Source organism: Trichomycterus rosablanca, chromosome 9 (assembly GCF_030014385.1).
Source record: "Trichomycterus rosablanca isolate fTriRos1 chromosome 9, fTriRos1.hap1, whole genome shotgun sequence".
Classification (NCBI taxonomy): Eukaryota; Metazoa; Chordata; class Actinopteri; order Siluriformes; family Trichomycteridae; genus Trichomycterus; species Trichomycterus rosablanca.
Genome location: NC_085996.1, coordinates 28,833,031 through 28,977,209, shown reverse-complemented (window position 1 = coordinate 28,977,209; position 144,179 = coordinate 28,833,031). Strand labels below are relative to the sequence as shown.

The following is a 144,179-nucleotide window of genomic DNA, read 5'->3' as shown; positions in this document are numbered from 1 at the left end:
ACAGCACCAAATTTTAACATTGCCTCTGATAAACTTCGGTAATAAGTTTGGTATGTTCTTCACACATCTGTGTTAAGCTGTAGCCCATTTTCTCTGTTGACTTGCTAAGATGTATGTTTGACAATGAGAATAGAAACTGCATCACTGTGCATGTAATGTTGGTACCACAGAGTACTAGGGTCCTGGGGACCCGGGTACAAACCTTGCCCCTGGGCACTGTCTGTAGGAGGTTTAGCATGTTTCCATGCTGGATTCCTCCCAGAAAAATGCAAAATGTTGACTGATTAATCCAAATTACCCCAAGGAATAAAGGAGTGAGTAAATATAATGGGTAAAGGTGGTTAAGGTACTGGACCCAGTGATCAGAAGGTCGCTGGTTCAAGCCCCACCACTGCCCCACCACTGCCAGGTTGCTGCTGTTGGGTCCTTGAGCAAGGCCCTTAACCCTCAATTGCTCAGACTGTATACTGTAACAGTAATGTAAGTCGCTTTGGATAAAGGCGTCTGCTAAATGCTGAAAATGTAAATGGTAAGTGTGTGGTGCCCTGTGATAGACTGCGACCAGTGTTTCTGGGTACAGTCAGACTCACCTTGATCCTAATCAAGACAAAGGGGTTACTATAGATTAGTAGAAAGAAAAACTAGAAGAGAAACAATAGGTTTGGACACAGACATTGCTCGTCCTTGACCTATATATAATTATTTGATGTTGTTTAGTGCAGCCTCTCTTTCAGAGTGAGTGAGCGAGCATCTGTGTTGGCACTAAGTGAAAGCCAGACAAGAAATAACACATTCTAAAAACAAAAAAACACACTTCAGACTTTGAAGCAGAAGTAATTAACGAAGCAGGAAGAGTGGGTGCGGACGTGTGTACATACATGCACTTATCAGAGTAATTTCAGTAGTGCTCAAGAGGAACTCCAAACAGTCCAGTTCTCTCATGATTTCCCAGACTTGAGACATACTTCTTAGGGACTTTGCAGAGGGCTGTTCTCGGTCTCTAGTTGAGCCAGTTGTCTCCTCAAGCTGTTGACTTTGTTCTGCAGCTCCTTATTGTATTCAATAATGTGGACCATTTCTTCATAGGCCTCATCCAAGCATTTGGTCGAGCGATTCCAGCGTAAAAACACACCTACAGGAGAAAAAACCCAGAATACTCAGCCAAGAAGCATAAAACGTAGATGTCACAGACCATAAACATTTATTTATTTATCAGGATTTTAACATCATGTTTTACACTTTGGTTGACAGGAATGGTAGTTACTCAATACACAAGATTCATAAGTTCACAAGTTTAATGTCGAACACAGTCATGGACAATTTTGTATCTCCAATTCACATCACTTGCATGTCTTAGGACTGTGGGAGGAAACTGGAGCTCCCGGAGGAAACTCCACACAGAAAGGACCCGGACCACCCCACCTGGGGATCGAACCATGGACCTTCTTGCTGTGAGGTGACAGTGCTACCCACTGAGCCACCATAAACATTTCAAAATAAAGTGAAAGAAATACATTATACCACACACCCTCAATGCGAAGCTATTAAGTGGGCCAAAAATAAAAGCTGCATGAAAAATTGGGTACAAGCAATACTGTCATGCCAGAGGGATTATACAGTGAAATGCTCATGATACCAACAAGCGTGTGAGCAGTCCTGTAACCTAAATCAATTTTAACACCTTCACACCATGCACAGATGGTCACCGGTATCATCAACAGGTTATGAAACCAGTCGTGGCTTTTGATGGCTTTGCACCAGTGTTTGCAGGAAATGAAATAAGATTGCATTACTTTGTATTACTCGATACAGAAATGGCTGAGTAATGAGGACCCTTACAAATCACTGTTATTACTCTTCAAATTAATTTTAATTAATGTTTTTTTATTAAAACATTTTTGGATAAGGGAAATTTGTATATATTAGATTTTCTATAGTTTTGGGAAATAATCACACAACCGACCACAATTTATTTTACATCTTGATCAAGCAAAATTAAATTGTGGCTATACAGGACTATTTGTTATCGATTATCAAGTTCAGGTGTTTCAGCCTCACCCACTGCTGTCAGGTGTTTAAAAACATAGCACATGGTTTGACAAGTTTGGTTTAGAGCAGGGTTTCCCACATTTTGTCTATGATTTTTACAGTGACCCAGGCAACACAAACAATGCATCCAAACAAAATATACCTAATTAATAAAAATGGTGGCAATCTGGGATTTCAAACAAGCTTGCGGTCTGGTATTCACATACTTCACATACTGGCCATTTAGTGTATTTGTAGTTCAACAGCTTTACACTAGCTTATTTACTACTGATCATAAAAGATATTTCCATGAATTATGTACTAAAATTGTTCCCTAAATGTAGTTGTCACTGTATCTCCACTCATCTGTCTTTAGACCCCACCTAATAAATATGTGATAAGTTAATTTGGACCAGAAGGAGGACTCAGGTAAGATGATTCCCTTTAGTGTCAATTTTATTGCGTCCCCGCAATGAACAAAATCCAACTTTGTATATATAAAAAAAAAAAAATTAGGTCCCAGCTAGGCCAGCTTTTTAGCCTTGTGCTATCATTCTGCGCATGGAAATACACAAAAGAAGAAGTCCACACAGGGCTTAAGTAAAAATGTTCATTACCAGGGCTCTAGACTAACTTTTTGCACTGGTGCGCCTAACTTTTTTTCTTAAATTTTCTAAATTTTCAACCGCATCGCATTCAACACAGGTTCACTTTTTTTTTTTAAATCGCTGTCCATATAGGCAATATTGACTTGTAAATGATTAACTAACAATCTGGTCAACATGGCCTCGTCTGATGATCTGTTTGCTGCTGCCTGCCGCTGAAAGGCAGTGGGGAGAGGCAAGGATGGATTAAGGATAGTCTGGGCCCCTGGGCAAAAATATGCCCCCCTCTTTCCTAGGACCCCTAATAGCCAGAAGTCGAAGTCAGAGCAGTGCCACAACGCCTCATCCATTTTCATAAGGGGCCCAAAAGCATGGCTAGGGCCCCCAAAAGCATGGCTAGGGCCCCCAAAAGCATGGCTAGGGGCCCCAAGAGGCCCTGGGGTCAAAGTCCCTAATAGTCAGAGGATCCTTAAAATGGAGGGCCCTCGGAAATAAAAATATATCGTATCATAAATGTTGATAGGCATTGCAAAATGTTTTGGGCCAGGCCCCCCCCCCCCGGGGCCCCCTGACCTCAAGGGCCCCTGGGCGCTGGCCCCACTGGCCCGGTCACTAATCCAGCCATGGGGAGAGGGGACACTTGGGCAGTGCATTTATCGTGGCATGTAATGTGTTTTATAGCTGCATTGTGCTTTTTCAGCCTTTTAATTCGAAATGTATTAGAACCAGTCACAAATACACTATTGCAGGCCATGGTCTTCCCATGTTCTTTACAGTTAATTATAGTATTATAGTCTAATTATAGTACACTATTATAAAAATAATAATAGAGTAAATGTGTGTATGTATGTGTGTATATTAAAAATTATATGTATATATATTTGTGTGGGGGTTTGTGTGTGTGTATGGGGCTCTAGAGTGTAATCTTAAATGCAGTGCATTATATTATCGGCTTTACTGAATCTTTTACACAGAATCGCTTGCGGTGCACTTACTGCGTATTTTGATTACATTTATTCTAATATTTTATGGTCTTTTAGTTATTTTTATATTTTACTTAACGCAAATATTGTCGTGTTTTTACTTTCACTATCGCGGCACTTTACCGTTAGCATTAGCCACTTGCTACTAGAGGGTTGGCTCACCTAGTCACTGTACGGGATGTTACGGGTCTTTTGCTGCGTGTGGTGGTGGAGGTGTGGGAATAAAGGCACACGACAAGGAAGAGTCACTTGAACTGCTTGGTCAGGACTTCAGTGAGCGTTACAACAATTTAGACTGCCTAGCTCCAGCACCCGAACTTAAGTTCTGGGGCCATCCGACGAGTCTCATATACAAAACTAACTGCAGAACCAGTGTTGCCAACTCCTCAGTAAGGAAAGTAGCTATTGGCTGTCCTAAAAGTCGCTAGAAGTCGCTAAATGACGTCATCGCCTAATTTGCATGATTCATTTGCATGTAATTGACGCTGTAGAAGAGAGGAATAACATCGTGGGAGAGACAAAAAGTGGGTAAAAACACCCTAAATATGTTTAGAACTACAAATGAACATTCTTCTGTTAATTCGTGGTTTGTTTTTGTTTTTTAAGAAAACACTGAGCTACTCTGGGCAGGGTTGCCAGATTGCGACAGTAATTTTCAGCCAAAATGCATGAAAAAACGCCCAAAACACAGGATAAGCAGATGATGTTTGGCATTTCACAAATAATAAACCAGTTAAACAATCATGACTTACAAATTAATATCTTAAAATGTACAGATCAGTAATTATACATTATAAAGGACAATTTTTTTTTTTGCTTGCATGTCTTTGAAGTAGCCTACCAAGTTTGTAAAATGCATTATTTGTTAGGACACAACCCTTTGCATGTAAATAAAAATAAACTTGCAAGCAATGAAAGTTTGCCCTCTCGTACATATGAGAGGTTGTATGTACGAGACTTGCTTACCTTCATATTCAACTCAAATCACTTGTCTAACATATGAATCAGTGTATTTATGGGCGTGGCAAGTGTCTTGGACTGGAAAGAATAACCTGTCAATCAAACTTTTGACAACGGGTTGGATGTGGTGGGAGAAGGGAGACCTGTTTATATTCCACCTGCTTTAGCAATAGCTTTTTTTATTTATATTTTAAGCTGCCGAAATAATTACAAACTAGCCCAAATTTTGTCCACCTGCCAGTGTGCTTTTCCCTGCCAATTTCCAACAAAATCCGCTCATTTTGGTGGAAACCCGCCCAATCTGGCAACACTGACTGTGATACTGACCGCCCGTGCTTTGGGACGGGGGAGGGGCTCACGGCAGGACCCGCTGCTCGTTGAGGACAGTAACTGCAGAACAATGTGTTTTCACGTTCGAGTCTCCAAAAACACCAGAAAAAGTCGCTAGATTTGTCGCTAGTCGCTTTTTTGAAAAAAAGTCGCTAGAGGGGTCAGAAAAGTCGCTAAATATAGCGACAAAGTCGCTAAGTTGGCAACACTGTGCAGAACGTCCGAACGCACATGTATAAACCTGGTGCTGCATTCTGATTGGCTGAGCTGAATGTCGCTCACATATCGCCACTACAATATTGTCCCGCCCCTCACTAGCTCTGATTGGTTTAGACCATGACATTGCCCTGATGTGTGTCTGTTGTTGAACCTGAGACTTTTGGCGAAGACTCACTGGCTGAGCACACCTTTGGCATGGTGCCAATTCATCAGAGGGCATCACGCATGTACCCACCTAGGGGTAAATATGAGCATCTAATCCTAATTGTGTGCTTATAGGAGTTGGAACAAAACCAAGGAAAGCCACACATGCATGTGGAGACAGTAGAACATAGGTGTATAGATAATATAGAGTATAGAGAGTATATGCCTCTATATACCATGGAATCCAAGGAATGTGATGAGTAATTCTAAATGAGGTACACTAAGAGCCAACACCCCCTTCTGCCCCCAGCCTTGTTGGCAAATGAACAGTCTAAATCAGTGTTTCTCAACCTTTTTTCAGTCACGGCACCCTTTAAAAGTATGCAAAATCTCAAGTCACCCCAGTCTAAAATGTATTAAAAAACTTACACTCTGCATCCCTCGGACTGCTAACACACACGCACACACACACCATAAGGTGTCATTTAGGGAGGGAGGGGTAAACGTGACTTACTTTTAATGGGAAAATTGAGCCTGGGATGATGCACACAATCGCCCTATTCTGGCAGGGATGGATGAGAGGCAGACGCGGAGCTCCTGGTCCAGAGCCCTCAGTCGCTCCCTGTACTTGTTTTTGATAAATGTTAGGCTCGAAAAGCTCAGTTCGCGCCATGAACAAATCAGATTTAACATAATTAAATGAGTTTATAGTTTATTTCTCAATTATTTGTCATTATACTAAGAGCACTGCTTCTTTTCTGCATGTTCTCTCTGTAGCTCGGCAACGGCTCTCTTAACTCAAAAGAAGCTTTATTGGCATGATAAATAAGGACCCATCACTATCAGAATACGACCCATCACTATCAGAATATTTTTGACGGCACCCCTGATGAAGCCAGACGGCACCCCGGTTGAGAAAGGCTGGTCTAAATAACCATGTTCTAGAAACAGTGCTATCATTAACAGTTAATGCTGGACAATAATTCGATATCGATATATATCGCGATAGAAAATGTTTCAATAACGGTGATATGATTTTTAAACAAATTTGATCGATATGCATTACGTCAGTGCGCTTTGCCCGTGTTACTTTTTTGCGGAAGCATTTCTGCTCGCAGGTTCCCACAGGGACGCAATTCAACAGCGCACCTCAAGCGAGTCGTTCTCCATCAAAACAGTGCAGTTACACACTCAACATAAATGTCAACCACCAACACAATTACAGAAGAAGTACTAGTACTGAGTACTAATACCAGTTATTAATATTACTTCTTATTAGTTGTAGCGCGCTACGAATAAAGGCACCAACGGGATATTCGTGTTCCACTGTTGCCAGATTGGGCGGTTTTCCTCTTAATTGGGCGTTTTTAAAAAAAAAACACTTTTAACACTTCTATTGAAAAGAGAATATTCAGTTTTAAGAAGCCCCAGCATTGTAGAAGGCTGTTAAAAGTAAAGTCAATGTTCAATGCTGATTTGGCTTAATAGTGTTGGTCAGAATGTATCATACTCTTGAAAGAAAATTAAAATTTGTTTTCCATGCATTCACACTAGCATGTTCTGGGGTTCAAATGAGTCTCATCAGTACACTCAAGTTTGCAATCAAATGATCAAGTATTGCAAAGGAATATCTTTGAAATTCTGTTAAGGTTATAGGCTATATTTTAGTTTTTCACAGGGAAAATGAGAAAAAATAAAAAGCTTATTATGTTAGGCTTGATGTAATTCTACATGGTACTCACTGCCATAGGTAAACGAGTGAGTGACCAAAACACTACTAGATCAACAGCTACTAGCCACATACCAAAATAAGGTATCAGACAGTTTCTGTGCCACCCCTGTGTGAGCAATGGTCTCAGTCTGGCCACCCATATAGAAATTGTCTGGCTTTGCCACTGTCCACAGTTGAAAAAGAAGCAGATGAAATAGCTGATAAGAGATGAAGGACTAATTCAGTCGTGTATTCAGCTTGTATTTCTTGCCAGAAACCAGAAAAGAGGTTTGCAGGTACAGGCATCCAATTTTGGTGTTTTTGGCAGTTTTTCTGACATTTGTGTTATTCATATTGATATCGGAATTATATCATATCGACCGAAATTAGGAGTTATATCGTGATATAAATTTTAGCCATATCGTCCAGCCCTATTAACAGTAATATATTTGCAAAAGGGCTTTTACTGGCTTCAGATTAAAACTAAATAGTAAACAGTCTTCATTCTAGTAATCCAGCCTTATACACCAACTCAAAACTTAAATCTTTACTAACACAGTTTACTACAAACGTGCTTGAAACGAACCCTCAGCCATCTGCAGGCAATAAATGTTAATCCGACCTGCATGGTAACAAAATAAGAACGAGGTAGTGTAAATAGAGGTAGTGTAAACAATTAAAACTAAACTGAAGTGAAATAAATAAGTCTAGATACTGTATATGAAGTGCTGGGTAAATGCACTACTGCCATCTAGAGGTTAAACAGTAGCAGCTCGTCAGGTACATTGTATGCTGGAGATGCAAATCACCGTGTACCCAAATGGCAAATGTTCTGAACACACTCGTAATGCGACAGAACAAAACGGTTATATTATGGCATTTATACTGTGTGTATGAACATGAAGCCTCATGATGTTCAGATTAAAATTGGACATTACAATAAGACATTGTACTTAAAATAAGTAAACCGCCATGGTGTCACGTAATATTTAGTAGAGCATGTGGAGTTTTTTCACACAATGTGGAAGCCTTATAACTAGAACCCTACCTAATTAGAGAAACACACTTTTCTATTGATTATGTAATCCCCAAAAGGACACAGTAAAATTCAAAATTTAGGGTTTGTGTTCATTCTCGTAGTGTATAAAATATGACGCGCAATATGCAAAATGTCATACGACAATTAAGCTAGTGTAACAGACTGTTCTGTGGTGTAGTGTGCTGACGATGTTTGTGTGTTTACGTATTGAGTGCATTTTGTCCCTTTGGGGATTCCATAATCAATAGAAAAGTGTGTTTCTTTACACACGTGATCATCTCTCTGTAGTCTGTGCTCAAAAAACAAGCTAGTAAAGTATTATGCTCCCGATAGTTTGTCTATGTACAGTTTATTACTTTCTTTATAAACTCAGCAAACTCTAAAGACGCTCGGTTATACTAGCAATCGGTTAGACAAAATGTCCAAGAAGTCTAAAGCAGCTAAAAGCACTACTCAGGTAACCAATTCAGAGGACACAGAGGTGTGTGTGTGTGTCAAAACACAGAGATCATTCCATTTATGAGTGTTATTTAATGACTGCTGTGAAATCTGGCACTTTTTAGTAGGACTCTACGTATAACATACACCAGTTATATATTGTGAATGTCTAAAAGGCCTTCACAGTCTCCAGATTTAAATCACATAGAAAATCTTTGATATGATTTAAAGAAAGCAGTTGCAGCATAAAAGCCATCAAACCTCAATGAGCCAGAGGCTTTTGCATGAGAAGAATGGATGAAGATTTGACGAGAGGTGTAAGAACCTTGTTTGCACTTACTAAATAAGTGCAAATAAGTGCACTTACTAAATAATTTCAATAATTTCCTTCGGGATAAATAAAGTATCTATCTATCTATCTATCTATCTATCTATCTATCTATCTATCTATCTATCTATCTATCTATCTATCGTCACTTATCTGGGGACTGCACAAGACTAGATGTAAAGAATAAATATTTTATGTCCGTTTACTGAAACTTCTTGTTGTTTTCATTTAATTCTCTACACATCACTATAATACCGTTAAGGGTGTGCCAAGCTTGATCACACTTTTCACTGGAATTAGCTACACAGTTGCTCTGTACTGATTACACCCAACAGAGGAAACACTACAAACCAGAGGAAACACTACAAATAAAGACATAAAGCAGATTTTTAAGATTTATAATAGTTCTTACCCTCCCACAGCATCAGACTCTGTGGGGCTACAGATGGCCAGATGACGAGACTGTTAGGCTCATAGAGTGGGTTAAGGAAGCGCTCCAGCTCCTGAGGCCTGTTCACCCACGACCACAGGGATACAGTCTTCTGAGAAAGTTTCAGCTTCACCCTGTCTCACCAAACAAATACAAATCACATTAATACACAACCATTTTCTACTACACAGTTTCCAGTCTCTACTGTTGTAGTGTTTAAGCATACCCTACATTCCCAAAAGTATGAATGCACCTGATCATAGCATTTATATGTGCTTGTTAATATGCAGTTGCATCCTACAACAAACTGCATTCAAAACACAAGACTTATCCTTTCTTATCACTTATTATTTTCCCATTATTTTATGCAGTGCAGCAGCCTAACCTGATGCAGAACAACCCCAGAGCATACTACCACTACATTTACGTTTTACATTTTCAGCATTTAGCAGACGCTTTTATCCAAAGCGACTTACACAATGAGCGGAACACAATGAGCAATTGAGGGTTAAGGGTCTTGCTCAGTACCTTAACCACTGAGCTATCACTGCCACTACCATGCTTGACAGCAGGTTCGGTGTTGTTGGGTCTGAATGTCCGATCTTTTCTGTTTTAAAAATAATTCTAGTCCATCTGGCCTGGTAACTTCTTTAACACAGAACTCTCACTCAAAGACTTTCACTATTAATGCGATTTGCAACAAATTTCAGGGGGTATTAAGGTGCTTTTGAGCAGGGCCATTTTCTTGCACAAAAAGTCTATTGGCTCTGTAAAGCTGACTTGACAGTAGACAGTGGCACCAGTATTACCAGTATTGTAAAACTTTTTACACCTTTAAATGAATAATCTAGTGTCAGAAAACCCAAATGAACTTAAACACATTTTTTTTTTTTTAAAGCATTTCGGTGAAACTCAAATTTAACTCCAAAGTTGTTAAGTGGGATTAAGGTCAAGACTTGGTCAGGACTTTTGGCCATATAGTGTACATGCCTGTTTTCTGGGATTTCTTGTCATCCTCTGATAATACAATTATTATATGTGATTCATTTAAAGTTTAATGTCAATCTAGATCATGAAGTGCAGAAATAAATAAAATAAATATCAATATTTTTGGTGAAAATACAAGTCTGGCTAGAAAAACTGAAGGCAAATGTATGGGACTGAGCACTGACCTCTCAGCTGCACTGTTTCCCAAAAAGGTTCCAAACTGGGACGCATAAGCATATTCGAACAGCATGACCAGGAATTGTTCATTAAACTGGAAGGAGCAAGGGAACTGGCGCAGGATCTGCCACACACCGTCCAGGAAGAGCAGGAACACCGGCGACTCATTTCTAGGCTTCCCATTGGAATATGCTGACTGGGCACAGCGGTGATGGAACGGATGACCTGCCTGTGCAAATTAAAAGAAATCAGATAATATCACATTATGAATAATAATGTCATGGGATGGGTGGGTGTGGATGAATAGACCTATAAAATTAATCTATATAGGGATAAGAAAATTAATTTGGACTCAATTTCCATTTTATTCCATATTTCTGATCTTCAGACATATCTCACCTGCAGCCACTCACGCTCCACAAGGGCCTCAAAGCCACGAACTGTTCTGCATCCTGGATCCAGAATAATCTGGGCTAGAGAGGTAACCTGCAGTGTAGAGTCTGTGCCCTCCGCCCCATGGACCAGCACTGATGCACCCTCTCTGATGACACCCAGCAGGCAGGACAAACAAATAACGAAACAAAGTGTTATTGCAAATCTTAAGGAGTTGCTTCTTTTATGTTGCTTAAAAGTCCAGTACATTATTCTTAAATGATATTCAAACTCTACTAGTTTCTATTTATTATGCCAACTCTTGGTTTTAAATAGCCATGTCCCAATTCATAAAAAAAAAAAACACCTAGGTTGGTTTTGCCCTTTTGTTTGGGAGCAGAGTGTTCAGCTATGTTAAGGTGTTCTCACAGATCTTTGAAAAAGATTAAGATCAGCACTTCTCAACATCAGTGTACTTTATTTAAAACCACTGAAGTCTTGCGTCTGCAGTGTACGTTGGTTTGGTGTGCGTAAAATAGACAGAAAGGAGCAGGTTTTTTAATCTAATATCTTTCAGTTATGCTGTCTACCTTCCTTATACAGATGTATTTTCACATTATTTTCTTCTATTTTTGTAACTGTAATAGGCTTTGGACTTTGTCTTGGTCTTTGGTTTGACAATGTACACAGTTTAAAAATCATTTAAAAGAAAACTCCTAATCAATGACAGCAAAATACTTTTATGGCTGCTTCCTGGGTTAAACTTATTACAGTATAATATAACTTAAAGTCTACAATATTCTAATAGAGAACGTTTAAAATATCGTCTCAGCTTCATAAATGTTATGCAAGAATGTAAATGTGCAAGAATTTACAGCAATTAGCTCATATTCACAACAATGCACTCAAAATAATCCATGCCTAAATTTGTGCAAGCACATTGTACAGTAATGGGCAGTGTGCCAAAAGCAGCATGAAACCCAGCAGAGCCAGCAGTTTACAAACCTAATGATGATTGCAGCTTAGACAATAGCTAACCATTAGCACTCAAACGGGCTTTAAAACGAGTATAGCATGAATTATGTAATAACACTTTTAGATTTGCTTAGAATAATTAACACAGTTATGAACTAGTTACACACAGCTATCTTCTTAAATGTGCCTCAGAAAAGATGTATGAAGATAGAGAGGCGCACTGTAAATGTGAGCAATCTGTTATCAGATCATGCATTTTGCTCATAAACCACGTATGGTGAAAATGTACAAGCACTGCAACATGAATAAATGAGAGCTCAGAATCAACTACAGAAACTGTTTAGTAAGTGTAGTCATAAATGAAGATAGTCTTCTAATAAAGAGTAAAATGTAAGCAGTGTGGATTCAAGGCTGATAAGCTTTTTGATGCAGCTAACTCGTTTTATCTCTGGCTCATATAAAGAGTGGAATTTAACTTTTTGCAGGCAATTGTGGCTTGTGAATAAAAAAAATAAAAAAACACACATTACCAGTGCCATAAATGTCTTCCTCAGCTTCTTCCACATTTTAAACTGGTAAGCACTGATATGATCACAGTTGCAACGACTGTACATGATCACCATAAGTGCCAAAAAACAACCTAGTAGAAAATATTAAAACCAGGCCATATGAATTGAAATTTGGGGGGACCAAATGTACCTGGAGTTCTACCCTTTTAAAAGAAAAAAATTGTGACTTGCTGATATGAAGCTCAGAGGTGTGATTATATTTTAACAGGATGCTATAATCCTGTCGGTTATCGTATAAATGTCTACTAATGATGCTTGTTTATCGGTTAAAAGATTTTGGCAATATCTGCATTCCTGTTTTGTATTATTACACATACTCAGATGACTTAATAATATCAATGGACATAAGTAGAGCAATTTACTGCCAAATACTGGACAAGGAACGTTCAGAGCTAATAACAAAAAGAAAATAATTATAGGGGAACATCACCACATGGCTGCTAGTTTATATTTGAACATAACTGATCTAGAGTAGATAAAACACCTTCACTTGGAAACCTAAAAAAGAAAACCAACCTGCATCCTTAATAAAAAAAAATCATTAGGCGGAATAAATAATGACCTGGCAACCGCTTTGAATATTTTAACGGTGAATGACATGCCTTTTGTTTTGGGATGTGGAAAAAAATCTCAGATAATCTCAGATAATTAGACATGATATGTAATGAGCCACACTTCTTCACAAGTATATTCACTCTTTTCTTTACAGACTTCCTTCCATCTTAGCACGTGTAAGAAGAAATACACACAACATATGTCTTTTCATGTGCATGGCCTGTAAACTTGTGCTAGTTTAATATGACCCCCATATTTTCACACTGAATGTCTATGAATAGCTTAACCCACTGAGTTTTAATGCATCTGTCTACGAGAGACAGAACAGACATAAAGAGAAAGAAAAGAGATAAGAGGAGTTTTTAAATTCTAACCTGTCGATGCACTGCGCAGCCAGGCATGCAGTGGTGAGGATTTCTTTAACATGGCTCAGCCAGTTGGAGGCCTCCAGTTTGCTAAGCCAGCGGTCCATGCTGTTTGAGTGGTCATTACTTGCCTCCACTAGTTTGATCAGACTTTCTTGTAGAATATTGTACCTGTGAGAGATTACATTACACATTTAAAAGCTACAGCACATTGTATTACATCTAAATAAAAGAAAGAAAATTTCCAACATTTCTATTCCTTTTCTGGGTTAATCAACAAATCAGGTTTCTAAGAGATAACACCACCTAAATTTAATTATGTCAGTGAGTGTGGAAAAAGTGAACTAAGGCATAAATAAATAAATGATTCCTTTCTGCCGCTCCTGTTAGGGGTTACCACAGCGGATCATTTAACAGAATATTTAATTTTGCCAAGATTTTTATCCCCGACGCCCATCCTAACGCAATACTCTTATTTATCCGGGCTTGGGACCGGCGCTAAGGGTGCACTAATACACTATACGGCCAAAAGTATTTGGACACCTGACTTTGAGCTTGTTGGAAATTCCATTTTGAAAACAAATGGTATTAAAATGAATCGATCTATATGTGATCTTTTCAGCTTTAACAACAGCCACTTCTGTGAGAAGGCTTCTCACAAGACTTTTAAGTATGTCTGTGGGAATTTGTGCCCAGTCAGTCAAAAGAGCATTTGTATGGCTGGGCAATGATATTGGTCCAGAAAGTCTCAAATGACGTTCCAGTTTATTTCAAAGCTAGTCAGTGGAGCTGATGTCAGGGCTCTGTGCAGACCACTGGAGTTTCTTTAAAGACAGCTTTTCTTCATGTCTTTATAGTCCTTGCTTTGTGCACAGGGGCACAGTCATGCTGGAGCAGGAAACTTAACTGTTGCTGCAGGAAGCATATTTCCTTAATATAACTAACTGGTTTATTGTTATGGCAAAAACACATAAATTTAACAAGTGGAATGAGGTGTCCCAACACTTTTATCCATTTAGTGTTTAAGGGGCCCTTTTGATTGATGACTGGCATATAGGGAGGTATCAGATAGACTACAGTCAGTGATTGCCTATACACAAAGTTCATCTATATGGTAGGTTTAGCTCATATAATAATCAATGAATATAACTACCAGATAGGTGTACCTAATAAAGTGCTAAATGACTGTACACATGTGTCCTGGCCTTCAAGTAAACATTAACAGACCTCTCAATAGCTTTGTGAATTCTTCTCCACTGTGGGTAGTTGGCCTCCTGCTCAAAGCCGCCTCCACGAGCCTTAGCCTGTTGCGCTACAGCAGAAGTGCGTGTATCGATGATGTAACCTCGTTTTCCTGCACGAAGCGTAGCGTTAATCAGCTTCTCATCTTCCTTACAACGACGCCCATTCGTTCCAGTCAGAGGCTGTCCAGCTCGCATCATCACCTGTAAACAAAGACACCTAGTAAATGCCTATTCTTGATGAAGATAAAACCACACATAGGACTTTGCTGACCATGCCATTCCTCTTGTGGTAGTAGCTGAGCACGGGAAAACGTCCACTGTGCCGAAAAGTAGCAGCTTTACACAACGTGTCGTCATCTACGTCCTTGGGTACAGCCACCAATGCAGGGTAGGAGGGACAAACGGTGAAGTCTTTATTTACTTCACTGAGTCTCCATTCATCTGTCTGTTAGAGAGAAACAGCACAAAATAACACCTGTCTGAACTCTGAGACTATAAGAAAAAAAAAAAAAAAACATTGTCATATGTTTAACCTTGTTTTAAAAAAAATAAACTATACCATTGATTCTAGGTCTTTGAAAGCTTCTTCTTGTGAGAACAAATGCCACCCATCCTCTATGACCTCAAACATGGGCCGGTAGAAGAACGGATACATCAGTGCAGCAGAGTCGAGTGTGGCCAATGCCTGAAAAAGAAAGATTGCTGCTGAAAATGTAGCAGAAATGTCAGGTAGGACAACTATTTTGCTTCAACGGCTAAAACATTTAAACATTATTATTATTATCATCCAATTATATCTCCTCTACTGCTGCAAACTCCTGTCTTAAACAAGGAGGGCCGTACTTAACACATGCCCCCTTTGGTCTGCCCTACCCCGGACATAGCCAATCATGTTCATGTAGGTGCACAGACTGCCAATGGCAGAGCTGAGAGGTAAACTCAAGTGCTCGAAATCTCAGTATCATGCCACCGAGCGTCCTGCATGCAGCAGTGTTAATATGTCTGCAGATAGAGTAGTGTAATATTTTGTTCTACACTAATTTCCTTTCGCCCAGTTAAATTAAAATTTTCTTGGGTCCACTGCTGGGATCTAAAGTTTGAATCTCTGCTGGGCGAACAACCTGGCTAGGCGTCCATCATATGTCTGAAATCGCATACTTAAACAGTATGTACTCAATTGGAGGCAGTGTTTGTTTGTTTGTTTATTAGGATTTTAATGTCATGTTTTACACTTTGGTTACATTCATGACAGGAACGGTAGTCACTCATTAAACAAGATTCATCAGTTCACACAAGGTTAAATCGAACACAGTCATGGACAATTTAGTGTCTCCAATTCAACTCACTTGCATGTCTTTGGACTGTGGGAGGAAACCGGAGCACCCGGAGGAAACCCACACGGACACTGGAGGCAGTGCGCACTGCTCGACAGGTAAAGCATTAAGCTCTTTCAGTATGCAAGTGTGCAGTATGCGTACTGTCCAATATGGAAGTATGCGGTTTCAGACACAGCCATTGTCTTTGTGTGAGGAGTCACTTTGTCCTATCTGGTTAGTGGTGGGAAGACCAGCAAGCAGATTAGTGAGACTCACCATAAAGCTTTTTTATGGCCTTAATCGGTATGCCAGTGTGTGTGGGAGTACAAAACACCATATGTGTGCAAGATCACTGTATCAAAGCTGCTGTTGCAAAGGCACATTTTAATTACTGTTCTTGACTGGCCTGTGTTACGCAAGTTTATTTGAAGAGCATGAAAGCAATGCACTTAAGTCCTGTCTGAATGAACAGTCTAGAATTCATAGTCGGTTCTTATAAGCCCTGACATGGTTACAGCACAGAAAACCAAAACATGGGAGTGGTGCCTGGACCAATAAAGGACTTATACAGTCAGGTACTAACTCATATATGTAAGTCATTAGTCTTACTCATACAAAAGCTTTAAGCAGCTCAACTACAACAATTACATTCAAGCAGTTGAACATTGTAATAAAAGCAGAGTAATGAATATAGGGTTTCAAACTATCGTTAATGATTATTCATTACAGCATGAAAAAGTAAAACATAACCACAGAATCAGACCACAGCAGCATAGTAAAAAATTTACCACACCTCAATAGAGCTAGCAATGTTGAGACATTCCTCCATGCCAGGTATGTCCAGCTGGATAATTCTTAGGTCCTTGCATTTCACAATAATTGTGCCCTGAGATCCAATAAACCTAGGTCAGAAAAAAACAAACAAAAGAGAGATCATTTTAAATCAGGGTATTACCTCTGTCCGAAAAAACCGAAAATTGGGCTATACAAAGAGTTTATGAAGTATAAACACATAAAAATGTAAAAAGTACAGTTTTTAGGCTCACAAAAAGCACACCTAATTAATAATAAGCTCACCTCTTCTCAATGGCATCGATGTTAGCATGGAGCAGCCAGAGCTCTTCTGTGTTGTCCTGCCGTGAAGACAGGATGAGATGATGGCCAGTTAAACACAGAGTGCCCTCCACAACAGGCAGAAAAGGTCTGTGCAGGACTACTCCATCCACTCGAGGGGTCTTGATCAGCTCTGCAAACTCCATTCTAAAGGTAAGAAAAGTCTGGATGTGGGACGGCAATACAGTACAAAATAATGTCAGATCTAACAAAACCACATCAGGGTATGGGCTCAATCCCGAATTACTTCCTTTTCTATGGCATGCAGATGAACACTTTTTACACACCAAGGAACACATAATAAAAGACATAATTGGTATAAACAATACGGCAAAAAGCCATAGAGTTTTTTTTCTTTTAATGTCTTTACATGTAATTGCAAAACAGTGTGCTGAATAGTGTAATAAACAAAATGCAATGCAAAGAATTGAGGTTACATGTTAAATAATTTCAATAATTTCCTTCAGGATAAATAAAGTATCTATCTATCTATCTATCTATCTATCTATCTATCTATCTATCTATCTATCTATCTATCTATCTAATACACTTGTAACAGACATGTACAGGGGTTGGACAATGAAACTGAAACACCTGGTTTTAGACCACAATAATTTATTAGTATGGTGTAGGGCCTCCTTTTGCGGCCAATACAGCGTCAATTCGTCTTGGAAATGACATATACAAGTCCTGCACAGTGGTCAGAGGGATTTTAAGCCATTCTTCTTGCAGGATAGTGGCCAGGTCACTACGTGATGCTGGTGGAGGAAAACGTTTCCTGACTCGCTTCTCCAAAACACCCCAAAGTGGCTCAATAATATTTAGATCTGGTGACTGTGCAGGCCATGGGAGATGTTCAACTTCACTTTCATGTTCATCAAACCAATCTTTCACCAGTCTTGCTGTGTGTATTGGTGCATTGTCATCCTGATACACGGCACCGCCTTCAGGATACAATGTTTGAACCTTTGGATGCACATGGTCCTCCAGAATGGTTCGGTAGTCCTTGGCAGTGACGCGCCCATCTAGCACAAGTATTGGGCCAAGGGAATGCCATGATATGGCAGCCCAAACCATCACTGATCCACCCCCATTTGTTGCGATGATGGCCAAGGTGACCCGTTCAATGGGTAAATTAAAGCAATAATACAGTAATTAACATCTTAAGTCATCTGTCAGTTTGCCCTCACAAATAACTTTGAACATGGAGAGAGACCAGCTTTACCATTAATCATAAAATTAAGTAAAGCCTTCACACTAACAATTTAATTCAGTCTTCATCAGATAGCATTTTATTTTAGGTGCAGCAGATCCAGAATAAACACTGGCATCGGGGGCTGATGTGCAGTAAATAAAGAAGTACAATTAAACAATTGGGGAGATACAATAAGTGCAATCACAATTCACAATTTAAAAATTACATTACTTACTTGTAACTTACATGATTTTCCCCCCTTTGTAGATGCTTGATGTTTAAATTTGGTCTGGGTGGCCCTAATTCTTAAGTTGCTAATTTATCCTGATTGATACAATGACTGAATGGCATTAATGACACGATGGAGTTGCTCTGAACTGAGGTAATGGTAGTCATGGTGACGAGATCGTGACACCAGGTTACGTGTGACGCAAGCACGTAAGTGCGAGCCCTCCCGGAAGCCATTCAGAATGTATTGCAGCGCCTGCAGTTCGAAAAAAAGAGCCTTAACATGAGAGTCTATAGCTGCGTCCGAAATCGCATACTTCCATACTCAATAGTACGCGAAATGAGTACGCGAGAGTGGTTAGTATGTCCGAATACATAGTATACACAAAGAGGTACACGAGAAGTACACGGATGACCTACTTATTGGGCAGCCATGTTTGAGTATGCAAGCGATGCACACTTGTGGTCCGCTAATGTATCCCATAATACAACTGGAGCTGCGTAGGTGTTCGTAGCGGAATAAAAAACAAGAAAGATAGCGGAAAACGGAGAGTCCTCTGTTCACAAGTGTAAGTAAGATAAATAAAATAAAAATGTTAAAGACGAATAAATAACAAAAAGACGATAAATATCCAAAATTTGGCGAGTGGGGTTTGTAATGAGTCTGTAACTATGGTGATATTACGTCATCACGTCATCACTTGACGTTGGTAAGATGGCGGATGTAGTACGTAGCGGTGTTGTGTGCATACTGCATACTTCTGTACTGAAAGTATGTACTTTTTTACCGGCCGAGTAGTGCATACTTCCTCCAATCTAGTACGTACTCTGTATGTATGCGATTTCGGACGCAGCTTATGAGAGCAATCCGGGGCAGCAAAGGGGGCGGTACTGTACGGAACACAACTCCACGCTGATTGGACTACAATATTCAGAGGCAAGGCAGACTGTCCAGAACAGTCACAGCTGTGATAGAAAAATTTCTTCCCTTTCGCCCTTTGGTGGTGCGTCGCCCGATAGCCCTAAGGAACGAGCCGCCCCTGCAGATACCCTCTCAGCAAATAGCAATGTTAAAGATGTTACTGCTTTGTGAGATCTGTAGAGAGTTTGTCAGTCTGTGCAATCAATGCAACTCACATTCATCACACATTCGTAAAAAAAAAGGAGGTGTATCAACCTTTAGTCTGAGCAAATAAACAGTTGCAGAAATCAGTAAAATTGGGCAGCACAATGGCTCAGTGGGTCTCACATCAAGAAGAGTTTGGTCCGGGTCCTTTCTGTGTGGAGTTTGCATGTTCTCCCTGTGTCTGCGTGGGTTTCCTCCCATAGTCCAAAGACATACAAGTAAAGTGAATTGGAGATACAAAATTGGTCATGACTGTGTTTGACATCAAACTTGTGAACTGATGAATCTTGTGTAACGAGTAACTATCTGTTCTGTCATGAATGTAACCAAAGTGTGTAAAACATGATGTTAAAATCCTAATAAATGAATCAGTAAATCCTAAGAATGGGATAAAACACAGGATTTCCTTACAAAATGTCAATTACTAAAAACGTTTGACTTCAGTTTTATGCTGCGTTTTTGAGCAAAAACATTTAAAATGATCAACGTTTTGTTTTGTGTCTGTTACGATTAACACTGAACCCAATGTGTGAATATTAGCTATTTAGGATTCAGACGCCGGACAATACAGATAAACGGAAATTGATATAATTAAGTAATAAAAGCAAAATACAGTCAAAAAGGTAAACATAAACAAAAGAACTACAGCAAAACACATTTAACAGTCCTCACATAAGCTAGCATGTTTACATATGAGTGTATTAGCTTGCTAGCGCGGTTGTTGTTGTGACGTAAATGCAGTAACTGAAGCACCGATATGCTACAGCGCACAGAGCTAATAATGATTCAGTTTAGTAGAAACGTGCACAGCGATTTAACCCTGCTGTCATCTACATCTCCATTAATGTTACAGATCAAATAAAGCAATGCAATCTCACCTGACTTCTCTTCCCGACTCCTCTTCCTGTTTTTTCTGTTCTTTGGGATTTTACAGAGGAGATAGTAGTTTTATATCACCGCCCAGTGTTCAGGAGCTGAACCATGTCCCTGACTTTCATGCGTGTTGCGCATTTAACCAGATATTAACCAACAAATTAACCAGGTAAGCATTTCTAAATGTGTAAAAGCATTAAAGAATTAAGATGCAGAATAAACTAACACTGCAATTCTCCTGTCTGAGATCTTGTACAGGTTCAGGGCAGTGGCGGAGCCAGACAATTTTCATAGGGGTGGCCAGACTGAGACCATTGCTCACACAGGGGTGGCACAGAAACTGATACCTTTTTTATGTGGTCACTCACTCATTTACCTATACAGGCAGGAAGTGCCATGTAGAATTACATCACGGAAAATAATAAGCTTTTTTTTCTCTTCATTTTCTCTGACAAGTGAAAAAACAAAATACAGCCTATAACCTTAACATTATGAGGAAGAATTTCAAAGATATTCATTTGCAATACTTTATCATTTGGCTGCCAACTTGTGTGTAATGATGAGACTCATTTGAACCCCAGAACATGCTAGTCTGAATGAATGGAAAACAAATTTTAATTTTCTTTCAACAAAATGATACAGACTGACCAACACTATTAAGCCAAATCAGCATTGAAAATAGACTTTACTTTAAATAGCCTTCTACAATGCTGGAGCTTCTTAAAACGGAATATATTATTTTAAATAGAAGTGTTATTTAACTGCTATTAAATTGTTTTCCAACAAAATCCGCCCAATTAGGCGGATAACCGCCCAATCTGGCAACACTGGAACGCGCAGAGCCAGCAGGCGCCTTTACTCGTAGCTCGCCACAAATACTACTAATAGTAATAGTAGTACTAGTAGCACTAAGTAGTACTACTTCTGTAATTGTGTTGGTGGTTGACATTTACTGCACTGTTTTGGTGGAGAACTACTTCTTTGAGGTGCGCTGTTGAATTGCGTCCCTATGAGAACACCTGCGTGCAGAAATGCTTCCGCAAAAAAAGTTGCCGGCAAAGCGGTGATGGGGGGGCCGGAGGGGTGGCCAAAGATTCATTTATGGTGGCCATGGCCACCACTGGCCACCCCCTGGCTCCGCCCCTGGTTCAGGGTAAGCAACTGCCTACCTGGACAGCAGGGGCAGCTCGTTTCTTAGGGCTATCGGGCGACGCACCACCAAAGGGCGAAAGGGAAAAAAAAAATTTATATCACAGCTGTGACTGTTCTGGACAGTCTCTTGCCTCTGAATATCGTAGTCCAATCAGCGTGGAGTTGTGTTCCGTACAGTACCGCCCCTTTTGGGGCGATTTCAGTCTGACTAAAAATCGCCCCGAATTGCTCTCATAGACTCATGTTAAGGCTCTTTTTTTCTAACTGCAGGCGCTGCAATACATTCTGAATGGGTTCCGGGAGGGCTCGCACTTACGTGCTTGCGTCACACGTAACCTGGTGTCGCGATCTCGTCACCATGACTACCATTACCTCAGTTCGGAGCAACTCCATCGTGTCATTAATGCCATTCAGTCGTCCTAGTAATCAGGATAAATTAGCAACTTAAGAATTAGGGCCACCCAGACCAAATTTAAACATCAAGCATCTACAAAGGGGGGAAAATCATATAATTAACAAGTAAATTAAAAAAAAAAGTAATATAATTTTTAAATTGTGAATTGTGATTGCACTTATTGTATTTCCCCAATTGTTTAATTGTACTTCTTTATTCACTGCACATCAGCCCTGATGCCAATCTTTATTCTGGATCTGCTGCACCTAAAATAAAATGCTATCTGATGAAGACTGAATTAAATTGTTAGTGTGAAGGCTTTACTTAATTTTATGATTAATGGTAAAGCTGGTCTCTCTCCATGTTCAAAGTTATTTGTGAGGGCAAACTGACATGACTTAAGATGTTAATTATTTAAGCTTTAATCTACCCATTGAACGGGTCACCTTGGCCATCATCAAAACAATTGCCCCCCCCTGAGAGATTTGGCAGGAGCCCCCACTGCTGGACAGTAGTAGCCTTGAGGGTAGGGCTTTGAGCTATCAATTGTAAGGTTGAGAGTCTGATTCCTGGCTCTGCCATGCTGCCACTGTTGGGCCCTTTGAGCAGGGCCCTTAACCCTCTCTGCTCCAGGGACACTGCACAATGGCTGACCCTGCACTCTGACCCCAGCATCCAAACAAGATGGGATATGTGAAGAAAGAATTTTGTTGTACTGTACGTACACCTGTATTTGTATATATGACAATACAAGACATTATATTCTATTCTAAGCACTGGGTCCATCAAGTGTCAACAAGCTAATAAATTGATAGTTAAAAATAGTGAGGCGAGTAATTTCAAACATGAACACATTAAAGAGACACTAGGAGAAAATTTCAAAATCCACTGTCTGGATGGGTATACTATTCTGTATATACTTATAAAGGACATCTGTAATTACTACACTGCATTAAGTAAAGCTTGATAATAGACATACAAAAGATGTATGTTGGAATACAATATTCAATCATTGTTTTGCATTTGAAACCATTTTACTGTTTTACATTTATCCGGGCGGCACGATGGCTCACTGTCGCCTCACAGCAAGAAGGTCCTGGGTTTAATCCCAAGGTGGAGCAGTCTGGGTTCTTTCTGTGTGGAGTTTGCGTGTTCTCCCCGTGTTTGTGTGGGTTTCCTCTGGGAGCTCCATGCAGTCAGGTTAATTGGAGATACAAAATTATACAAGACTGTATTTGACATTAAACTTGTGAACTGATGAATCTTGTGTAACCAGTAACTACCTGTCCTGTCATAATTGTAACCAAAGTGTGTAAAACATGACGTTAATATCCTGAAAAAATAAAGTTGTACAGTTGCAGGGTAAGCACCAGATCCATTAAGTGTCAACAACAGCTGATAAATTGATAGTTAAAAAATAGTGAGGTGAGTAATTTCAAACATGAACACAGTAAAGAGACACTAGGAAAAAAATTCAAAATCCACTGTTTGGATAGGTATAATTTTCATCGTTTTTTATTTGTAACTATATAATTGTTATACATTTATACACACTGTGTGACCTGGATTTATTTATACAGCTAAGGATGGGGAAATGTTAAAAGCTATTAAAACATCAAGCCATGATTTGTCAAGTATTTTACTTGTATTGTATTTAACAGCACACGTTTGTCTGATGTTTTAGCTTACAAAGTTTATTGTTTTTTTAATATATGCTAAATTGCATTGTTCAACATGTTACAAAAAAAGATTAGAAAAAGAGCATGTTTACCACTGTTACATCACCATTCTTTGAGAGAACATGAATTCATTTATTCATTTACTGTTTTACCACCACTTTATGCTTTGATCTGGTCACGGTGCGTCTGGATCTATGGGCAAATGGTAGAAAACGCCCCAGACAGGTTGTCCATCACAGGGCACACATACACATACACAATATATCACACCTACAGAATTGTAGTAGCTCCAAATGACCTGACAGCATATCTTTGGACAGGAAACATGCAAACTCCCACAGAGAGAATCCTGGCTGTCCGGCCGTGAACTCTTTTTGTTCAAAGGCAACAGCCCTAACCCAGAGCCACTCTGGGAAGGATACAACAAAGCTGGAAAAAAAATATAAGATAAACTGATGTTCATGCCTTAAAAAGTTTAACATTACTGTGGAAAACCTGCATGGGGGGAGCACAGCAAGCCTTGTCATTACAACTAAGGGTAATCTAGTGTTTATGTGGTTTAAAGAATTAAAAGAGCCTTAGCCTGGAGGTTAATTTTAAACAAAAAGAAGTAAATCCCAGTTTGTTAAAATGTATATTACATTTATACAACAGCCCAATTAACACAATAAAAGGATCATTAAAACATGAAAACCTGAAGAGCATTATTCAAATCATTACCTTAAAATGTGTGACTACACTCGACTCACTGTTTATAATGATACTGTACACCATATTCAGACTGTCAGAATGTAAAATGCTCTCACATTTTTGCTGGACATCATTTCTATGGTTGGGAGTGTAATTATATAATATGGTTGTCTTTGTGTATCTATACAAAGATTTGGTTATAAGCACCAAGGTCTAATGTTGACTGGGGTGATAAGAGCATCTGGAGCCTGCCAGGAGCCAGCTTCAGTTACAAGCATTGCATAATTCAGCTTGAGTTACATATGTGTCATTATTCCATCTCTCCCCAAAAAATATCAGCTCCATTTGCTCTCATTAAAAATGCATGGAATTTTGTGGGGAAACAGATTCCCCAGACTAAGAGCTGTTATTATAGTGAGAGTAGTCAGGAGTATGTGAGCACAGTTGAGCTGGAGAGGATGAGAGTCTGCAGTGGTTTGCATTGTAATGTATCAATTATCATCACATGAAAGCTGGAGGTTGTAGCAAACCCCTGTTTATGGTGCTATAATATTTTTGTGTTAGTGCTTGTCATTACAGCATGGCAGGGACTGCTGGTTAAAAGCCCAAAGGCCATGATACGGCACAGAAAGACTTTGATCAATGCAACTCAGTATGATGCCATGACACATTTAATGTCATGCTGCTTTTCCATGTTTGGGGCTTTGATAGGTTCTCGTTGCTGCAGTGGCCCGGCAATGCTGCTTATTTCAGGTTAATGCCCCTCATCAGACATCTCCATGAGATTTTCTCTGCTCTAAAACACAAAAGAGCCTCCAGCTGACACTGACAAAGTGGGCATGCCCTCGCTATTAAATTCTTCTAATGTAATGCACCCCTCAGTGAACTGACTGCACTCCAGATCACTGCTTACAGCCTCAGCATCCAGCGTTTGTTTTCCAAGTTGCTTGTGTACCCTTTAAAATGACAGAATTTTGTATTATTTATTAATTACTATTATTTTTACTATTTGTATGTGTCTTTTTGTTACTGAAGATTTCCAATTGTTTTATTGATCAATTTTATTGTATTTTCTAAATGTAAACACATTTAGAATTTGATGCTTGCAACACACTCAGTGAAGAGACAGAGTAAGGTTAGAACGTTGTTTCATCACCTTTTCTATTAATGAGATCTTTAATGGTTTGGGAACTAAGGACAGTTTTGTAAGTGGAATTTTCCCCATTCTTGCTTGATATGAGACTTCAGCTGCTCAACTGTCTGTGGTTGATATTGTCTGATTCTCCTTTTCATTATACACCATACATTTTAAACAGGAGACAATGGGTGTCTATGAAGCCTTGCTGTTGTAGCAAATATAGAATTAGACCTGGCAGGTTACAGACCTTAAATGCATTCTATTTGTATTTAGTTATTGGCCATTTTACTTTTCAAATTATTTCCCTTGTTAGTTTGTGGTTATTCACTCTCTCACTCACTCACTCACTCACTTTCTTAACAGCTCCAATCAGGGTCGAGCGGGAGTGCTGGAGCCTATCTCAGCTTTTCAATGGGCGCAAGGCACACAGTAACACCCTGGACGGGGCGCAAGTCCATCGCAGGGCAGACACATATACACACACCCATTTACCTATAGGGCAAGTCAGTGTCTCCAATTAACCTGACTGCATGTTTTGGACTGTGGGAGGAAACCGGAGCTCCCGGATGAAACCCACGCAGACACGGGGAGAGCATGCAAACTTCACACAGAAAGGACCTGGACTGCCCCATCTGGGTATCGAACCCAGGACCTTCTTGCTGTGAGGCAACAGTGCTACCCACCGAGCCACCCCTGTGGTTATTCAGTGACAGTATTATTCTACCTTGACCTGAGATTCTGCATTATGGGTTTAACTTCTTGAGGATTCACCTTGCTCCCTCTTTAGCGCAGCACATCCTTCCCATTACAGTACATTCTTCATCAATAACTAGTTTTCTGCATCCCTGTTAGATTATTTAAAAAAGCAGTAAAACTATGGATGTCCTTATTGTGCTGACTGGCCTTAGACCCTCTAAGTACTTCTGGTGTAAATAAAATATGGCAGGATCTGTCTTGGTGAGCTATAAGTAAACTATTTAGAAGTGTTCATGCTATCTATGATTCACTGCATGTATTAATCCTAATGAGTGTGCAGAGATCTAATAGGAGCATATAGTGCTGTTGACAGGAATTTCCAGTTCAACTGATCCTAACTAAAAGTCCCCTGTGAAGAAACATCTGTCTGCTCAATGTGTGTGCATCAAAGTAAGCAGCCAGGTCCATTAGATACAGTGCCTTGCAAAAGTATTCAGCCCCCTTGAACTTTTCAACCTTTTGCCACATTTCAGGCTTCAAACATAACTATATGAAATTGTAATTTTTTGTGAAGAATCAACAACAAGTGGGACACAATCGTGAAGTGGAACGAAATGTATTGGATATTTAAAACTTTTTTTAGAAATAAAAAACTGAAAAGTGGGGCGTGCAATATTATTCAGCCCCCTTGCGTTAATACTTTGTAGCGCCACCTTTTGCTGCGATTACAGCTGCAAGTCGCTTGGGGTATGTCTCTATCAGTTTTGCACATCGAGAGACATAAATTTTTGCCCATTCTTCCTTGCAAAACAGCTCGAGCTCAGTGAGGTTGGATGGAGAGCGTTTGTGAACAGCAGTTTTCAGCTCTTTCCACAGATTCTCGATGGGATTCAGGTCTGGACTTTGACTTGGCCATTCTAACACCTGGATACGTTTATTTGTGAACCATTCCATTGTAGATTTTGCTTTATGTTTTGGATCATTGTCTTGTTGGAAGATAAATCTCCGTCCCAGTCTCAGGTCTTTTGCAGACTGCAACAGGTTTTCTTCCAGAATGGTCCTGTATTTGGCTCCATCCATCTTCCCATCAATTTTAACCATCTTCCCTGTCCCTGCTGAAGAAAAGCAGGCCCAAACCATGATGCTGCCACCACCATGTTTGACAGTGGGGATGGTGTGTTCAGGGTGATGAGCTGTGTTGCTTTTACGCCAAACATAACGTTTTGCATTGTGGCCAAAAAGTTCGATTTTGGTTTCATCTGACCAGATCACCTTCTTCCACATGTTTGGTGTGTCTCCCAGGTGACTTTTTATAGATATCTTTGAGAAATGGCTTTCTTCTTGCCACTCTTCCATAAAGGCCAGATTTGTGCAGTGTACGACTGATTGTGTCCTATGAACAGAGTCTCCCACCTCAGCTGTAGATCTCTGCAGTTCATTCAGAGTGATCATGGGCCTCTTGGCTGCATCTCTGATCAGTCTTCTCCTTGTTTGAGCTGAAAGTTTAGAGGGACGGCCGGGTCTTGGTAGATTTGCAGTGGTCTGATACTCCTTCCATTTCAATATGATCGCTTGCACAGTGCTCCTTGAGATGTTTAAAGCTTTGGAAATCTTTTTGTATCCAAATCCGACTTTAAACTTCTCCACAACAGTATCTCGGACCTGCCTGGTGTGTTCCTTGGTCTTCATGATGCTCTCTGCGCTTTAAACAGAACTCTGAGACTGTCACAGAGCAGGTGCATTTATACGGAGACTTGATTACACACAGGTGGATTCTATTTATCACCATCAGTCATTTAGGTCAACATTGGATCATTCAGAGATCCTCACTGAACTTCTGGAGTGAGTTTGCTGCACTGAAAGTAAAGGGGCTGAATAATATTGCACGCCCCACTTTTTAGTTTTTTATTTCTAAAAAAAGTTTAAAATATCCAATAAATTTCGTTCTACTTCACGATTGTGTCCCACTTGTTGTTGATTCTTCACAAAAAATTACAATTTCATATCGTTATGTTTGAAGCCTGAAATGTGGCAAAAGGTTGAAAAGTTCAAGGGGGCTGAATACTTTTGCAAGGCACTGTAGATACTTTGCATTAACAATACATTTTCAAGGACTATTTCTGGAAAAGTTAGGACTCTTGTAAAAATAAAAAAAATCTTGAACCTTTATTTAACTGACAAAAGTATAAACACATAACCAATGTTTAACTGATCAACTTAATTGTATTTTGTAATTACAGACAAATGTACAATTCCACTCATGAAAAAAATGGGACAGAGGCAGATTTACTAGTGTTGCATCACCTACTAATTACTGCAGTTTTGCAGGTGGAATTTCTGCTCATTCTTGCATTAATAAAGACTTCAGCCGTCCGTGATCACTGTTATCTGATTCTCCTCTATGTGTAGAAAAAAGCCATCATCTTTATGGCAGCATAAGTTTCTCTAAAATCCCAATCTGCATCAATGGTATTTTTACAATATACAAGTTACCCATGCGGTGGGCACTGATGCTCCCCCATTCCATGACAGATGTTGCCTTTTGCACCATTTGATGACAAAAGAGCTGAAATTTGGACTCTTCTGAACACAGTGCACAATTCCACTGTTTGTTTTGGCTTGGGCCCAGAGAAATCTATGTGGAATTGATGTATGAGTAACTGAGTTTCAGGTTGCATATCTTGATGTATTACTGTTAAGTGGTGATGGTTTTCCTGAGTCAATATGACTAGATTTTTCATATTTATCATAACATTCAAGAGCGCTTTTGCTGTTGCCCTACATACACTGAGATTTCTGAATCTTTGCACAATATGATGTTTTGGTAAATGGATCTTTGGTGGATCCTCTTTTAAAACCAAACATGAAATCATCACCTATTATCAATTCGCCTGGTTATTGTGGAAGATTTAAATGGTGTAACTCGAAAAATCTATAAATTTTACACTTTTATTTTGCTTCTGTCCCATATTTTTTGAGTGTGTTGCAGGCATCAAATTCAAACTTTCGCACGTGACATTTTTGTTTCATTTAAAATTCTCATAAGCAAATACACTGATCAGCCATAACATTAAAACCACCTACTTGTTTCTACACTCACTGTCCATTTTATCAGCTCCACTTACCGTAGAGAAGCACTTTGTAGTTCTACAATTACTGACTGTAGTCCATCTGTTTCTCTGCTTTCTTTGTTAGCCTGATTTCATGCTGTTCAATGGTCAGGACTCTCCCAGGACCACAACAGAGTAGGTATTATTTGGGTGGTGGATCATTCTCAGCACTGCAGTGACACTGACATTGTGGTGGTGTGTTAGTGTGTGTTGTGCTGGTATGAGTGGATCAGACACAGCAATGCTGCTGGAGTTTTTAAACACCTCACTGTCACTGCTGGACTGAGAATAGTCCACCAACCAAAAATATATCCAGTCAACAGTGCCCCGTGGACAGCGTCCTGTGACCACTGATGAAGGTCTAGAAGATGATCAACTCAAACAGCAGCAATAGATGAGCGATTGTCTCTGACTTTACATGTACAAGGTGGACCAACTAGGTAGGAGTGTCTAATAGAGTGGACAGTGAGTAACTGGCTTCAGATGTGACACACATTTGATAATAACACACTTTTATTACACTTTGAAAAACAATTGTGGTAAATCTGACTTCTAAAACCACCCACTTTGAAATTTTAATGGTGTATACACATGTGTTAGACATCTTTTGAGAGCATAAGTTCAAAAACACGAATACACTTTCCTCTTGTTTTAATACTGAGACAGAGCTGAACTTGGGCACCACGGACAGCGCAACTTCAGCACTTGATCCACAACATCCTTTGTTTTATTAATTTATTAGGATTTTAACGATGTTTTACACTTTTGTTACCATCATGACAGTTTACTGGTAACTGACAAGTTGATTAATCAGTTTGAGTTTAATGTCAAACACTGTCACCGGCAATTTTGTATCTCGGATTCACCTAAATTACATGACTTTGGATTGTCCGGAGCTCCACACAGACAAGGGGAGAACATGCAAACTCCACAATGAAAGTATCCGGTTTCTCTTAAGGTTTCTTCCTTGTAAGGGTGGGGGGGGTGGGGGGGGGTGGTACCTTGTCACCGAAAGCACTGTTCTAATAAATTTGAATTACCCACTGAGCCACATGCCTTCCTATCACATTCTTTAAAATTGATATTCAACCTCATTTGCCATATCCCTCCATTCAACTATTAAGTTCCATATGCCCCCCCCCCCCCCCAACTCAACGAGTACGCTGTATGATCAAAAGAATGTGAACACCCTTAATTATTAACTTAATGTGAAAAAGCTTCACAGTTTCAGGTTGCATATCTTGATGTATTACTGTTAAGTGGTGATGGTTTTCCGAAGTACTCCTGAGTCAGTATGACTAGATTTTTCATATTTATCATAACATTCAAGAGCGCTTTTGCCGTTGCCCTACATACACTGAGATTTCTGAATCTTTGCACAATATGATGTTTTGGTAAATGGATCTTTGGTGAGGTTTCTTTCTTGTAAAGGGGGGGGGGGGGGGGGGTACCTTGTCACTGAAAGCATTATTCAAATAAATTTGAATTACCCACTAAAATTGATATTCAACCTTATTTGTCATAACCCTCCATAAAACTATTAAGTTCCATATCCCCCCCCCCCCCCACTCAACGAGTATGCTGTATGATCAAAAGAATGTGAACACCCCTAATGATTAACTTAATGTGAAAAAGCTTCGGGATCACAAAAGAAGAACATGCAAAACTCCACACAAACAGTAAACAATAGCAATGATTAAGCTTAGTGCCACCTGTAGTTTGATTCTAACAGTAATGTGTTCCAAAAAAAAACACTGAGCCGTTTGGTTCTCATGTCGGGTAGCACTGTCAACCTCACAGCAAGAAGGTCCTGGGTTCAATCCCCAAGAGTGGCGGTCCGGGTCCTTGTGTGGAGTTTGCATGTTCTCCCCGTGTCTTTTGTTTGTTTGTTTATTAGGATTTTAACGTCATGTTTTACACTTTGGTTACATTCATGACAGGAACGGTAGTTACTCATTACACAAGATTCATCAGTTCACACAAGGCTGTGGGAGGAAACCGGGGCACCCGCAGGAAACCCACTCGGACACGGGGAGAACATGCAAACTCCACAAAGAAAGGACCCGGGCCGGCCCACCTGGGGATCGAACCCAGGACGTTCTTGCTGTGAGGCGACAGTGCTACCCACGCAGACATGGGGAGGGGCGGCATTGTGGCTAAGTGGGTAGCACTGTCGCCTCACAGCAAGAAGGTCCTGGGTTCGATCCTTAGGCGCTGGTTTCCTCCCACAGTCCAAAGACATACAAGTGAGTTGAATTGGAGATACAACATTTTCCAATTAAACTTGAACTGAACGAATTGCACGATCAAGAGTTCATTCCAAAAAGAGTCGATTTTTCCATTTGAGGTATTGAGAATGATGCATCGATTCTGGTGTTTGAGAGTCGATTCACAAACTGATTCGGGTACAATGCGCAATGCATGAAAGAGACGTTAAGTTGTAAAACCTCCCCCTCTATAAAAAATAGGTGCATGATGTCCCTGCATGTGCCCTCTTCTTTAATCTCACCCCCTCCACCCCCCGCTCTTCTTCGTACTGCTGTTTTATATGGATTGCGCGCCTTTTATAGTGCGCAAGGCTGTTTGATGCCAGGATGCAGGATGGCATCTGAACATTTGCAGGTGATCGCCGGCTGGAAAGAGCATTACATCATTTCAGATACCCCCCTACACACACACACACACACTTTTCACACTCTCTCTCACACACACATCACGCAGTTTAAGGGTTTAAAGGGAAACACTAGGTGGCATCATCAATGAGAAGAGAAGGCGATCGTGTGTTGGTTAAGAGACCTTGACCAAGGAGCAGAGCTGCCATTCGTGTGGCGCAGCTCAGGGAGAAGACCGGGCACTCGCTGTGCATCGCGGCAGGGAATCTCACGCAGGGCACGGACACATTATCCTGCCAGCTCGTCTTTTTTTGGAGCAGAGCTCAAATTAAAGCCATATATATACATATATATCAAAATTCAGGTGCGTAAAGTCAAGTTGCATTTATCAGGCTATTAATCAGCTTGATTCCCGCCAGCCAGAGGATGCCCGGCCTGTGCGGCATCAGGAGGAGTGCCAGGGAACCGGCGTTGGTCGAAGCTGCGCCACGGTCACCTCGGACCTAGATGGCTACCTCGTTAGCGCAAGACAGGTGTCAGGGAAGTGACGTCACAAGCCGCGAAAGTCGGAGGCGGGGGCTCGGGAGAGCAAGATGGCAGCAAAATCTGACGGCCGGGGGCTCGCCACCGGCTTCGCCCAGCTGCACAACCTGGACGAGGCGGTGGGGGGCGGCTGCGGTGAGGACTACCCGCGGGAGGGCAGCTCGCTGCACATCTGCCACTGCTGCAACACGTCCTCGTGCTACTGGGGCTGCCGGAGCGCGTGCCTGCACTACCTGCTGGGCAGGGGGAGGGAAGATGCCCAGGAAGGTGCCCGGCCGGCACGAGAGGAGCAGCGCCTCTGGCTCGACTGCCTGTGGATCGTCCTGGCGTTGCTCGTCTTTTTCTGGGACGTTGGCACCGACCTGTGGCTTGCGGCAGATTATTATGTCAAGCGGGACTACCTCTGGTTCGGACTCACGCTTTTCTTCGTGCTGGTGCCATCCGTCCTGGTACAGATCCTGAGTTTCAGGTGGTTCGCGCAGGATTATACAGGAGGGGGATTGGGCACGGTGGAAGGGCTCAGCAGCAGGAGATCCACCGCGGGTTTGACCGGGCGCAGACGCGGCAGGTGCTGCCGCATCTCAGTCTGGGTCTGGCAGACTGTTATTCACATCCTGCAGATGGGACAAGTGTGGAGGTAAGTCATGCTGATAGTTTAAGTACGAAGTTTAAAAGTTTAACTTCTCTTAATTCATTTGCATTCATTAATTTAATAAATCAAATCAAAAATCAAATCAAATCTACGTTTATTTGTCACATACATAGTCATGCACAGTACAGCTGGCAGTGAAATGCTTCTGTGGCTGCTTGGCCACATTAGTAATCACAAAATGGACAAAATATATATTTATACTAAATATAGAAAAGTTTAAAAATGTAAGATAGAGAGAGAGAGAGAGAGAGAGAGAGAGAGAGAGATAGATAGATAGATAGATATTTTATTTATTTTATTTAACCAGGCAAGTCATTAAGAACTGCTTCTTATCTACAATGGCGGCCTGGCAAAAGGCAAAGCCTCTTGAGGAACAATCATACAAACAAATTTACATAAGACATTGAAAACAAACAACGATGATCACAATACAATAACACATAGTCGAATCACCCAGCAACAGTATAAAAGAAAAATCAATTTGTCATACAGCTGCATGTATCTCTTAAGATATCTGTAATTTGTTTTTTAAAAGTTGTCTTAGAAATAAATATATCCAGCCTTAGAGTTTCTTGCAGTTTCTTCCAGTCTATGGCTGCAGCCACTTGAAATGATGACTGACCAAAAATGGTGTTCGTTTTAGGAACCTTCAGTGAAATACGATGAGCAGCACAAGTATAATAAACTGAAGATGAGGTAGATAGATAGATAGATAGATAGATAGACGGATAGATAGATACTTTATTAATCCCAAAGGAAATTAAGGCCTCATTAGCAAGTTACATGAATCAAAAGTCAAAAGTCAAAAGTAATAGTACACACAACAGAGATTCACATTATACAAAGAAGTATCTGTATAATCACAACACCACTCAGACAACACACTACAACAACAGGACCTGAGGGTACATATGGAGGTGTTATTTCGGTTAACATTGTAAGGCTGGTATAGATTGTAAGTAACAGCTGTAAAATTAAATTAATTATTAGTAAATTATAAAGTGAATTATAGTACAGGAAAAAAATTAAAATTAAAAAAAGAAACTTAAAACATAAGTTAAAAATAAAATCAATTTAAAGTGAATCAAGTGTGCAAAAGTGACAAAGAAAAGTGCAAGAACTGAACATATATTGTGCAACATAATGCTATGAGAGTTGTCATTATTATATACAAATACAAATCTGTTTACATGTACACTGACCAGGCATAACATTATGACCACAAAACTGATGTGTTAGAAGCAGGAAAAATGGGCGAGTGTAAGGATTTGAGCGAGTTTGACAGGGGCCAAATTGTGATGGCTAGACGACTGGGTCAGAGCATCTCCAAAACTGCAGCTCTTGTGGGGTGTTCCCGGTCTGCAGTGGTCAGTATCTATCAAAAGTGGTCCAAGGAAGGAATAATGGTAAACTGGCGACAGGGTCATGGGCGGCCAAGGCTCATTGATGCACGTGGGAGCTAAGGCTGAATGGCTGAATCCAACAGAGGAGCTACTGTAGCTCAGATTGCTAAAGAAGTTAATGCTGGTTCTGATACAAAGGTGTCAGAATACATAGGAGCTGCATAGCCGCAGACCAGTCAGGGTGCCCATGCTGACCCCTGTCCAACACTGAAAGCGCCAACAATGGGCACGTGCGCATCAGAACTGGACCACGGAGCAATGGAAGAAGGTGGCCTGGTCTGATAAATCACATTTTCTTTTACGTCACATGGATGGCCGGGTTCATGTGCGTCGCTTACCTTGGGAACATATGGCACCAGGATGCACTATGGGAAGAAGGCAAGCCGGTGGAGGTAGTGTGATGCTTTGGGCAATATTGTGCTGGGAAACCTTGGGTCCTGCCATCCACATGGATGTTACTTTGACACGTACCACCTACCTAAGCATTGTTGCAGACCATGTACACCCTTTCATGGAAACGGTATTCCCTGATGGCTGTGGTCTCTGTCATGAGGATAATACTGCCACAAAGCAAAAATGGTTCAGGAATGTTTTAAGGAGCACAACAATGAGTTTTGACTTGGCCTCCAAATTCCCCAGATCTCAATCCAAACAAGCATCTGTGGGATGTGCTGGACAAACAAGTCCGATCCATGGAGGCCCCACCTCGCAACTTACAGGAGTTAAAGGATCTGCTGCTAACATCTTGGTGCCAGATACCACAGCACACCTTTAGGGGTCTAGTGGAGTCCATGCCTCGATGGGTCAAGGCTGTTTTGGCAGCAAAAGGGGGACCAACACAAAATTAGGAAGGTAGTCATAATGTTATGCATCATAGGTATGTATATATAAATAAACTTAGTGTAAATTTAGTCCTGATTGCTATTTTGGTTGAGGGCCGAATAGCTCGTGGGAAAAAGCTCCTTCTCATCCTCTCTGTTTTGGCTTTCAAGGCGTGAAAATGCTTCCCAGACCGTAACAGAGGAAATAGTCCATTATTGGGATGACAGGGGTCCTTTACTATCCTCCTGGCCCTTGACCAGAACAGTTTCCTAATTTAATTTAAGTTTAATGTTAGGTTCCTATCACTTTCCTCTTATTGGTCCCATGTTCACATTTGTCACATGATTTAACCCAAGCAAGTAGACATTTTCAAGGTTTTAACAGGGTTTATATATACTGGATTCCACAAACTGCAAAAGTGCTGCAAAACATTCGTTGGCTGCTCTGATTGTCCATAGTTGTGAATGAATGAATGAAGGAGTGAGTGTCTGATCAGTACAGGACAAGTACAAAGCTGTTTGTGAAACTGAATATATGAAACAGCATCATTTCCACATTAACACAATGTTACATTAACACAGGTCTATCTGTTAGTTTACTTGCATGTGTCAAAATATTGGGGTTGTATTGTAATATTGTAAAAATGGAAGGTGCATGGGGTAGAATGAAGGTGAACTACAGCAGGCCATTGTCTTTTTCCCCTTGCAAACACAGCATCATGAGATGTTAGCCATGTAGCAAGGGAGTCTGGCAAGTTTTATTTGGGTGTGTGCGTGTAAGAATTAAATGTCTTTGATGTGACTGACTGAAGGAATACAAGGCAAGCAGATTCTGTGTTTTTCAGATGTCTAATAAGACTCTTAATCACATTATTTTACATTTACATTTTAGGCATTTAGTAGATGCTTTTATCTAAGGCGACTTACAGTTCTGTGACAGTATACAGTTTAAGCAATTGAGGGTTAAGGGCCTTGCTCAAGGACCCAACAGTGGCAACCTGGCAGTGGTGGGGCTTGAACCGGTGACCTTTCAATTACTAGTCCAGTACCTTAACCACTAGGCTACAACTTCCCATTGATGGATGGACTTATCTTAAAGTAATTTTAAGGTAAACCAGCATAAGCTACAGTGTAGTGGTTCACCATAATTGTCTTTTGTTCTGGATTGTCACCCCTTTAAATAAAAAAAAATCCCTCACAATGAATGAAGTATCTATCTACCTATCCATCCATCCATCCATCCATCCATCCATCCATCCACTTATTTTAAGAATTGTCCTAATTTCTCATTGTAAACTTTTTATTTTATTTTTCTTATCTATTTACTGTTTAATTATATGTTAATCTGTAGCATCTTTCCTTTTCTAGCAGTTATGCAGCTGTGTATATACTGGCCAATAATATGTGGACACCTGATCAGGAGCTTGTTGGACATCCCATTTCGAAACCACTGGCATTACTATGAAATATGACTGGCCAGGATAAACCAGTTAGTAAAAATAAATGGACAGCCAGAAATTAAAAGCAAAATATGTTTCTATTTATTATTAAACTGAAGTTGAGTTAAAACTTGGAAGGGAAGGATTGCAGCTAAGGGGCTAGAGACTGCTCATCTGGAAAATGTGCTAGGTAGTGATGAGGTGAGGAGAGAGTAGGCTGGGTGCACATGTGCAGGATTCACTAGCTACACTACACCCCCTCCCTCCTGTATGAGAGAACAGCACTGTGTGTGAGTGAGATGCCAGACAGCCATCTGTTCACATGAGAGACATTAGCACTGCGTCACTTTAGCATTTGTAACACATGACCTTTTTAGCTCCTTTACGGCGTTTCTGTTAGCATCATCTCAGGTCACAGTAAGAGTGCATATCATACCGCAGTCCCACCCACTGTGGATGGATTGAATGTATGCAATAAGGAAAAGAAACAGCTCAGTCAAATAAATGGACCTTTTGCCCATAACTTTGGCAAACATTGGTCAACTGAATAAATTCTTTCACTGTTGGACGCAACAACAAGGTCATTTCACACATCCAAAAATATTTGTTACCATGACAACCATTTGTGTTTCTGCTCAGCAGCATACGCCAAGATTGTAACACAAGTTAAAATGTTTTTTTTGAGGACTGAATTTCAATTAAGAACTTGTACCTGCCTAAAGGTTATAAACTGTATAGAATTACTTGCTGAATTTCCAGAGAAAAACTGGAGAAAAGGAGGAAAGACGAAATCGAGGTGGCGTGTGTATCTATGGCGTGTGTATCTATGGTGTGTGTATCTACGACTGCGTAGTTCAAGTTCAGGAACTGGTGCTCAGCCAGGAGGACAGACCTCAGACCCCATCTGTCAACTCTTAAAATTTCAAGTGAAACTGTACTTAGTCAATCATCAGTCTGAATTATTCATCGTGATCTGGCGCTACAACAGTAAAAGAATTTTGAAAATTGATGAACATTTGCCAAAGTTATGGACAAAGGTGCAGACGTCCCTTTTTTGACTCACAGTGCATATAAGCAAAAGTATGTAAACACCTGACCATGAACATTTTAAACATTCAATTGCAAACCCATGAGCATTATTTTGGAGTTGGCCTTCTTTGTGGCTATAGCAGAAAAAATCAGTTAAAAATGCATTTGTGGCCGCTCAGGTGGCGCAGCGATAAAATACGCCTTCACACCAGAGCTGGGATTTCAAATACATCATATGGAATCTCAGCTCTACCATACGGCTGGGCTGGGTGGTTATATAAACATTGTTTGTCTGTTGTTTGTCCAGGGAGAGAGAGCCAGATAGGGACCTCATAACTGATGTAATAGTGACCTCTGCTGGCTGATTGATAGCATCTGCACGGAGTTGAGGAAGTGTGCGATCAGAGTGTGGCTCTTCGTACACAAAGCTGATCCGCATATGAACTCGCCTCGTGCAGGTGAGGACAGTAATGTAGGACGAGAAGTCCTGGTTTGCGAATAATGTTCAAATTCTTACCAAGCTGTTCAGTGGGGTCCACACCAAACCTATTAAGTCATGTCTAGATGAACCTTGTATTCCACAAAGAGTAAAGGGTCTTTCCCAACCTAGTGCCAATAAGGTTGAAGTTGAAAGCATTTACTTTATTTTCTGTAATTGGTTGATGTTAGCAGTGAACATGGCTGAAACCCCTGAGGTGTCCACATACTTTTGGCCATATATTGTATGTAGCCCAGTGAAACATAAGGCTGGTCTGTTGAGCTCATGGTGCAGCTTGTTCTATTTCTGCAGTAAAGAATTAGTGTCTTATTATTGTCATTATGTCATTTTGAGTGTGGGTACACACATGGGCAGGGTGACATGGTGGCTCAGTGGGTAGCACTGTCGTCTCACGGCAAGATAGTCCTGGGTTTGATCCAGGTGGGGTAGTCTGGGTCCTTTCTGTGTGAAGTTTCTGTGTGAAGTTTGCATGTTCTCCCTGTTTTTGAGTGGATTTTTTCTGGGAGCTCCTCCCACAGTCCAAAGAGATCCAAAATTGTCCATGACTGTGTTTGACATTAAACTTGTGAACTGATGAATCTTGTGTAATGAGTAAGTACCGTTTCTGTCATTAATGTAACCAAAGTGTAAAACATGACATTACAATCCTAATAAATAAACACACATGGGCACAGTGTTCTATAAGATAGATTAGTAAGTTTCTAAAAGAGTAAATATAAATGGGTGTTTGGGTGGCACTGGACACCCTGTGACCTAGATCAGGGTAAAGTAAAAAATAAATGCATGTTTAATAAATACAAACCCATTTCCAAAAAAGTTGGATCGTTTTGTTAATTTTCTTGAATCTGTACTTCACTGCTAAAAGTAAAAATAAAGGATTTCCACTGTTTTTACTGATCAACTAATTTGTATTTTGTAAATATAAACACATTTAGAATTTGGTGCCTAAATGCCTATAGCAACAAGTTGGGACAGAGGCAAAATAAGAGTAAAATGTTCATAGAATATTCAAGTTACAGCATTCCACAATAAGCAGTTGAATCGGTAACAGGTGAGGGAATCATGATTGGTTATAAAAGGAGGATCCACCAAAGGATCAATGATGGGTCGTGGCTTAGCAGTTTTTGGCAAACTTCAGGAGAGATCTACCATTCAATTCAAAGACAACAATTCTCAATGCAAGATTGCTTATAATTTAAGTATTTTACCATCTCCCATACATAATAATGTAAAAAGATTTAGCGAATCTGGAGAAATCTCAGTCTGTGTAAACCATCCAGAAACTACTGCTGAATGACCTTTGAGCTTTCAGTTAGCACTGCATGAGAAACCATCATGGATCCATGATAAAAATGACCACATGGGCTCGGGAGTACTTCAGAAAATCATTGTCATTTAATGGTGATGTGATGGTAAAACCATTTGCATGAAATATTACATGACAGAAATGCATTGTATATGTACATAACATTATGTCCACCTTCCTAATATTGTGCTGGTCCCCCTTTTGCTGTCAAAACAGCCCTGACCCGTCGAGGCATGGAGTCTGATACCTTTCTATCAGAACCAGCATTAACTTCTTCAGCAATCTGAGCTACAGTAGCTCGTCTGTTGGATCGGACCACACGGGCCAGCCTTCGCTCCCCACGTGCATTAATGAGATTTGGCCACCCATGACCCTGTCGCCGGTTTACCACTGTTTCAGACCGGGAACACCCCTCAAGAGCTGCAGTTTTGGAGATGCTCTGACCCAGTCGTCTAGCCATCACAATTTGGCCCTTTTCAAACTCGCTTAAATCCTTACTCTTGCCCATTTTCCTGCTTCTAACAACTTTGAGGATAAAATGTTCACTTGCTGCCTAATATATCCCACTCACTAACAGGTGCTGTGATGAAGAGATAATCAGTGTTATTCACATTACCTGTCAGTGGTCATAATGTTATGTTTGGTCGGTGTATGTATGTGTTATGTTGAAAATGATTACTGAATAAAAAATTAAACCCTATTAAACTAAAATAAACAAATAAGGTTTATTATTGTACATAGTGTAATTATATCATTTAACAAAACAGTGTAAACATAGGCACCATATGGTGCAGCTAGTGTGAACATGGCAAAGCTTCAAGGCCCTGGAAATGTATTTGTATTTAGTGTAAATGACTCAATACAACATTAGACCACAATATTTTTGCTAGGCATGACAGTTTATTTGAAATGGACATGTCTATTATACAGTATAATGTTTAATTACATTTGGTGACCTAGAGTTTGGTTGGTTAACTTAATTGAATTAAAAAGGAATTGGAAAGCAAGACCAGTTTGACATTTGCCCAAAATGTATATTTGTATTATGGGCATGTCAGAAACTGCAATATATCTATGTTGTTTTATTCCCATCTGTTAATAAAACTTGCAAACAGCATTTTAATTTTTGATGGTTGAACCAATATTGATCCATAGTACATTGGGCTGAATTTACTTAGCACTTATTACAGTAATTTACATATTAGGACCTTCAAGATGGGGCGGGATTCCTTGGCACAGGCAGTAACTACTAGGCTTTCTTTAAGCTCCATAATGCGTACAGCGACAGTTGTCTCCAGCTGGTAAGAAACCACTCCTGCCAAGTGTTTGTTTATTCACGCACATCGTCAGAGTTCTCTCTTGAGAGTCCCCGATTTTCATCAGCCCCTTCTGGTGTTTCCCCAGAATAAAAAATGTCAATTTCTGGGGTTTCTTTGTATTCAAATTCTAAAGCTAACCAATTAAAAAACTAACAAGGAAACTTTATTATCTGTACCTGACTTTCTGCGCTGATGTTGACCGGCAGTTTTTGTAGAGGGGACATGGATGTCATGGCAGTCCTGGGATTTAAATAATTATATAAGCCGTTCGATTTTATTTACTGAATAATTGGACCAACCTCAAATTTAAACTCCTTCATACATTAATAGTGTTTTTTTCTAAATTTCACATCCATTTGGTCAAAAACACTAAACATTTTTTATCTTAATCAGTCACTTCTGATACCAATACATACATTTTTTTTACAATTAAAAAAAGCTTCTGGCACAGGTTTTCTTGACAGAATTAATAGAGCTTAACCAAATATGTTGGTTTTCTTGCACTGACTTGACTTAAGGTCAGGAATTTTAAAAAGCCATTCCAAAAGCCTAAATTTATTGTGATTTAGCCATGGTTTTTTACATTTGTTTTGAGTCACTGTCCTGTTAGAACACCCAATAGCATCAAATATGTTACCTTCTGGCTGAAATTTTGATGATGTGTTAAATAGATTTAAGATAATCTTTATTCTGCATCTAACTCACTAGCAGCTTGATTACGAATACAGTGCTGTTGGGTTTCAACTTTTAAAACCTCACCTTTTTTTCTTCTTATATACAGTAAGTCCTGTCAATGTGACCTGACACACCATCTTTGTTTTATCTGTCCGTTCCTGCAGAAGTCCATTTAATCAGCCTACCTTTGAGCAAGGGCTTTCTTGTATCAAGCCTTTAAGTCCATGGTAATATAAAGCTTGCTTTACTGTAAACAGTGAAACTTTACAATTGTTTCTGCAGCTTCAATTTATGGCACATGATTTTTCAATGGCTCTTGGATTACCTCTGATCGTTTAGACTGGTTTTCTCTCCGCCTATGGTGATAGTTTGGGTTTTCTTTCTGGCCTTTTATAGATTTCAAGTTGCTATCCATATGCAAGGTTAATGTAGATTTAAAGACAGCTATGGAATGTGTATTTCTGATATTCTTTGGGACACTATTCTAGAGGTTTTAGGTGAAATAAGAGAAACATCTTCGACCAGATGAACTGCATGTCATTTTAGGGATTACCTGAAGGCTTGCATTGGCTGAATGAAGTGATCTGACACAAAACACATCTTTAGTCTGGACTTGAGTCTGAGATCAGATTTAAGGCTAGGCAAGGCAAGGCAAAGTTTATTTATATAGCACCTTAAAAACAACCATGGCTGACCAAAGTGCTGTACAGGCTCAGTATTCTATGTAACATAAAAACTGTCAAAATGAATCTTACAATACCATGAAAACATCATAAATTACATTCCTAAGACATAATACATTTTAAATCTTGCAAGGCAAGTTGTTCCATAATGTTGGAGCAGCTACTGCAAAGGCTTGATTATCTCTACTCCTGAGCTTAGACCTTGGTGTTTCCAAAAGCATTAAGTTACCAGACCTTGGGGCTTTAAGTGGAGTCCGAACTTGCAAGAGATGGTGTCATTCCATTTAATGCCTTAAAAACCAGCAATAATACCTCAAAATCAATCCTAAATTTTACTGGGAGCCAATGAAGGGAAACTAGGACTGGTGTTATTGAATCATGTTTCCTTCTCCCAGTTAAAAGATGGGCTGCTGCATTTTGCACCAATTGCAACCGACGAAGGGACGATTGGTCTACAAACACGTACTACTTGATCTGCTTATCAAACTTAAAAGAGTTATCAAAAATCACCTCTAAATTCTTAAAACATGAGCTATTGTATCAAGCTAACGACTCAAGAGACTCACTGTGCTTGTTCATAAAATCCGGTCTTTCAAATATCTCCAATTCAGTTTTATCTTCGTTTAAACTGAGAAAGTTTAAGTTCATCCAGTTTTTTAAATACTACAGTCTTGATAATGACACCCACTGAATCACATGAAGATAGCTTAAGGATATGCTGTACCTTTAATTAAATTTCTTATGTAATATTCTATTTGCTTTTATTCTCTCTTTTCTGGCTATAAGAATTACACTGTACCTTCGTCTTCCCAGTCCTCTAGTTAAAGTCATAATGTGCTTCTTTGCTTTGCCTCCCTCTTCGCCTGTGTTCCTTTCACATAAAACTCCACTTGACCCCTTTTTTTCTGTCAAGGAAACTGGAGCACTGTTAGCCTTCCTATTATAACACACTTTTTCCCCCATCTGTGACGGTTACAGCACACTGCCCGGCTTTTCGCTCTAGCCCAATCCTCCCTACATCATCTCTCAGCAGTGCTAAGGTTCTTTTTCAGTAGCAGAACTGATTTCATTTATGTGTGCAGTGGTAGAACTGCTTAGCTGTAGCAGCTTTTAATATCTAATATTATTCACAACAGGACCGATATGTTATTCATGTTGTACTGAGCTGCTGATTTTATTATCAATGTTAAGACTGTCAGCCTATTTGCACCACTATTTAAGTTGCTCACTTGGAAATTGGTGAGGAGGATTTTTAAATGATTCTGGGATTAGTGTGTTTACAGCTTTATCAGTCATACTACAGCACATCACATGAGTTTAGATCTGAAACTTGACCTGGCTGTTTAAAAATGAACAATTTCCTCCCTTTTAAACCATTCTGTTATAATAGATTGATAAGCATCTTAAGGCCAATAGCAATTGCTTTTTTTCTTTGTCCATTAGTACAATCAGCCGATTTTCAGGGTTCTAATCAGGACTGGAGCATCACAACACTTATAGTACATATCGTTTAAACAGGTTGTTTAAAAACAGCAAAATATTTGCTGCAAACTCAAATTTGTGGTTAATTACGTGTGTGAAAGGGTGGTTTGATTTACTGTGGCAAAAATTATTTCGTCGAAATGTCAAAATTTTGTCGAAATTTCATTGAATTGTCTTCTTACTAATTGATTGATTGTCCTGGCCACTAAGCAGCAAAGCATCTCCAAACTAGGATACTTCCTCCACCATGCTTCACAGTTGGTGTGAGGCAGAGATGTTCACAAGTCACAAAATACAAGTCCGAGTCAAGTCACGAGTCTTTAGGCTAGAGTCCATGTCAAGTCACGAGTCTTTAGGCTAGAGTCCGAGTCAAGTCACAAGTCTTTAGACTAGAGTCCAAGTCAAGTCACAAGTCTTTAGGCTAGAGTCCAAGTCAAGTCACGAGTCTTTAGGCTTTAGTCCAAGTCAAGTCACGAGTCTTTAGGCTAGAGTTCAAGTCAAGTCACGAGTCTTTAGGCTAGAATTCAAGTCAAGTCACGAGTCTTTAGGCTAGAGTTCAAGTCAAGTCACAAGTCTTTAGGCTAGAGTCCAAGTCAAGTTCCAAGTCTTTAGACTAGAGTCCAAGTCAAGTCACAAGTCTTTAGACTAGAGCCCAAGTCAAGTCATGAGTCTTTAGGCTAGAGTCCGAGTCAAGTCACAAGTCTTTAGACTAGAGTCTGAGTCAAGTCACGAGTCAATATAATATACACAAAACATATATTGGAAATGTAGCATAGAAATAAACAAATAATATGTAAGTTCAGATAAAAAACAACAGATTAGCAACTGTTTTTAGCTGTTTTACTTAGTGCCTTTACTTTCCTAGTCATCGTGCAAATGAATGTAATTTCCGTATCAAGAAGGTACCAGTTAAAAGCTTAAACTGATACGTTTTGTTTTCATTGCAAAACAAAAACGCGCGATAAATCACGGCACAGCGGCCAAAATCCAAAACACAGCAAAAAAATCGTAACCACTGCTTACCTTAGCTTATGTTCTTTCAGATGCTATTAAATTTATGACCGTGTGTTGTCCCATTAGGAATATAATCCGTTATTTTGTAAATGTGCTTATAATTAAAAACCTCCAAACTTTTCCCGGTTGTGAAGTAAAACACTAACTCGTTAGAAAGCCAATCAAGCATTTCATTGACACATCATCTGTGTGACCCAAACTGAAACAGCATTTCTTACTAAATATTAAAATCAGAAGGTCTGTCTTTCAACCATTAGCGCCAGAGCGTTCCATTCACCCCAGTTGTTCTTGTGAAGTGCACTACGTAGGGTATTCCACCATTTTAAGTGAGATTCCAATCCAAAGGTAACGAACATGTTGAAATGAAGTGAACTTTAAACTGTGTAGGGAATAGGGAGCCACACGTCATTACTAAACCGGAAGCTGGCTGTAACATTTACCCATTGCTTGAGTTGCAGGTTAAGACGGCCAGAGCGTTATTAGAGAGCAGAATATTTATAATAATAATAATTAGATAAATTATTTCCTCCGATTATAGTGTTATGCATTCCTGCAAAAATGCATTTCTCTTATCTATCTAGTGAATATCGTTCCAAATATGTCAATTCACAAATTAAGATGTGCACCAATAGTTTTCTCCATGGTGTCTTTGCATTGAGTTCTGGTCTTTTGCTGCATTATGTGCTTTTGGTGTGTTCTTTGCAGGATGACCACTCCTAGGAAGATCATCATGAATACAGTTTCTAAAAGGTTTTCAACTCTTTAGTGCTTAATACATCTCTACAGTAGAGGTCCTCTTAAATTAGATTTAATTGGGACGTGGTTTACGTAAACAGATCTGTCTTTTGAAGAGCAGACTGAGACTTTGTGTTATTCAGAAGGACACATGAATAATCAACACTTTTAATCTCATAACCAGAATTAAATATATGATTAAAAGATTATGTCTGTCTTTTACATAATTTAAGGTGTGATTCAAATGTGTGCTGGCACCAGCTGGTAGTGCCAGTGTCCTCCACCACATAATTGGTTTTGTGAGCAGCAGCAACCACTAAAACAAAGCCAGTGTAATCCTTTTCAGTCTCCGGTTATATTTAGATACATAAAAAGAGCATGGCTTTTAGAGCAAGGCTAAGGGAAGTGGTGGTACATTTGTTCGAGAGTGCAATATGTAGTTGAACAACTTGTCAAGTGCTCTCACAACAGCTGCTGCAAACCCAGCAGCAGATTATTCAACATGTTCCACCTGCTTTAAGCTGACCAGCCAGCAATTCCTGTAGGTTTGCTTTCATGAATATGCTAGAGAGGGCTGAGTACAGGACAATCTTTGCAAGAAAAACAATTTTAGGGGCTATTTTTACATGCACGCTACAAGTAATCGATTCAAAATGATGCGCAAATGTAGAGTACCACTTAGTGTACACGTTACCATGACATCAAGCATCATGCAAGTCCAGTCAGAGTACATAGAGCAACAATATGTGGCTTGAGGTTTGAGTTAGGGTGTTTTTTAATTGCTTTAAAATTAGTTGACTCAGGACAATTCACTTAACATTTACTTATTACAGAAGTTCACAGCGAAAACTAAGTCTCTTCTGCATTCCATGTGAACTGTGACGTACTTAAACTTTCCAATTGGGAATGTAATTAGAAACAGGTTTACATGGATATTATCCTTCTATTTAACGGATTATTTCAAAAGGTCACTGGTTCAAGCCCCACCACTGCCAGGTCCACTGTCGCACCCTTGAGCAAGGCCCTTAACCCTAAATTGCTTAGACAATATACTGTCACAGTACCGTAAGTCTCTTTGGATAAAAGCGTCTGCTAAATGCCGAAAATGTAAATGGATAGAAATTGTATTTGGAATGGCCTCAATCGGACTGGCTAATGGTACATATACATATATGGTATTACATAACATCTGGTTCATATTAGGACCCCAAAACCAATCAACATTAATGCCACAGCCTTTGGGTATTGTTACTGACCATGGTCATTCCTGTATGGCCACAATTTACTCATAACAACCATAGTAGCTTTTTTTCTGCATTATAACATATGTTACAAATTAAAAACTCTCTTGAACTGGTTTATTGTTCAACCCCAAATCAGAAAAAGTTGGGACAGCATGGAAAATGCAAATTGTATTTGATTGCAGACAGTTTGAACCCAAGATATTTCATGTTTTGTCTGTTCAGTTTCATTTCATTTGTTAATATACCTCCATTCCTGCTTTTCAGCTATTATGTGCATTTTCCATACTGTCCCAACCTTTTCTGATTTGGGGTTCTACTTGAATTACATTTTCAGTCCCCAAATATAAATCCACTGGAGCACCTTTTAGATGTGACACAATCATGTAATCAACGTCTCGTGGAAACTATTTTATAAAGAATTGTTATAAAAGCAAATAAAGTAGGGGATTAGTATGTGTTTCCTAATTCATAGTTGTAAGTATAGAATGTATAATCTATTTATGTCAGTAAATATGATAAACTGGAACAGTTGTACAGAAATAATATACTGTAAGTGCATTTTAAATGCGCTGATGCACTTTTGGGTGCTCTAAATCATTACAGTTTTATTTACAAATTAAAACTATACAAAACAAACAAAATACAGCAGTATAATTATGTATAATAAACATAAAATGTGAGAAGAGTGGGTACCATTAGCTGTAATAATGTTTGTCTGATCTGATCAAAACTGACCATCTGTTATTTTACTGGAATTTTACTATTATTATTATTATTATTGTATTATTGTTCAGTATCATTGTTGACTGTATAGTAGAATGTTGTAACATAAATTAATGTTTAAATCACCCATTACACTTTCACACCTGCATAAAAAGAGACCATTGAAGAACAGGGTGAAAGCAGGCTAAAAAGGTATGTAGAGAAATAGATGGACTACAGTCAGTAATTGTAGAACTACAAAGTGCTTCTATATGGTAAGTGGAGCTGATAAAATGGACAGTGAGTGTAGAAACCAGGAGGTGGTTTTAATGTTATGGCTGATCGGTGTATATTATATGATCTGTATGTGCAAACAAGTATGATAAACTAAAATAGGATCCGTGCTTAGACCTAGCACTAGGTCAACCTGTAAAGAAAGGGATTATATAAGTGATATAGTCACATAAACAACATCAGTGGTAATTAGTGCCAAATGCACAGTTGATGCTTCTGACTCATTTGTTCATGTTTTTGTTTGTTGGTGTGAAGATTGTAATGGCTAATTTATGTGTCGGCTTGGCTGACTAATTTGTGAGTGTTTACCAATCGTACCATGGAGTGTCATGAATAATTTGAATGTTGTTTGATTACACCATCTGGGTTTAAGATTCTGACTGGTTGCGTTGTTGTACACCATTTGGACCAGTTGGACAGCTTGTAAAATTGTGTTGAGACAGTGATTGAGAGTTGAAATGTGTTCATAGCTTGACTTTTTTTTTTGTTTTAAGGCTAGCAAGATTTTTTTAGTTTAAGAATGTTGACAAACTTCAGACTTTCAGTTTTTGTTTATAAGGATAATATACACTGATCAGCCATAACATTAAAACCTTTGTAGCACTTTGTAGTTCTACAATTACTGACTGTAGTCCATCTGTTTCTCTGCATGCTTTGTTAACCCCCTTTCATGCTGTTCTTCAATGGTCTTGGTATATGGTCAATGGTATATGCTGATTATATTGTGGTCTTTGAGGCATTTGGATTTTGGTTTTTGGAAGCTACTAAGCAAGACAAAATACAAGAAACCCCTGATCTAAAAGAGTTATTGCATCTACTTTTCTGTTGAAGATGAAATTCCCCTTATTTACACAGCATCTACACTGCTAAATGATTTCAAGGCACCACGGTACCTCTCACCTTACCTTCATGTCACCTTTCAAACTGAGAACTGGCAGCACTGTGTAATGTACACAGTGCTACTCTAGGAAAACATTTAGAAAGACCTATCAGAGATTAGCTGATGTTTAATCAGTGGGGACTTTTGCGAGAAAATAGAGAAAAAGCTTAGTTTTTATCTTTGAGCCAGGAATAATGCCACTGGGAAATCCATTCAGCTTAGGAGAGAAAGATTTTCCTGTAAGTCTAAATCAAACTGCTCTGTAGCCTCGCCAGTGAGTAAGTGTTTGCTTATATACATCTATTTCTGCTATTTTTGTATGAACGTGTGGGACAACCAGAGCCAGTTTAGATTCCTGCACTACACCTAGGGATTCCATACTGTCACTGTTTTAATTACGGTGGTAGTTGAGTGTAATGGGGTAAAGTCAAGGGAAGAGTCCAAATTCAAGCAAGACAGAGGCAGCACAGAGAACAAGTAATTAAAATGTTAGTTTTGTTGTTAGTTTTGCACACTAAACTTCTTTTAAATACTGTACTACTGCTCATAAGTTCTCTCCACTAATGAAATTCCTCGCTCGTCGTTTTAGTACAATAATTCACGCGGTGCACAAAACTTAACCTGGAGAAAAAGTGGAAAAGCAAAAAACTATTGTGCCGCTCCTCATGTCAATGCGCATGTCAACGGAATACGGTATTCCAAGATCAAGCATCTCCACGATAAAGAAGAGTAAGGAAACAATAGCAATTAAGTAAAGTTTTTTACCCCTTTTTCTCCCACTTTAGCACATCCAATTTCTACCCGTCAATCATCCTTTCACTAATGCTGGTCCCTGCTCCTGATTGGGGAGGACGAGGCTGCTCCACGCCCCCTCCGACACGTGCACAGCAATCGAACATCTTATCACCTACACTTGGCGAGCGCAGTGCGGTACAGCGCTGTGCATGGAGGGCCACACCCCCTACCACACTTCTTCCCCATCTCCGTGCAGGTGCCACCAACCAGCCAGCAAAGGTCGTAATCGCACTAGTCTGAGAGAGAGAGTCCCCATCCGGCTTTAGTCCCGCCCCTTATCTGAACAACAGGCCAATCGTTGTTCATGCAGCCACTCAGCCTCAGTGGCTGCATGAACAACTGAGGAATCAAGGCAGAGCCGAGGTTTTTTTTATATTATATTTGTGTTATTTTCAGTGTATAAGTGTCAAAGACAACCCCATTATTTTACCATAGCCTAAAATATATGCAGTTCTACGGGACCATGGAACACATTAACAGGTTTCCCATACATCCTTATGAGGGAAAAATACCTTAACTCAATGACTTTTAAACCTAATGTTACTCCCAGAACCAACTGACGTCGAGTTTCAAGGTACCACTGTACATGCTTTGTGATAAATAAATTCATATTATTTATTTGCATCTACTTGTACCTTCTCTCTCATGGCTACATTTGTTGTTCATATTAATTATATTTTTCCTACAGGAAAACAACTTCTGCATATCCTAGTTTTACAAAAATCATTCTCATCATTATCATGCTCTTGAGAATACAACTATTGTTATTTTATGACAGTAATACAGACTATAATTACACTCATGATCATAAAAACAAATCTCATATCATAAACCTCACAGTCATAGAAAATAAAATGAGTTTGTCACTAGAAAATAGGCATAAACATTAATATCCATGACTGGTACAAATACAAGTGTGTGGGATGATGTGTCTCTCTGTAACCATACTGGATTTTAGACCTTTTGCCAGCCAACTACACATTGATCATAATTTCCCCAAGGGACACAGACACCTACGATCTTAAAACTGTGTAGTACCAACACTACCAGGCAGCATGGTGGCTAAGTTGGTAGCACTGTCGCCTCACAGCAAGAAGGTCCTGGGTTCGATCCCCAGGTGGGGCAGTCCGGGTCCTTTCTATGTGGAGTTTTTACGTTTTTGTTTACGTTTTCGGCATTTAGCAGACGCCTTTATCCAAAGCGACTTACATTACAGTTACAATTGAGCAATTGAGGGTTAAGGGCCTTGCTCAAGGACCCAACAGCAGCAACCTGACAGAGGTGGGGCTTGAACCAGCGACCTTCTGATTACTAGTCCAGTACCCTAACCACTAGGCTACAGCTTGCCCGTGTCTGCGTGGGTTTCCTCCGGGTGCTCCGGTTTCCTCCCACAGTCCAAAGACATGCAAGTGAGGTGAACTGGAGATACAAAATTGTCCTTGACTGTGTTCGATATAAACTTGTGAACTAATGAAACTTGTGTAATGAGTAACTACCGTTCCTGTCATGAATGTAACCAAAGTGTAAAATATGATGTTAAAATCCTAATAAACAAACAAACAAACCAACACTACCTGCTGCAAGATCATGTCCCTACCATCGCTGTCTAAATCCAGATCTATGGAGAAATATACAATTAATCGTGAATAGCCCCAGGACCTCATTTGTCTGTTTGTTGTGCAAAACTTACTCTCTACCATTAATTAAGGTAGTCTGGAGACTTTCAGCATAACTGTTAATAAGAAGTGCATGATAAGAAAACAATGCTTTATCCTCTGTGAAGGTCATATGCTGTTAAAGTAAAGAAAAATTCCCTGAAGGATTTTTTTCTGCATGTGTGTCTCCTGCAACTGAACACAAAGGTTGAAATCTTTCTTTCGTGCAGCACTTGTACTCAGGAATCCCTGGATTAAGGCTTTATACAGAGCTCAGTCACAATGTGTTTAGAATCGTTAATAATGTAGCTGTCTAGAATTATTTTTGAGTTCATCTGTAATACTTAAACTTGGGTGCTGCCGCTTAGGTGGCTGGAACCAGAGCTGGAATCTCGAATATATCGTATCGAATCTGAGGTCTGCCTGCCGACTAGGCTGAGCGGCCACATGAACAACGATTGGCCTGTTGTTCAGATATGGGTGGGACTATGCCGGATAGGGTCTCTCTCCCTTATAACTAATGCAATTATGACCTCTGCTGGCTGATTGATAAAAGAAATGATTGATGAAAAGAGCACTCTCAGGGTGTGTCTCTCCGTACACAGTGCTGAGCTGCACTGCACTCGACAAAGTGTAGGTGATAAGATGCATACGGCATGCTTCCCACGTGTCGGAGGGGGCGTGGGTTAGCTTCGTTGGTGGAGAGGAAGCATGATGCAATCAGGCAATTGGATGCGCAAAAAAAATGGAGAAAAAATAAATAAAATACATATAAAAAAACTTGGGTGCTAGAGTCTTCATGGCATGTATTAAGGGATACTTTGGAATAGCCAGAAAAGAAGGGATACAGAAATAAAATATTTGTATTATATAAAATAAGACAAGAAATTAGGGACAACCTGAATGAATACATGCTATCATTACATGCTAACATTCCAGATAGGTGTTTTAACATGACACAGAAAATAGACTAAACACAATGTGTGGCCAAAATATTAAAGAAGCTTTTCAAATGTATCAATTTTGGTGTGAACTGTTTCATGGACCAATTATGGGATAAAGGGTAGAGCTTTGGGCTATCAATCGGAAGATTGTTGGTTTGAATCTCGGCTCTGCTATGCACCCACTTTTTTAAAAATCATTATTTTACCCCTTTTTCTCCCACTATAGCGCATCCAATTTCTACCCGTCAATTATCCTCTCACTAATGCTGGTCCCTGCTCCTGATTGGGAGGACGAGGCTGCTCCACGCCCCCTCTGAAACGTGCACAGCAATCGAACATCTTATCACCTACACTTGATGAGCGCAGTGCGGTACAGCGCTGTGCACGGAGGGCCACACCCCATACCACACTCCTTCCCCATCTCCCAACCAGCCAGCAAAGGTCGTAATCGCACTAGTCTAAAAGAGAGTCCCCATGCTTTAGTCCCGCCCCTTATCTAAACAACAGGCCAATGGACTACTTGCACTCAAGGCTATGACGCATTTCCGTTTTCAAATAGTGCGGCTTGATCGTTTCCGGTAGTATTGTTTACATTCATCGGCATATGCAAAACCTTCGTGAGATTAAAATGAGTGTCCGGTGTAAAGTTTTTATATCGGAACGTTTTCAGAAACAGCTCAAGAAATATTCAGAGCACTGTTGTGTTCCTCTTTGCTCGGCGTCGGCGAAGTTTAATGGAAGTTTTCATAGCTTCCCAGCTATGAACTCGGGAGGCAGTGGCTAATAAACATCCGTCGGGACCACTTTACTATTTCGCCTTATACGAAGGTCTGTAGCAGACATTTCTTACCAGACCACTTGGTTGAACCAAAAATTCCAGATAATCGGAGAAGATTGACGAAGGGTGCAGTACCATTGCTTTTTTTAATGGAACAGCTACAGCACTCAGGCTCCACGGCAAATTAATTTCCCTTTCCCATACAGTAAACATTAGCCAGTTATTTACAGTGGCATGCCTGTTGTCAAACTATCAAAACAAAGCACTAGTTAAGGTATGGGTTAAATAAAAAATAAAGCAGTAGTTATCAACTCGAGTCCTAGGGACCCCATGCCCTCTGTAATTTATACTGTTGTATTTCAGCTTTAAATTCAGCTCCTGATTTAATTAAGCAAACATGTAAATAATTTGCATTACACACCAGTTCTTTACATAAAAACACAATGCACTGTTTCACAAAAACACAAACAATCTTTTATTAACCCTTTAATGTCCTCACCAAGAAAAAAGCAAAGGAAAAATTTTTAATTTAAATTTTTTATTTGTTTGGGGCATTAATAAAAACAATTGGTGTTTTTTTTTTAAATAGACCCCCCAGTTTTCAAAATATACACCTCTACCAAATGGTTGAGATGGCACTCAGTGGTAAAATCAGAACATGAACCAGAAATACAAAAAATATTAAAAACAATGGGCAATGACATGCTAACTCTTTGTTTTCTTAACTTTTGTGACTTTTTAGACAAGTGGAATGTGTCCAAGGTTGTCATATAACATCTGGTTGTGAGGGCCTTGGGATGTAGTGTTTCTTCCGAGACATATTTGTAGTAAAATCAGAACATAACATCAACAACAATAATAATAATAAAACAATAATAAATAGTAACAACAACAATAAAAAGCAATAATAAAGTGCAGTAACATGCTAACTTTGTTAACTTTTGTGACTTTTTTGAAATACTCATGTGTGATGTGCAACAGCACTAATGGTTTTTCAGCATTGAATCCAATTTATTTCTTGTGGTATGCTATGAAGCATTGCTGGTTTGCATTAAGACACAAGAAAACATTTCTCACACTTCCACCTTGACACACCCTTTGGACAGAAGTTGCACCGCCCACGCTTGACACTGTGAAGCGGCATGTGTCCACAGTTGTCATAACGCACATCTGGTTGTGGTTGTGTGGGTCTTGGGACATATTGTTTCTTCTGAGACATTGGTGGTGGAGAAGAGAATGATGGTCGGCCAACCTTGGATGCTGTCTTGTTGACTTGCTTCAAAGTGTGGGCGACTGCCAGGCGGAACCTTTTGAGAGGTATTGGTTTCTCATTCAGTAGGTCACAGTCTCTCTTGTAGACCAGCCAGGAGTTTGAGACGCACAGGTCAAGAATGTATCCAAACAGTGGTAAGTACCATCGCCTTGACTTCGCAGGGGTCTTGTACATGTGCACCAGCATGTCAGAAAGATCAATGCCTCCCATATGCTCATTGTAGGCTGGGATAAGTGATGGGCAAGGGACAGAGATCTTTGTCTTGTCAACTTTGCTCCACCTTTTGACAGTGGAAAGAGGTGTGATCCCACAAGCATTGCTCAGAAGGTTGACACATTTGTTGTCAAACCATTTCACTGCAATCACACCATCAGAAGACCTATAATCGAAAGCTCCACGTCCTTTCTTCCTTAGCTGTTGGTCTGTAATCAAGGGTATTCCACTGACACGGTTTGATCGGACAGTGCCGATGCATTTGACACCCAAGTTTGCATGTACATTCTGGATCATCTTAAAGCTGGTGAAGTAGTTGTCACAGAAGACAACTGACAGCTGTGGTTGCGTCATGGTTTTGCACAAAACTGTCACCAGTTTGGCCCCTAGAGTCAGCTCTTGCTCCTGCTCACTTAGGGCAATATTGAAAAATGTGGATGCCCCTTGATAGAGCAGTAGATCATGGATGATTCCAGATGAGCTGGCTCGGCAGAACAATTTAAAGCCGCACTTGTCTGGTTTGTTGGCAATATACTGGCGAAGAGTGCCGGCCCTTGTGCCTTTATATGCCACCATCACCTCATCAATACTTTGTTTGTATGTAGATGGAATGAGGAGGCACTGCTCACGAAGCATCTCAAAAAGGGGGCGGATTTTAAGAAATCGGTCTGGAGTGCTATCCCACTGTTGATTGTCATTAAAATGAATGAACCGACGCAACAGCCTGAATCTTTTACGTGGCATGATATCAGCTATGACGCTGAATCGTGACTCATGGTGCCAGTAGTCTTCAATAGATGGGAAGCTGAAAACACCCATGAAGAGTAGTATTGCCAAAAACTCTTCAATCTCTTGTGGACTAGTTTTGATTGGATCCCCCAACTCTTGGGCAGAGTATAGATTGGTCTGTTGAGCAATATGTTCAATCATCTTGTCAGTGAAGAGTGTTTTGAAATACTGGAATGGTGTCTTTACAGCATCAGGGGGCTCAAATCTTGAATCAGGAACCTGGAATGTCCCAATGTCTTCATGTTTCCAGATTTTCTCCCTGCCTTTGTTTAGGCCTAGGGGTGAAGTAGGGTCACTGGTGTCCTCTGGCTCCTCTAAGGAAACTGTTTTCAGGGAGTTTTTCTCTTTCATCTTCTTCTTACGGGGTGGCGGTTTAGAAGATGAACTTGTTGAGACTATGTCCTCTTCATCCATGGACTCAAAAGATGTTTCTCCAGAGTCTTCTGTTTGTGTGGGCAGATAATCAGGATCCTCTATTTGGTCATCGTCATCACTCAGATCACCATCAGACTCTTGAGGATTTTCTGGTATGAGGGCTAGGACAGAGCGTGGTCTTGCACCATAAAATATTTTCGTGTCCATCTATTATTTGTAAAAAAAAAAAAAAAAAAGTTAGCATACAATTTGTTACAACCAATTTCCTTGTATGTGTCAAAATTTGTCAAATAAATAGATTTAAATATATTTCATGGAATAACAATAAATGTGTCACATGAACAAAATATGAATGATCAGAGATTTTTATTTCAAAGCAAGAAGTTGGTTCTAATTACTATAGCTAAGCATATACACTTTTACCCTAAAGAGTCAATTCAACCATTTGGTCACATATGTTTTAAAAAATTATTTGACCCTTATAAAACATATTTATGCTGTATAAAGTTACATCATTCTGATCATTAAAACCTCTGAAACTACAATGTGCACAGAAAATATGCTTACCTTTGAAAATTTGGCCAAAAAACGTCCGAATGGGTGGCTTGTTTTACTGGTAGCCCACTTCGGCTATGGAGGTGAACTGAAACGGCATACTATTGAAAGACACAGTGACCCCTAGTGGATTTTTTTTGCATAACATACCTCTACCGAATGGTAGATATAGCACTATCAGTTTGAGTTAAGTTCAACAACTTTTCAATAAGATATAGTGACTCAAAATGTGCTCTACCAAAATGTTGAGCAGAACGTTAAAGGGTTAAGTAAACATATGATTTAATTTTGTTTGTTTATTAGGATTTTAATATCATGTTTTACACTTCACAAGTTCACAAGTTATATTGAAAAGTTACAGACAATTTTATATCTCCAGTTCACCTCACTTGCACGTCTTTGGACTGTGGGAGGAAACCGGAGCACCCGGAGGAAACCCACACAGACACGGGGAGAACATGCAAACTCCACACAGAAAGGACCCGGACCGCTCCACCTGGGGATCGAACCCAGGACCTTCTTGCTGTGAGGCGACAGTGCTACCCACCGTGCCGCCCTATAATTTAATAAGTATACAGAATATTCAATATTTACATTTTCTCATTTCTGTCCACAAATTATGTATTTATTAAACTGTAAAAGAGCATATTTTAGACACACCAGGTTCTGTAAATATTTTGTATACTCTTTGTACATTAAAACATTAAGTCTAAACAAATTCTGTTTCCAATATTTATTATTTTTTATTATTTATTATTATTATTTATTAATTATTTGTTACTCTAGGCTTGCGGAGCAGATGCCACTCAGCCCAAGAACTCTGCTCCCGAGTTGACACCTCAATTTTGTGAGCCATATCAAAAAGCTCCTGTTCAGTGCACACAAAAGCACAGGTGGGTGCATCAAGGTGGTGGTCTTTCAGAGGCAGAAGTGGGGTTGATAGAACATCAGGATGCAGCGTGATGTGTCGTGATGGTAAAACAGGCTGCTGATATGACAGAACACTGCCCTCCTGCACCATACCAAATGCACACTGCACAGCTGGCTTGTTGAGTTCCATGCCCATGGTGGTCACCAGCGGCTTGTCTTCAAGTCTGAATTTTTCATAAGCCTCTGCCACTCTAAACATGCATGGATCCGGTAAAGGGCCCACCATGCCCCTGTAGAGTCCGCTCCTACAAATTTAAGTAGAGACAATACCCCAAACTATAAGCATTCAGGTTAATAATAAATTAAAGTTAATTATAACTATTTATACATTTCAGGTGTGGTAGAGCAGGTAAATTGTACAACTGCAGGTCTAATGAGCAGATTTGTAAAGTAATTAATCACCTTACCTAACTACGCCTTGAGACTTTTGATTTGGCACAGGTGATCATGTTGTTGATTGGTCCTGGCTTTACACCCTAATAAGAGAGACAAACGTTGCTGCAATGTAGTTCAGACAGTGCATTAAATTAGAATGCTTATCAAGTGTGATTATTATAAACTTACAATTGTCCGAGGTTTGTGCCAGCGCTGTTCAGTTTCAGTACAGCTGTGCACAGGAGGAACTACTGGCACACTGAGCTGAGAGAAATGTGCAGTTTGAGAGAAAAGCCACTATGTGGTTGCAGAGGGCAGTGCCTGCAACACATGAACTGCATGTGTGTGTCAGCACAACAGGAGATGAATCACGTAGCCCGATCTGTAAGGGGGTAAGCAAATTAGTAATGACTTTGTTTAATTCATGGGTTCCTATACCAGTGTTGGTGATCCCACATCACATTTTTTGTTTTAACTTATCTAAAACCTGATTGAACTAATTAACAAATTAAGTTCCTCGTGGGTGAGGCTGAGTAAAGTGTTTTAAAATGGAGAGAAAAAATATGTATGGCATAAGCACCCCAAGAATGGAACCTGGAACCTCTTGCTTATTTTATAGCAATAGGTTTTGGATATAGAACCTAGAACATCAAAGAACAGTGAAGACTGATTTGAACATCTGAACTTCAGAGCAAAAAGAGATCCCAACCCAGTCATTAAACCCTATGTGTTGCAGATTTTTCCACCAGATTTTTCCACCAGATTCAGCTCATTACCTAAGTAAAGGCTGGTCATGTGGGGGAAACACAAAAAATTGCTAAGTATGGCGTTCATAAGACTGACTTTAGGAATCCTGGATTGCCAATATGTTCATTGCTAGAGCAGTGTCTCTTAATGCTACTTCTGGTAACTCTAGATTAGGTATATTGAATTCTTGGTACGTTGAATCATGGAATATTTAAAACTGTATGGAGTGGTCAGGAACATGACTGAGAAACACTGCCATAGAGGGTCAAACTCAGCTCCTGGATGCCAACAGCTTTTTCCAATTTTAGAACAAGACAGTTATATAAGAAGTGAACATTAAATGAAGTTAATGCTAAACTCTGCAGTGCTGTGGACACAGGAGTGAAGTCTGAAAGCCCTGGTTTAGCCCTACACTTCCTCCCTACTCGTAAACTGTGCGCTGACTCGTTCTTCTTCATGGATCTGTAGCACAAGGCTCTCACACTGGCCTCCCCTGACAGCCTGTCCCTATTCGACACTAAATAAAAATAACATACAAATTAATTGTACAGTTTGTACATTAGATAGCTAGTTACCTCATCGTTAGTAAACAAATTAGCAACGTTTTCATGCTGTTAAGCTGTGTTAGCAATACTGACCATTACAGCATAACAGGGTGAAAAAAGACATAAAACGTAATAATGTTAATGGAAAACATGCCTAGAAGTAAATATCATGAACAACAGCCAAGTTGCAGTTTCAACATAAGACTTCCACTTGTCAACAGCACAAACTAACCCAGCTAACACTAATGTAGTTACCCTTGCTAACGCTAGCTAAGTAGCTTCTTTCTGTACTTCGCGGGCTAACCTAAAATATAAGATAAGCGTTTCCTTACCTTCGTAGTTGTGGATGTATGACGAGGCATAAAGTTTAAAGCCCTTCTCCAGCTTGCTAGAGGGGGCTTTACTGGTCTTCTTACATATCCGATGAATGTCGTTAATGTTCATTTTTGGAAGCTCTTGCAAACACCGACTGAAAAATACCGCCATTGCGAATGTAGTGGAAAACCGGAAATGCCAAACCGGAAACGCTGGAGCAGCACTAAAGAAAATGCGGAAGTAGTTGTGCAAAGAGCCCATTGTTGTTCATGTAGCCACTCAGCCGGCAAGGCAGAGCCGAGATTTGATACAATGTATTCGAGATCTCAGCTCTGGTAAACAGCGTGTGTTTTACAGCTGCGCCACCTGAGCGGCCCTATGCACCCACTTTTGAGCAAGGCCCTTAACGCAGCCTGCTCCAGGTACACCATACAATGGCTGACCTGTGTCCTGACCCCAGTTTCCAAACATAAATGTGGTATGTGGTAAAATAATTTAATTGTACTGTACACGTGAAGGTATATATGCAAATAAAGGCGTTCTGTATTCTACAATCCACAATTAAACTATCAGTCATTAAATTATTCATTATTAAAAATTAGTCAACAATTAGCTTTTTATTACTATTGTATTTACGTACTTTTTTACTTTTTATTTTGCCCTACATATGACATTTTGTTTTGTTCGGTATTAAAATAGTTGTTCCAGAAAGCCTATTGAAGATGAAAACAGAATGTCACTGCTATCCATGAGCAGCCAGAGACAATACCATTAACAAACAACACCATTTTAACCTTGATACCTAGCTGGATCTTGCTCTCTTTGTTTCACACTGACTCACACTGACTCACTCACACACACACACACACACACACACACACACTTCCAGTTTCATCCCTCATTGCCTTCTATAAGTCTTCCTCTCCTTTGCTTTTCCCACATTCCTCTCTCTCTCTCTCTCTCTCTCTCTCTCTCTCTCTCTCTCTCTCTCTCTCTCTCGTCTCCCTCCACTGGCCTCACCTTGGCAGGCTTGCTGCTGGAGGGTGTTGGGTGGCGCTGACAGTTGTATTAGCAGTCGATTGCAGGGTCACTCACACTCAGCTCCTCTGAGACTCAGCTGCACTGAACAGTACAGCAGAGCAGAGCACAGCAGCAATGCTTTTACTGAGAAAGAAAAGGGAAGCTGTGTGAGAAAGAAGGAGACAGACTGAGACCACGAATGAGAAACCAAATGTGAGTGAATGAGAGAGAGCAATTCATCAAGAGAGAGACAGAGAGAGAGAGAGAGAGAGAATCCACAGTCGATATTAATCACTGGCTCCCAGAAGCTTGTTTGTGAAAAAAACTCTAGCTTTTTGTAGCTGTGTGTTTTTAAAATGCTGTTTTGAGGCGCCCAGGTGGCTCAGGTGGATATTCCGCTAGCACACCAGCGCCGAGATTCGGAACTCCTCTGTTCGAAACTCGGCGTTGCCACCGGTCGGCTGGGTGCCATCTAGCGGGCATAATTGGCAGTGCCTGCAGACACGTTTCTTCTAGGGCGGGATGACCGGACTATGTGGGTGGGGTCTTCAAATGCTGTGTAAGGACTCTGATTAGCAGATAGAGAGGCACCTGTGCAGAATGCATGGGTGAAAAAGGGTTCCGCTAGGGGCTGCATGCAGGTCCGAGAAGGCGTGAGCAGGAATATACCCACCTCGACTGCAATCAGGGATCCCCCAGCAGTGGAAGACAAATTGACTACACTAAATTGGGAAAAAATGGGAGAAAATGCATAAATAGATAGAAAAAAATAATAATAAAATGTGTTTTGGTGTATGTCTTAAAAGTCTCTGCCTTAATGTGCAATAAATTCCTTTTTGGCCTGGGTTATGATTCATCACTAGTGCTTTAGACGGCCATCTAAAACGCAGAAGGTTATAGGTAAAAGGTCATGTTGTTTTGTTGCCTGTTTCTACAAAATGACAGCACAGATTAGTATTTTGATATCTGTGTGTTGTATTATTACGGAATTATGTGAGGTGTTGGACAATTTGATTGCAATGCAATAGCAATCTGTAGCCTGGGGTCAAAGTAGGCATAATTGTCTGCCTTCAAGGTGAGATGAATGTAATTTATGTCCTTGTGGTCAAGTAGAATATTCTGCATCGCCGCTCAGGTGGCGCAGCGGTAAAAACACGCGCTGTTCACTAGAGCTGAGATCTCGAATACATTGTATCGAATCTTGGCTCTGCCTGTCGGCTGAGGCTGAGCGGCCACATGAACAACGATTGGCCTGTTGTTCAGATAGGGGTGGTATTAAGCCGGATGGGGACTCTCTTTCTCTCTCCGTGCACTGCGCTGTACTGCACTGCACTCGTCATGTGTATGTGATAAAATGTTCGATTGCTGTGCACGTTTCGGAGGGGGCGTTGGAGCAGCCTCGTCCTCCCCAATCAGGAGCAGGGACCAGCATTAGTGAGAGGATGATTGACGGGTAGAAATTGGATGCGCTAAAGTGGGAGAAAAAGGGGTAAAAAAAAAAAAATTCTGTATTGAAGGGCACAGTGTTGACAGCTAGCAGTGAATCCCTCATTTCTCAATTTATTACCAGACGTTTCATCAAATGTTGGAAAGACTGGACTATTTGCTTCAATTTAATCATTGTAATGGTGCTGGGACAGAATCCAGCGAACATGCCAAGCTTCTCACAGACTGTGAACAGGGGTGGCATTTGAACTGTATGTTAATTTACCTTAGAAGTATTAATACATAATCAATTACTACTTAAAATGTGTAGACAGTGTATCTTTAGGGCACGATTGCCAGTAGTCATATTCCAGTTTTCCAAAAATACTGCTACAATGAAATATTTTTTCATGCATTTTACCTCCCAGTTTAGCGTAGCCAATCCACTGCTGGAAGCCCCGACGGCGTCCAAGAAGGGTGTATATTCGGCCGACACACACTCCCTACGACGTGTGCGCAGTCCTACCACTCTATTCTTTTTCACCCATACTTCGGTGGATTTGCGCATGAGGTCGGCTTTGTGTACGGAGAGCCACGCCCCGACCTCTGTGCTCCTCCACTTTACTTACACAGCGTTGATAAACCCACCCTTTAATCCGGTCTTTCCCACCCAGCAGACTGGAAGCCAATTTTGTTTGCTGCAGGCATTAACCAATTATGCCTTTTAGAGGGCGCCCAGGCAACCGGTAGCGGAGACGAGATTCAAACCCGGGAGCTCAGAATCTCGGCACTGGTGTGCTAGCGGATTATCACGTACTGGAAAGTGGTGTACATGACAAGAAGTGCGTCAGTTATATTGTATTACCTTCAAAACCCAGTTCTAGCTAGTTCAGACCAGTTCCTATGTTCCAGCTAAGAAATCTCTGTTAACGATGGAATCTTCCACTATCTTGCAAGGACACTGATGGGAGTATAAAGGATGATTTTTTTTTCTTTTCTTCTTATTGCACTCTCCGAGTTTCTATGTGAAACTTTGCAGACAAGAAACTCATTCTTACTTCGAATCCAGTCTTTGAGGTATTTCATTAAGGGTGCACCTGCACTGTCACGAACCAGGTTGCCCATACATTAGATATTAATAACAAAAAATGTGTGCAAACCCACTTTATTACCCAAGTTATTTTTCACACCAGGGGAACGTACGCTGTCGAGTGCTTGTTATATTAAAGACTACATAAAAAAGCAGATAGATTAAAGAGCAGCAGGTGGTTAATGAAATCATAAATCCAGTCAGTTTTAGTTCAGTTCAAAGACTAGTTTAATTCTGGTGCTACACCAGCGCTGCTGTTTGTGTGGCTGAAGATGTAGTAAGTGACTTTTTTCATGTAGTAGTAAGTGGCTTAGTGGGTAGCACTGTCACCTCACAGCAAGAAGGTTCTGGGTTCGATCCCCAGGCGGGGTGGTCCGGGTCCTTTCTGTGTGGAGTTTGCATGTTCTCCCGGTGTCTGCGTGGGTTTCCTCCAAGAGCTCCGGTTTCCTCCCACAGTCCAAAAACATGCAGTCAGGTTAATTGGAGACACTGAATTGCCTGTGTGTGTGTGGTGTTTATTATTTAATAGGATTTTAACGTCATGTTTTACACTTTGGTTACATTCATGACAGGAACGGTAGTTACTCATTACACAAGATTCATCAGTTCACACAAGGTTATATTGAGCACAGTTTCGGACAATTTGGTGTCTCCAATTCACCTCACTTGCATGTCTTTGGACTGTGGGAGGAAACCGGAGCACCCAGAGGAAACCCACGCGGACACGGGGAGAACATGCAAACTCCACACAGAAAGGACCTGGACCGGCCCACCTGGGGATTGAACCCAGGACCTTCTTGCTGTGAGGCGACAGTGCTACCCACTTATCCACTGTGCCGCCCTGTGTGTGTGTGTGTGTGTGTGTGTGTGTGTGTGTGTGTGTGTGTTCTGTTTCAAGTTTATTGTAACTTTTTTAAAAATATAGTGATGTAAACAATTATTAACAGATGTTTAAATTATTAAGTTGCTTTATTATCAAAACTTCTATAACGTTTTATACATTTATCTCATGACCTTATATTTCTTGTTAGTTGTCATGAATGACTAGAGCTGTTGGTTTCTTTGTGCCCTTGTGAACAGGGCTAGTTTGACTGCACCCATTAAAAAGTATATGGAACAGTGGTCTCCCCTAAAGGCTGAAACTGCCACTTTTTACTTATAGGAACTTTGGTCAGATAAAATCCAGAAACTAAAAAGAGGGTCTGACCTGAATAAGATGCTGGAATACAGCTGACACTGTCTACAATCAAGCAAGCTTATATAGTATTGTCATGGGCTGAGAGGTAGGCATGCAAACATATGCCCCATGCAATTTTTTTTGTTCATTTGAACAGCCAGAGATTTTACTTGGGCTTTAAGGTGCCGATTTTGGAGCCCCCAGCCTCCATACGCTAAATCCCTTAAGTCTGTAGTGATGTAATTGCTAGACATGTCTTTTTTAAACATAGATATTTTGGAAAGTCTAGGTGTAATTACTTTTGTGGACGAAAACATCTTTACATGATTTTCTTTTAACCGTAACAGTTTTTACAGGTTAGTTAGCAGTTGTTGCTAAGTGTATTTACAGTGTAATTTAACTAAGTCAGTAATTACCTTTTTCATGTTGTCAATATTACTTTGTTTTTACAGCTTTAACTACTTGAACAGCCACTTGCTCCTTTGCCTAGGTTCCAATTTTCAAAGCACGTTCATCCGCTGTCAAATGCCACATTATTCACCGTGTCACTAATCAATAGAAGATCTTTTTGTGTATGGAAATTCACGGCCAAGATTCTACCTAATTCACGGCCAAGAAAATCGCGTCACGGGCTGTGATGCAATTTGCCATAAAATTCAAAACTTAAATGTTAAATCGTGAAATGTGGCACTTTTCTTTAAAAATCTGTGAAATCTGAGGCTGCTCAGGTGGTGCAGGTGGTAAAATACGCTAGCACACCAGAGCTGGGATTTGAATACATTGTATCAAATCTCAGCTCTGCCATCTGGCTGGGCTGGGCACTATATGAACAACGTTTGGCTGTTCATTCGGGGAGGGAGCCGTATAGGGACCTCATAACTGGTGCAATTACGACCTCTGCTGGCTGATTGATGGCATCTGCAGTAGAGGAATAATGCGATCAGGGTGTGGCTCTCCGTGCACAAGGCTGATCCGCATATTAGCTCGCCTCGTGCAGATGAAAAGATGCAGTCTGCCACTGCACACGTGTCAGAGGGGGTGTGTGTCAGTCTTGCTCTCCTCAATCAGAGAAAATGCATTTAAACAAATCTGAAATGAGGTCTGTGAAATTAAGCACATTTTCTCGTGAATTTGGTAGGGCCCTAGTGATCATTTATACAAGATTAGAGCCGTTCTTGAAGTGTGTTTACATTCAATAATGTTGCATGAGCAGCATCAGAGGCCTGCTCTAATGGAAGTGCAGAGCAAGCTCTAAATACAGAGAGAACGAAAGGGGTCATATTGGAATATGTCAGAACAACAAGAAAAACATATAGCAGCAGGATTCTGTATAGAAAAACCTCTACAAACCTATACATTTTCTCCTGCACTGACTTTGTACCCGGTGACACTGTGGTAATTACATTAGCTGTCAATAATCCCAGATTTTCTTGGTCCATATCCTGACTTCCTATTGATCTACAGTACTCTTCCAAGCGTTGTCTAAGCCTGAATAAATGGAGGAAGTGACTACAGCATCAGATGGAATTAGATTAAAATCATCTTAATGCTGCAGTGACAATGCAACACGAGGACGTTGTTATTAGAAACTGTAAGAATTTACACACAGAACTTGCAAATTTGTGGTTGTGGGTTTTTAGTTACTCAGTATGGTCAAAAGTATGTGGACAAGGCAAGCCTCCTCATTACTAGGGCTGGCTATCGCCACTAATTTCCTGGATCGATTCGATTCGATTCACAAGGTCCCGATTCGATTCTATTTCCGATTCTATTTGATTCGATTCGATTTCGATTCAACACAGTTAGGCATATTTGAGTTACATTAATTGGTTTTGTTTAAATATGTAAAGATGTTCAGAGAACGAATGTGATAATTGTACAAAGAACACTCATTATTAAAAATATTTGTGTATTTTGTTTACATAAATAATTAATCCAAAACAGAAAACAGTAACATTCATTTTTTATTATTATTTTATATGTCTGACACGCTACAACATTGTAAATGTAATGTAAACACCTGGCTGTTGAACAGCTTATGCCAAGTTTATACTACACGACACTGATTAACACCTGGTCGCTGTAATGTTCACACTACACGACTGATCGGCGATGGGGGGTTTTACACTACACCATCTATCACCAGGGGGAATCACAGGCGAGCTTCACTGGTCTCCAAAACTACGTTTTGTCACGAAAACACACGTGAGAAGTGATGAAAGGTTTAATGATATCACGTCCAAACATACACATCAACAAGTAGCGAGAGATCAAAGTTTGTGCGCTGATGAAATAAATGAATCTGAGTGGATTTGGCAACACGAGCAGCATGGCTTGTTCTATAGTGAGTTGGAGGTTAATAAATATTTTGTTTTGTAGAGAACGATCAGGTCAGAAATACTGTAAAACTCGCGTGTGCTGATGTATTCTGATAGAAACTATATTGCGCTCCACCACCTGTTTACAACCTCTCCCCTGTGTTTCCCCTCGCTGTTTCTCACATTGATTGAGAGCCGAGTTTTGATCGCAGAGCGAACACCGAGTTCCTCCCGAATCCAGAGCCGAGCGAAAATCAGTGCAAAAAGTTGTGTAGTGTGAACCAGGCATAACTTAAGCTTCTGCCATGCTAAACTGATGTGCAGGTCAGATCTCGTTGCATGAAAAAACACTGGCTGGTCACGCGAAGACCCTTGTGATTCATTAAATAAACAGACACACTTGGGAAAGGTTTTCCTAGATCTGTTGAGGCTGCCCTCACTTCAGGGTGAAGCAACTCCCTATTAATGCCCATTGTTTTAGTAGGATGTCCAACAAGCTAATTGTCAGGTGTCCACATAAAGTTGGTCATAGATTCCAGCACCAAAGTTGATTGTGACTTTTCTTGCAGAGATATGAAAGAAACAGTGATTAAAAATTAAAATTTTTTTTTTTATTATTTAAACATTTACTAGGAAAAAATACAAACCCACTTTTATAGTTGTTACACAATAAGATCAGTATTGTGTGATATGGAGACCAATGGGTACCAAAAGTCAGCAACTAAGTTTAAGAAATATCTAAAGGCACCCTAGTCATTATTTTTGTTGTATGAGCTCATAGAAATATGGTGGAATATTTAGAGAACACAATAAAACATTAGTTGTTTAGACAATTTCATTAAAGTAATTGGGTCATTCCTGGGATTGGGTGCCTTTTGGACCTTAAAACTTTTTGAAAATGAAACACTGTTTTAATTTGTTTTTTCATGTTTTATTATGAAAATGATAATAAAACTTTTCCAAACTAATATTGGTCAAGCTTAAGCACACAAACTGTAGGTTTTAATAAAACATTTTTATGCAGTCTCTGACCCAGGATGTCCACTCTGTTATGGACAAATGCACAACTGTTTGAAAGACTTTTGGTTTAAACCGATGTGCAACACACACATTATCTAAAAGCTAATATGTCCCTTTTCAGCTTTTAAGTGATTTTTTTTTTTATTGATACTTTTTTTTTAATAGATATTGTACGAATTGCATCTCTGATTTTGCACCAACACGTGATTTCACATTTTTCTTTTAGATTAAAATACATGCTCGATGTATTTTGACTACCTTTTATAGGTACATGATTTGGCCTCCTTTTATGCAATAACTACGGTGGCCGAGAAGTGCAAAACAAATTTACATTTCAGAAAACAAAATTACAAAAAAAACATTTACAATGAAAGCAAAAACAAATTTACAAGTGCTTGGGTACCCAGTGTTTGTAAATTTGTTTTGGCATATGTAAAAGTGTTTCAGTACTTGTAAATTTGTTTTCGGCATATGTAATTTTGTTTTCTAAAATGTAAATTTGTTTTGCACTTCTCGGCCGCACATTTCTGACGGAAAAGGTAGGGACAATAACACCGGAAGTGCGTGTTGCTTACCAGCTGTCAATCAAACTGTTTGTCAGCGGTAAAGTGAACGGAGTTTGTGATGGTGACGATAAACAAGGTTTTGTCTAGTTTGTGGAAATCATTTTATCCAGTTGACCCGCTATTGTTTTTCTTGTGGAAAGTTATTAGATTGTGCAGATGAAGCCTCATTTAAGCTTTTGAAGCTCTTTTACTGATTGTGCTGAAAATACCTGGGGGAGGGGGGGGCACCTTACACAGTCATGAGAACAAAGGTTTTATTTATGGTGTTTAACATTTATTATTTTTATTCTTTATAATAATAAGTCAGAACCATATTTTAGGCAAAACAACGCACTCTGCCCACTGTGTTACTCATACAGCGGTGTATTACACAGGTTCTGCTGCTATAACCAGCGCACACACACCGTTACTAAGAATAAAAGTGAACACTACTTTAATATAATTCCCTCAGTCTCCCATTGATAAAAATACGGAACAAAGCGTCCTGTATCAGTTCAATACAGAACGCGGCGTTTAGTCTCCAAATAAAGAAGGATTCTGTATGTTACAGGACGGTGGGTAACCCTGGTTTGATTGTCTCTTATATAGTGAGTGAGATAAAACACAGCACAAAGCTTCATCAGTCCCGCACATGCTGCTGCTTTAATATAAGCTTCGATACACTGAGTCCACTGTTACAAAAGTGAAACAAGCTTTAAAGCCTCGGTATCAGATGTTCCGTCCCTAATAAACAATGTTTTGTCCATTTTGTGTTAATTACTTTCATTATTTCGCTTTTGTTGTTCTTGTGGGAATTCCTTAGATGTTTAGAAGAGCGGACGGTAAATAGAGATGCACACGCCACGTCTAAACGTCTGCACAATCTAATAACTTTCCACAAGAAAAACAATAGCGGGTCAACTGGATAAAATGATTTCCACAAACTAGACAAAACATCGTTTATCGTCACCATCACAAACTCCGTTCACTTTACCGCTGACAAACAGTTTGATTGACAGCAGGTAAGCAACACGCACTTCCGGTGTTATTGTCCCTACCTTTTCCGTCAGAAATGTGCGGCCGAGAAGTGCAAAACAAATTTACATTTTAGAAAACAAAATTACATATGCCGAAAACAAATGTACAAGTGCTGAAACACTTACATATGCCAAAACAAATTTACAAACACTGGGTACCCGAGCACTTGTAAATTTGTTTTTGCTTTCATTGTAAATGTTGTTTTTGTTTTTTTGTAATTTTGTTTTCTGAAATGTAAATTTGTTTTGCACTTCTCGGCCACCGTAAATAACTGACAACAACAACGTGAATCACTTATGCTATCTTAATTAAATTATGGATGGAAAGCTTGTGCATATCAGGATGGACACAGCCTTAACATCCCGTGTTCCCTGTAATGTTTCTGTCTTTCAGCTGCACTTAATGACATTCTTTAAAGGATGCACACATAATATCAATATTTCTGTCATTATTATAACCAAACTGAATAATAAAGCTATATGAATTACACATGCACCTCATATACACTGTGACGTAACAGGGTGGACCATAACAGGGTGGACTTTCTGACATAAAATTAGCCATTAGCTAGCAAGTGAGCAAAACCATGCAAGCATAACAGTAAATTAGATAAATAATTCTCTGCTTTTTAAGATGATTATTTTTAAAATGATCAAATCGTATTGCTTTTTCTCATATATCCCATAACAGGGTGGACATGTTATGGTTGACCATATAAGACTTTTAGGATAAAATGTGGAAAAAACAACATTAAAATTAGGAGTTTTATCTTTCACTTATCATATCACTATTATCATATCATCTTATCACTCATCTTCCACAGTTGTTTTCCCTCCAAAAAGATCATGTGAGCTCCAGGAAATGATGTCAGTATGTAAAACAGCTTTTCATTTTAAGAGACAGTAGTAAGAAATAGGGTGGACAGCAACTTGAGGGACGTGTGAAAAACCCTTATAATCAGCAATAAAATGAAACTCATGAAGAAAAAAAAAAATCCAAGGTTTAGAGGGACTTAAGCAATCCTTTTAAACAGTATTGAAAGACTGAGATATTTTCATGATTAAAACTTATATATCCATCACTTAATGAGAATGTACAACACTGGGGACATGTTTGAAAGTGTTAATTATTTCAGTAAGATGTTTAAAAATTTTATTATTTAAAATGTACTTAATAAATACAATGATCAGTACTGGGGACACAAAAGGCACCGAATTGTAGGAATGACCCAATTGTATTCTTTTGCTAATCCTGAGAAAACACAGGTCCAGCTTTCCTGTTATGTTTACATCTTTCCTGAAGGTTAATTGTAAAAGGCCTAAATGCCATATAGCTCAGCGGGAGGGGGCTGCTTACAATATCATGCCTACCTGCCATGCCATTATCAATGTTTTTATTATAATTTTACCAATTTCTGCCCACTCTGTCTGCTACAGGTTCTGTATTATTTTATACATTATATATTATTTTATTACCCCTTACTATTGTCCTTTCCATGGTTGTGGCCACAGTGTTGTTCTACCTTGGTTAAGCATACGGGGCTTGAGGCTTTACCAACACTGTTACAGTTAATGATGTAGACATGCCCCCAAGAGCCCTGCATTCTTCACACTCGAACAAAGTGGAATACTGTGCTGTGTAGCCAGTGTTGCCTGGGTAAAGTGAACAAATTATGTTTTTCTAGCTCACCTTGTAAATAGGTATATCCAGTTCACCTTTAAGGATGAAAGGTACTATTCGATGAGTACAGTTTGAAAATCATCATGTTTCCTCTGCTCTTCTGAAGGTTCTTGTTTTGTGTACCAGAGTGTAGAGTAGCAAAACGAAATAGAGGAAAAAAGTGGAAACATTCAACAAATATTGAAACCCATAAACTTGCCCCAAAAGCTAGACCAGAGAAAAAAGGTGATTTCATTGCATAACCCAACGTTTAGCAGCACTCTGTAAAATCACTAGTGTCTCATGCCACTCTCTATTTTGTGGCTTTTATACATTCCACTTTCTACAAAATTGATCTGTGAAATGAACAGTATTATATTGTCCCATAAGGGAATGTCAGCCACAGAAACACTCTCACTGCAGATGCTGGATGATTGTGCTGGTTTGTAGTAGCTGTCTCGATACTGTTTAGTTCCAAACTGCAGTGGGATTAAGATGTGGAAAGGGTTACATTGCTCTTTTGTAGGGAATGCGCTCTGTAGCTTTGCTCGTCATAGGGGCTGCAGGCTGACTCCCATGAGGCTGTCTGTGGTTGTTTGTATGGCTTCAGGCTATACACTGAGCTGTTCCATCCCTGAAAACATCACACAGTCTGCACACAGATGAGCACTCTCTGACGTATTTGTTGTGTTTACTGAGATGTGACTGAATGTAAATGTGACAAAGCTATTTAGGTAGTTATTGTGGCAACCGGTAAGCTCACTGTTATGGTGGGGCAGGGGGCGTTTTTAAGCATTTTCTTTATGTGGGAAGATGAACTAAACCAGCTTACACCTGCAAACATAGTGTAGTAAAACACTGTATTGGGCTTCTATGGATAAATGTCATTCTCACTCACTCACTTTCTTAACTGCTTATCCAATAAGGGTCGCGGGGGGGGGGGGGGGGTGCTGGAGCCTATCCCAGCTTTTCAGTGGGCGCAAGGCACACAGTAACACCCTGGATGGGGCTCCAGTCCATCGCAGGGCAGACACATATACACACACACCCATTCACCAATAGAGCAATTCAGTGTCTCCAATTAACCTGACTGCATGATTTTGGACTGTGGGAGGAAACCAGAGCTCCCAGAGGAAACCCACGCAGACACGGCTCTTGCAAACTCTGCACAGAAAGGACCCAGACTGCTCCGCCTGGGGATCAAACCCATGACCTTCTTGTTGTGAGGCGACAGTGCAACCCACCGAGCCACCATGCCGAAAACTCACTCACTCACTCACTTTCTTAACTGCTTATCCAATTAGGGTCGCGGGTGAGTGCTGGAGCCTATCCCAGCTTTTCAGTGGGCGCAAGGCACACAGTAACACCCTGGATTGGGCGCCAGTCCATCGCAAGGGCAGACACACATATACACACACACACACACACACACATACACACACCCATTCACCTACAGGGCAATTCAGTGTCTCCAATTAACCTGACTGCATGTTTTTGGACTGTGGGAGGAAACCGGAGCTGGGGAGCTCCCAGAGGAAACCCACGCAGACACGGGGAGAACATGCAAACTCCGCACAGAAAGGACCCGGACCGCCCCACCTGCGGATCGAACCTATTACCTTCTTGTTGTGAGGTGACAGTGCTACCCACTGAGCCACCGTGCCAAAAACTAGCTGCCTGTAATTTACAATAAATTATATTGACATGTTTTACAGTGCAGTTACATTCTAACAGATTCCTGCTTTCATTTTAAACAATTATCCTTGATATAAAAGCAGCTTGTGGGTTGCTCAGTGTGATTTACATTCTGCTCTCACCTTTCCATGTTGCTTATATGCCCAGTGCAACCATTTCCCTGTCAGGTGCTATAAAACTGTGATCAAGGGAGAAATTAATTTTCTGTGTTCTGAGCATAGATGGGATGGAAGGGGGGTAGCACAGTAGAACATTAAAGGGAGATTTATCTCTTTTTCTTTTTTCTTTTTTCTTTTTAAATAGACTGGTTCCAGGTGCCCAGCCAAGACAGAATTAAGTATGTGTGGGAGTAAGGTTGTCAGGGATAAGTGCTTGAGTCAGTGTGGAACGACAGAGCAGAGTGAAGAGTGGTGGTTGTTTGGATTTTCTGCTTCCTGATGCATCAACTTAGTTTTCCAGTTCAAACTGCTGAGTTTCGAAACAACGTTTCTTTTTTTATTTACTCTTATTGTCTCACTTTGATATTATATTAAAATTGTTGGCTTCAAAATCAAGCACAGTGGGAGGTATGAGCCCTTCTGAGGAGGCAAAACTGACTTCAATATCAGACCTTGCATGAAAAAAAGCTGTAACAGTTGTGAAGTAGTAACAAAGCATTTTTACACTATTAGTAGTAGGGCTGGGTTATATATCGCGAATATCGATGTATTTGATATTACTTTTTACACGATGTTAAAAATGGCCATATTTGATATATCGAGTATGTCTAGGATACACAGGTTACCATTTGAGAACATTTCAGAGAGAGCACAAGCGCTGCGCATAAATGCTTTCTCTAGCGCATGAATGGGTGGACGCGTACGCGCACGCAAACACATGCAAACTGAATCACTGAGTAAATAGTCAGAAACAACTCTTTTCAAATGAATTATTCATTGGAATCGAATCAGGGAGCTGTGCACTTATCTATGGTAAAGATTTATTTGTTTTGCTCACACAAATGAATCAGTTCATTTGTGAAAGAGATTCATTCGTAGTTCAAGCCTTGAAAAACAGCTGTATAAACCAATCAGAGCTTCCTAATTTAGATTTTGGGCGGAAGTTTAATCTCTCTCTTGATTGGTGTCAGCTTTTTACCTTAAAGGAGGATAAACACAGTTGAAAATGTATTAATATATTCTGGAAATATTCTGGAAACATATAAAGTGACCTTCAAGAAGAAAAACAAGGTGATTATATCCTTAATGGAACAACACACAGGTACACAGTGGTTATGATTTTATGTGTTTATCCTCCTATAGGGTAAAAAGCTGAAACCAATCAAGAGAGAGATTAAACTTCCACCCAAAATCTGAATTTGGAAGCTCTGATTGGTTTATACAGCTATTTTTCAAGGCTTGAACCACGAATTAATTTCTTTCACAAATGAACTGATTCATTTGTGTGAGCAAAACGAATGAATCTTTACCATAGATAAGAGCACAGCTCCCTGATTCGATTCCAATGAATAATTTGTTTGAAAAGAGTCGTTTCTGACTCTTTACTCAGTGATTCAGTTTGCGTGTGTGTGCGTGCACGCGCCCACCCGCTCATGCCCTAGAGAAAGCGTTTATGCGCAGCGCTTGTGCTCTTTGAAATGTTCTCAAAAGGTAACCTGTGTATCCTAGACATACAGGATATATAGAATATGGCCATTTTTAACATCGTGTAAAAAGTAATATCGAATATATAGATATTCGCGATATATCACCCAGGCCTAGCATATACTAGGTATTAAATGATTATTATCATGGCTAAATTAAACTGGCTGTAAATAGACACGTGGGTGCACCTGCTGAAAGCTGATGAGTACTCAGCTGGTGCACTGAACCTCGGTGAATCACCCGCCTGCATGTGTGTAGGCTCTCAGTACTGTAGCGAATATAAATATGACCTAGTATACCGTCGTGTTTGTGCGTTCCCTCATCCTATTTTCATCACAGAGCCAACTAATAAAAAGTCTTATTAAAAGCTGATTTAACTTTGTGTGGGGGTGTGTTCCCGTGAAAACTTAGAAAGGTTAGAAAACTTGTGTTTCTTTGTATGTAGTCGATTTTAATGAAGTTTAATGAAGTCATCTCTGTGCCAGTATTAGTAAGTGTTGCTGATGTAACGCAGCTGTCTTTGACTCACAGGCCAATCTGACACAGACATGGTGAATGTGAGTATAGAATAGTAATGATCTGACAGAATGTTGATGAGTCTTTGAGGGAGATTCATGTTAATTCATTCATAAGTCTGTTCTTACTAACCGTGTAATTCTGGTCTACCCTGGTGCCAGCCATGAGCTTGGTCACGAGGTGAGAATACATCTTGCACAGGGCAGCAGTCCATTAAACAATAACATATTCACTCACTTACTCACTGTCTGTCTGCACACTACATGATTTTTGCCCTGATTTTCGCTTGCTGACAGGTTGCTACTAGATGTGGCAGCTCTGAGGCAACTCGGCGTTCGCTCGGGGATCGAAACTCGGCTCTCAATCGCTATGTTAGCGCTTTTCCACCAAAAGAACCATGGTTCTTGAACCGGTTCTATTCAGGTTTCTTCGAACCTTGGTGTTTTGTAGAGAACCGACCCGCATTTCCACCAGTTTTTGGGAACCAAGCATGCGTCATCAACGGTGGGCGTTACACAACAAAAGTAAAGAGTAGTGATGTGATGGCGGGGCATGTAGATTATGTGCGAGCATTTGTGCTGTTGTTACATATGTTCGTTTTTATGCAAAAAGCATCGATCAGCTATTGCTGATAAGAAGACGTAGACGTGTTTGTCACAGTTGTTTTCTTTAGTTCATTGACGTGAGAAGCGTTCTGCGCTTTGCTCTCACCGCGACCCTCGGCGCAAATAGCCGATTTGCTCAGCGCTCAGCTTGAGCGATAAAACATCACCAAAGTTCCACGACACGAACATTCATTTGTGTGAAATATCCATCAAATCTAGTGTAAAAGCTCCACATGTATCTGTGTTTTGCTGTATTAACTTCACGTGTGGTGGATTTGCTGTTTGAGTTTGTCATCTTCTAGACCTTCATCAGTGGTCACAGGACGCTGCCCACGGGGCGCTGTTGGCTGGATATATGTACATATTGTTAGTGGACTATTCTCAGTCCAGCAGTGACATTGAGGAATTAAAAAACTCCATCAGCATTGCTGTGTCTTATCCACTCATACCAGTACAACACACACTAACACACCACCACCATGTCAGTGTCACTGCAGTGCTAGGAATCATTCACCACCCAAATAATACCTACTCTGTGGTGGTCCTGGGAGAGTCCTGACCATTGAAGAACAGCATGAAAGGGGGGTAACAAAGTATGCAGAGAATACAGACTACAGTCAGTAATTGTAGAACTACAAAGTGCTTCTATATGGTAAGTGGAGCTGATAAAATGAACAGTGAGTGTAGAAACAAGGAGGTGATTTTAATGTTATGGCTGATCGGTGTATATTGGAACTATTTCTAAAAGCTACATTGCTAATCACTATTTAAAATGAAAAATTAAATACACATAGTTAAACACTTGTCTTGGGGACCTGGTTTTAATCTTTACTTCCAGTCAGTGTCTGTAAGACAGTCAGTGGGTTTTCTTTAGGATTACCAATTATCTCATACCCCCCAAAAACATCCAGGAGTTAGATTGGCTCGTCCAATAAGCCACACGCTGTACGTAAATGTCAAAGTGTATGTTACCCTTCAGTAAGCTGGCACCTGTTACAGAGAGAGTTTCCGGATGGCACTGGACTCTGATCAGGATAAAGCAGATCATCAAAGTAAATTAATAAATTAATATATTTATTTGAGCATTAATGTTAAACAGCCACTGATTACAGAGCCACTGCTGCTAAATGTGTCACTTATGTGTGAACCGAATTAGTTTCTGTCCTACTTAAAAGTACTTGACTTAAACACTACTGCCCTACACTGCAAATGCTTCATTTTTTTATGTTGCCATGGCAACTTGGGCAGCCCTTTGGCCACTTAAATGAAGAACGCACCATGTATACATCGATCAGCCATACCATTAAAACCACCTCCTTGTTTCTACACTAACTGTCTATTTTATCAGCTCCACTTACCATATAGGAGCACTTTGTAGTTCTACAATTACTGACTGTAGACCATCTGTTTCTCTGCATGCTTTCTTAGCCACCTTTCATGCTGTTCTTCAATGGTCAGAACCACTACAGATTAGGTATTATTTGGGTGGTGGGTCATTCTCAGCACTGCAGTGACACTGACATGGTGGTGGTGTGTTAATCTGTTGTGCTGGTATGAGTGGATCAGACACAGCAGCGCTGATGGAGTTTTTAAACACTTAACTGTCCCTGCTGGACTGAGAATAGTCCACCAACCAATAAAATATTCAGTCAACAGCTCCCCGTAGGCAGCGTCCTGTGACCACTGATGAAGGTCTAGAAGATGACCAACTCAAACAGCAGCAATAGATGAGCGATCGTCTATGACTTTACATCTACAAGGTGGACCAACTAGGTAGGAGTGTCTAATAGAGTGGACAGTGAGTGGACACTGTATTTAAAAACTCCAGCAGCGCTGCTGTGTCTGATCCACTCATACCAGCACAACACACACTAACACACCACCACCATGTCATTGTCACTGCAGTGCTGAGAATGATTCACCACCTAAATAATACCTAATCTGTAGTGGTTCTGACCATTGAAGAACAGCATGAAAGGTGGCTAAGAAAGCATGCAGAGAAACAGATGGTCTACAGTCAGTAATTGTAGAACTACAAAGTGGTGGTCTTGTGGGGGTCCTGACTATTGAAGAACATGGTGAAAGCAGGCTAAAAAAGTATGTAAAGAAATAGATGGACTACAGTCAGTAATTATAGAACTACAAAGTGCTCCTATATAGTAAGTGGAGCTGATAAAATGGCTAATCAGTGTATATGTCATTATTTAGTCCTTGACCTTCTCATGTCTACGTTTTACTTTATTTTCTTCTGCTGTGTTTTTTCTCTCTTTGCCATGTCAATGCGGTGCCAATGGGCCCAGACACATTATCATACTATTGTGTGGTTTTTTTAGAGCTTTCAACCAAAAGAGATCAATATTCATGGATAGGGGGTTTGTGTGTACTTGAATCTTGGCAGGAGGGAAACAAGATAAAAGATGAAACTCTCGAATGGGAATTGTTAAAAGCCTGGTTGACATAGAAGTGCAGACATGACTGAAAATGTATGAATGAAATGATAAAACTTGGAACTGATCCAGTCTAGGGTCGGCTCAGTTTCACTTAACCATTCCCAAAAGTTTTTCAATCCTCTAATTAAAATCAGCATTGAAATATCAAATGTTTCTACAATAATGTGGACAATGTACACTATATAGATAAAAGCAGTGGGACACTTACACATTACACTACAGGAGCTTTTTATGACATCCATTTCTAAATCCATAGACTTTAATATGGAGTTGGTTTCCCCTTTGCAGCATTTCTGATGTTGGAGGTTAGTGCTAACCAGTTCTTCCACACCAAAGTCACCCAACCATGCATTCTTGGACCTTGCTTTGTGCGCTGGAACAGAAAAGAGCCTTCCCAAAACTGCTTCCCCAAAGTTGCAAGCATACAAAATTTTCAAATTACCATTGATAATGACACTTTGTCTCCGTCTTCTAACATCCGAAATCTTGGTGTAATTTTTGATAGCAACCTCTCTTTTGACCGCCATGTAAATCACATCACCAAAACTGCTTTCTTTCATCTAAAAAACATAGCACGTCTACGTCCATCACTCTCCTTTTCTGCCGCCGAAACCTTGATTCATGCTTTTATTACATCCAGAATTGATTAATGCAATAGCATCCTTTATGGTACATCTAACAAAATCCTAAAAAAACTTCAGTATATCCAGAATTCAGCTGCTCGCCTCCTTACTCATACTCGCTCCCGTGATCATATTACACCTGTTCTACAAAAACTCCATTGGCTTCCCGTTGCTCAACGCATTCAATTCAAAATTCTTCTATTCACTCACAAAGCTCTCCATAATCAGGCCCCATCCTACCTCACCGACCTGCTCCATCAGCACATTCCCTCCCGTAGCCTTCGCTTTTCTGAGGCTAACCTACTGTCCATACCCTCTAGGACCAAGCACCGGACCTGGGGTGACAGGGCCTTTTCCATAGCTGCTCCATCTTTATGGAATGCTCTCCCCAAACACCTACGAGATTGTCCTGACCTGTCCAAATTCAAGTCACTTCTCAAAACTCATCTATTCAAAATGGCATTTAACTTGTAACAACACGAAATAAATGCTTTTATTTTTGCTATTCTTTTTAATAGTTTTTATACTTAGATCACGACAGAAATGTGAAGTCCTAGATCCTAAAACTTGTAAAGTTTTCAGTTTCCTGATTGCATGTGAATCTGTCCTGTTTCTGTCTAATTTTAAGAAATTGTTCTATATTTGTTGTTCTCTCTCATAATTTAGCTAATTTTTAATGAACTGTCTTATGCTGCTCTCTTTGTTTTTATCTTAATTATTCTTGATGTTGATGTACTATTTTGATTTTGTACTATGATTTGTATGGTGTATGTACGTATTTGTTTTGATTATTTGTCTTATGTAAAGCGTCTTTGAGTATCGTGAAAAGCGCTATATAAATAAAATGTATTATTATTATTATTATACAAATGTCCAAAATGTATTGGAATGCTGAAGCATTAAGATTTCCCTTAACTGGAAATAAGGGGTCTATGCCAACCCCTGATAAACAACCTCATAGCGTTATACCTCCTCTACCAAACTTTACAGTGTAGACATACTTCTAATAGCAGTGCAGCTTTTCTTCTTTAGCAGTGTAGCTGTATTTCTATAGCAGTGCAGCTATACTTCTTTAGCAGTGTAGCTGTATTTTTATAGCAGTGCAGCTATGCTTCTTTAGCAGTGTAGCCATACTTCTATAGCAGTGCAGCTATGCTTCTTTAGCAATGAAGCCATATTTCTATATCAGTGCAGCTATGCTTCTTTAGCAGTGTAGCCATACCTCTATAGCAGTGCAGCTATGCTTCTTTAGCAATGTAGCCATATTTCTATATCAGTGCAGCAATGCTTCTTTAGCAGTGTAGACATACTTCTATAGTGATGCAGCTTTGCTTCTTTAGCAATGTAGCCTTATTTCTATAGCAGTGCAGATATGCTTCTTTAGCAGTGTAGCCTTATTTCTATAGCAGTGCAGATATGCTTCTTTAGCAGTGTAGCCATATTTCTATAGCAGTGCAGCTATGCTTCTTTAGCAATGTGGCCATACTTCTATAGCAGTGCAGCTATGCTTCTTTAGCAATGTAGCCATATTTCTATAGCAGTGCAGCTATGCTTCTTTAGCAATGTGGCCATACTTCTATAGCAGTGCAGCTATGCTTCTTTAGCAGTGTAGCCATATTTCTATAGCAGTGCAGCTATGCTTCTTTAGCAGTGTAGCCATATTTCTATAGCAGTGCAGCTATGCTTCTTTAGCAGTGTAGCTGTATTTCTATAGCAGTGCAGCTATGCTTCTTTAGCAGTGTAGCTGTATTTCTATAGCAGTGCAGCTATGCTTCTTTAGCAGTGTAGCTGTATTTCTATAGCAGTGCAGCTTTGCTTCTTTAGCAGTGTAAACATACTTCTATGGCAGTGCAGCTATGCTTCTTTAGCAATGTAGCCATATTTCTATAGCAGTGCAGCTATGCTTCTTTAGCAGTGTAGCTGTATTTCTATAGCAGTGCAGCTATGCTTCTTTAGCAGTGTAGCCATACTTCTATAGCAGTGCAGCTATGCTTCTTTAGCAGTGTAGCTGTATTTCTATAGCAGTGCAGTTATGCTTCTTTAGCAGTGTAGCTATATTTCTATAGCAGTGCAGCTATGCTTCTTTAGCAGTGTAGCTGTATTTCTATAGCAGTGCAGCTATGCTTCTTTAGCAGTGTAAACATACTTCTATGGCAGTGCAGCTATGCTTCTTTAGCAATGTAGCCATATTTCTATAGCAGTGCAGCTATGCTTCTTTAGCAGTGTAGCTGTATTTCTATAGCAGTGCAGCTATGCTTCTTTAGCAGTGTAGCCATACTTCTATAGCAGTGCAGCTATGCTTCTTTAGCAGTGTAGCTGTATTTCTATAGCAGTGCAGTTATGCTTCTTTAGCAGTGTAGCTGTATTTCTATAGCAGTGCAGCTATGCTTCTTTAGCAGTGTAGCCATACTTCTATAGCAGTGCAGCTATGCTTCTTTAGCAGTGTAGCTGTATTTCTATAGCAGTGCAGTTATGCTTCTTTAGCAGTGTAGCTATATTTCTATAGCAGTGCAGCTATGCTTCTTTAGCAGTGTAGCTGTATTTCTATAGCAGTGCAGCTATGCTTCTTTAGCAATGTAGCCATATTTCTATAGCAGTGCAGCTATGCTTCTTTAGCAGTGTAGACACAGTAAGTAAAGATTGAAGAATCACTAGTTCTTTGGCATTGTTTTGTTGAGTACCACAGAATAAAAGTGATCTGGGACCCACTAGCCCAGTAGAACTGCATATGCATAATGGACTGACTATCACAGATCTGGGACATATGCATTGCATCAAGAGATGCCCCAGAGCCAAAATACTAGATCTCAGCCAGTCTGACTCAGCCATGAGACAGTGCACGCTCAGAACTATTAACAGGGCCAGCAGAGAAATGTATGAAGGTTATGAAGTGTGAAAAGGCAGTCTCTGAGGCACTGGGAATCCAAAGAGTTCCCCAAAGAAACACTAACACCTACTCTGTGGATTTAGCTGTAGATAATTGTAACAGATTCTTCCCATACAAGTCTGCTCCTGTAGTGATGACAAGACAGTGGTAGCCTTGTTGGTAGAGCTTTGGGCTATCAAGCGGAGCATTGTTGGTTCAAATCCAGGCTCTGCTATGCAGCCACTGTTGGGCCCTTGAGCAAGGCCTTTAACTCTGTCTGCTCCAGGATACAATGACTGACCCTGCGCTCTGACCCCAGCTTCCAAAAAACAATCTGGGATATACGGAAAAAGAATGTCATTGTACTGTACTCATGTATATGTATATATGACAAATAAAGACTTTCTTCTTCTTCTAAAGACTATCCTGAAAAAGACCACCCTGCATCAATTGGAATTGGCATGGAATCAATAGACCCAAACCAGAACTCTTTAAAGTGTGCATTGTTAAATTCGTGCCCCATCTGCATGTGTGTTGAGGTTGTTCTGTAATTGGCATATTTATAATTCTCTTCTTATCTTAGTGTTTTAAGAATCTGTTTTTTTATGACAAAACCCCCTGGATGTTGCCATAAAAATGCTAGCTTGCATATGCAGATGTTCAGAGGCACACTTACATCTATCATCGACATAAAGGCATTGCTAAGCTGTGAGGCGGTTGCCCACAAGCATCTGGGGAGAAAGTACCGGCATCATTGCAACCTCAGATGTTACGAATGCACCATCAAACGTTCCCTAAATGCTCCCACTGCGACAGTGGCTCGTGGCAAGGCAGCAGCTGACTCCGCTCATCACGACCACCGTTTTCCTTTTGTAAGGCTAAAACACAGTCCAAATTCATCTTGCTGTTTCACAACCTTTATTAACCACCTCCTCCTCCACCTATTCCTTCATCCCAATTTACTTCTATCACGCTCTCCCTCCACCCACCCTGAAGAAGTGGATATGTCCGGCAGGTTTTAAGAGAAGAGGGACGGGGGTGGACGTGAAATGGTACGGTCTGATAGATGGCGCGGGGGAGAGATGGAGAGACGGGGCGCGTGAGCAGAATAGCAAAGGAGCCCAGGAGACGAGGGGAGAGGAAAGAAAAGGGTGGAGGCACAGAGCCAGAAAATTGCCTTGCTTGTTTGGTGATTAGTTTACCTCCTGGCTTCTTGTTTTTTGTGGTCAAACTCACCTTATCTTGCATTTTGTCTCTTATGCAGTCTTCTTGATTCTTTGATTTCCCTGCTCTTTATCTCTCTTGACTCTTTTTAAAGGTTCAAACATTTCAGATTGGATTGGCATCTTACGAGGACAGTGTCTCATATGCAGTTTAAACAACCCTGAAGGAGATTCAGGGCACTGGCAGCTTTAGATAAGACTTCTTATGCTAGAAATGGTTCACAGCTGCTTACTACTCAGAAGCAAACATGTCCTGTTTGAAAAATTCCGATAGGACTTTGTGCGAAACACAGCATAGAAAGCAGGCTATATACAGTGATAAATTACCCACTTGGAAATGCAGACACCAGCAAATGATCTGCATAAGTTGGCGTGGCTCTCAGAGAAGGTTTTACCACCAACTGCGGGCATCATAGCAGGAATGACTCACACCTTTTCAGAGACAAGGAGATATATTTTTAATTTGCTGTTTGTCAGAAAATATAAGCCATTAATTACAAACCTTAACGCAAATAAGGACAAAAACACTATTTACACATCCTCTTTGACTGGTATTTAAAAGTAAACAGTACAAATCCTTCCAATCTAGTCTCATCCAATTTCCCAATTGCATTACGCTTCCTCTCTACTGACGCTGACTTCCACTCCTGACCGAGGAGAGCCGTGTCTAACACACACCCCCTCCGATGCGTGTGCAGTAGCCGACTGCATCTTTTTACCCGCACAAGGCGAGTTCATATGGGGCTCAGTTTCACTCACAGAGAGTCACACACTGATCCCACTATCCCTTATCTCTGTGAGATCATAATTGCATACGTTATGAGGAATCTTCTCTGGCACCCACCCTACGAATGAGCCAATCACTGTTTGTGTAGGCGCCCAGCCTGCTGGTAGCAGAACTAAGAATCAAACTCACAAGTTTGAGATGTCAGCTGTTGTGTGCTGCCATGTTTTACCGCTGCGCCACCTGAGCAGCATACCTACAAAATCTAAGAATAAACAGACATTTTAAACAGGTAATGCAATCAGGTAATCATAACTGTTCTTTATGAAAAAATAAGGGGTCAAGGTCTGTAAAAGGTAAATAATTACCACTTATCCAATCATGGTCATCGCGGGGGGGGGGGAGCCAATCCCAGCTTTTCAATGGGCGCAAGGCACACAGTAATACCCTGGACGGGGCGCCAGTCCATTGCAGGGCAGACACACATATACACACTCATACACACTTATTCACACACCCATTCATCTATAGGGCAATTCAGTGTCTCCAATTAACCTGATTGTGGACTGTGGGAAGAAACTGGAGCTCCCGGAGGAAACCCACGCAAACACGGAAAACATGCAAACTCACCACAGGAGAAAGGACCCGGACTGCCCCACCTGGGGATCGAACCCAGGACCTACCCACTTAGCCACTGTGCCGCCCAGTGTCAGAACAATATTTCTCAATAAGTGATTGCAGATATTTTGTCCCCTACAGTGCATAACATCATCAACATATTTTGTAAAGAACAATCTCTGTGTATAAAGAGCAAGACTGAATACCACTACTGAATGTGACCTTTAATCCCTTAGATGGCACTGTATTATAAACCATTCTTTTGTAAAGGCTATCAACACAGATTCGAAAATACTTGGACAAACCATATTCAATAAACACTGTACATTACTGCCTAGTAGAAAACGTTTACACTGGATTGGTAACACTGGAGTGAACATGGTCAGGTCAAGTCAACTTTATTTGTGTAGTGCTTATTACAATGGACATTGTCTCAAAGCAACTATACAGAATCCAGGATCGACAGACCAAAACCCCTGTTAAGCAAACCAAGAACGACAGTAGCAAGGAAAAACTCCCTTAAAATGACAAGAAGAAACCTTGAGAGGAACCAGACTTATCAGGGTCCTTCATCCTAATTGGGTGGCGTGGAGAATAATTTCAAACATACACAAAATTGAACTAAATGTAAACAATCGGAGTTCTTCATTATTCAGTTCAGTCTGTAATAAAGTGTGTAGTGAGTTCTGAATATTTTTGGTGCAAACACGACAGGTTTCCATCACATCTAGCAGGTGCAGAATTGTTGGCACAGCAGCCTTGCAGGCTTCAACCTTGGGTGGGTAAACAGGTCCGTCAGAACAACCTCAGGGTAAAAACTAAAAATGTAGTTAAAATGTGAAATCATTATGAGTAAAATGTCAGTTTCCAGAGAGTAGCATGAGACTCTGGCACCCCTAATTATTACAGCATAACTAAAAGGGGGGGAGCAGGTAACACAGTCATAAAGACTGGTAGCAGAGCTAAGATTCAAACTCATGAGTTTGAGATGTCAGCTGTGGTGTGCTGGCATGTTTTACCGCTGCAGCATACCTGCAAAATTTAGGAATAAATCCAATATAGACAATACTCTGGCTTAAGAGCCGCAACCAAAAAGAGAACTAATTAAAGTAAAGGATGGCCAAATTAACAGAAACTGATAAAAGCTTGAAAAGAATTGCACAAAACCATCAGCAGCCTGTAGCAGAGATAGCAGACAGAAAAGGGATGAAATCAGAATGAGAACTGGTTGTCAGAATTGGGCCAGCCACTCACTGGCATGCGACAACCGAGTTCTCTGGGAAAAAGAAAATGGGCATGGAACCTAATAAAAACTGGCAGTGATTATAAAAGGCACGTTGACGCCACTCTAGCTGCCAGTCCAGAGTGGTCCGGTCGTGATGGCCGAAAAGTCGTTGTCACAGAGAAAAGCAGGTTACCTACAGAGAAGCCAGCCATGCTGTAGGGAGGAAACCATGGTTAAACAGACCCCTCTATATGCAGCCAATTACCACTCACAGAGGTGCAGAGACTAGGAGTCATCTGTTGCTCTATGCTGCCCTGCCAAGCTCTAATGGCCACGGCAGGTGGGCATAATGCTGTAATCCGTGTCCCCCGCTGTATGGAAGCTGGGGCCAGTACACACACATTGTTCCATCTTTTTTGGAATTGAGCTGTGAATAATTGCAATCTCTAGTGCCGCATCTTAAGCCTCAGTTGGGGCATTTTCTATATTGTGTGCTTCTTTTCCAAGGCAAGTAGGTCAATCTCTGGCTTTTCATTATGGCTTAGTCAGATTTATTTGAGCTCTTATTCTGCATAGAAGCAAACAGTCTCCCATCCGCTTTCAGTTTAAAATGAAGAAGAAAGGTCATTTTCTTTTTTTTATTCCTTTGTTTGGGGTCTTTTTTAAAAACTTTAGTAGAACCTTTGAACAGATTAGAAAGTTTTAAAAAGCAAAAAATAAACATAAGTTTAATATAATTGAGCCATTCCAAGACTTGTTTTTGTGTGTTTTAGGTCATCTAATCTTTAATCATTCTGTCCACCAGTCTAATTCACCAGTTACGCTAACAGTATCACCAGTATGTTTGACAGTAGATACAGTGTTTTGGGTTTTAATGCCTTAGCTCATTTCCTCTGAACATAATTCCGGTTGTTGTGGCCAATTTGTGATAGGCAACAAACTTCACGCTTGCTTTAAGGCTGATTTTGCAGCTGGGGCTTCTTTCTTGCACAAGCAGCCTAAAAACCCAAGGTGATGCTTGTTTGACTGTGGACATCATTTAGATTTCCATTTCATTGCAGATCTATTGTTTTTAGTTTATGTTGTTTTTTTTACTGTGCACCTACTGGCAGTTTCCACTTGTAGAAATGAACTTGGGACCTGTATTCATTTAGAAATGGCTCAAAGAAACACTTGTAAGCTTGTAAGAAGCCTATAATCCATTTTCTGAGATCTGTACAGGACCTTTGAGACTCTCTGATGGTTTGTGGCTCCACTAAATGGTTGCAGTCAAACTTATCCTGTATATATTTATATAGGATTCAGAAAGCATTCACACCCATGCTGTGGAAATATAAAGGCCCACAATTTACACTGCAATGTCAGAACAAAAACCAAGCCATGAGGTCCAAGGAACTGTCTGTGCATCCCCACAATCAAGTTTTGATCAGATTGGGCATTTGTCCAGGCAAGTAAGAAAAAACTGTCACTCTCAAAGATCTCGTATGCACAAATAGGAAAACCAGTTGGATGTTTTTGCAGCACTTAATGACTCGGGCCTTTATGGTACAATAACATTACAGAACCCACCGTTGAATAAAAGCCATATGAAAGCTTGCTTGTACTTTTGGCATGGGGGTGCTTCTCAGAGGCTAAGAATTGATGGACTGATGAATAAAGCCAAATACAGGAACTTCAGTTGATAGAAGCCTCCCCCAGAAGACATGCGAAATTACACTGGAGTAACAATAACCCAAAGCATACACCCAACACAACTGCATGGCTTCAGAGCAGATATGTGGCACAGCCTAAGCCCAGACTTAAATTCAGTTGAACTTCTATGGAGAGACCTGAAGATGGCATTTCACTAACACTTGCTATCCAATCAAACAAAGCTTGAAAGGATCTGCAATAAAGAATGTAGTAAATAAACCGTTCATAGCTTGGCTAACCATAAAGCTCCTAGTACCAAAGTACTTGGCATCGTATTGAATCTTAGCTCTGCCTGCCGGCTAGGCTGAGCAGCCACATGAACAACGATTGGCCTGTTGTTCAGATATGGGCGGGGATACGGGTTAGCTTCAATCACCTCCGTCAGGGCAGGGTTCGGCATAGACAGAGAGGAAGCACAATGCTAATTGAACAATTGGATGCGCTAAAAAGGGGAGAAAAAGGGGTAAAAATATATTAAAAAAAAAAAAAAAAAAAAAGAAAAGAAATGTGACATTGTTTACATACTTTATATTTTAATTAAAATACCAACATGTCACGAGGCAGAAACTGACCAGACGCTCGTGGAATATAAATCAAGGAAAGTTTAATATCAAAAAGGCAAAAACAGTGTACAAAATCAGCGAAAACTAAAACAGTAAACGGAAGACAACAAGTGTCATACATGGTAACGGTTAGATTCAGTAATAAGGAGCGCAAACACGATCGGCAAAACGAGACACGAACAAAAGAGTTTAAATTATGATTCACTGAATCGAACACAGCTGAAATTAATCAAAACTCCGGAGCCGATGAGCTCGATCAGGATTGGCTGACCGGGGACATGTGATAGTCACGTGACAGTCCGTGGGAGCATGGGAATTGTAGTCTATATTGTTAGAAGCAGATCTTAAGACCTCCATCCATCCCCCAGTCACAAGAGGACAAAATCAAAGCTGAGCTGAGTGATTACTTGATGTCCCCCCCAGTGTAGATACTGATACAGACTCACTTATATGGTGGAAACAGTAAACAGGCTCGTGTTCCTTTTAAGAAACCTGTAAAGAACTTATAAGGTTTTGGACTTTTCTTAATGTAAGGAGGTTCTGCTGCACATTATTTAAAGTGAGTTGTTTGTGAGTTATTCTTATAAAGGATATAGCTAGTTAAGATTTCTATTTTGTTTTAATTATTATTAATTATTGTTATATTGTTGTTGTTATAAAGTTTGAGTTCCTTAAAAGGATAATTAAAGGTGGTGCTGTTAAAGCAATAAGCCACGAGAGACCGTGCGTTACTGCGATTTTATCATGGGGAAGGTTGTTTTAAACGTCTTAAACGTCTTTCCCCGTGATCAAATCATAACAGTAACGCACAGTCTCTCGTGGCTTATTGCTTTTATAAAACGGCGGTCAACATAAAATATAATAAAATACAACAATGTTCAATTTATAAATGTTTTTATTTACAAAAACACTTACAAAAAGCATTCTTCCGCGACGCCAGGTAGTTTGTTAACAGTGTTGCTAGGCAACATGAGGGCGAACATAACATTCTCTTTTTCTTTTCAGTGGCATATTAATATGGAATGATGTGAGGTGGTCATAGGTGTGCGTTTATCGGGGATTTACAACGGCTTCGAACGCGGCTCAGCCAATCAGATTTTAGGACTGGAACTATCCGTTTTATAATACTATTTTTGCACTTCTGCAGTCTTTTAAATTAAAATGTAAAAAAAAAGAAATTTGAGTCTTTTTTCAATTGCATTATACAACAACAACAAAAATCGAAATCGTAATCGAGATTGATTTTTTTTTTTGTGCAAAATCGCCCAGCCCTACTGCCCACGTGTCGGAGGGGGCGTGGGTTAGCTTTGTTCTCTTCAATCAGAGCAGGGATCGGCATATATATATATATATACATATACATATAAAAAGAGAAGTGAGTAATTAATGGCTTATCTTTTCTTATTTAGCCTCCTAGCTTTAGTAGACAAACTGATTAAAACATAGGCCACCTAACACATCTTGGTTAATTAGCTACATTTGGGATAAAGGATGATGCACTAAATCTTTAATTCTTTAAGATGTTTATTTGTATTAAACACAATAACCAAGAGTATGAGTAGAACATTTTGTGGATGGCACGGTGGCTAAATTGGTAGCACTGTTGCCTCACAGCGAGAAGGTCCTGGGTTCGATCCCCGGGTGGGGCGGTCCGGGTCCTTTCTGTGCGGAGTTTGCATGTTCTCCCCGTGTCTGCGTGGGTTTCCTCCGGTTTCCTCCCACAGTCGAAAGACATGCCGATAGGCTAATTGAAGACACTGAATTGTCCCATAGTTACCTAGCCGCTGGGATTGTAGTGCCGGTCCCAAGCCCGGATAAATAAAGAGGGTTGTGTCAGGAAGGGCATTCGGCGTAAAACTGTGCCAAATCCCGTCGGTGACCCCTAACGGGAACAAGCCGGAAATGCCGACCCCTTAACCGAAGAAGGGGAACAAGAAGAAGATGAGTAGAACATTTTGTACTGAATTTGAAGAAACCACTTGTAATATTAGTTGTGTTGAACTATTCAAATTGTTCTGGTTTGATTTTTTGTAAATGTTGCTAATAAATCTACGGAGCCCCTTAGGGGTCACTAAGGAAAAAAAATATGTGAAGACAAAATCCGTACCCTCGGTTTAGTAAACCGTACGCACGGTTTAGTAATCTGTACCCTCGGTTTAGTAATCTGTACCCTCGGTTTAGTAATCCGTACCCTCGGTTTAGTAAACCGTACGCACGGATTGTCTGCGCTACAAGTTTTATTGTGCGCCCACACCCCGTTTTACGGTAATACAGTTGCGAAGCATTGAAGAGAATAAAGCATCTTTTTGCAGCTTAATATACTATATATTAGATATAATAACACACACACACTCACACACACACACATATACTGTATATATATATATACATATACAGTGTATCACAAAAGTGAGTACACCCCTCACATTTCTGCAGATATTTAAGTATATCTTTTCATGGGACAACACTGACAAAATGACACTTTGACACAATGAAAAGTAGTCTGTGTGCAGCTTATATAACAGTGTAAATTTATTCTTCCCTCAAAATAACTCAATATACAGCCATTAATGTCTAAACCACCGGCAACAAAAGTGAGTACACCCCTTAGTGAAAGTTCCTGAAGTGTCAATATTTTGTGTGGCCACCATTATTTCCCAGAACTGCCTTAACTCTCCTGGGCATGGAGTTTACCAGAGCTTCACAGGTTGCCACTGGAATGCTTTTCCACTCCTCCATGACGACATCACGGAGCTGGCGGATATTCGAGACTTTGCGCTCCTCCACCTTCCGCTTGAGGATGCCCCAAAGATGTTCTGTTGGGTTTAGGTCTGGAGACATGCTTGGCCAGTCCATCACCTTTACCCTCAGCCTCTTCAATAAAGCAGTGGTCGTCTTAGAGGTGTGTTTGGGGTCATTATCATGCTGGAACACTGCCCTGCGACCCAGTTTCCGGAGGGAGGGGATCATGCTCTGCTTCAGTATTTCACAGTACATATTGGAGTTCATGTGTCCCTCAATGAAATGTAACTCCCCAACACCTGCTGCACTCATGCAGCCCCAGACCATGGCATTCCCACCACCATGCTTGACTGTAGGCATGACACACTTATCTTTGTACTCCTCACCTGATTGCCGCCACACATGCTTGAGACCATCTGAACCAAACAAATTAATCTTGGTCTCATCAGACCATAGGACATGGTTCCAGTAATCCATGTCCTTTGTTGACATGTCTTCAGCAAACTGTTTGCGGGCTTTCTTGTGTAGAGACTTCAGAAGAGGCTTCCTTCTGGGGTGACAGCCATGCAGACCAATTTGATGTAGTGTGCGGCGTATGGTCTGAGCACTGACAGGCTGACCCCCCACCTTTTCAATCTCTGCAGCAATGCTGACAGCACTCCTGTGCCTATCTTTCAAAGACAGCAGTTGGATGTGACGCTGAGCACGTGCACTCAGCTTCTTTGGACGACCAACGCGAGGTCTGTTCTGAGTGGACCCTGCTCTTTTAAAACACTGGATGATCTTGGCCACTGTGCTGCAGCTCAGTTTCAGGGTGTTGGCAATCTTCTTGTAGCCTTGGCCATCTTCATGTAGCGCAACAATTCGTCTTTTAAGATCCTCAGAGAGTTCTTTGCCATGAGGTGCCATGTTGGAACTTTCAGTGACCAGTATGAGAGAGTGTGAGAGCTGTACTACTAAATTGAACACACCTGCTCCCTATGCACACCTGAGACCTAGTAACACTAACAAATCACATGACATTTTGGAGGGAAAATGACAAGCAGTGCTCAATTTGGACATTTAGGGGTGTAGTCTCTTAGGGGTGTACTCACTTTTGTTGCCGGTGGTTTAGACATTAATGGCTGTATATTGAGTTATTTTGAGGGAAGAATAAATTTACACTGTTATATAAGCTGCACACAGACTACTTTTTATTGTGTCAAAGTGTCATTTTGTCAGTGTTGTCCCATGAAAAGATATACTTAAATATCTGCAGAAATGTGAGGGGTGTACTCACTTTTGTGATACACTGTATATATGTGTGTGTGTGTGTGTGTGTGTGTTATTATATCTAATATATAGTATATTAAGCTGCAAAAAGATGCTTTATCCTCTTCAATGCTTCGCAACTATATATATAAATATATATATATATATATATATATATATATATATATATATATATATATATATAGAGGCAACAAAAGACATACCATGGTAAAATTATTCAAATGTGAAATTTTAAAATTCCATTAAAACAAGTGGAATTGTTACAGACCAATTTGAAAGGTCTAAAATAAGCAAATCAAATTATTATCAGAGCACTCCACTTTTTTCTTTAAGAGCATTAACTCTTTTATTAATGGAATACATTTCAGACATCTTTACTGTAGTAATCTGGGGTGATGGGATAGCAAGCTTATTAAAAAGTCAAATCAATAACAATAAATAAACAATAAATAAATAAATCAATAAATAACACTAGTACTCATCTTGTGATTTTGAGACTATTTTACCCTAGGAATTTAGAATAATAGGATTGCAAACCAACGTAAAGTAAAATGCAAATCAAATTATTATCAAATCACCCCATCAGACTCTTAAAGAATACTCCTACTTCTACTTACTGACTTTATGAGTCTCAGACATTTATACTGTACATTTCACTTTACGTTGGTTTGCAATCCTATTATTCAAAATTCCTAAGGTAAAACACTCTCAAATCACAAGCTAAGTACTCGTGTTATTTATGATTGTGGGGTGGCATTTGATAAGATTTTGATTTGACTTTTTAATAAGTTTGCTATCCCATCACCCCAGCTGTAAAAAGATGCTTTATTCTCTTCAATGCTTCGCAACTGTATTACCGTAAAACGGGGTGTGGGCGCACAATAAAACTTGTAGCGCAGACAATCCGTGCGTACGGTTTACTAAACCGAGGGTACGGATTACTAAACCGAGGGTACGGATTACGCTCTTCATATATATTTTTTTCCTTAGTGACCCCTAAGGTACGGAGCCCCTTAGGGGTCACTAAGGAAAAAAATATATATGAAGACAAAATCCGTACCCTCGGTTTAGTAATCCGTACCCTCAGTTTAGTAAACCGTACGCACGGATTAGTAAACCGTACCCTCGGTTTAGTAAACCGTACGCACGGATTAGTAAACCGTACCCTCAGTTTAGTAAACCGTACGCACGGATTAGTAAACCGTACCCTCGGTTTAGTAATCCGTACCCTCGTTTTAGTAAACCGTACGCACGGATTTGTAAACTGTACTCTTAGTTTAAAGTCCGTCCGCGGTCACGCTAACTGCGCTACAAGTTTTACTGTGCGCCTAAAACCCGTTTTACGGTAATACAGTTGCGAAGCATTGAAGAGGATAAAGCATCTTTTTGCAGCTTAATATATTAGATATAATAAACACACACACACACACACACACACATATATATATATATATATATGTGTGTGTGTGTGTGTGTGTGTGTTTGTTATATCTAATATATAGTATGTTAAGCTGCAAAAATATGCTTTATCCTCTTCAATGCTTCGCAACTATATATATATATATACATATATATATATATATATATAGGCAACAAAAGCACATAACATGGTAAAATTATGCAAATGTATAATTTTAAAATTCCATTAAAACAAGTGGAATTCTTACAGACCAATTTGAAAGGTCTAAAATAAGCAAATCAAATTATTATCAAAGTACTCCACTTTTTTCTTTAAGAGCATTAACTCTTTTATTAATGGAATACATTTCATACATCTTTACTGTAGTAATCTGGGGTGATGGGATAGCAAACTTATTAAAAAGTCAAATCAATAACAATAAATAAACAATAAATAAATCAATAAATAACACTAGTACTCATCTTGTGATTTTGAGACTATTTTACCCTAGGAATTTAGAATAATAGGATTGCAAACCAACGTAAAGTAAAATGCAAATCAAATTATTATCAAATCGCCCCATCAGACTCTTAAAGAATACTTCTACTTCTACTTACTGACTTTATGAGTCTCAGACATTTATACTGTACATTTCACTTTACGTTGGTTTGCAATCCTATTATTCTAAATTCCTAAGGTAAAATAGTCTCAAATCACAAGATGAGTACTCGTGTTATTTATGATTGTGGGGTGGCATTTGATAAGATTTTGATTTGACTTTTTAATAAGTTTGCTATCCCATCACCCCAGCTGTAAAAAGATGCTTTATTCTCTTCAATGCTTCGCAACTGTATTACCGTAAAACGGGGTGTGGGCGCACAGTAAAACTTGTAACGCAGACAATCCGTGCGTACGGTTTACTAAACTGAGGGTACGGTTTACTAATCCGTGCGTACGGATTACTAAACCGAGGGTACGGATTTTGTCTTCATATATATTTTTTTCCTTAGTGACCCCTAAGGGGCTCCGTAGTGTGTTTTCCTCTGTAATGTCATTTAAGAAATGCTTACAGTAGTGTGTTAAGCTACAACATTAGAAGACTGGCCATGTGCAGAAAAGCTTTTTGTGCCCAGTGTGGAGCAGTAAAACGAAACAGTTAGCGGGCTTTCAATACTTATTCACACAGCGGTAAACTACTACTTATTCGGTTTCAGCCACAGGAGAGCAGAGCTACAGCATCATCGCCTTGTAGAGTCATAGCTGCTAATATTTGGCTGCTGGACAGGTTCAAAATGCTTCTGTTTAAATAGGCACTGAATAAAAAAAATAATATAAAACCTAGGCTGTCAAATAAGTAATTTAAATAGGGTGAGCCATTACAGTTTGGAAAAAAAAAATCACTTTTTTTAACCAAATTCTTAAAGTCTGTGTTCAGCTTTACAAGCATTAATTAGTAAATGAGTGGAAACAGCTGTGGGTGAAGCTTCAGATCTCGTTCGTCTAAGATGAAAGTGAGGATGAACGCTTTCAAGCAGATATTCAGCGTCCCAAACTGTATATGACGGTACTGAATAGTGTGCCAAATTAGTGCCCCAGCAATAGTGTTAATATACACCGATCAGGCATAACATTATGACAACCTCCTTGTTTCTACAATCACTGTCCATTTTATCAGCTCCACTTGCCATATAGAAGCACTTTGTAGTTCTACAATTACTGACTGTAGTCCATCTGTTTCTCTACATACTATTTTAGCCTGCTTTCACCTTGTTCTTCAATGGTCAGGACCCCCACAGGACCATCACAGAGTAGGTATTATTTAGGTGGTGGATCATTCTCAGCACTGCAGTGACACTGACATGGTGGTTGTGTGTTAGTGTGTGTTGTGTTGGTATGAGTGGATCAGACACAGCAGCGCTGCTGGAGTTTTTAAATACCGTGTCCACTCACTGTCCACTCTATTAGACACTCCTACCTAGTTGGTCCACCTTGTAGATGTAAGGTCAGAGACGATCGCTCATCTATTGCTGCTGTTTGAGTTGGTCATCTTCTAGACCTTCATTAGTGGTCACAGGACGCTGCCTACAGGGCGGTGTTGGCTGGATATTTTTGGTTGGTGGACTATTCTTAGTCCAGCAGTGACATTGAGGTGTTTAAAAACTCCATCAGCATTGCTGTGTCTTATCCACTCATACCAGCACAACACACACTAACACACCACCACCATGTCATTGTAACTGCAGTGCTGAGAATGATCCACCACCCAAATATTACCTAATCTGTGGTGGTCCTGTGGGGGTCCTGACCATTGAAGAATAGCATGAAAGGGGGTTAACAAAGCATGCAGAGAAACAGATGGACTACAGTAATTGTAGAACTACAAAGTGCTTCTATATGGAGCTGATAAAATGGACAGTGAGTGTAGAAACAAGGAGGTGGTTTTATTGTTATGGCTGATCGGTGTATATATAAACTTTTGACTGTAACTGTAGTCTCGAGACAATTTTCCATTGTTCTTATGTGACAGAATAATTATGATAGTAATAATTAAAAAAACTGGCATGTTTTTTTCTCCCAATTCTAAGCATAAACTCATTAATCAGAGCCTAAACCAGATGATAGTGGTCATGGATGACTGCATAGCTGCGGTTTGCGCTTTCGTCACAGCCACCTCCTTCCTCCTCTCCCTATCACCAGATTGTGCTCATGGCCATGTGATCAACAGCCTCTGTGCCTACAATGCGGTTGCTAATAGTGACAAAACGTGACCGTGTGGAGGGAGGCTGAGCACGAGAGACTCAGCTTCATTAATGACTAAGAACTGTGAGACTGTGGAAAACAACACACGCAATCCGGGGGAGTCCAGCTTTTGTTTGTAAATACTTTTCAGTCCTGTTGAATTTATTGTTACGTAACCAGGCTTTTTATTAGCTTGCAATTAAATTTGGATGCAGAGGTAAAGGTTAAGATTCATTTGAAAAAATTATACAACACTGACCTGCATGTGTAAAAATGTCTGAATTGAAATGTATTTTACCTGAACTCCTGCTGTGCTGAATCCATCGTTCTCATGCCAGACTAGTCACAGTTTGACATAAAAAAATTGTTTACCACCAGCGAGAGCTTCGCAGAGGTGCGCTGCTGTCACAACACTGTCAGTGCAGGTCTAATGTATTTAATCACCACGTCTCTCTCTTTCTCTTCTCATTTTCCTGAGGACTTCCTTTTGCCTGTCAAGCACCCAAACATGCATTCATACATACTAGAAAACTACAGGAGCAGATACAACAGTAACGCTACAGTTACAATTACAGTCAAACCTTTACATGCACGCCGCTCAGGTGGCGCAGCAGTAAAAACACACGCTGACACCAGAGCTGGGATCTCCAATACATCGTATCGAGCACCCACATGAACAATGATTGACCTGTTATTCAGATAGGAGTGGGATATTAAGCCGGATAGGGACTCTCTCATAACTAATTCAATTACGACCTCTGCTGGCTGATTGAAGGCGTCTGCACAGAGATGGGGAAAGAGTGCTGTCAGGGTGTGTCTCTCCGTACACAGTGCTGATCCGCATTGCACTCGTCAGAAAGTGTAGGTGACAAAATGCATACGGCTGCTGCCCACGTGTCAGAGGGGTGTGGGTTAGCTTCGTTCTCCTCAATCAGAGGGGGGATCGGCATTGGTGGAGAGGAAGCATAACGCAATCGGGCAATTGGACGCGCTAAAGGGAGAAAATATATATAAAGCCTTTACATGCACATGTGAGAGACATGTACTATAAAGCCAAAGGTATATGGACGCCTGATCATGCTTGTTCCTATTCCAAATCCATAAATATTAATATAGATTTGTCTCCTACTTGCGGCCATAACAAGGTCTGACTGTTAATCAGCATTCAGCTTCATTCTAAATGTGGTACTGCATTTGAGGTCAGGGCTCTGTGAAGGCCACTAAAATTTACTAATATTCCACCTAAGTATCTTTGCACTGTCTTTACAGGCCTCCCTTTGTGCACAGGCTGCAAAGTCATGCTAAAAAAGGAAAAAGCCTTTCATAGTAGCACATAAATTATGCTATATAAATAATTTTATACACTTTTATATACTTTTTGGACAAAGGTATTGCTACATCTACACATGACACTTACAGGAGCTTTTATGCCATCCTATACTAAATCCATAGACATTAATGTGAAGTTAATCAGGCGCTCAGGTGGCGCAGTGGTAAAACATGCTCGCACACCAGAGCTGACATCTCGTACTTTGAATGCTACCAGCAGGCTGGGCGCGTACACGGACTATGACTGGCTCGTCCATTGGGTTGGATACTAGAAGGGAATTCCTCATAACTAATGGAATTACAACCTCTGCTGGCTGATTAATGGTGCCTGCAAATGGCAAGGTATAATGGGGATCGGTGCATGACTCTCCGTGAGTGATACGGATCTCCATATAAACGTTTCTTTTGCAGGTGAAAAGAAGCAGTCGGCTACTTCACACGTGTCGGAGGGGTGTGTGTTAGTCACAGCTCTCTGTAGTCAAGAAAGTCAGCAGCAGTAGAGAGAAAGCAATATTGCAGCTATAACAGCTTTCACTCTTATGGGAAGGCTTTCTACCATGTTTTAAAGAATTGTGTCTGTGGGAAATTCATCCAGAATAGCATTTTTTTTTTTTTGCATTTTCTCCCTGTTAGCGTGTCCAATTTTTTACCAAATTGTGTAATGCATCCTCTCTGCTGGTGCTGCCCCCCCCCCCCCCCCCCCCCCCCGATTAAGGAGAGCGAAGCCGACTGCATCTTTTCACCTGCACGAGGCGAGTTCATATGCGATCAGCCTTGTGCACGAAGAGCCACACCCTGATCAGCATTAATCCTCTACTCTGTGCAGACGCCATCAATCAGCCAGCAGAGGTCGTAATTGCATCAGTTATGAGGTCCCTATCCGGCTCCCTCCTTGGATGAACAAACAGCCAAACATTGTTCATGTTGGCTGAGATTCTATACGATGTATGCGAAATCCCAGCTCTGGTGTGGTGGCCATCAGGCTGGACACTGATGGATGAGAGTTTCTGGTTTGAAATTGTGTGCTATATTTTAAAAATTAAAATTAGGATGTCATTGTCACTATATTTAAAACACGGAGAATGTTTATTTTTTTCCTTTATCACTTAAATAAAAGCGTTTGAGCGATATTTACCTTACTTTAGACCCTCAACCATGTTTAGTAAAGTTCTGGGTTCAGATTACTGTATAATGTAAAAGCAGCAATAATTCTCTCTTTCTCCCTCTTTTACTTTCTGTCTGTCTCTCTCTCTCTCTCTCTCTCTCTCTCTCTCTCTCTCTCTCTCTCTCTCTCTCTTTCTTTTCTCTCTCTCTCTTTCTCTCTCTCTCTCTCTCTCTTATCTCAGCAGGCAGACTGGACAGCTCTATTTACTCTCTCTATCATTTATGCACTGTCTCTCTTTCAGGTGATTACAGTGGGATTGAAGTGACACGCATCGCCTCTAATCAGCTTCATATCACATTTACCCCTTAGCTAGCGGTGTGTAAAGTATCCCCACTATGACTGCTCATTAAGAAACTGACAGATATTTGATACATATTCCTGTATTAGCCTGGTCACACATCCTACACCACGACGATCGTTTGAATTTTCAATGTTATTCTACATCCACCATGGGTTTCGCAGTGATGTCTAAACTCGCTACCGTTTTAAGTGGAGCAGATCTGATTTGCACTGGCTGTGGGCACAGTGCAGAAAAAAGTCTGGCTTTGTCATGGGTCTGTGACTATTAAAGTGACTGATGTATTTGAACAAATGGGATTGCTGATTTCATTATTGTCACTGTCAATCTAAAATCTAAATTAGCGCAGTCTTGTTTTTTATCCTCATATCCAAAATGTTCAGACTGGTCTGTTTAAGTTGAGTTACTGCTGCATTGCATGTTGTGAAACTTGCTTTAATGAGATTTCAGTCCTAAATCCTGTTTGATTAATGGTACGCTTAGTGCTGGACAATTTTCACGATTAATTCGGTTAATTCGAATTAACGTTTTCACAGGATGTTAGAAATGTGACAAGGTCACCTCTCACAGGTCTGTGCGCTAACCTTAGTCACGTGCGGAAGAACAAAAACACACACAGGGGGTGTGTTCGAAAACCTAGTGCACTCTTTACATAGACACCTTTTTTTAATGCATTTTCCATTTTCCTCCCGATTTAGCACACTCAATTTTGTCTTCTGCTGCTAAGAGATACCAGATTGCATCCAAGGAGAACACGTCGGTGTACACGCCTCTTCCGACAATCAGGGTCTTTACACGGCGTATGAAGACCCACCCACCCAACCCACCCACACATAGTCCGGGCCCCACCCTGCAGATACGGTGGCCAATTAGTATCTGCTGCAGGCACTGCCAATTATGCCCGGCAGATGGCGCCCAGCCGACCGGTGGCAATATCCTGCTGCGCCACCTGGGCACCCATAGACTGTTCGAAATCCTAGATCCCTTAAAATGCTCACTAGTTACATATCTTAAATGTAAACGTTATTTTCAGTGAATAACGAGGGAGCATCTGATGCTTTCTTAGCAGCGAAGGCAATCCCAGCATTCAATTCGGCACGACTTTTTTCACACAAAAAATTGCAACAAACGAGTTATTTTTAAACGTAAATAAATTATTACTAAATTTCAATTTGTTTAAACGTGTACAAGTGTTTTTATTTGCAAGTTCGTTCGTGCAAGACCATTTTCGGTTCATGGAGGGAGATGTTAGTTGACATACTAACACGGTGTGCCACCTCATCCCATTGGTTTGAATGGCATGATGCTAAATGTGTTAGCTTAGTAAGCGAAACCCAATGTGATCTCTGTCTAAGTAGTGCGTTCGAATAATCTGACTTATAAATCAATGACTTATTAAAATCCTCTCTACTTAGGCAGCTGCTTATGTAGGCAGTAAGAGAGCAGGGTAGCTCACTAGGTTTTCGAAGAGACCCCATTAGATCACATCGGTATGTGTCTAATTTTATTTAGTTTTAAGTTGCTCCTCAGATGATGCTGTGCCCATGCTTTTTTTCCCTATTTATTTATGCATTGTCTCCCTTTTTCTCCCGATTTAGCGTAGCCAAATAGTCCTCTGCTGCTGGGGATTCTGATTGTGCTTGAGGAGGGTATATTTGCCTGCTCTGTGCCCCTTCCGACACGTGCACAGTCCTCAATCCCTTCTTTTTTGCCTGTGCTTTGGTGGATACGCACTTTGCATGAGACTTTTCCATTTTTGTACAGGTGCCTGAGTGGCAGTTGTAGCCTAACAGACTAGTAAGCAGAGGGTTGCTGGTTCAAACCCCATCACTGCCAGGTTGCCACTGTTGGGTCCTTGAGCAAGACGCGTAACACTGAATTGCTTAGACTGTATACTGTAAGTCGCTTTGGATAAAAGCATCTGCTAAATGCCGAAAATGTAAATGTAAATGCCTCAGTCTGCTAACCAGGGTCCTTACACAGCGTTTGAGGACCCCACCCACTTAGTCCAGCCTTTTCCCACACAGCAGACTCGGTGGCCAATTTTGTCAGCTGCAGGCACTGCCAACTGTGCTCGCTAAATGGCATCCAGCCGACCGGTAGCAGAGCCGAGATTCGAACCAGGGTGTTCAGAATCCCAGCACTGGTGTGCTAGCAGAATATCCTGCTGCGCCGCCTGGGTGCCGTGTCCATGCTTTTACGAAACTTTCAACTAAATGGTTTTGTCATCAATATTTTGGATTTTTTGATGAATTTAAGGCCTTATGTCCCAGTGGGCAGTTTTTAAACCCAGAATGTCTCAGCCATGGTAATGATAGAAGGTTTCATGCTTCTTGTGGAGGATACTAGATGTCTAAAATCTAGTCACATGTTCATAAAATCCTTAGTAGAATTTTAAGCCATGAATACATTTTCCCTTATAGTAAAAACCTAACCTGTGGTTTACAGTTAGAGTTGGCTCAGCGGTAGTGTAGCAGATCTCATTGACAGTCTCAGCAGTTTTTTTCTCTCATCTTCAGCGAGTGACTCACCGAATGACTCACTTGTCTTCTGTTTCACAAACACATCAATAACACAAACCTCGAGTCATATGCTGGTGTGCAGACCTATTACCCACAGTCCTCTCCTTATTTGAGCGGCCGTCTGCCCTATCCCACACACACTATCGACTGTTTGCAATATGTCATGCTTTCTGTATGTCAGTGTAATTCAGTCATTCACGACTGTCATGTCAAGATCATAGTAATGAGTAATGCAATAGTGGTTTTGCACTACACAATTTATCCTTTTTTTGGCATTTTTCCCAATTTTCCTCCCAATCTAGTCGTATCCAAATACCCGATTGCATTACACTTTCTCTCTACGGATGCTGATCTCCACTCCCCCTCCAACAAGTGTGCAGTAGCCGATCTTTTCACCTGTACGAGGAGAGTTCATATGCGGATCAGCTTTGTGTACAGAGAGCCACACCCTGATCAACGGATTATCCCTCGACTCTGTGCAGGCACCATCAATCAGCCAGCAGAGGTCGTAATTGCATCAGTTATGAGGTCGCGGCTCTGGCTCCCACCCTGTATGAACGACAGCCGATCGTTGTTCATGTAGCCGCCCAGCCTGCCGGATGGAAGAGCTGAGTTTCAAACCGACGAGTTCAAAATGTCAGCTCTGGTGTGCTAGCGTGTTTTACCGCCGCGCCACCTGAGCGGCCTACAATTTATCATTTAATAACAAAACGTCTACTCTCACATTAAAGCTGTCTCTGAAAAATGAATGTAAGAATTCTTTGAACTAAACTGAGACAAGTGAGGTGTACAGTTCTTTATATATTTAGCTGCATTTTTTTGTGACCTCCTGGATGTGTTTGTGGTGAAAGTTTGGTAGGCCGTCTATTTACATTTACTATTTTTGGCATTTAGCAGACGCTTTTATCCAAAGCGACCTACAATTATTACTAAATGTGACTGAGGGCCCTTAAACTGAGGGTTAAAGGCCTTGCTTAGGGGCCCAACAGTGGCGACTTGGCGGTGGTGGGGCTTAAACCGGCAACCTTCTAATTACTAATCCAGTACCTTAACCACTGAGCTATTACTGGCTATTTATGGAAAGGTTCACCGGAGTTCCAAGTTTTCACCATGTGTGGATAACGGCTCTCACTGTCGTTTGCTGGAGTCCTGAAGCCTTAGCAATGGCTTTTTTACCCTTTGCTATGGTAGATTTTAATGACTTTGTTTCACATTTGTATTTGTAGACAGTATATCTCTTCAGAATGTGGCATCATGTGCTTCACATTGCCAGACATGTTCTATTTTAAGTGATGCTTAGATTTAACAGACCTGATAATGATCATGACGTGAAATTGAACCCAATTGTCAGCTAAATTTGGTTAAGTGGTTGATTTATTAAATTGTTAATGATCTGAAACAAATTATGACTAATATGTAAAATAGAACAAATAAGAAAGGGGTAAACACTTTTTCTCAGGACTTGAGATGTATGCACATGTATGTATGCACTATGTATGTATGCTCTATGTACGTATTCACATTTAATCCACTTTATTGGCTTTGGTAAGTTTTTTTTTTCCATCCAAAAAACACATGGCCTTTAAGCAGTGGTTAATTAAGCAGAAACAGTCCATCCCATGAACCATTAGTCATCATTGCATAGGCGTGGCAGAAAATGGGTTGGATCACTGGCACAGACGGGCAGCCAGACAGAGCGCTCGGATGTGGCCCGACACGACTAGGCCATGTGCAGGCTAGCTAACGAGGCGTAAGCAAATGCTATGATCTTAGAGGGAATAATTCATGGGGAGTCATGTTTTACTGCAAAGCACTGTAAAGAAACTGTGAAGAGGGGCTTTCAACTGACATCCAGTCGTGCTGTACAAGCATGTCTGTGTGTTCGTGTGGTTTATATAAATGTGGACAGATAAATGTTTTTAAGGGTCATGGATCTTTCACTGTAATTGCATTTGTGGAAAATACACGATCATGGAAAGTTAGAGATAACAATGAAGAGAAGAGCCTGTTTATTTCTCTTATCATGATTCCAATTGTCAGGCATCATGCACTGGTCAAGTCAAGTCAAATTCATTTGTATAGCGCTTTTTTCAATAGACATTGTCTTAAAGCAAAGAAACTTCACAGAATCCAGGATCGACAGTCTAAAAATTCTAGGGAAGCCTAGGGCGACAGTGGCAAGAAAAAACTCAGGAGAAAAATTTTAATGAATAGAATTTACTCAAGCATACGTGCACAGAATTAATTTAAACTTAAAGAATAAACAAGCAATTGAAGTTCCTCACTATTCAGTCCAGTCTGTGATAAGGTCCATATTGAGTACTGGACATCGTGGAGTTTCTGGTTTGGTTATAGTCTTGCCGAGATTCTGAACTCCTAGGTTCGAAACTCGTTGTTGCCACGGGTCAGCTGGGCACCATCTAGCGGGCATAATTGGCAGTGCCTGCAGGGAGGGATGAACGGAGTATGTGGGCGGGGTCTTCAAACACTGTGTAAGGACCCTGATTGGCAGATAGAGGCAGAGTGCATGAGTGGAAAAGGGTTCCGTTAGGGCTGCGCGTGGGTCGGAGGCGGCGTGAGCAGTAGTTTGTTACAGTTTTACATGGTTTGGGCTAGACTCCCTATTTCAAGTTAAAAATAAAACTTACATTTTAGAGACAGCAGTTCAGGAAATGCTTCTTAGTGTTTTAATATGACAATGGTCAATTGTCAAAACATAAAGGACAACCCATCAAACCTTATAGATGATTTTGTCAAATGTCTAATTGCAACATCATTGCCTGACTTCAGTAATTCTCTTTAAATATAATAAAATCCTTACAATCATCACAGGTCTGGATGCTGTTATGGCACCAAAAGTCTGCTTACCTTTGCCAACAGTTTAGTAGTCAATAAAGCGAAAGAAAACTGTTGCTTGGAAATCTGGAATAATTTACAGCTTGTAGAGTAAATTGCTTTGGGAATGGTTAAATACAAAGCCTGGAGTTAAACGAGAGTTTCCAGTTGTATTAAAATCCACTGTTATTTTGGGGAATAAGAGAGACGGGGATGTTCTGGGGGCTGTGTCTTTTAGCACCCCTGACATTTACAAGACTAACAGAAAATGTCAGTGAATGCCAGATGTTACCTCAGGTTATGATGTAGCTCTTGAAAGGCATGAGCTATTGATCCTTAATTTCTCTCCTTTTCCCTTGTTCATTTCACCCTCCCTGCTCTTACAGTCTTCTCCTACAATCTCCCTATCCTCTTTCTCACCGCTCTCATCCTGTCTTTGTAAAAACAGTTATCCATGCATGCACGCCTGCTGTCTGAGAGGGACCGCATGCTTGTAGAGCCTCATTTTTCTGCTTCTGCACAGCAGCCAGTGGCAAATATCTACAGAGAGCCTGAACATGTATGGATGGCAGCACCTTAGCCAGCAATGTAGTAAAATGCAGCCAACTTTGTCTGTAGAAAACCCAACTAAGCCAGTTGCACCACTGAGACCTGAACATGGGTGGAATGGTGGGCTAGTGTATTAGAAAGCTTCACTACCTGAGTGTTTCCATTGTCCTTTTCACATAAATTGCCATAACCTTTAAAATAAAAAATAAATTTAAAAGAGAAATTAAATATTAACAATATATGAGTATTTATTCTCCAGGCCACCCAAGAAGGATGGGCCCTGCTGAGTCTGGTTCCTCTCAAGGTTTCTTCCTGTAATTTTCAGGGAGTTTTTCCTTGCCACAGTCGCCCTCGGCTTGCTCAACAGGGTTTTTTTTGTATCTGTTGGTCCTGGATTTTGTAAAGTTGCTTTGAGACAATGTCTATTGTAAAAAGCGCTATATAAATAAAGTTGACTTGACTTGACTTATTTATAATTATTTGGTTGTGCCACCTTTTAAAGCTGATATAGGCAGTAGTGATGTTCACTGGATTAGGGGTTTTGAACCTGTAGGGGCGCGGCATTACGAGATTTTTTTTATTTATTTTCCACCCACAGGAGACACATTTGATTAGTCTTGCTGACCACGCACACACGCACATTTAATGTTATCCAGTTCAGTCTGAAAAAAACCTTATTGATATAAGTGATTCAGGAATCGATTCATATAAAGCAAAGCGTAAGTTTCTTTTCTCAGTCATCTCTCCGTTTTTACTCGCTTACCTTAAAAAGGCTCAGGATTAATTAAACTGGCTATTACCACAGAGCAGTAGCCGAGTCAGACTCGTTCTGCCTGTGGAGCTAAAAGTTTTCTGTCAGTCAAAGCAGAGAATCCTGAACTAACGCACTTAGTAATTGATGTACTTTTGCCTCTGCTTGGCTCTGTGAAGTAACGTTTTCTGCTCTCATCTACATCAAAAGCAAGAACCGCTTATGATTTACGAAAGTGAACCACAAATTTCTATAATGTGTTCATAGAATAGGCTCAGATGGGATCGGTCTGTATTATCTTTTTGAAGTAATATTTTCAATCAGCAAAATTGCATTGTATGTATGATGTGCACAACGTTAATTATGTTATTTTAGCTTGTCAAGAGCTTTCACAATGGTTTCTGTGCGATGGTTGACGAAGGTGGGGGGGTTGAGGCGCAAGTCCGAGTGGGAGGTGGGGGGTGCAAGTTCGCGGTTGGCACACGAAGGGGGGCGCATGTCCAAAAAGGTTGAAAACCCCTGCACTGGATTGATATCGACACAATTAATGTAGATTTTTTTGTGTATTGCTCTGGAGTCCAGGTTTTGTTTAGCCTACCACAGGTTGTAATAGCAAAATTGGCCTTGAATTCAAAATGCTTTTTTTGTATAGAAGTGCTTATAAAAAGTTTAGCTTTGGATCAGCTTTTCCACAGCACAAAACAGCTTCTTATGAACAAGTGCCTCAGAGCAGATGGTACATTTATGACTATGAGTGAAGTGAGACTGTTGCTGGCTGTTATTAGCCTCTGCGGCAATGCTACTACGTAAAAAATCACGTTTGCCTGATTTAAGCATTAATGAAACCAGTACACAACCACGGGTGATTTTGTGCCAGAAGTATCAAAAACATAAAGTCTACAGGCAGTGTACACTTCAGTACGTTATTCTGTCTTGTATGGGCATTCAGCTATGCCTACTATATACACCGATCAGCCATAACATTAAAACCACCTCCTTGTTTCTACACTCACTGTCTATTTTATCAGCTCCACTTACCAAATAGGAGCACTTTGTAGTTCTACAATTACTGACTGTAGTCCATCTATTTCTCTACATTCTTTTTAGCCTTCTTTCACCCTGTTCTTTAATGGTCAGGACCCCACAGGTCCACCACAGAGCAGGTATTATTTAGATGGAGGATCATTCTTAGCACTGCAGTGACAATGACGTGGTTGTGTTGTGCTGGTATGAGTGGTTCAGACACAGCAGCGCTGCTGGAGTTTTTAAATACCGTGTCCACTCACTGTCCGCTCAATTAGACACTCCTACCTGGTTGGTCCACCTTGTAAATGTAAAGTCAGAGATGATCGCTCATCTATTGCTGCTGTTTGAGTTGGTCATCTTCTAGACCTTCATCGGTGGTCACAGGGCACTGCCCACGGGGCGCTGTTGGCTGGATATATTTTTGGTTGGTGGACTATTCTCAGTCGGCAGTGACAGTGAGGTGTTTAAAAACTCCATCGGTGCTGCTGTGTCTTATCCACTCATACCAGCACAACACACACTAACACACCACCACCATGTCAGTGTCACTGCAGTGCTGAGAATGATCCACCACCTAAATAATACCTACTCTGTGGTGGTCCTGACCATTGAAGAACAGCATGAAAGGGGGCTAACAAAGCATGCAGAGAAACAGATGGACTACAGTCAGTAATTGTAGAAGTGCTTCTATATGGAGGTGGTTTTAATGTTATGGCTTTTATCAGTCATCAGTGTACACTATATGACTAAAAGTATTTGGACATCTGATCATGAGCTTGTTGGCCATCTCGTTTTAAAAACAGATTAGAAGCGGTGCCCATATAGTGTAGATTATTTATAAGTATACAATTACTAAACTGTAGCCAATTTGTTGCTCTGTGCACTTTGTTACAATCATTACCCCATCAGCTGACACTCAGCAAATCATCATGTTTAAACCTAGTGAGCTCTCTACATTTACGTCATTATACACGCTCCTGAGAAAAAGGCTGTCTAAATACTTAGATAGCTTAAAAGGCTGCCTAATGAGGTGCCTTTTAAGTGATAATCTGACTAAATAACAAGGGAGCATCCAATGCGTAGCAGTGAAAGCAATCCCAGCATTTAGTGCGATACAAAAAAATGATAAATATGGCGAATGCAGAGCATTTGAGTTTTTTTCAAATGTAAATAAATTCTCTTTGTTTTTTATTTGTATAAATGTGTACCAGTGTAATTTATTTGGGCTTGTCAGTTTACCATTTTTGGTACATGGAGGGAAATGTTAGCTGGAATGCTAGCAGGTTGTGTCCTGAGGCTAACTGTACTTTAGCGTAGTAAGCGAAAACTGCAGTGTGTCTAAATAATTTGCCTTATAAGTTTGATGTCTAATAAGAATCCTCTCTACTGAGGCAGCTCACCAGGTTTTCAGACAGACCCTATACACCGATCAGCCATAACATTAAAACCACCTCCTTGTTTCTACACTCACTGTCCATTTTATCAGCTCCACTTTCCATATAGTAGCATCTTGTAGTTCTACAATTACTGACTGTTGTCCATCTGTTTCTCTACATACTTTTTTAGCCTGCTTTAGACCCTGTTCTTCAATGGTCAGGACCCCCACAGGACCACCACAGAGCAGGTATTATTTGGGTGGTGGATCATTCTCAGCACTGCAGTGACACTGACTTGGTGGTGGTGTGTTAGTGTGTGTTGTGCTGGTATGAGTGGATCAGACACAGCAGTGCTGATGGAGTTTTTAAACACCTCACTGTCACTGCTGGACTGAGAATAGTCCACCAACCAAAAATATCCAGCCAACAGCGCCCCGTAGGCAGCGTCCTGTGACCACTGATGAAGGTCTAGAAGATGACCAACTCAAACAGCAGCAATAGATGAGTGATCGTCCCTGACTTTACACCTACAAGGTGGACCAACTAGGTAGGCACTAATAGAGTGGACAGTGAGTGGACACGGTATTAAAAAAAACTCCAGCAACACTGCTGTGTCTGATCCACTCATACCAGCACAACACACACTAACACACCACCACCATGTCAGTGTCACTGCAGTGCATTGAAGAACAGCGTGAAAGCAGGTTAAAAAGTATGTAGAGAAACAGACGGACTACAGTCAGTAATTGTAGAACTACAAAGTGCTTCTACATGGTAAGTGGAGCTGATAAAATGGACAGTGAGTGTAGAAACAAGGAGGTGGTTTTAATGTTATGGCTGATCAGTGTATATACTTTGTTCCTGCACAAATTCATCTTCCCCAAACTGTTTTCTCAATGTTGGAAGCATATAATGTATTTTATGAAATTAATTGTGTACACCTGTTACCAGTGTGTGTCTGATACACCTGAATTCAATAATTAGAAAGGGTGTTCACATACTTTTGGCCTGATTGTGCAGTTCTGTTGTGAGGCTATGTGTATTTAGGCATCCTTAATCAAAGCCATTTAATCTGAAGGGAAAATTCTGCACTGCCACTAAACAGTGAATAATTAAAAGGTGGCATCATATCATCATGCACTGGACTGCACCCTGTTATTAAAGAAATAGGCATAGAAATTGGCCTGTTGTAAACATTATATTAAAGGTTTGTTGCTATTTTCTTTTTAAAGCACTAAGATATCCATGACGTGTATGTAATACCAAAATTATAATTAGATATTTGATTAAACTGCGGGTCTTGGTGATGTTTGCTTCATTGTAAAACATCCTGAATGATGATCAAAGTCTTGATAATCTCCAGAGAAACCAGATTTGCCCTTGCTTGATCTTCTACGAAGCAGATTCAACAAAGTGAAACGAGCCCTCTAGTGGTGGTACAGCTACACCGCAGTTTATTATACATTTACATTTTCAGCATTTAGCAGATGCTCTTATCCAGAGTGACTTACAGAAGTGCTTCCATAGTAAACATTACCTTAGTCTAGTTCAAGTAGACAACAATTCAAGAACACACATCTTTTGAAACCCTGATAGAACCAAAGTTTTTTTTTTTTTTTGCAGGAAATGAATGAGAGTGTTAGTAAGTAAGTACAAGTCAGCTTAGGTGCTCAGTAAAGAGGTGACGAAGGTTTTTAATCGTCTTTTGAAGACAGCGAGAGACTCAGATGTTCAGACAGACAGAGGAAGTTCGTTCCGCCACTTGGGTGCAAGTACAGAGAAAAGCCTTGATGCATGTCTTCTTCAAGTCCTGGATGGAGGATCAAGTCGAGCGAGACTAGTGGCTCGGAGGTTGCGTGGTACAGAGCAGGCTTTGATTGAAGGTAGCTTGGGGCTGGTCCATTTTTGGCTTTGTAGGCAAGCATCAGTGTTTTAAACTGAATGCGTGCAGCTACAGGAAGCCAAGCGAAGAGAACGCAGCAGTGGGGTGATGTGACAGTGTTTAGGTTGGTTCAAAACCAGGTGAGCAGCTGCATTTTGAATGAGTTGTAAGGGTTTATTAGTGGACATAGGAGCACCTGCCAAGAGGGAGTTGCAGTAGTCCAGCCGAGAGATTACAAGTGACTGCACAAGAATCTGAGTAGCTTCCATGGAGAGAAATGGGCGAATCTTCCTGATGTTGTAGAGGAGGAACCGGCACACTCTCGTCATGCTGGCTACATGAGAAGAGAAGGTCAGTTGGTTATCCAGGATGACACCAAGGCTCCTTACATTATCAGACGGTCTGATTTGGGAGTCATCAAGAGAGATGACTAGGTCCTGGGTTAGAGATTGATCTCCAGGAATAAGTAACAGCTAGCACTTACTGGGATTGAGTTTTAGATGGTGAGCTGACATCCATTGTGAGATGTCGCGCAGACATGCTGAGATGCGAGCTGAGACTTTTGTGTTTGAAGGAGGAAATGACTGAATGAGTATCATCTGCATAGGAGTGGTAAGAGAAACCATGGGAGGCTATGACCTTACCCAGAGAGCGGGTGTAAATAGAGAATAGAAGTGGGCCAAGTACAAATCCCTGAAGAACACCAGTTGAGAGAGTGCATGGAGGGGATATAAATGGGTGGTTATAGCTGCTCACCAATTTTTACATAAATACATTTTTATTTAATAAGAATTCAAAGTAATTTAGCTGACATGTAAACTATATTTTTATTTTAATATGTATTTAGGGACCTGGGTTCAATTCTCAGGTGGAGCAATCAGGGTCCTTTCTGTGTGAAGTTTGCATGTTCTCCCTGTGGTTGTGTGAGTTTCCTCCTTCTACTCCAGTTTCCTGTCATGCAGTCAGGTTAACTGTTAAAGGTTAATGTTAGCACTGGTGGGTAAGAGTATTTTAAAAGTGCCCTGTAGATGAAATTGTATAAAACCTTATATAAGCAAGCAAAATTGATGCTGTATTGAACCATTAAAACCTAGTCCTTTCCAAAGAATGCTGCTTACCTCACTTGCTTATCTCTCTTTGACCTACATGGGCACAAATTCCCACAGACATATTCCAAACTCTTGTGGAAAGTCTTCTCAAAAAAGTGAAGCTTGTTATAGCTGCAAAGTGGGGGTTAACACCATATTATTGCCTATGGCTTTGGAATGAGGTGACCTTTTCTTGTCCACATACTTTTGGGTATATAGTGAATGTTTACATATGTGTTGTAGGACAGCGGTCTCCAACCTTTTTTGCCCTACGGCAAATGTAAGATATAATTTCACAGACCGGTGGGGGCGGGAGGATTTAAAATAGAATAACTATAGAATGGAAAATCAGTGAGATCTCTGAGCAATGAGACGCTGCTCCCACCTAGTGGTGATTGGAGACAATAACACCAGAAAAGTTTTGGAAATTTAATTGCTCTTGTAGCAATCTCTTATTATTTATTCTTTCTGTGCGGCCCGGTAATAAATGACCCATGGACCAGTACCGGTCCGCAGCCCGGTGGTTTGGGACCACTGTTGTAGGAGATTTATAAGGTTTCCTTTTATTTCTTTTTACTTTTGTGTGATTTTCTTTGTCTTTTTTAATCCTATGCTTTTAATCCTTTTCCTTTTTCTGCAGGTATATCCGGACCATGTATCTCGGCATACAGAGCCGCCGGCAAAAGGAAAATCAACGACGTTTCTATTGGGCCATGATGTACGAGTATGCTGATGTAAACATGCTTCGACTCCTGGAGACCTTTCTGGAAAGCGCCCCACAGTTAGTGCTCCAGCTCTGCATAATGATCCAGAAGAACCGCGCTGAGACACTGCAGTGTAAGGAGTGCCCCAAGGCTCTGTACTAGGACAGCTGACGTTTCTGCATCGTGTTGCTTTTATGCTGCTCCTGTATTTTGAAAACGTAAATGTCACAGTGCCTTAATTTGTTTGACTAGTCAAATTGTTAAGCGATGACAAATTACAGTGGAATATTACAGAGAATCTATAAATATTTAGACTTTGGATTCAATGTGTAATGTTATTTTTGCAACACACACTGCTATTGTACATTGAGGTTTCAGGAGCATACTGAATTCAGTTTATAATAGTAAAAAAGTAAGTTTTATTATTAGAAATGTGCCGGAAATGCAGTTTTTTATTTTCAATATCATTATTTCAGAATGTACAAGAATATAATTAATGGGACTTACAGTGACTCCCTAAAAATATACACTATATTGCCAAAAGTATTCACTCACCCATCCAAATCATTGAATTCTGGTGTTCCAATCACTTCCATGGCCACAGGTGTATAAAACCAAGCACCTAGGCATGCAGACTTGCTCTCAGGAGCTCAGTGAATTCCAGCGTGGTACCTTACATAAGTGGTACCAAGCGCAATGCAAAGTGTCGGATGCAGTGGTGTAAAGCACGTCACCACTGGACTCAGGAGCAGTGGAGATGTGTTCTCTGGAGTGATGAATCACGCTTCTCCGTCTGGCAATCTGATGGACGAGGGGATCATGGTGTGGGGTTGTTTTTCAGGAGTTGGGCTCGGCCCCTCAGTTCCAGTGAAAGGAACTCTTAATGCTTCAGCATACCAAGAGATTTTGGACGATTTCATCCTCCCAACTTTGTGGGAACAGTTTGGGGATGGCCCCTTCCTGTTTCAACATGACTGCGCACCAATGCACAAAGCAAGGTCCATAAAGACATGGATGAGCGAGTTTGGTGTGGAAGAACTTGACAGACCTCAACCCGATAGAACACCTTTGGGATGAGTTAGAACGGAGACTGTTAGCCAGGACTTCTTGTCCAACATCAGTGTCTAACCTCACGAATGTGCTTCTGGAAGAATGGTCAAAAATTCCCATAAACACACTCCTAAACCTTGTGGAAAGCCTTCCCAGAAGAGTTGAAGCTGTTATAGCTGCAAAGGGTGGGCCGACATCATAATAAACCCTATGGATTAAGAATGGGATGTCACTCAAATTCATATGTGCGTGAAGGCAGACGAGCGAATACTTTTGGCAATATAGTGTATGTTCTATATTGCTTTATTAATTTGTAAAGCAAAGATGCGTATTATTTAATGCTGTAGTTAACAAAGAGAGGCACAGTCAGTTTTTACTCTTTTTCTATTTCTATTCCTACCTCTCTGCAGGCATATCCGCTGTTGCCTCCCTCTTGTCTCTTTCCTGGGTGCTGGCGTCCTACCATAAGCTACTCCGCGACTCTCGCGATGACAAAAAGAGCATGAGCTACCGGGGAGCACTGGTGCATCTTCTCTGGCGCTTCTTCACTATTTCCTCACGGGCGCTGTCTTTCGCCCTCTTTGCCTCGGTTTTCCACCTCTACTTTGGTATTTTCGTGGTGCTGCACTGGTGTGCCATGGCCTTCTGGGTGATTCATGGTGGCACTGATTTTTGCATGTCCAAGTGGGAGGAGGTGCTCTTCAACATGCTGGTTGGCGTAGTCTATGTCTTCTGTTGGTTCAACGTAAAGGGGGGCAGGACACGATATAGAATGGTGGCTTATTACTCACTGGTGTTGGTGGAGAACACCATCCTGACTGCCCTGTGGTACGCCTATAGGGACCCGATCACTACCGATTCATACGCCGCATCTGTGCTCTGTGGAGTCTTCCTGTGCTTTGCATCAGGAGTGGCCTGCATGGTCCTCTACTATGGTGTTTTGCATCCAATGGGCCCCAGGTTGAGGGTCCTGGCCAGTTCCTGCTGTGCTGAGCTCCTCTGGGGTCTCCCTTTGCCCCCAGAGGCTGAGCCCATGGCCACAACTCCAGGGCCTCGGGGCTCTCAGGCAACCCCAACTCGGGGTGTGGTATCTGGAGAATACGAAGAAGCTGAGGAGGCTGCCACAGACACCTGCCTGCCCGTGTTCCAGGTGAGATCTACGCAAGCGACTGATGCAGTAGGCAGGCCTATTCTGCCTGAAGGGCCCCTGATTAAGATTGACATGCCCAGAAAGCGCTACCCAGCCTGGGATGCGCACTTTGTGGACCGACGTTTGCGGCGGACCATAAATATCCTCCAATACATCACTCCCAATGCAGTGGGCATCAGGTACAGGGATGGACCTCTCCTCTATGAGCTCCTTCAGTACGAGTCCTCCCTATAAAGGCTTTATCTGCCTTTCCTTTCTCTCTGTTTCTCTATACTCGTTTTCACTCACATACACTCAGTTTCTGCTTCACATCTTTCCATTTGGTGCTTATATTCCTCTGTTTTGGCAGAATATTAAAGTATATTAAAGGTCTAAGAGTCCAAACAGAGGATATTTCATATTAACCATAATACAGTATTAAAAAAAGATGGACAACTATGTCAAAAATACAGCAGTCCTTAAACTGGGCCCTTGTTTTCATGAGAGAACGCTACTGATGTGAATGCCCAATAGTTTGTGTGTCCCTGTTAACTCTTGAGATTTACATAATCTCATGGGAATGATGGAGGACCATAGTTATTATTTTTTGCTAAAAGTGTTTATAATATATAATAAATATATAACGTAAAAGACTGAAAAGTAAAAAAAAAAGACTATGTAGATAAGCACATTTGTTTGCAAAACAAAAGCACACATCCAACCAGCATATTTTACATTTGTCTGACCAAGGTTTTTAGTAGCACTAAACTAACGGTTGCTTAAGTTACTTACAGATACAATTTTGAATTTTACACAATTTAATTTGAATTTTTTTGGTTAGTGTTGCAAATTGGCTTAGAAAATGACCAAATTTCTGCAAAATGTTTTTTGAATCTTTTAAATATAAAAAAAAAAGTATGATGTATTTGTTAAACAGTAGATTGTGAAATTACTCAGACCCCTGACATTTTGCACACATAATTTATTGTGGATTTAATTCTAAATGGATGGAATTTCCATTTCACCCACCAGTCTACACCTTCTCACCCATAATGAAACCTGAAGTGAAAACATGTTGTATTAAACTAAACTAAACATATATGAGTTATTGAAAAATTCAAGAATCAAAAATTGACATTTTGTATTCAGACCCTTTATTCTATGCTTTGTGATCAGCAATTTTACTATCTGCAAGTCTATAAGTACATCTCTTCAAGCTTGGCACTCCTGGATTTAGGCAGCTTATCCCATTCTTCAGGACAAATCATCTCAATCTTTCTTAGACTGGATGACAACCATCCATAAACTAACATTTTAGATCTCTCCACAGATGTTCAGTGGGGGTTTGAGTCAAAGCCTTCGGAGACCTGCCATTAAGCCCGTCTAGTATTGTTTTGGCTGTATTCTTCATGTTATGCCATGTTCGCCCCAGTCTGTGTGTTCTAAAGAAGGTTTTCTTTCTTTATTTGACTGCATTCTTGCCAGTCTTCCTGTCCCTGCCTCTGAGAAGCCTTTCAAAGCATAACGTTGCCACTACCATGTTTCACTGTGGAAACGGTAACCAGGTGATCTGCAATCTACTGTTTGTTGCCCAAAGAGTTCTGTTTTTGTCTTAAAATATGTCATTTACTCAACAGTTGCTTCAATCCTTCCACTTTACCATAAAGGACTGGTTCATGGATAGGTGCACAGATGTTTGTCTGTCCAACAGGTTTTCCTATCTGTGCACAAGACATTTAAAGCTTTTACAGCATTGAGTTCTTACCTCTCTGATCAAGGCCCCTCTTAACCAGAACTTCCAACTCTTTGAAGGTTTGTAGTAAGCTTTGGTTTATTTCAGATTTGTTGAAGCCACTGTGGTCATGGTCATATTGTTTAATATCTTTGCCCTGATCATGTCTTACCACAATTGCAGAGATCCAAAAACAGTTCCTTGTACTTGGCTTGGATGTTTGCCTTTCCAATCTATGTCTGGCCAATTCACATTGCAACAGATGTACTTTACTTAAGTTCTAGACACAGTTCATGAATAATTAAAGCAAACAGAATAACCAAAATCTGGAGTGCCACAGTGAAGGGTCTATTTTTGAAATAAGAGATTATTATATTATTATCACACAAGATATAATTAATTACAAAACATTACTTCATCATTATGGGTGAGGAAGTGTAGGTTCATGGGTAAACAATAGCAATTATATTTATTTAAAGTCCAATCCACAGCACAATGAAATATTCAAAAAAAGTATTTTACAGTACGTCATTTACACATTAGTATTTTAATGTATAACACCACACCCAAAAAGAAGAGTGGCATGTTAAAGGTATTTGTCAGTAACTAGATGAGAGAGATCATATACTGTACATTAGGCATATTTAAAGATGCTTGGTCCATGTATGACGACTGTTAACACTGGTGATTCTTGATTACCTTTAAAGGCACATTACCTGTCGCATATATCAAATCTTCAGATCATTGTTAATACATATTTTTTTATTTTAAAGTACTTTAGTTGTAAGTAAACAATATTATCCTTAAGAGCGCTTGAAATTGCAGATGATGGTAAAAATTATTAAATATGTACACTGATCAGCCATAACATTAAAACCACCTTGTTTCTACACTCACTGTCCATTTTATCAGCTCCATTTACCATACAGAAGCACTTTGTAGTTTTACAATTATTGACTGTAGTCCATCTGTTTCTCTACACACTTTTTTAGCCTGCTTTCACCCTGTTCTTCAATGGTCAGGACCACCACAGAACAGGCATTATTTAGGTGGTCGATTATTCTCAGCACTGCAGTTACAATAACATGGTGGTGGTGTGTTAGTGTGTGTTGTTTTGGTACGAGTGGATCAGACACAGCAGCCCTGCTGGAGTTTTTAAATACCGTGTCCACTCACTGTCCACTCTATTAGACACTCCTACCTGGTTGGTCCAACTAGTAGATGTAAAGTCAGAGGTAATTGCTCATCTATTGCTGCTGTTTGAGTTGGTCATCTTCTAGACCTTCATCAGTGGTCACAGGACGCTGCCCACGGGGCGCTGTTGGCTGAATTTTTTTGGTTGGTGGACTATTCTCAGTCCAGCAGTGACCGTGATGTGTTTAAAAACTCCATCAGTGCTGCTGTGTCTTATCCACTCATACCAGCACAACACACACTAACACACCACCACCATGTCAGTGTCACTGCAGTGCTAAGAGTGACCCACCACCCAAATCATACCTGCTCGGTAGTGGTCCTGGAAGAGTCCTGACCATTGAAGAACAGCATGAAAGGGGGCTTACAAAGCATGTAGAGAAACAGATGGACTACAGTAATGCTACTATATGGAAAGTGGAGCTGATAAAATGGACAGTGAGTGTAGAAACAAGGAGGTGGTTTTAACGTTGTGGCTGATCAGTGTATATGGCCTATTATAAATATAAATATACCTAAAGACAAGAAATGTTGCCTACATATACATAAATAAATATAAATTCAGCTTTTTTATTATAGCTGTATGAGATGATTTTATGTAAAATGGTGACATATAGGGTTGCAGCACTTTTCAATGACTAAACAAATACATCCCCAGTGGGTAATAAACACTGCCATAGGCATTTACTTAAAAAAAGCCTTAATGTATTCATAAGAACTGCCTTTATATTTTAGTATTTTAGTCTTTCGAGGTCTGAGTTTGCCTAAGTGTTTACCTTTGCCCTCTTTTACACAAATGTATTTTCTTTGTTAATGATAGCAAAACACAATTACATGCATTGCCTACATGCTGTAGCTACACACTTATTTTTTTATATGTAAACATGTAAATCCCAAAGATTGAAATGATCAGGGTTTAAATTACCAATAGACAGAATTCTAAAAAGAAAATCTACCAGTGCAATTCTTGCAGAATTTAAAGCTTAATTATTCTGTAATAATCCTCCATCATTCCCTGTTTGCGTGAAAATCCAGCTCAATTTGGCTTTGTTAAAAAAAAGGCTACAAGTTGAGCAACATTTGTTAATTAAGCATTTCATTAGATGGTATTAGACATGAATTGTATTAAATACCAAAAAAAGGATTCATTTGGCATGAAGTAGCCTGATATCTATGATAAAGAACACATGCCAAGGAAAGAATTAGTAACTGGTTACACAGAGCACTGCGCCTCCTTTAACAAAATCACACATATACATGGAATGTAGTGTGTAACAAGTGTTATTTAGTTTTTCATTCATTTTTGACATCATGTGTATAAGTTCTTTATTTTTATTTGTTGTATGATCAGTCTCAGCTACATTAACAGGACATATTCCACCATAGGATTCCACCAATCAGACTTCAGATGGTTATTGGGGTGATGGGGTTTTGCCAAGGATGAAAAATATCCTGTGAATATGTGAACAGATCTTCCTTCTTAGGGTCTGTTGTCTAACAGTTGGGCTTCATTCTTGGTTGCTGCTCTGACCCGTACACCCTTCTCATGTGGCCAGTAATTCTGAATTCTGAACTGGCCAGCAGGACTGAAAGTTACAAGGGATTTAAAACAATTCATACTTTATCATGTTCAGCCTACCAGTCTAGCTATTGACCAGATCCAGTAGCATTTGTGTGACTTACAGATGCAAGAAAAAGTTTATGAACTCCTTGAATTATCTGATTTTCTGCTTGAATTTCTAATAAAATTCGTCTGATCTTCATCCTTTGTATAACAGTGCAAAATTAAAACATATATGAGATGTCAGAATGGAGTACATACTGCTCAGAGGCTGGTGTGTTTATCATAAACAACTGGCACATCTGCGTCACTAGTGATAAGTCCAAGAGAAATTTCAGGAACACAGTAGAAAAAAACTGTTTGCAGGTGGCTTAAAAAAGAATAAAATAAGAACAAGAAGAAGCACAATAGTTCTGTAGTTTGCAGCACTTATTAGAGCTGATGGTGCCACATAGGCATATGGAGGAGTTTCTGTAAATCTGTAGTAGAAAATACCCCTGCAGGTTAAACCACCCCATGAGCGCTTTACTAGCTAAATAAAGAAAATGCCAAATAAATCTTAGGAATCTTTCTGTTTATACTTATTAATAAATAAAGGATTAAATAAAGCAATATTTTTTTTGGCCTGGAAGATCCTATTAAGGGGCACGGTGGCTCGTTGGGTAGCACTGTCACCTCAAAGCAAGAAGGTCCTGGGTTCGATCCCCAGGCGGGGTGGTCCGGGTCCTTTCTGTGCGAAGTTTGCATGTTCTCCCCGTGTCTGCGTGGGTTTCCTCCGGGAGCTCCGGTTTCCTCCCACAGTCCAAAAACATGCAGTCAGGTTAATTGGAGACACTGAATTGCCCTATAGGTGAATGGGTATGTGCACAAATGCACAATTTTGTCTGTGTTTTCCCCTGGCAAGGCTCGTCCACAATACACTTATTTAATCTCATATCATTAACTGAATCAAATGAAATTTGGAGAATTCGCTAGCCTTTTGTTCATTTTCGTCTATTATCATGACCTAAACGAAGATCAGACCACGCTGTGAGAATTTAAGGCAGGAATTCAAGTAATTCTGAAGTTTTCACAAACTTTTCTCAGCTTATCTAGGTGCTTGGCACATCGATGCACTGTTGTTTGCTGGGACATCCCTTAATTAATAATAGTGTAAATAGAATGATAAAATGGGTGTCATGTTTTGGATGAGTTGGCTGCCTGGCACCCTCTGCTGTTTTCACACTTCATGTTTAGACTCCATTATGACAGTATTAACACTCCATGGGGAGAATGATGCACATTAAAGCAGGTGCGAATACACTGTGATTTCTCTCTTTTCTCCACACGCTCATCACTTTATCTGAGGGGGTTTCACACACAAATAATAAATAAGTTAGTTTGTATTGTATACTGCCTTATGTGTTAATGTATCACAGATCTACAGCTGTATAATTAATAGACAGTAAAATTCTTTACCACATACGTATGTACATGGTGCCTTGTTATAATGGGTGCTTTTATCAAGCCATGGCAGCCAGTACAGCAAACAACAATGCCAGTGTCTCTTTTTTCATGTTGCACACTGTACTGTAACTAAATCTAAATCAAAAATCTGAACCACTCAGACAATGGGCTTAATGTACCGACATTCCTTACTTCAAACTACAAGTTTTAAAAAGGCAAGGCAATATTTAACATCCATTCAAGCGTTGGATTACAAGCAGGGGTGTCATGCACATCACTTTTTAAGAGAGTCTCAGCTTCGTGTCTGTATATATTACAATCTAATCTTACTTAGCTAAACCACGATAGATATACATCCAAATCAGATGGGTGTTAATGAATAATTTCATACGTGTGTGCCATAGCAGACATTTATGATACAGTGTTACATATAGTGTTTCACATGCAAGTCAGTCATTAATGTTTTAATTCAATTTTCATAATTTGCTTTTTCCTGTACAGTGTAGCAGTGGGTATGGTTTAACCGGGAAAGACCTGGCACATTGGGCGGTAATCCATCACGAAGCTTCAACCACCCCCTTTCAGACTTTCAGCCAATAATGTCTATGTAAACTTCTGACTGGTTGATAGCATCATTGACATTCAAACTCTCATCAAACCTAGTTTAATAGACCATTGCACCACCTGACTGTAGTTAGTCGTTATTATAGAAATTGGTTTTATTTTGAACTTGATTGGTCAAAATTAGACGTATTAAATGTAGCATTGCAATACTGTATTTAAATATTTACAGAACCACCTTAACTTTATGATTTATCAATAGGATAATATAAGCAATACCTGATCCGGACTGATACCTGATCCTGCAGTTTCTTCAAATTTGCTTTGAACAAATCTTTATTTTAAATTTGTAAAATCAGAAAAATGACTATTTTAAATTAATTCCCAGGCCTGCTATGTGGTACACATGTAAACCAGAGCAAAGTTTAATTTTAGGCCCTGTCTTATTGAGTAATTACTGTCAAAACAGAAAGATTGAAAGGTCTTCAAAGTCCACGTGCCCTGTGTGAATGGACATGACACCTCTGATTGCAAGTTTTTCATAAATTAAACAAAGACACAAAGACATCCTCTATGTAATTAACTTTTGATTAAATTGGTTTTATTAAGAAATTTAAATGTCAGTAATTTAGCAGCGTTCACTTCAGCAGTAGTTGTGAAGACATTTAACAATTTGTTCTATTTCTGTCTATGCCTTCCTCTGTCTTGCAAGATGAATGATCTGTAGTGCCAACAAGTTAATCTTTTCCTGTCTGTTGTTTGTCTTGTGAACAAAATATCTAGCCAAATGGATTTATGCCTGCAAAAATGTGGGTAGAAACAAAATAAATAGGAAAAATATGCTGTATGTAGACAAGGTGCTTATTGGGTTAAATGTGAAAACCTGTTTTAAAGACAGCACTGGGAGCATAACAGCTTGGCTTTTGGTGCTGAATTCATTCACAGACTGCCCTGACATCTTTCTAGCATGTCCATTGTTCGTAAATGTGTCTAATATGTTTGCATGTTAGCTTTCGGAGTTCCTTTAGAGCATTGCCAAGTAGTGGCTCATTGGGCCAGGTTTATTACCAGTCTCTACATTTGTGCCACAAACATCTGAAGTAAACCAGAGCCTAACATTATTTAGACAAAGAATAATACAAATGGTGCATTTCTGTTAATCAACCTGGTGCTTATTTACATATTCTAAAGGTGCTACCACAGAATGTGGACTGCAGGACTCTGCGATGTGGCTCTCAGAGCAAAGCAGCTGTCTGAAGGACCTGCTCCTTTAAGCTCATACTCTTTCAACTCTGGAAGAACAAGCACCTCAACACAGTTTACAGCTGAACTTCAGTCTCTAAAATATGTGGCACTTATTATTTTACCACTTACACTTTGAAACAGCAGTTAATAAACTACAAAAGGTATAATCATTTTGTCTTTTGTACACTTACCTTGTTTTATGGTTTTTCTTACAAGAGTATAATAGACAGGCTTCATTTTGACATTCATTCAGAAGCATAAAAGTAATGCTTATAACATGACTAAAAAAATGTAGAAAGTGATTGCTGTTGTATATTCTGTCATCTTTTTGTCTGAAACCTGTGTGATTTTTTTGTATTGTTACTGTAGGTCTGGCTGTAATATTTTGTTGGGAAATGATCTTATAAGTGGTTCTGGTTGTCAGATGAATTGCTGCTGATTTTAGAGTCAATGCTTTCAGAGACTGGTTTTGATAAATAATGACTATATTTTAGATTATGTTAGATTGTTGATGTACTTGATGGCTATAAAATATATCCCAAAATGAAATGGGGGTATTTATGAGCATTAACAAAGTTCAGCAAACTATTTGCTACTGTGTGTAGCATTTTGTTCTTCGACTGTACTCATTACTTATGTTCACAACATAAAGAAAGGTTTATTTGCTGTTGTCAAATATAAATTGAAGTAAATTGTTACACTGGGGGTCTTATCATTCAAAAACAAATCTGATGTCCAGTATTGTATAATCCCTCATGTTTTGGGAACAACATGAATAATGTTATTAACATATGGTGCTACAGTTGTTTTTGTATACTTTGATTTTTAGATGAATAAAGGAATATGACAAACGAATAGAGATAAAATACTTCAAGCCTTACTGTAGAGCATTAGATAAGACTGTTTACCTGAAAACACAAAATGGAATATAGTGTCTAAAAGTGCGTGCAGATATACTGTACTATAAGATGTATAATAAGCACACACGCACAGATTGCCCAGTGACAGATCAAAGTGATTATATACAGATGTATATTGTACAGATGTGTATGTGAATGTCCTGATATGATAGCGATAGATTTCCCAGAGTAACATATTGTTGTTAAATAAAGAATTATTACATTCTACAATTTCCTCTGTCATTTCCTTTTTTCTTTTTTTCAGTTTTGTAAGTTCATTTTGTGTAAACGTTAAAGTCAAATATTGACATATACTGTACATGTAACAGACATCTATATCAAGGCGGTTTAGGATTTTAATGATTTGTGACCACTTTTTGTGACTGAATGAATGAAACATTTTTTTTAAGAAAGCTCACAATCATTTCTAAGTTTTTACTTCACTTGGCCAAATTGAATAGGGCGAGCGTGACTATTTTTTAAAACTATATAAAGCAGTGGTCTCCTGCAAAGGTTAAAAAAAATTTTAAGCTTATAATTAATATCAGACTTGTATCCAAACTATTCTTGTATCCAAACTTAGCTCTAAAAACCCCACTGTTCCATGTACTGTGTACCAAAATAGTTAATTATATAATTACAATCACTTTGTAAGGAATTGTGAGGTCATTCATACACCACCAAATTAATAATTTCAGTTTTGACCCATGCATATTTTGACCCTGCATATTTGGTCATATTTCCAGAAAACTCACAATAAACTTGAGAAAACATTGTCGAAATTCCTGGCAGGTGTTTATTTGCACTAAATGAGGTTGCAATAATCGTGTAGACCATATCTGACAATAAGTATATTCATATATTGTATAATGTATAAATTACATAGTAACAGAGGTTACCAAGTGGCTATATATAAATAGCCTCTATTTTGTTTAAATGTTCAAATGTAATCCAAGAACCACCTAATCAAATGTCTGCCATAAGTTAGAATCTGCTAAAACTCAGATGACTCCTCACAGTCAAGTTTACAAGTCATGGGCTTAGAGTCTGCCATTCAATAAGAAGCCACTGTACCAAATCTGCACCTTAAAGCCAGGCAAAAGTAAATTGCTGATTACACTGACACAAAAAACCTTCATAAGGTGAGTTTGGTGAATGAAACAAAGGTTATTTGTTATATATTTGTAGGAGAAAGATGAGGCATTTAAACCCAACCTCACAATTTAATGTTTAACATATTGGTGGTAGTATTATGCTCTGATGAAGTTGCGATGCCAGTGGGACTGGGGCATTGCAGTAATTGGAGAAAGTAATGATGATAAAGAAGAAGAATGAGTACCTAAAAACTATTAAATTATGGGCACAATTAGGTATTCCAGTAGAACAAAACTAGTTGTCGAAACAGTAGATGTCAATACTAGTTTGAAAATTGTAAGGCCTGACATCAATTATTTCATAAATACTGTATATTGATTCTAATATTGATTACATTGTTAAAATTAAATATGTTAATTCTGATAGTGAATATATTGATCTAATGTTGATTCTGTGACAACAAAAAAAACAACAACACATGAACTTGGGCAATTCTACCAAGTAAAGAGTGGTCAAAGATCCTATCAAAATTGTGCCTGTTGTGAGAAGCACGTCTTACAGAGTATTAGGTGGGCTTAATGTATATTTTGATATAGCAATTTTGGTCATATTTTAAATGAAACACAGTATATTACAAGGGCACTGTGGGTAGCACTGTCGCCCAGAGGTGGAAAGTAACGAGTTACATTTACTCGCGTTACTGTAATTGAGTAGTTTTTTTGTGTACTTGTACTTTTTAAAGTAGATTTTACAGCCTGTAATTTTACTTTTACTTAAGTATGTTTTGTATTAAGAATTGTAATTCGCTACATTTTAAATAACATCCGTTACTGAGTGAAAAAACGCTAAAAAAAATCGCGTCTGGGAAACTGCTGCAGTGAATTCTGCGATGGGGAGTCGGATCTTTTGGCTCGGTTCCTTTTAAAGAGCCGTATATATATAAAACGACTCCCAGAATCGCTAAAATTACACATTACACATCCCTAAATGTTTTAAATGTTGTATTAACATGTTTTTTTCTATTATATTTTAATTAAAAACAACTATTGTGAGATTTATATCCAATTGTCCTGTTTGCATTACACAGAAGAGACACGCCCTCCTGCTAAAAAAGTAACTAAGTAACGTTTACTCTGAGTACATTTTAAACGAGTTACTTTTTACTTGAGTAGATTTTTAGACTAGTAACTTTACTCGTACTTAAGTAAAAATTCATTAAAGTAATAGTACTTTTACTTGAGTACAATATTTTAGTACTCTTTCCACCTCTGCTGTCACCTCACAGCAAGAAGGTCATGGGTTCGATCCCCAGGCGAAGCGGTCCGGGTCCTTTCTGTGCGGAATTTGCATGTTCTCCCCGTGTCTGTGTGGGTTTTCCTCCGGGAGCTCCGGTTTCCTCCCACAGTCTAAAAACATGCAGTCAGGTTAATTGGAGACACTGAATTGCCCTGTAGGTGAATGGGTGTGAGTATGTGTGTGTGGGTCATTCTATAATTTGGGGTACATTTCACATCACCAAAAAAGTACAAAAACAATGTTCTCTCTCAATAGAACAATCAGTGGTTCAAGTTAATATATTCCTTTAGTGTAACATATCCACTATTTGCAAAGCTTAAACATTCATTTTTTTTTTTTTTTATATTAAAGGGACAGTAGATGTAGACTACTAGGTAACTTAGTTGACAGGTAACATAGTTGACAATATCCCTATTTTGACCCATAACTTCAGTGGTAGACCTTGCCTGGCTGACCACATGTCATTTCATGAACAGAATAATGTCTAATTTGAACATACATTTGAATTAAAATTATAAAAAAAATTTAACCATGACAATGTATGTAACATAGTTGACGGTCAATTAATATACTCATTGACAATGTTCTATTATAGATAAAATATATAAAAAAATAAGAGGACATTCACCACAGTGTGTTCAATATGCCCTCCACAGAGATGAATGATATCATGTAATGCTGGTCACATAGTTTTAGAACAAACCATTTTTGAGTTGTTGAGTGGAGTTCTGTTAGTGACATAGTTGACAGAACTTTTGCGGACATTAATAAATAAAGATATTTAAATTATTTAAAAGAGAAACTCAATTTAAAAAATATTATTTTTCTTTAGTATTTAAACTTTTGAAATAAATAAAAAATAGATGTTGTTGCCCTTAATGATTTTATTCATTATTTTGAAACCAAGGCACCCTCAACTTAAAAAACGGACACAGCAAAAACTGTTCATTTAGGAACATCATGACAAATTTCAAGCTAAATGAAGCATAGGATGCACATCATGTTTTTGTGATATTACAACATGTTTTCCATTAATAGGTAAAATATGACATTTTTAAAGAAAATAGTTAGAATAAATATAATTATTATCATTGGACATGGAATGTACCCCAAATTATAGAATGACTCGTGTATGTGTGTGTATGTGAGTCTGCCCTGTGATGAGCTGGCACCTTGCCCAGGGTGTTACTGTGTGCCTTGCACCCATTGAAAAGCTGGAATAGGCTACAGTAACCCCCCCCCCCCCCCCACCCCCCGTGCGCGCGACACTAATGGGATAAGCGGTTAAGACAGTGAGAGAATATATTACAGTATTTTAAGAAACAAACAAAACGCCTTTACATTGTCACAGAAGTGTATGCAAACTTTTGCTCATATTTTAATATCTATAAATCATTATACATGGATGTGTATTTTAATGTCTTTACATATTGAAATGGATAACATTAATAATTTATTGAAGGTAAAATGTATTATTTTGTGGACAGGTTAGCATTAGAATTCCAGCTCTGTATTCACGTCAAGCCTGAATACAACTTTTCTCTCCTCACAAAGCATTCTGGGTAACGCGTCCCACGCCCAAAATGGCGGCACGATTAAAAAGTTTGGTGCTGTTTTTGTTCTAGTTTAAAGTTTTCCCTGGCATTGTTTACCTTCGTTCTTTTAAAAGCGACCCCTCTAATGTCGAGAGCATGTTGTATTTTCTTCATTTGTGAGCATAAACATATGATATGAGCTGTAGTTTGTATTTACTGGAGCAGTTTGGTAGCGGTGGTTATAGTTTGGTTTACTGAGGGACTAACAGGATCAGTGATTAGTGTAGCGGCTCTGTAAGAATCACTACACTCTGTACACTACTGCTCTCTGTAAACTAAACATGAAGAGCATTTGTACCTAGAGATGGGGGATGATGAGAAGAAGATTAAAAAGGTACGTTTTTAACATGTTTCTTACACTTTGTGTCAGGTTTAGCGGCTTAGCTCACTTATTTACAGTAGCAAGCTGGCTAGCGGGTTAGCTTAGCCACATAGTTCAGAGCATTACAGTATAGAGACCTGATCACAGTAACAAACCCGATTGTATTTATAGTGTATTAAAACTAATATACTTAAACATACAGGCGCATTCTGCTATTAGTGCTGTTACCTATAACTGTGTATTATTATTATTTATCCACATTGGTGTATAGTGTTCTCACGTATAACACTTTTAAAGTTTATTCTAGCTCGGAAACAGTATATTGTTATATAACGGTTTACCGTACAAAGATCAGCCACATCAAGATCAGCGTTCCATACCCTGACTATTCAAATTACACTTTTACATTAATCATACAATCAATTAAAAATAAAAAACTGAGCAAATCTTTGATTATCCGCATTTGTAAATATCTATTAGCAAAAAACACAACATTAGTTTAAACCAAAATCCTTATTAAAATTATTTGGTATTGGTCATTTATAGATATAACTACGTTTCATATGCAAGTCCAACTATTTGGTCCTGACAAGAGGAGGATGTGTAGTCTTACACTGTTTTACGCAAGAAGGTCCTGGGTTCGATCCCCAGGTGGGGCGGTCCGGGTCCTTTCTGTGTGGAGTTTGCATGTTCTCCCCGTGTCTGCGTGGGTTTACTCCGGGTGCTCCGGTTTCCTCCAACAGTCCAAAGACATGCAAGTGAGGTGAATTGGAGATACAAAATTTGTCCACGACTGTGTTCGATATAACCTTGTGAATTGATGAATCTTGTGTAATGAGTAACTATCGTTCCTGTCATAAATGTAACCAAAGTGTAAAACATGATGTTAAAATCCTAATAAACAAACAACACTGTTTTACACTTGATTTGGGTTACATTCATGACAGGACAGGTAGTTACAGGTAACACATGATACATGATGTCAAGTCTTGAATGTCAAACACAGTCATGGACAATTTTGTATCTCCAATTCACCTGACTGTATGTCTTTGGACTGTTTGAGAAACCGGAGCTCCTGAGGAAACCCACACAGACACTGGGGCACACATAAAGGACCTGGATAGTACCACCTGGGAATCAATCCCTGGCCTTTCTTGTGAGGCAACAGTGCTACCCACTGTGCCACTGTGCTGCTCCTCACTAACTTGTCTCTAGTTGAGTCTCTTATGCAAATCATGAATTAATTTCTGACCACATTTACATTTGTGGCATTTTGCAGAAACTTTTATCCAAAGCAATAACCACAGGTGGGGCAGTCCGGGTCCTTTCTGTGTGTAAATATTTATTTATTTGTTTATTAGGATTTTAACATCATGTTTTACACACTTTGGTTACTCATAACACAAGATTCATCCGTTCACAACTTTAATGTCAAACACCTGACTTGCACGTCTTTGAACTGTGGGAGAAAACTGGAGCTCCCGGAGGAAACCCACGCAGACACAAGGAAGAACCTGCAAAGTCCACATAGAAAGGACCTGGACCGCCCCACCTGGGGATTGTACGCAGGACCTTCTTGCTGTGAGGCAACAGTGCTACTCACTGAGCCACCGTGTTGCCCCGGATAAATAAATGAATACATTATCCAAAGAAACATTTGTGACAGTATACAATACCAGCAGATGAAGACCTTGTTCAGGGGCACAACACAACCTGGTGGTAGTGGGGCTTGGTGTAGCAACCTTGTGATCACTAGTCCTCTACAATAATTACTGAGCTACCACTGTCCTTTGGCTTTTAATTAGGTATTTTATTAATTATTATAATCAATTTTTTAATCAAGGTACTACTAGCACTGTTTTTGCCACCAGGCTGGTCCTTCTGCAGGCGGTTTTTATACTTTTCCTTGTTAAGTAAATTTGGGTTCCGGTGATTATTAAATCAGTAATTAATTGAGTAGAATCGGGTGTACCTGTGCTGGTATTCAACAGACAGTGGAATGGTACAGCTGCCATACATGAAGAGATGCTGATATAAGAAAATAAAATATGATGAGAATGGTCTCTATTATCTAGAGCTGTGTAGTATTTACTACAAAATAGATAATAAAGGTTATTTGCTGGTTATTTTGGTCACATCATTTTATGTAATTGTTGAAAATCTGTTTAGCTTGTTTTTCGACTTCAAATAATTGACTTGCCAAGTCCAAAAACAAAGAAATGTAGTGGATAATAACTAATACATATATTATTATTATTTATTTGGTTTTGGTATTATTTATAGGTTGCCTATTTAAGGCAGGAATGAATTGTAATCATATTCTAAGGTCAAAGGAAAGAACATGTGAAACACATAAAAATCTTGTTAAAGTTGTGGCCGGATTTCTATGCCTATGTTGTCAAATCAGCTTTGCGTTTCAAACGTTCCCTGGTCATACACAAGGGAGAATAGAGGGCAGGGCTCGCTAAAGACTCAGACAGGATATGACTCCCCCGTGAGTGCCCACTCAGGAGCCATGGATGGAATCTCCCCAGTGTTGTTTCTTTTTCTTCTTAATCTGAAAAACAATAACACTGCCTATGCAAAGTCATCGTGGTAGGGTTCCTCAGAGTTTACAGGCCGTGTAAAGGAAATGAATCCCATCTGCTCTGTCAGCAGGTGTGGCTGGCTGCTGATAGTGCTGTTCGGTTTTATTTTCAAACTCCCTGTGGCTGAAATCTATTATTGTACATTATGCAGTGTAATAAAGGCCCAGGTCATTAGGGGACAGTTCTGCTTTACTGTTGGTAAAGTGGCCAGATAAATACTATATTTAAGCCTGTAGGTTGACAAGTTACATTTTGAAAATATGAAGTTAGTAAGGGCATAAAGGGGCTCGTCTTACCACCACAACAGCCAATATCAGTCATCTTATACCTCAGCCTTGTAAAATCGAAACAAGTTGACCGAAGTTAGTGGATTAATTGTGGCAGTTTTCAAACCTTATTATTTTGAGTCGGCATAAGCCAGGGTCATTCAGTAAAAAGAGTGGTTAAACAAACAATGTGGTGTTTTTTTTCCAAAAACATTTAGGAAAGTGTTAATGCCAAGTATTAATGGCCATGATATGCCAACAGTTCTAAGCTGTTGTACTTTGATATTGATTTTGTATCATCAAGAGGGAAATTAAATTTGCACATCTGTCATTTAGGTTGTGTGGGAACCTAAAGGTGTTTACATTTCTGAATTCCATTTCAGCAGTGTCACCACTAGGTGGCATTATCTGGTCAAAACACTATAAGTTGCTTATAGACTACTCCAACCAGCACTGCAAATGAAGACCATGTGGAACTACTACAAAGTTGTCTTTATGTTTAAAGAGATCATATTGAATTGTAGGGAGATTGACACATAGAGCAACTGAAAGTCTGCAGGCAGAGCAAAGGTTACTTGGTTCGGGAGAGGACCTTCACTGTATGTCCGCCTTAATTTGTATAAATGTATGCAGTTTTAAGTTATCTACTCCAGATGTCGCATTGGACACACCAGACTCACACATGCCTACTTGATAAAGAGGGAGGATGCCCCACAATACGAATCCTGCCAATTACCCATCACGATTAAACACATACTAACTGAGTGCCCTAAATACCAAAGGGAAAGACAAAAATTCTCCATAGCTGGAACAATGAAGGACATTTTTAACCTTGGAAAAACAGAACAACTTTTAAACTTCATTACAATCACTAAATTAGGAATACACATATAATATCAGAGACTACTTAACAGATACAAAGCACCCACATAAACCTTTCCTGCCGTGAATGTAACTAACGAGTAAACACGGCGTTAAAAGATAGATATATAGACACACGATTGTGGTCATGTAAAAAAGTTTATAAGCAAACATTTGGCCACGAATGCTGGCAAGCTTGCCCCCAGATTCAACAAAAAGCCACTTTATTTGTAAAATAAGGATTCACAGAAGACGACTCGTTGACCCCATGACCCCTTGTTTAATTTAGTAGAACTTGATGTTTTTACATGTCACCATGATTTTTTAATGGGTGTTATGAAACTGCAACGATGCATTTTTGTATCTGTAGTGTTGTCAGCTAAAGCAGCGGCACAGTGGCTCAGTGGGTGGCATGCATGTGTTTGACATTAGAACTGATAACTTGTGTAATAAGTAATGTCCTGTCAAAAATGTAACCAAAGTGTGTAAAACAATGTTAAAATCCTAATAAATAAATTGTCAGCTAAGGCAGGCTTGAATGGGGTTTTGTTACCCTTACCTGTAGAGTATAGTGTTCTTTAGCAGGTAAAAGCAGTCATCAATTGTTTATGCTTTTTCAGTGTCCCAGCACTGGGCTTTAAATATTTAAAAGCAGCTGAGATACTGCTGATCAAATTGCATTACGTTAAGTCACGAAATGGTTGAAGAAATAAATTATCCTTATTTGTCATGCCAATAAATCTTCTTTTGAGTTTTGAGTTGAGAAATAAACCACGGAATGATGTGTGACTGTTTACCATTATAGATTGTAGTTTTAAAGGTATGTTTTCCCCTGCAGCATATGCATGTCTATTTAGGTTGCATGAACAGACCTGAATTCTTATATACTTTTGAATACGCAAGCAAGGTGGTATTAGTAAGAGCAGCAGAGGAAAAACCTGTAAACAGTGTAACAAACGTTTTTCTATCGAGTGTCGTCACAGGAAGCAGTGGTTACTTGGCTTCCTTTTTGTCGCCTGTAGCGTATTAGCGCCCGAGTGGTAGTGTTAGTATTTTTGTGTGTGGAGCTTGTTTTTTCTGTCTTGTGGGAGGTGGTTCCATGTTATGTATCTTAAGCCACGTGCCACCTGTTACAAGCACAACAGTCGCACTGGTTCATAAAGGAACGTTAGAAGGAACAAGACAGCAGAAGGCGACAGTTGCTCGATCTCTGGGTTATTTTAATAGTATTAATTAGAAATCATGGAGACAGAGGTAGGTTAAACGAATGCTTCATTTATGGTGTTTGACATTTGGGGTTTCATTTTCAAAATGTATTGACTTCTTATTTGACATTAAGCTGCTTCTGTGGAGAAATGAGGAAGGAAAATGTTTTTTACTTCTGTATTTGATGCTAAGCTTTTGGTTTGCCACAGAGTAAGTGGCATGTTTTTTTTTTGCTTTTCTTTATGCTTCCTGAGATAAATGTAGCACTTGAATTTTTTTGTTATTTGTCATCTCAGCCATGTGGTCCGCCTCAGGAACAGAACATGATAGATAAATGAGGTATCCTGCATTATTGTAATGCAAGAATGACCCATCCATGTTGTTTTTGTTGGCACCAAATAGTAGAGGAGCAGTAAATGTAGGAAAAAACTGAGGTCAGCATGGAGCTCAGTCCTTTTTGTTTCTATGACTGCCTTCATAACAGCTTCAACTAACCTTCACTGCAGCACATGTGACATGGGTCACGCTTATTAGGTTGTTTTACTTGATGCTTGAAGCACCTGAGTCATTCTGTGTACCAATTTGCCACTGTATGTTGATCTTTGAAGGTTTTTTCCTCATAATTCTTTCTCTGTTTCCTCAACACAGCCAGGTATCGTGTCTCCATTAAAGCGTGTGTTTTTAAAAGGCGAGAAAGGGAGAGAGAAAAAAGTTCAAGAGAAGAGCACTGAGCGCAGGGCTCTGCACACCTTCTCGCTTTCTATTCCAGACCACAGAATTGACCCGGACATCCTGCTCAACGACTACATCGAAAAAGAAGTCAAGGTAAGATTAGTCTAAGAAATATACAGTAGGAGAATTTGTGTCCCGCCTTCTAATTTGCTTAATTATTAGATCGACTATTGTAGAAACCTTACCACTTTGTACACACACAATACAGAATTTACAGTGATCGATTTAATCCTATGAGTTGTCCAAAAACATAGAATACATTTATTTAATACAGGCTTTGATAAGATAAGATCAAGTTTTGTTTAATAATTAATCGATGCATTAATAGTGCATCCAGTAAGACTTGACCGAAATATGCTAGGTGAAAGTTGAATAGGCCTGCAGAGTTTTGAGAGACAGTTATGTAGTGTGAGGAATTACAATTGGAATGATTTGGCTGTATAGATCAGCGGTTTGGTGCAAAAAAGGCAAGGCTTATGACCGAAAGAATACTATCACCATGGTCATGTGTGGAAGTGGGTCAGGGATGTGGGGATATTTTTCTGCTGCCGGACCTGGCAGTTTTGACTGTGTGACTGGCATCATGGATTCACAGAAATACCAGGGCATTTTGAATAAGAATGTTATGCCTTCTGTGGAGAAATTAAACCCTGGTCTTAATTGGGCAAGCAACACAATGATCTCAAGCACACTTTTAAGTCCAGTAACCAAAGCTTGGTTATGGAATCAGCCCTAGAATATTTAGGAGTGACCTTCTCAGTCTCAATGTTTAAATCCCATAGAAAAGCTTTAATGGATTTAAAGAAAGCTGTCCAGCATGAAAGGCATCAAACTTCAGTGTGCTGGAAGCTTTTGCATGAGAAGAATGACTGAATATTCCACAAATTGCTCGTTAAATTGCTTAGTGGAGATTATAAAGGCAAAATGATGTTCCACCAAGCAAATGTACACCAAACCAAAATTGATTCATTGAAATATGAAGTATCTTTGTAGAGTTTTTAATTGATTTCAGGATTCATGAGTCAATCATTGGCCAAAAGTCTATATGTAAGCCATAACAAGGACGTTGATGAGAACTGCAATATACATCTATGACCCATGACACACACACACACACACACACACACCTGTGGTTTTTTTTGCAGAAGTATTTTTATATTGTAATATATTGTAGTATTCTTTCATTGTAGTATCTGGGGCAGCTAACCTCAGTACCAGGATACCTCAATCCCTCCAGCCGCACTGAGGTTCTGCAGCTTGTTGACAATGCCAGGGTGAGCTGACAGCACACAGATGAGTACATTTGTCTTCACATATAATTATTATAGCTAGCACTAACTGTGAAAGTCTCTTTATACCTCTGCTACCAGAAGTCTCACCAGCTGGCGGGTCAGCTGACTTCGGAGCAGGATGCCGTTGTCAGTCTCTCGGCATATAACGTTAAGTTGGTGTGGCGTGATGGAGAAGACATCATCCTGAGAGTGCCCATTCATGATATCGCCGCTGTTTCCTACATCCGGGATGACTCTCTGCACCTGGTGGTTTTGAAAACAGGTGAGATCTTAGAGGTGTGAACAAATCACACATTTATTTTTCCAAGTCACATAGTTTATGATGCAATAATTGAATGGGTGGAACTGTCTGAGTGGTCAAAGAGGTGAGGCAAAACAGCATTTGCATACACATGTTCATCATAGCACAGGACTGGTATGTTAATGAGATCGGCCAGTCAGGCGTCTACACAGGATACACAAACAGACAGCTTGGCTGTTTTTTTCCCCTGCTGTTAGCCAAAAGCCATGTGATAGGTTGAAGCCCTGTCTAGGGTATTCTTGCATTGCGTCTAGAGTTTCCCGGGTTAGCCAGACAAGCTGTGACCCTGACCAGGATGAAGCGGTTGATGAAAAAAGACTAAAACACTGTTCTTTACAGTTGCAATTTTTTTTCACTTACACACACTAACAGATGCACAGATCCAGCAGTGCATTAGAAACCTGTCAAATGTTTAGGACCCAATACTGTTTTAGATCAGCCTTGTTTAACCGGGCGCATTCAAAAACATTCTGATGTAAACATAATAAAATAAAATTCTTAAAATTGATATGTACACAATGTATCATGAAAATGCTGAATAACTGCTGCAAACCTCTTAAAAATTACTTATAAAGAGGTAAATATTGATATGTTTCTAAGAAATGTCATGGAAAGTAAAAACTCGATTCCAAATTCCAATTGTACTACACTATTAAAAAGACTTTGCTAAGTTACACAAGGCCTTCAGTGATTATCTTGGGGAAAACCTTCCCCAAGTGCTTATGTAAACCAAAGTTGATGCATTACAGGGGAAAGCAGTCAAAAACTGGGCCAGACGCATCATTTCACTTAGAAGAACATACACTCTTAATGGAAATGACGAGTATTTTCTTTGTTAATATGTTTCTGCAGCTCAAGAGCCAGGAGGATCTCCGTGTCCCAGTACATGTCCAGAGCTGTCAAAGTCTCCTACTCTAAGCTCTTTGTCTGAGAGCGGAGCTTTGGATGTCTGCTGCCTACTTGTGTTGGCTGTTGAGAACAAGGTAACTGACACCCTTTAACTACAGTACAGTACTATTGTGCTTCTGCAGTTTACAATTATCCAGGGCTTCTTATTTTCTACTCACATTTCTGAGTAGTTTATAGTGTCTTATAGTTTTGTTTACCATTTTAATCTATTCCCAGCAACATCAGTTAATATTACATGGTGAGCAATGTCCTACCCTTATATTGTGGCATGGACTTCATGCTTTACCCGTTCATGCTTTAAATACATTACTAAACACATATTCATTTTTTGCATGATCGTGCACAATCTTTGTTTATTTTTACTATATCTGTGGCAAATGTAATGTCACACTTATTTTAGTAAGTTTAGCAAAAAAACTAGAAATTGAGCACTAATATTTGCCAAAAATATTTTACAGGATATTAATTTTTATTTACATTTACTTAAAATTTAGTAAAACATGGAATTTGACTAGTGTCTAAACTGTTGCATAAGCCAAATGTCCAATGTCTTCCAAAAACTTTGAGTCATCAGGCTCATCATTACATAATGTTATCTCAAGTTTTGGTCATCTAATGTTTTTTTGTGACCTCCTGGATACGTTCTCATGGAAATTTTCGTAGACCGACCACCAGTGTTAATTTTGACAGCAAATTTTGATTTAGTTTTAGTCATAGTCTTTTGACTAAAATGTCATTTAGTCTTAGTCATAATTTAGTCATCTTAATTGTTTTAGTTTTAGTCTGGTTTTAGTCGACTAATTATTATAAGAATATAGTCGACTAAATCTACAGTCGATTCAGTCGACTAAAATATAAAGGGTGTAAAATGTAAATGCTTTGTCATCAGTTCCCTTGAATTATTTAAGTCATTATATACACTTACACAAAATGAAACATTTTTAATCAGTTATGGAATATTATTAATGTTTGAATGTGCAATACACACAAAAACAGATTTAAGTTATTTCAAACAACATCTTTATTTACATGACCTTGCATTAACAAAATATTAATGACCAGTAGGCCTGCTTTGCCTGAAAAATATATGCATTGTTTATAAAACAAATTGCTTATTACATTCTTTATAAAACTGGGTACTGTAAAAGCAGCGGTGCCATTATGTTGCCATTATACTGCCAGCAGTGCCAGATGTCGTTCCAGATGTGTTGTGTTTTTACCCTAGATCGCCCCACATGGTTTACACATCCTCTTGTTTTTCATGACGTCAAATGAGAAATGTGTCCATATATCGACTCTCCTCTTTCTCCCTGTTGACATTGTGGAGTTAACCTAGTTCCATGAGTAAAGACAGTTTACAGGCTAGTCTGGTCTTCCCGGGTTTAGATCAAATTTGTGCAAGTGTGGTCTTACCGTGGTACTGCAATAGAGATTAGTACTGAGATTGGATGGCTACCCGGCTTGTCCCGCCTCTCCACATACGCTAAAGTAGTTATGATTGGATCTCTTTCTAACTTGTCCCTACCTTTCACAAAACTAAATCAGTTCTGATTGGATGTCGTCCCTGCCAAACATTTTCGTCTCATTTTTATTCGTTGAAGAAAGTGTCAATTCATTTCGTCATAGTTTTTGGCAGAAAAAAAGGTTCGTTGACGAAAACTATGACGAAAATCATTTGTCAACGAAATTAACACTGCCGACCACTCCTGCAAAGGTTCACCATTGTACTCCATTTGTGGATAATGGCTCTGACTGATTTGATGGAGTCCCAGTGTTTTAGCAATGGCTTTGTAACCCATTCCAGACTGGTAAATTTCAATTACTTTGTTTTGGAACTGTATTTGAATCTGAAAATACTCCACCCACAATGAATTGCCTTTCACATAGGGGCAGTGTGTAGATATTGTTGTGAACACATTTGACACGAACACTTGCGAACACGGGTAAAGGGAGTGACATGTTCTGTACCTCATGCTGCTGTCACAGAAGGTTATATAATTAACTGAGGTGTTTGGACAAGAAAAGGAGTTAAGGACTGTTGTGAATGTGTTATAAGGGGACGATCCTCCCTCCCAGATTCAGAACAGTGCCAAGTATTAATTAGCCCAAACATTGACTGAATACAAAAAATGTGGTAGACTAGATTAAAAATAGACCCGGAATATTTGTTTTTTAAAATGAGAAATTGCATATGGAATTAGCAAAGTGATTCGTTGTTTGAAAGTCTGGATTGTTTGTGTCATTTCAGGCAGCAGCAGAAGAACTTTGTCTTCTCCTCAGCCAGGTTTTCCAGATAGTCTACACAGAATCTACCATTGACTTCCTGGACAGGACCATTGACTTCCTTGATGAAACCACAACGCCCACCCGGCACCCACTCTCTCTGTACAGCGGTGAGTGGAGAGAAGGGATTACTTCATGTTTACTTAATAAACTCACTTAACAAATGTACTACAAATGGGATGCAAATGACCCAATGGCAGTCTATAAATTCTGACTATAATTTTTGCTAAGATCTTCACGAGCTTTTTATCTAAAAAAATCCACTTTGTTGCCTGTTGCCCACATTTCCAGGCTTAATAGGCCACTGATTCATTAAACAAACAGTGACAACTGTCAGACTTGAAATGTTAGTTAAATCTAAACTAAATCACCTCAATATTAGAAAGAATAGATCTGTGTTATTATTGCCTTAAAGTTGCTGTATTTCTGTGAACATTTTTAAAAATATATATTTACAGCTGTAGTATGTAACTACCAATCTTAACTGGATCAAATCTACATACTTTTTTATGTAACATGCACAATTTATTCAGATTTATTTATCTGTCGCAGGACTTTTGCCACCCCCCCATGAAACATAGCCATTTTGTCTGTCTAGATGACTGGTTGCACCACTGATATTCAAACCTGGATCTCAAAGGTGGTGCTGCTAGCATAGAAGAAAGCTTTGCCCTTGCTGAGGGTTTAAATTCTTAGCTAAAGATCCCAACCTTGGCATCTTTGTGGACTCGGGAATGACTAAATCTGTAGTCCAGAGATTAAATCACTGAGACATGACTATACTCTAAAAAGGAGATCATGAAGTAATTATATTGTTGTATGAACTACGAACATTGGGAAAGGGCTAACAATTTGGTAAGGTACTCAAGTACTAAAAGACACATGCTGGGCATCATTAACCACGTGTCATATTATTCTTTAGATGATGACTCAAGCAAGGAAGTTAAGACATTTGAAGGAGGGCCGGGCACATTGTAAGTATTACTTTATTTCAAACTTATTCTAAATTTTAGTACATTTTAATATTACATTTTCAATAGTTGTAGCAGCCTTAATAAGAATGCCAATTTGAATATCGACTACATCAAATGTTATGATATGGCTTATTGCAGCTTGTGTCCAAGCCCTCTTGAGACAGCGGAACATTCTCCCTGCTCATCGCCTTCATCCACACCAGCATCCCCACAAGACAAAACTGCCAGTGAGGGTGAACTAAGCACAACAGCAACAGAAATGCTCCAGGACTACATGACAACGGTGCGTATAAGAAAGTAGTCTGGCTATGCAAAAATGATTACTTAAAATCTCCAGTTCAAAGTGCTCTCATTTGTGTTGTGAATGATCTCCTCATTATCTCCTCACGACCTGCACTCTTATTATACTCTCTCTGTCTGTCCTATAGCTGAGAACTAAACTGTCTTCTCAGGAGATTCAGCAGTTTGCTACACATTTACATGAGTACAGGAAAGGTGCCTATATTCATGAATTCTGCATTAACTTGCGGCAACTCTACGGCGACAGCAGGAAGTTCCTCCTACTGGGTAAGTTCATTTTCTTGTGGCTATAAAACAAGCCATCTCTGGCTTCCACATTATAAGCATTTGCACTTTGATCATTGCTAGGCTGGGTGCTTATTGCTTCTTTTCGGAGTGTTTAGGCGTTTCACATGATGTGCAGCAAAACTGCTTATATCTGCTGCGTATCTTTTTTTTTCCTACAATGTCATGCTAGATTTAAGGTTGAAAGAAACAGTTCAGTGTTCAGTTGGCGAGTGTTCTAGGACTTATAGGGTTGATGGGAATACCATCACTCTCACTTAAAAAACAGGGTTAATCAGCTTAATTGCAGCTCAGCAGTTAAGGTGCTTGACTAGTAATTGGGAGGCCGCAGGTTTGAGCCCCACATCTGCCAAGTTGCCAATGTAGGGCCGTTGAGCAAGGCCCTTAACCCTCAGTTGCTTAGATTGTATACATCTCCTTCGTAAGCTGCTTTGTATTAAATGTAGTAAATTTTATAAATGTAACATTTTAGGGCAGTGGTGGGTCTATAACGTAAGGACTAGTAGTGATAAGGTTGCTAGTCCTAACCCTACTACTACAGCCAGGTTTTCATTCCTGGATCATTGTTGAATTGCTTGGATTGTATTCTATAACAATTGTAAGTTGTTTTGAATGAAAGTGTCTACTAAATGCTGTAAATGTAAATGCTATGGCTTATGGTGTAGTGTGTGACCTCTGAACAACAGCGCAAACTCATTCTGTTGAGTATTTATATATAAAAAATGTAAATACTACAGGAACTGTTGAAGCTGCAAATGTTTTTAATTATCAAAGACTCAGTTATCAAATGTTCAAAAAATGGCATGAGATCCTGTTAACTTTATTACAGTAAATTATCTAAAAATTTGCCAACAGTCACTGGTATGACTTCAAGTCGCCATTGTGGGTCTCTAACGTGCTAGCCTGCTGACTTTTTGTGTATCTGCAGGTCTCAGGCCTTTCATCCCAGAAAAGGACAGTCAACACTTTGAGAACTTTCTTGAAACCATCGGTGTAAAGGACGGCCGAGGCATCATCACCGACAGTTTTGGTCGCTACAGACGCACGCCCAGCTCTGCTTCCGACTCCACCACTAACGGCAATGGAGCAGCAGGAGGTTCAGATGAAGGAACTGTACCTTCTGAAGCAGATGAGTGGGACCAGATGATTTCTGATATCAGTAATGACATCGAGGCTTTAGGGTGCAGTATGGACCAGGACGGGGTGTCACCCTAAAAATAAAACCTGCATGGTTTGAATTAGCCAATCAGCATTTCACATAGACTGTTCATGGTCGACTGGTCTATGTCATTTGATTGAAATGTGGATAATTGTGACTGTGACCATGTGACTGATATTCTTAATGGATTATGGTGCTTTTTGAGACACTTGAAGTGGTTGAGGACTTTCTGTAGCTGGCATGGCGCAGTTAGTTTCGTCAGTGTTTATTGGCAGTATCTGCTATCAGTGATGCAATGTTGCCTTTTCAAGCTGATCTGAGACCAGCTTTTGAGGTTTCTCCTATGAAGGGGTTATGTTGAATCCAAGATTTAAAATTCTGCTTTCATGTTTTCATGGCAAATCACTGTTGTAATTTGATTCTAAACCTGGGACTAAGGAGCAGTAAAGCAAGTGGGATTGCTTGATTTTTTTAATTCTTTGTGTATTTAAAAATGACCCATTTAGGTTAAGAATACCAAACTGAGTCATGGTCTTAGAGTCTGGTTATTTCTGTAAATCAGATGTGACTAAAATTCAGCTGGTTTTCTGTCCCAGTTTAGCTGTCCCGGTTGAACCTTGATCCAAAAGTGCTTTTCATTTTTTGTATGTATAAACTCTTTAATCTAAGTGTTACTCTATTGTACTGCATAGCATTTTAAACATACTATATGGACAAGAATTGGGGGACCCGCAGGAGCTTTTGTGATATCACATACTAATTCCATAAGCATTAATACAGATTTATTCCCCCCTTTTGCAGCTATAAGAGCTTCCACTCTTCTGGGATAGCTTTTGGAGTTTATGTGAATTTTTTTCCAGTTTATCCAGAAGTGCATTTGAGAGGTCAGACACTGATGGATAAGAGAGTCTGGCTTGCAGTCTTCATTCTAGTACATCTCAAAGGTGGTCGATGGGGTTGAGGTCAGGGCTCAATGTGGGCTGGTCAAGTTCCACACTAGCATTGTTTAACCTTATGGACCTCGCTTTGTGCAATGGGACACATTCATCCTTGAACAGAAAAGGGTCCTTCCCAAACTGTTCCCACAAAGTTAGAAGCATACAGTTGTCTTTTGTGTTACTCAGTGTGCTGAAGCATTAAGATTTCGTGCCACTGCAACTAATGCCTAGTTCACACTACACGATTTTTGCCCAGATTTTTGCCTGCCGACTGGTCGCTGCTCAGGGATCAAAATTCGGCTCTCGATCGCTATGTGTGAACTGCTCAACGACTCGATCCGAGCGGCTCGCCGAGCGCGCCGACTGAAGAGAGATATCTAGCATGCTAAATATCTGGATATCAGTTGGGCGACTTGCAGGGGAGGAGCTGTAAAACGTGGGACAGGGGCATGATATTGTTTCTGTCAGAATACATCGCGCACACACGTTTTACAGTATTTCTGAACTTATTGTTCTCGACAAAACATAATACCAACTTTGCATTGCAAAAAAACTACAGAACAGACAATCCCTGCTGGTCGCGTAGCCAAACCAACTCGGATTTATTTCTTTTTCCTCTTTGCTTTTATGTAGTTCGGGAGACCAAACAGACTTACCTGCGATTCCTTCTTATGGTAGATCGTGTAGTGTGAAACCCCCTATTGCTGATCAGTCAAGTACTGTGAAATACACGACTGATAAGACTCCCGAGTGCAAGAGATCCAGTTGTGTAGTGTGAACTGTACAGCGATCCGAACAACTTGAAAGTCGTGTAGTGTGAACTTGGCATAAGGCACCTATTATTATCATTATTTACAGTTGACACAATGCACTCAGACAGGTAACAATCCCCTGGAATTTGCCAAACATCAGACTGCATAATACAGACATGATTTAACTCTCCACATAACACATTTCCACTGCTCCAGAGTCCAGTGGTGGTGTTCTTTACAACCCATTTTTCACAAATGTTTGTAAAGGCAGACTATGGCTAGGTGCTTGATTTTTATACCTGTGGCAATGGGACTGAAGCGATGTGTCCCAATACTTTTGTCCATATAGTGTATTTTACTATTACATTTTTTACAACTAGTGCTGGTTGTAAGTATCCCCTATATATTAAGTGCACCAGGTAGAGAATGTAGCTCTGTATATTTTTTTTTTAACTTGGAGTATTTGGAGCTTTGACAAGGCCATTTGATTGGCTGATAAAGTCTCCAAATTTTTGTTACATCTTTATCTTGTTTTATGGTTTTGGTAGCCGGGCATCGTGCCTTGCAATACAACTGCCTATTGTATTCTCCAGCAGGGATGTAAGAATGATTCTGTAATCTGTACAGACTGTTACAGAGTTGTATTAAATATATTGTTCACTATTTGAAGTCTTGCCTCATGACCTAATTCAACAGGTTTAATACTGACGGATTTGTCACAGCATACTCAGGTTAATGCACAGGATTGTCCTGCAGGGGGTGCCATTGATTAATCATGGCGGGACTATTAAGAGCATTGCATTTTTGTTTTAGACCAGCATAAGAAATGATATTTGTTAATTTTTCAAAGTAAAAATTAGCAGCAGTTTAAGTGTTATGGGGGCTGGTTGACTATATTAACTTGGTCTTATCTTTTTCACATGCCACTTTTTCCCAATATGTTAAATTTAGCAATGAAACAATAATTGTATAACCCCTGCACAAGATTTGTATCCGTATTTCCACTTTATAACAAATTAAAAAGCATTTGTTAAGCACATTTCAAAACAGCGGACCTTAATGTGGATCTGTTGTTAGTACAAGTCACAAGTTTCAATGGCACAACCAAAAAAGCAGATTTGCCCTAGATTTTCCAGTGAGATTTTTTCAAAAGAATGCAGCAAATCCGACACAGTGAAAAGTTTAGCACTTTAACCAGTCTGGACACTGAAATTAATTCCTTTAAGAGGAATTAGTGCAGCTTAGTCTACTACTTAAAACAATTCATTAAGCATTTCACTTTTTGTCTAGGGCTTCATTATGGCATATTAATACTGCTTTGTCAGAATAGAAACATAAAACCCTAATGAAGGCTGTCACTGACCTCAGTAGCACTAGTAATAAATTAAATATTATGCATACATGTAGACTAATGTCTAATGTGGCTCATGAGCTCAGAGGAGGAACCAAAGGCTGACCTCAGACAAAGGCTCTATTTGCTCTATTTGTTGCATGGACTGGGCTCTGATCTGAAATACTCTGGTTTGCCAAGTAAAAAACATTAGATCTTTTGTAATGGGAATAGAGCAGCACTTTAATTCACCACTCTGGTACATACAATTATTGATCATTTTATAAACTGCACCTACCATACAGATGAACAGTAGCCTATCTGCTGTTTTGTAAATTGTCACTTCACAATCCCCTTTGCTTTCCAGTTTATATTTTTGGTCGAGGCGCTATTGTCCATCCAACATTGTCAATGAGGTGTTTAAAAAAAAATCCTAACAACACTACTGCATCTGCAACATTTATACATGTACAACACTACCATTTGTTAAGGTGTTAATGCCCATGCAGTGCTGAGAATGTTCCACCACCTAAATAACATTGTCAGTTGTGGTTATTTTACATCAATCGGGGGTTGTGGGTTGACAGAGCAGAAGATGGGCTACAGTTAGGGCTACAGTTAGTGATTGTATACCAACAAAGTTGATCTTTATTATTGGTGTCACTTATAAGATTATCAATTAATGTATTTACCACATATTTTTATTATGTGTACCTAATAAAATGTTCTGTCAGTGTTCATTGCAGTTGTTATATATAACACTATCACGCTAGAACAAGGGCCGTCTTCAGATTTATATAGTTGATTTTGTACACTTAAACAGCAGCTGTGGCTACATGTGGTGTCCACATAATTTTGGATAGATAACGTATAAGTCAAAGAATAATCGTGGCTAAAATTACTTCTTCTCTGTGTGTGTCTGTGTTCTTAATACACTGACATTTTAGGACCTTGTTTACTGGATCGTCAGAGATCCAGCTCATTCTATCATATACAAGTCCCATGAGAGATTCTGGGAAAGTTCATCTGATCTATTACCCTCTTCCCCCCCATGGTTGCATTTAGTGTTTGTTTTGTGCAGTAATATTTAAACTGGTGAAAGACTGGGGTAGGGCTGAAAACCCAGTTTTTACTCCCAATTCAAAGATCACTCCCACTTACTAGTGGTAGTTAGGTGGAGTCTGTTGTGCTTTTTTAAAGACGATATGCCAGCCACTGCCTTTTTACAATCTTACAATCAATATTATTGGGTAGATTAAGGCAACTTGGAGGGGGTGCTAACTGCCTTCATCCAGTTGCCTGAAATTGGTTAGAATTGCAAGATTAATTTGAGAGACGGGAATGCCATCTTCCCACCAAGAAAGCAAGGCTTGTTCGCTTCTGCATCCAGCCACAGATGGAATGTGGCATCATTGTGGCATCGAGGGGCACTGTGTTCGGAGGGCCAGACCCCCATCAGCATTATTCCTTAGCCCTGTTCAGGCGCTGTCAGTCAGCCAGCAGGGGCCGCAGTTGCACCAGTTATGAGGACCTATGATCCGACTATTTTTACCCCTGTGAACAACAGCCAATCGTTGTTCATGCCGCCCAGCCCAGTCGGAAGGCAGAGCTGAGATTCGATACGATGTATTCAAAATCCCAACTCTGTTGTGCTAGCGTACTTTTTACCGCTGCGCCACCTGAGCGGCTTTCTTATTCTATTTATGCATTTTCCACTTTTTCTTCCAGTCTAGTTGTATCCAATTACCCAGCTGTATCTCTACTGCTGCAATCCGCTGGACGAGGAGTGTGCTGACCACAGCTGCTATCCAACAGACACGGCTGCCATACATGTGGAGATGCTGATGTACGTAATTAAAAAATCCATGTTAATCTGTAATTGTAGACAAATTCTCCATATTGGCTGTGTGTAGTAAGGCTTATGTCAAGGGTCAAAAGGTGTCTAATTGAGACTGATACCCAAAGCATGCTGAGTTAAGGCAGCAATCATCAGCACAATTTAAAAGTGTCCTTAAGGGGCCTGGTCCCTCTGTACAGCCTGGGTCATCAAGTAATATATTACAATTGCTTCACACCAATTTTTAAAACCTGAATAAAAAGAAATAGGCCTAAATTATTCCATCAGATTAATTTATCTCACAAGATTACCAGTGTTGGCTCAAGTAAATATGAGGGTTAAATAGTTATACATTTTCTCTTAAGTGAATTTGCAGTTTTGTTTTAACTCAAATGAACAGATTGTACAAAAAAAATCTTGTGCTTATGAATCAGAGCAGCACATTGAAGAGAGCTCTTTAAATAGTCCTAAGCCTTTGCTAATGGTCTGAGCCTGCAACTTTCTCTTCAAGATAAAGAGGATTAAGTTATTGCCCAGTGCACTACAGGAGTCCAGCTTTCTCATTACTGCACCCTTCCTTCCACCCGCATGACCTCAGACCGAGTTACATACAGTCATGCTAAAAGAAGACTAGATCAGTCTGTGCTTTCATGAAAGAGGGACTTTTATCCTGGCCAAGTCCTTATTTAAGTAAGTATAGTAGTAAGCAGTTCCTTCTGAATGACTCAAGACTAAAACTTAACAGGAACAGATGGGACTCTGATAGGACTTACAGTAAATAAGTACCAAAAATATGCCAGTTCTCATGGTGCTTACATTGTTAAAAAGATTTCTGTAAC

The 144,179-nt window shown here is 39.8% G+C and overlaps 3 protein-coding genes across 4 annotated transcripts in view; 2 read left to right on the top strand and 1 right to left on the bottom strand.

Annotated features, from left to right (window-relative positions):
- mtmr9 (myotubularin related protein 9) overlaps nt 1-20,385 on the bottom strand; it is a 21,747-nt gene extending 1,362 nt beyond the window's left edge. The window contains exons 1-11 of the mRNA XM_063002194.1: nt 20,316-20,385; nt 16,853-17,035; nt 16,569-16,677; nt 15,019-15,144; nt 14,731-14,904; nt 14,443-14,660; nt 13,225-13,386; nt 10,779-10,920; nt 10,388-10,608; nt 9,198-9,349; nt 1-1,132 (exon numbers count right to left, since the gene is read on the bottom strand). The exon at nt 1-1,132 is cut by the window's left edge and continues 1,362 nt beyond it. Coding sequence (XP_062858264.1) covers nt 969-1,132; nt 9,198-9,349; nt 10,388-10,608; nt 10,779-10,920; nt 13,225-13,386; nt 14,443-14,660; nt 14,731-14,904; nt 15,019-15,144; nt 16,569-16,677; nt 16,853-17,034 — 1,650 coding nt within the window. The 5' untranslated portion in view covers nt 17,035; nt 20,316-20,385 and the 3' untranslated portion in view covers nt 1-968. The remainder of the gene's footprint in view (nt 1,133-9,197; nt 9,350-10,387; nt 10,609-10,778; nt 10,921-13,224; nt 13,387-14,442; nt 14,661-14,730; nt 14,905-15,018; nt 15,145-16,568; nt 16,678-16,852; nt 17,036-20,315) is intronic.
- Nucleotides 20,386-32,374: 11,989 nt separating this feature from the next.
- Nucleotides 32,375-112,636, top strand: xkr6b (XK, Kell blood group complex subunit-related family, member 6b). Its single transcript, XM_063002193.1, has 3 exons — nt 32,375-32,961; nt 110,139-110,335; nt 111,663-112,636. The coding sequence occupies exons 1-3, from the start codon at nt 32,375-32,377 to the stop codon at nt 112,634-112,636; spliced, it is 1,758 nt and encodes a 585-aa protein (XP_062858263.1).
- Nucleotides 112,637-125,082: 12,446 nt separating this feature from the next.
- On the top strand, nt 125,083-140,836 carry ccm2 (CCM2 scaffold protein). Of its 2 annotated transcripts, none has more exons than XM_063001329.1 (10): nt 125,083-125,339; nt 130,897-131,073; nt 132,171-132,254; nt 132,351-132,534; nt 133,426-133,556; nt 135,731-135,875; nt 136,688-136,739; nt 136,878-137,022; nt 137,192-137,306; nt 138,253-140,836. In XM_063001329.1, the coding sequence occupies exons 1-10, from the start codon at nt 125,310-125,312 to the stop codon at nt 138,537-138,539; spliced, it is 1,350 nt and encodes a 449-aa protein (XP_062857399.1). In that variant the 5' UTR covers nt 125,083-125,309; the 3' UTR covers nt 138,540-140,836. The 2 variants fall into 2 exon arrangements, with proteins under 2 accessions (XP_062857399.1, XP_062857398.1); XM_063001328.1 differs by having other exon boundaries at nt 137,168-137,306.
- The last annotated feature ends 3,343 nt before the right edge of the window (nt 140,837-144,179 follow it).

Coding starts and splice junctions, on each gene's coding strand:
- ccm2 (XM_063001328.1), top strand. CDS start 125,310: ATGGGGGATGATGAGAAGAAGATTAAAAAG. Junction 132,255..132,350: donor AGCTTGTTGACAATGCCAGG/GTGAGCTGACAG, acceptor CTCTGCTACCAG/AAGTCTCACCAGCTGGCGGG. Junction 137,023..137,167: donor TCCAGGACTACATGACAACG/GTGCGTATAAGA, acceptor TCTGTCCTATAG/CTGAGAACTAAACTGTCTTC.
- xkr6b (XM_063002193.1), top strand. CDS start 32,375: ATGGCAGCAAAATCTGACGGCCGGGGGCTCGCCACCGGCTTCGCCCAG. Junction 32,962..110,138: donor CAGATGGGACAAGTGTGGAG/GTAAGTCATGCT, acceptor CTTTTTCTGCAG/GTATATCCGGACCATGTATC. Junction 110,336..111,662: donor CCGCGCTGAGACACTGCAGT/GTAAGGAGTGCC, acceptor ACCTCTCTGCAG/GCATATCCGCTGTTGCCTCC.